Below are 144,179 nucleotides of genomic sequence, written 5' to 3'. Positions count from 1 at the left end.
CCTTACCTGTATATTTTATATATCCCAGAAATCAGAAACACTTAAAAGTGCCCTTATCTAGCAGTCGACCCTCCACCAAAATCCCTACAATATTTGGAATATAATATAGTACGTCTTCCCCGTCTTGATTGATTATATTAGTGCAACATTAGCTTTCTTTTCCCCCTAAATTTAGAGTTAGGTCTCCCTTGCTCAAAAAGCAACTCAAAACCATGCCCCAGTCCTTCTAGTTAGTTACTCAGGTCAAAAACTTTGGAGTCATCCTTGGCTCCTCTCATTCTCTCCTCTGCACCTCCAATCTGTCAAGCACGTCTGTTGGTTGTGCCCTCAAAATAAACCAGAATCAGACCACTTCTCACCTGCATCACTTTCATCTGCTCTGGCCTCGAGTATACTTCGGTGGCCTACTAAATGGTCTAGCTGCCCACCATTAACGCAGTCTATTGTCAAAACAACAATCAGAATATCCTCCTACAAGAAAAGTCAGCTCCTGTCTCATCCGGTCAAAATCTTCCATTGCCTCCCCATTTCCTAAATTGTAAAAGCTAAGGTCCTTAGAGTCTGTCATACGGAATGAAGGAAGTCAGAAAGAGAAAAACAAATACCTTATGCTAACACATATATATGGAATCTAAAAAAAAAAAAAAAAAAGTGGTTCTGAAGAACCTAGGGGCAGGACAGGAATAAAGACGCAGACGTAGAGAATGGACTTGAGGACACGGGGAGGGGGAAGGATAAGCTGGGATGAAGTGAGAGAGTGGCATGGACATATATACACTACCAGTTGTAAAATAGATAGCCAGTGGGAAGCAGCCGCATAGCACAGGGAGATCAGCTCCGTGCTTTGTGACCACCTAGAGGGGTGGGATAGGGATGGTGGGAGGGAGACACAAGAGGGAGGAGATATGGGGATGTATGTATACGTATAGCTGATTCACTTTGTTATACAGCAGAAACTAACACACCATTGGAAAGCAATTATACTCCAATAAAGATGTTAAAAAAAAAAAAAAAAGGTCTTTACAATTTCTACAAAGCCCTTGGATTTGCCTTTTGCTTTACTCCCTGACTCCAGTTGCTTGTATACTCCAGACAGGGACTTTGTCAGAGTTTTTTCTCTGCCGGTAACATTCTTCCCTGGTGTCCACCTTCACCTCTTTTAACTCCTTGATCAAATCTTCCCTTAACAATGATGCTCAGCCTGACCACGCTATTTAAAATTGTAACCACCCCAAACCCAACTCTCAGTCCTTCCTAACTTGCTTTTTCTTTTCTTCCCATGACACTTAAAACCTTGCAAAAATCTTTATAATCTGTTGTATATTTATTTTTTAATGTCTGTCTTCCCCAATAGAAGATGGGATTTTGTGTTTTGTTCAACTGATGTATCCCAACTGCCTAGACTAAATGAAAAAAATTTTAAGTCTCCTAGGTAATAAAAAGTGCAAAGCAACAAAAAATGACCAATTTTTTATTTTAAACTTCCTCTTGGTTCCAATTTCTATCAGTTAACCATAAGATCCCTATCAACATCATAACATAAGCATTTTGATTTTCTGGTTACTCTGAGTATAGTGATAACTTGACATTCACTGCAGTTTTTCTAACCACTGCTATCATGGTATTCTATTTCACTGAAGAAGACAAACATGATAAATTAGAGAAAACTTTCTGGTGTAAAACTCAAAGGCATTTTAATGCTAAAAATGTCCATATCCTGTGATAAACCATAATGGAAGAATATAAAAAAAAGAATGTCTCTATGTCTATAACTGAGTCACTTTGCTGCACAGCCAAGATTGGCACAGCATTGTAAATCAACTCCAATAAAAAGAAAAAAATTTTTTTAAGTCCTATGACAAAAAAACCCCAGAAAATTTCTGAACTTGATAAATACATTTGTAATCCTTCCTTTGAATTACAAATGTAGTCATCTTGTGTGAATGCCTTAAGTAATAACATTTCCTATCATTTATTCATAAAAGTATTCATTACGTAAACATTTATTTCCAGATTTTTCATATTTTGTTTGTAACACATCACGTGATTGAATACCTTAATAAAATCTAATTTCAGTTGCTATAGCTATTCCTACATACCTCTTGCCAGTAGAAAAAAGAAAGTCAATTAAGAAGACAATTCCATTCAATCAAAGGATACGTTTTGTATGAAAGTCTGTGTGCATATAATTATTTGTTCAGTATAATACTTATAGCACAGTCTCTTTACATACTTAATTTATCCTTTCTGATTTAAAACTATTTAAGGTTACAGGTGATCCCTTACAATCTGGATTATTTTTATATAAAATTCAATAGACTGCTTTTATTTAATTTTATATAAAATTATTTTTATATAAAATTCAATAGACTGCTTTTATTTCTTAAAACTATTAACTATATATTTCATTAATGTAAAAATATGGTTTGTGGGACTTCCCTGGTGGTGCAGTGGTTAAGAATCCACCTGCCAATGCAGTGGACATGGGTTCGAGCCCTGGTCCAGGAAGATCCCACATGCCGCGGAGCAACTAAGCCCGTGCGCCACAACTACTGAGCCTGCACTCTAGAGCCTGCGAGCCACAACTACTGAGCCCGTATCCCACAACTACTGAAGCCCGTGCGCCTAGAGCCTGTGCTCCGCAGCAACACAAGCCACCGCGTTGAGAAAAGCCCATGCACCACAACAAAGAGTAGCCCCCGCTCGCCACAACTAGAGAAAGCCCGCACGCAGCAACAAAGACCCAACACAGCCAAAAATAAATAAATTTAACAACTAAAAAAAAGGAATAAAAAATATGGTTTGTAATTAATAATTACAATAATTGTAATAATACCACATAATAATTTTTCTGGAGTCAATATTATGATGTGTCCGTACTGTCCTTAAAATTGTTACCAAGTAAAAACTTATCTCAAAAGGACAGAGTAGAAAATAGTCACTGTTCATAATTCAACCACATACTGCTAAAGTTAAATGCAACTGTTACAGTACAAAATAAAATGTCTTGCACCTTACTAGCCCATAAACAAGAGAACGATCTCAACAAAACTAACATGGTATATTTGTAACTTAACAAATGGAAACATTAACTAACACCAAGGACAACAGCAAACAATGTGTTGGTCTAACCAACTGCTATCACTACTCATGAGCCCACACAGCTATCACACTTGCCTGATTATGCAATCTCTTACTTAGTTAAGTTTTCCTTTAAAATGTTTACAGCAAATGGATTTTTCCTAAAAGTATACTATTATTTTTTTAACTACTTTCCAAAATTCAGTACCAGCTACTTATCACATATAGGGGAGATGGTGTATAGGGTCAGAGTCTGGAGTTCAAACTCTGATGCAGAATTAGCTGGGTGACACTGACCAAGGTTCTTAATCTTTCTAAATCTGTCTTTTCTTCTCATTTAATAGGACCATAGCAGTACTTATCTCCAAGAGTTGTTGGAAGAAATCAATGAGAGAACTCAAGCAGAGTTCTTAGCCCTGGGCCTGGCACATGCTCAGTGCTGGTAAATGCTAGCTATTATCATTACACAAGCATATAATTAAGCTCATTGCCCTATATTTGTAATACTGAGAAAATGGCTCATAATAGGCCCCAAATGGGATTGTTTGAATTCTACATCAAGATAGTATTACATGCAATTAAATGAACATTTTAAAAACAGCACTAACATTTCTTCTACCACCACTATGTGCCAGGCACAGTTCTAGGCAACAAAGGAAGCTAAGAGAAATAAGGCCCAGACCTAGAATGCCTTTACAGTTAAATGAAAAGTGACATACAGTTAGCAAATAACTGCTCTCAAAGTAGAATGACCGTACTTCCTTGTTTGTCAGGGACACTTCTTGTCCTGGCTTAATAGTTATTTGTGCCCACTTTCGTTCTCAGTATGTCCAGGTTTGGATGATAAGTATGTGTAAATTGCTTGGGGTTCAGAGAAGGAACACTAAGCTTCGTGTAAAGCTAAAGAGACTTAAATTGCTCCTTGAAAGGAACATCTAAATTGGCCTAGTGGACCAAAAGAGGGAGGAAAGGCAGAGGGAAGATTTCATTTTTACTGTTCTGAGTCAAAACTACAAAGCTTTTCCATACTTGTTAACAAACTTAGTAAATCCCCTTGACCAATGTTATATGAATTAGTTTGAGGACTTTGTATTTTTTCCTGAAGATATATCAGGGATACTCCAAGACACAAACAATACAACATGAATTCATTTATTTATACAACAAATATCTATTGAGCATCTACTATGTATATGTGGTCTGTCTTCGGTGTGATAGAGAATACAAAAAAAATTCACAAGACAGAATTAAGCAACGCAAGGTCTAGTAGCAAACAACAAATGTCTTAGCTAATTAGTCAACAAGGTAATCAGACACAGCACACAAAGTGTGATTTGGGGAGACTGAGAAAAATCAGGAAACACAGGGAACTTATTGAGAAAGGAGAAAATGCCTCAGAGGAGAACCACAGTCCATGGCCCTTCTGTGACTGAAGCAGCCCAAGGTAGGAGAGGAACCTAAGTCAAACTCTGCTTTACACTCTTACCCAGAGCTGACCCTTGCTGCTCATCAAACCACAAATATTCATTGAATGCCTGCTGTTTGCCAGGTAGCATACCAAATGCTGTGGGAAAACTTAGTATAAAGCATGGTCTTTGTCCTTAATGAAATGTCACACAGCAACATTCAAATAATTAGACACAGTAGCCTTATGAGTGCAGTTGAGGGGATCACTGAGGTCTGTATTGGTTTCTTAGAGGGAGAGGAATTTGAGGTGGGTCTCTGCGAAGAAGAAAGTGGGGTCTGTGTTTTCTGAACTGTGGATTGCACATCTCTGGTGGTATGGGGGATGACTTTAGGTAGCACACTGAAGAGGGGTGGGGATGGGAAGGAAGAGGCAAAGTAGTTTGGGGTACATGCAGCTTGCAGAGCTTCAACACGTGGCCTGTAATATAATTGCATTGTAGCCCCTTAGCTCAAAACACAATACAACAAAAACAAACAGAAAAAGAGTTAGGAATTGTAATAAAAATGCCCCTGGGGACAATCAGAGAGGAAGAAAGGAGCCTTTTGAGAATCACTCTGCTATGTCAGGTTAGAGACCACAAGTGACTAAGAATTTTTCTTTCCTTTTTTTTTTTTTCTTTTACAGTTAACACCTATATATGGCAGGTAATTCAGATTTTCCACATATAATAGTGATAGAAGTTTCCTTTATACATTTGTTAAGGTTAAAAATATGATTCAGCTAAAAGAAATCTCTCAAGTAAACAACAGAGGCAATAAAGAGAAAGGGGATGTGGCACTTTAGGGAACACAAAGCTTGGTGAGCAAAGGTTCGGTAACTGGCACATTAAAGGTGTGCTCCCAGGGAGAGCAAGAGCCACCATGGATTTTGAGCTGAGTATTGGGAGACTGGCATGCAAGTGTGCGGAAAGAAAGGGTTCAAAAGGCAGGTAACCTAGAGGGAGTGAAATCTGCTACAGGCAGGGGAGGGCGCTGCTCTTGCACACTGAGGAAGCTTCTTGGCCCAGAGGAACCAGCAGAACTGGCCCCAGTGGCCTGTTAGGAAGCCATTCAGGGGGTCCACCATCTCTACGGTTTATCAGGGCTCCAGCAATACAGGACATGGAGGCTCCAACATACCTCAAAGTGCCTGGACATCGCTTCCCTTAAAACAGGTGGGGCAGATATGTTACACCTCCTCCTAGCACAGAGATCTACATGTGGCTTTCAGAAAGAAAGTATATGATGATTAAAATTGGGGGGTAAAGTTGAAGGGAAGGTGGCAAGTCAGGAACCTTCACATCCATCCTCCACTTCTCCTCCAGTAAGTGTTACTGACTAATCATGATTCACCTCTTGCTTTTGTCCCTATGACTAGCTAAGCTAAGCAGCTGGGAATACTCTGATAGCTTGCTTTCTGCCACTGTCTCTGTGGTGGTGTACATGCCCTGTATAATCCCCAGGACTGTAGCAGGCAGAGAGCTGAAAATGCACCACCCACTCCCCCCAATATCCCATTCCCTAAACCCTGGAACCTGTAAACAGAATGAGATATCATTCCCACAATTATGTTATGTCATAGTTGACCTTAAAATAAGATTATCTGGGTGCCCCTGATCCCATTACCTGAGCCCTTAAAAGCAGAGAGTTTTCTATAAATGGGGGCAGAAAGAGAAGCCAGAGAGATTCAAAGCACGAAACAGATTCAATTTGCCATTGCTGGCATGAAGATGGGAAATGGGGCACGTGACAAGTAATACATCCAGCTTCTAGAAGCAGAGAGTAGCCCCTGGCTGACAGTCAGCAAGGAAGCAGAAACCTAAGTCCTATACCCATAAGGAACTGAATTCTGCCAACAACAAAAATGTGCTTTGAAACAGATTTTTCCCCCCAAAGTTATCAAGATGAGAACTCAAACTTGCAGGCATCTTGATTTCAGCCATGTGATACTGTGAGCAGAGAATTCAGCAAAGCCATACTGGACTTCTGACCTACAGATAATATGAGCTAATAAATGGGTATTGTTGTTGTTGTTGTTGTTGTTTTAACATCTTTATTGAAGTATAATTGCTTTACAATGGTGTGTTAGTTTCTGCTGTATAACAAAGTGAATCAGCTATATGTACACATATATCCCCATATCCCCTCCCTCTTGCGTCTCCCTCCCACCCTCCCTATCCCACCCCTCTAGGTGGTCACAAAGCACCGAACTGATCTCCCTGTGCTATGCGGCTGCTTCCCACTAGCTATCTATTTTACATTTGGTAGTGTATATATGTCCATGCCACTCTCTCACTTCGTCCCAGCTTACCCTTCCCCCTCCCCGTGTCCTCAAGTCCATTCTCTACGTCTGCATCTTTATTCCTGTCCTGCCCCTAGGTTCTTCAGAACCTTTTTTTTTTTTTTTTAGATTCCATATATATGTGTTAGCATACGGTATTTGTTAACGGGTGTTGTTTTAAGCCACCAATGGTAATTTGTTACAAGGCAATAGAAAACTAACACAACCCTGCCACTGAATTAACCCTTCTCTAGATAGGCCTCTAGTCTCAAAAGTGTATGAGCTGCCACTCTATTGTCAATCCACAGACAAATGGATCAATTCTCAGGCATTAGTAAATAAGCCTGGGTCATTTATGATTATATGAGGAGGGGAATCATGGGAAAAGATTGGAATTCCTGATAATTTGGCTTGTGAGGGACTTAACGTTATTTTCATTTGGGTAAAAAAGGAAATATGACCCTATTTTGAAGTAACAGGCTGGTGAGACTTCACGATCGTGGGTGTTATTAGAATTTCAGGGACTTCCCTGGTGGCACAGTGGTTAAGACTCCGCGCTCCAAATGCAGGGGGCCCGGGTTCAATCCCTGGTCTGGGAACTAGATCCCACACACATGCCGCAACTAAGAGTTCGCATGCCACAACTAAGGAGCCTGCCTGCCGCAACTAAGACCCAACACAATCAAATAAATAAATAAATATAAAAATAAAAAAATTTCAGGTAGCATAAGGCAAAGGAAAGACAGAGGAAAGAAAGTGTTCTTCAGCAAAAAGAGAATGATCTCTAGTGACAAGTGGATATGAGTATGTTTTGCAGATTGCTAGCTGTCTGATCATGGACTTGTAGGACATTTTCTTAACCTTTATGAACCCCAGACTACTTATCTTAAAATAGGGAAAATAACTATCTAATAAGATTTTGGGAGAATTAAATGAAATAGTTCATGTAAAATCTCAGCGCCTGCAGCACAGTAGACTATCGATAGTTCATCCCCATTACTAGAGTGGAATTTTTTTCACAACACCTTTGCAATGTTTCTATGGTAAAAGTAACTAAATTACAGCATATACCAAAGCAATGCTATCCTACAGAAATATAATGCATGCCACACTTGTACTTTAAAATTTTCTAGTAGTCACATGAAAAAAAGTAAAAATATGAAACTAATAGCACATTTCAATTCAGTATACCATGTTTCAAGTGCTCAACAGCAACATGTAGCTAGTGACTACAGTGTTAGACAGCTCAGTACTAGACCTCTATCTAAATAAATATTTCAATCAATTCTCCTTTACTCTTCGTTAATTCTAAAATAAACATAAATAGGTGATCAGTATATAATTATAGATGTATGAGAACACACATGCACACACATTACCCTCTGGCACATACCAAACCCAGATGATCTGGAGTTTTGTTGTTGTTGTTATTTTACCATCAGCTCTTAGTTACAATGAGTCACACTTGAATCAGAGGAGCAGGGTGTAAGTGGTACATGGGTTTCTAATTTTAAATTCGAAAACATACCACACATCAGAGCTACATAGTCAAACTAAAGTAATACCGGACAATCATGATAGCTAGGTTAAAACAAAAACCTATCTCGCACAAAAGAATACTCGTTGATTTTTAAAGTAACTTTAGTAAAAGATTATATATTTATTTCCTTAGCTTGTTCTTTGAAGACACTGGAGTAGACTTCTGGATTCTACAAAAGCTTGTTTTTTTTCTTTCTAAGTCATTATCTCCATTATGTGAGAATGAGGACTAAAGCAAATCAGAACTATAGAAAATAGGAGCAATGCACAGCAGCCACTAAGGACTCACATAAAATGTGTGACACTTCCACTACGATCTTCAAAGATGATTCAGACAGTGATCTTGCCCCTAGGGTGGATACACAGAAAAATATAGGAGACATCCAAACTTGTATAACACAAGGCAGAACACTGAAAGAGAATGAGAGATACCAAAAAGCATACCACAAGTATTTGTAAGAACAGAATTCTTTTCGGTGGGGATTAGGGAGGGTTTCCTAGAAAAGTATCCTTTGTGAGAGGTTTTAAAGAATGTTCTTTAAATGATGGTTAATAGGGCTCAATTCAACAGATATCTGTTTCCTACCTACTGTGCAGCAGGCCCCATTGTAGGCGGTGGGGATTCAGTAATGGAAGTCTGCGCTTAAGCTGTGGATGGGGGTGAAGAATGGTGAAAGACAAGTAAAACCAGCAATACAGCTCTTTCTGGATTCCAACCACTTTTTCCACCTTACCTTACCTCTGACATCCCTCTGCCTCTGAAGTCTTCTGAGGGTCTGCCTCTTGTACCCACAAACGACTTCTTATCTCTTCTCTGTTTCCGACCTTTCATCTGGAATATGACTCTTGGTCTTACCTCGTTCTCAGATCAGCCTGGTTGTAGGATCAGGGTTTCATTCTTTGACCCCCTACCCTGCAGCCACATGCACACTCTGCCCACCCCCTGTTCCAGCTCTAGCTCTAGTCAGGAAGCTACAGAATCAAGAAGCTGCCACCACAGCTTCAGGCTCCAGCATTACTCTGGTATAAAGAGGAAGTTGGGCACAGTTTACTAAGTATTATCATAGAGATAGTTCTAGTGGAGAACATTTGACTCAGCCTGTGAAGATCCAGAAAGGATTCCAAAAAGAGCAGATGCTTGAGAGGAATTATCCAAGAATGAAAGGAAGGATGAGATTTTTTGGCATAGAAGAACAACATGTACGAAATCAGGGAGAGGTGAGAGTGTGATGCTCTTAGGGAACTAGAGAATGAGTGCCGGTCAGAGAAGGGTCCTGTGGGCAGGGAGAGGAAATGATTCTGGACCTGCAGAAAGAGACTACATCATGTTAAGGAGTTTGGATTTATTTAGAAGATGATAAAAAGTAGAGCAGAAAGACAAAATGCATTAATGATGATGCTTTAAAAGAATAAAGTTTATATATGTGGACATATAATCAATGTATCATACATAACTTTTGAACTTCAAGATATTCTTGTTTTGATAACTTCCTTGATAAGCTCCACGTAGCATTCACTCATAAAGGGTAGTATGTGAAAACCTGAAATGGAATTACAGTACCTACATGATTATTTCAAGCTTATCTGTTTGCTTTTAATAATAAATCATCAGTATTGTGGAGGTTGATAACTTTCTGGTTAATTTTCCATTAATCTGAACAGTTTTTACTATTAACTATGTTTATCTCCTTATGAATAATAATTGCACACACATGAAATTCAGTGGTCAATGTCAATTCCATGAGTCACCCTGCTATTCGTGTATTATCTCCTAGACGTTTTTTTCTTTTATCTCTTCTATCACAATATAGAATTGCATATTCTATTCTACTAAAAAGTAGGTTAAATACAAATAGAAAAAGTATGAGAATCTCTTAAAAGAGAATGGTACCTTGAAAGAGAAAGGAAATTAACCTATTTGGGTGGGGGGAAAAGTTAACTTCTTAGTTTGTCAAGTCATGGGAATTTCCTAAATGGGGGAAACATGAAAGGTTTTTTTTTTTAATTTTTTAAAAGTTTTTCTAATTTTTTTTTTTTTATTTGGTTGCACTGGGTCTTAGTTGTGGCTCCAGGGCTCCTTAGTTGTGGCTCCAGGGCTCCTTAGTTGCAGCACATGGGCTCTTTAGTTGTGACATGCAAACTCTCAGTTGTGGCATGCATGTGGGATCTGGTTCCTTGACCAGGGATTGGACCTGGGTCCCCTGCATTGGGAGCATGGAGTCTTATCCACTGCGCCACCAGGGAAGTCCCGTAAGTTTTTTTTTTTTTAAATAGTTACCTTTAATAAAAAGAGTGATCTCCGCTGTGATTTCTTGGTTTAGAAAAGTGAAAGAAACTCAGAGGGGTTAATTACAGCTTCCTGCTCCAGGCAAGACCTGCCCAACATACTCTTTTGCTCACCAAAATTATTCAGTTCTATTTTTATATTCCATTAACTGATAAATTTTAAATCAATAAGAAAGATATACACGGCTTCCCTAGTGGAGCAGTGGTTAAGAATCTGCCTGCCAATGCAAGAGGGGACACAGGTTCGAGCCCTGGCCCGGGAAGATCCCATATGCCGCGGAGAAACTAAGCCCATGCGCCACAGCTACTGAGCCTGAGCTCTAGAGCCTGCAAGCCACAACTACTGAGCCCATGTGCCACAACTACTGAAGCCTACGTGCCTAGAGCCCGTGCTCCACAACAAGAGAAGCCACGACAATGAGAAGCCCGCGCACCACAATGAAGAGTAGCCCCCTCTCACTGCAACTAGAGAAAGCCTGCACACAGCAACAAAGGCCCAACACAGTCAAAAATAAATAAATAAATAAATTTATAAAAAAAAGAAAGATATACAAAATATTAAAATAAGTCATCTATTTGTTAAGAATTCTGATAAGCAGCTGTAATATTATTTTTTCACTTTGTTTTTACATAGTTTTAGGCATCTCTATATATTCTTTAAAAGTGCATTTCTAAAATTAACAGACTTTTTTTTAGTAGTTTTAGGTTTATAGAAAAGTTGACTGGAAAGTACAGGGTTCCCATGTAGCCCTCATTCCCCACCCCACAGTTTCCCCGTTATTAACAACTTGCATTAGTGTGGCATAATTGTTATGAATGATATTTTTTCCACAAAGTTTTAAACTTTCCTCCAAAGAGTTCTTGGATGTCTTATGTTAGATTTACTCCTAGACACTTGATATTCTCTAATATTACTATAAATAGTTTCTTCTCTTTAATTATATTTCCAGTTGTTTGCTGCTAGTAGCATTGATATATAGGAATGCAACTCACTTTTGTCTTACATAGGACATTTTGTTAATTTTAGGTTATTTTGGGTTGTCTATGTAAACAATCATATCAACTGCAAATATTGACCGTTTTGTTTCCTCCTCGCCAATCCATATGCCTCCATGCTACTGAGGACCACCAGTGTAAGGTTTTATAGAAAAAATGATAGAGGAATCTTTGTCTTATTCTTGTTTTTAAAGGGAATGCTTCTAATATTTTCCCACTTAGAAAGATGTTTGCTTTAGGTTATCTATAGTATTCTAATCAAGTTAAGGAAGATGAGAAAGTAGATCCAACATATATATAATTGGTATCCTCAAAGATACAAACCCTTCCCCCACAAAATGACCATCCTAACTATTTAAAAACATAAATCAAGAAAACTTTTTCTCCAGATAAAAGGTAATTTGACTATTATGAATCAAATATTATGAGACATATCCTAGCAAAAAAGTTATTGAGAATCAAAGAAAAAGAAAGAAAACTTTGGTTTGCCAGATAAAAGTTTAAGGCACAATAACTGTGTCTCAGATTTCCCCACAGCCCTGATTACAAGTCAGTAAAATAATGTCCTCAAGAACTCGAAGTCCTCAAGGAAAGAAAGTGTGAGTCAAGAATTTTATGCCCAGTAAATTGCTTTTCAGGTATAAAAGCAATAGAAGTACAATTCTGAATATGGAAGAATTTAGAGAATATAATACCCATGTTCTTCTTGAACAAACTACTTGAGGATTTACTTTCAGTCACCTAAGAAATAAATGAAACCATGGCAAAAGGACAAAGTACGCAATACTGAATTCATTTGATGGTGAGAATAGAACAATATAAAAGCTTTGTGGTTAAAGAACAAAATGTAAGTGTCACAAATTCTGATGTTAAAGGAATACTACTTCTAACAAAAGTTGGGACAGGAAGGAAAAAAGGTAAAGACTCAAGCAATATATTTAAGAAAATTCATCTGGCATTGGGGTTTTTTTAAAATGTATCCAGGTGATTCTAACAGGCAGTTAAATTTAGGAACCACTATGTACTATGGGAATAATGATAGTTACTCTCCTTTTCAAGCCTCAATTGTCCACAGTAAGTACACCAAACACTCTTGATTTCTACCAGTCTCAGGGCTGCTGAACAAGGAGACAGCAGTGTGTAACAATCCGTGTATTAAATCTTGTATGAGAAAACAATTTTGTTTTCCTTCTTGGTGTGAGATATTATTTTAGTATACAATCTTGGCAAGAACTGGCTGTTCTTGACTATGAATCTGGCCAATTGTTATAGAAGTCACCAACAAGAGTTACAATGAATAAATCCAATCAGTATGCCCTGTACCTGGAACATCCATATCAATCATGGAGACTGACAAAAGAATAGTAAGCACAGTAAGGACCAAAAAATAAATTAGAAAACAAACAAACAACAACCCAGAGATAACCACCTGTAAGCTCTGGTATCCAGCAAATTTAAGAATGCCTTCGGGGTCTCCTTTTGCAAGAAGAGGAGTTGGGGACTAACTAATCCTTGTCCTTTCTTTCCTGTTCCCATAATTTTCTTACTCTGTTCTGGGTTTTCCCATCAGCCTATTTGCTTGTCTGTGGTTTTGCTCCACAGAAGTAGCAAAATCCATTCCAGGTATTTGTATCAGCCTATCAGGCTGGCTGCAATTTGGAGCCATCGGTAGTCAATTTCTTTTATATTTTCTTTGTGTACTATAGGAACAACTCCGGCTGTCCCTTATCATGTCGCAGTCCACTCCCTGGTGAACTGGACCTGGACTTTTTATCGTTATGCAGTGTTTCCCTATCTCTAGTAGTACTTTTTGTTTTAAAGCCTGATATTAAAGCTACATCAGCTTTCATTTGGTTAGTGTTTGTATGATCTAACTTTCCCCATTCTTTTGCTTTCAACTTCAAGATCTCTGCTCAAAACAATGGGAGTTTACTGACTTCTAATTTAATAGCTATTTGGGTCAGTACATTGAATCCATCATTCCATTGTTTTCTGACTTCTGTTGTTGTTGGGATCCAACTGTGGCTCCTGTAAAGGTTCTACACTTCAGGTGTGAACTTTGGAAGCAGACAATTCAGAACAACTGTTCCTAGATCAAAATCCACTTTCTCATGGGCTGAAATTATAAGCCTGCTGAGCTAAACCAGAAAAACAAATATGGTAGAAATGACTAAGTTCTGAGATCAGAATCGGCACATAATTTGTGCAGCTCTGTGCAAAATGAAAATGCAGGACTTTTTGTTTAAAAATTATTTTATTTAAAAAATTTATTTCATTTATTTATTTATTTGGGACATGCTGCACGGCTTGTGGGATCTTAATTCCTCAATGAGGTATCGAACCTCTTCAGTGGAAGCACAGAGTCCTAACCACTGGACAGCCAGGGAATTCCCCCAAAATTATTAAGAATATCAAAACATTGGTAGCAGGACACTAAACCAAGTTTAGGGTCCTTCTGAACACGGGGCCTGTGTGACTGCACAGGTTGCATACCCATGAAACTGGTACTGTGGGAGATAGACTCTGCTTGTTGAGCTGATCTATTACTTTTCTGCACAAATGGAGCCATTTGTGCCATTTGGACTTGAGTGAAATTCAAAGCAGAAAGCTGATCGAAAGAAATGAGTCATAAAACTTTAGAGAGCAATCGATAACCTTCTTGCAGACATACATAGACTTCTCTAGAAAGAATACACAAGTGAATTCTTACAATTCTCAGCCATTGCTTTCAGAAGACAACTTACTCTAATTATAATAAACAAGCAGAAATGTCAAAGAAGTGAAGAGACTCATTTTTGCTCATTTACTACAACTATTACCACTTAGTAGAAGGTAGTACTGAGGCAGAAGGAAAAAATATTCCGGAATTCAATTCTGTTTTCTAAACATTTTCCCATAGCTACCACCCATCCTTTAGATTTCACTGTGGAAATAATAACTTAGATGAAAACAAGTATATACCAGTGAGTTAATAATAGTTGTGTGATATACACATGGAAGGGTATCAAGCTACATTGCAATTTGGATATCTAATAAGATATCATGCTTTCATTAGGTTGGAAAAATGAACAGTAATAGTATATTCATTCATTCAACAATTGTTTAATGAGTGCCTACTATATGTCAAGTAGGGAATAGTAAAAAAAAAACCACTGTATATATATATACATATATACATGTAGGTATGTAAATGTATGTATCAGATATTAGTATAATAAGAAAAAAAGCAGTTAAAAGGAATAGGAAGCAAAGGGGGGTTGAAATTTTAAAGGGGTGATGGTCAAGGCAGATTTTACTGGGAAGATGACATTTGAGGAAATGTTTGAAGTAGATGCAGGTATTATGAGAATTTTGAGTGTGTTTGTGGATATGAAGAGACTGAAGATAAAGGAGAAGAGATAAATGATGGAAGATGGTCTGTGAGGTGATAAGGGGGTGGGATCAAGGGACATAGGTTAAGGGACTGGCCCTGAAAAGGGAAAGACAATTCATTTTCTGAGATCAGAGAAAGTGACCTAAAAATGAATTCAGAGTGAAAGGGAATTGTAAATTATTGACTTTTGTACAGAGTCAAGGTGATATTAGCAACCTTAATCCTATGAGACATAAGACAAAGGTCAAGGAAATAGTGGTGATATTAGCAGAGAAAAGAAAGTGCATAAGGTAGAAATGAAAGAATATAATTTGAGAGCTGAAGTATAGAATAAGGAAAAATGAGCTTATTTAGATAATAAAGGCAAAGACAGTGTTTAACGAATTATTAACATCACAGCTTATAAAGGAAGCATCATGCAAAATAAGACCATAATTTTATAATCTTAAGAAAAACAGAGAGTTCCCTGGTGGCCTAGTAGTTAGGATTTGGCGCTTTTACTGCTGTGTTTATGAAAGAATGAAATGAATGAATGAAAGAATAAAATAAAAAAGTAGTTTAGATTCTGAGAGAAGACAGGACATAATAAAAATCCATAACATGAATTTTGAAATTCAGAAAAATGTTGTATAAAACATAGAGAAATGTTTAAAATCTGTAACTAAAGCAATGACCTGTGGAAGGATTTCCCCTCTGAGCAGAAACACTGTCAAATCAGAGAAGAGTCAAGGAAGTTTACTCTGAGCAGGACTCTGGGATAAAGATCCCACTCCCCACCTGAGAAAACAAAACAAAGCTAAGCCTCTCTCTCGGATATGGAATCTGAATTTATTCTACCCTTATAGTTAGGGAACTCCCTGCTGAGACATTAATATTAACACTGGAGCTGGACCCCAGTGAAAAACACCTAGGGTGCCTGGCAGTAGCAAGCCCCAAACCACTCTAAGGGATGCTTCTGCAACAATGGTCACATGAATTTTGCACTCAATGTTCACAATAAAAAATGACAAAAAACATGCAGTTAGATTACAGTTCACAAAAACATAATAAACAGGAGGATAAGCAACCTCAAGAACTTAGTTATAGAAAAATATTTCTGCAAAATCATCTTTCAAAGTATTTTTAAATTAAATAAAATTAATTTTTAAAGAATTAATAATAATAGTAAAGAATTTTTAAGGAATAAAGATTAAAGAAAAAATGGGAACCAAAATTACAGGATAATACATATGAAAAAGAACGGATAATTTTGATATAAAAAAATACAATTTCTAGAAATGAAAAAGTCATTTGAATTCAATCAACTTACTATAACTGCTGTTATTAAATTACAGATTACACACAGCTGAAACAAAATAGCAAAATGGATGATGGAGAAAATTATTCAAAATATATTATGAAGTGATAAAAGAATGGAAAATAAGAATGGGAGACTAAGACACATGAAGGATAGACTGAAAGGCCCAATATAGTCTGAAAAGTGTTTTAGATAGAATAGAAGGAATACAGGAGAGGCTATACATGAAAACATAGTGGATGAGATTTTCCAGAAATGATGAAATAAATAAATCTCCAAATCAGAGGATACTGGTGAAGAATAATAAAAGTAAATCCATATCTAGACACATGACAGTGATATTATAAAACATAAACTTTAAAAGGAAACTCTTATGGCAACCTTGAGAAGAGATGGTTACTACAAAATATCTCAGATAAAAAGAAAATCTGAAAGGCAATGGAAGAACAGTATCATTGACAAAAGATATATCAGGAGCAACTACAAAAACCAGAAAGCAAAGAATAATACTTTCAAAGTCTTGAAGATAAATAACTGTCAGAAGAGAATTCCACATCAAGTGAAACTACTATTCACAAATGAAAGAGAAATAAAGACATTTTAGACAAGCCAGTTAAGGGAATGTGCCTCTCACAGACCCTCAGAGAAAGAACTTTCTTAACAAAAAGAAAATTGAACTAAGGAAGAGTGACATGCAAGAAATAACAGTTATCACAGGACTGGAAAATGCTGACCTAAGAAAACAACAAAAATGACTAATTTGGGTGTTTAAAATAAGGTGATTCCCCCTCCCTCCCAAAAACAAAAACTGGTGTTATTTTTTTGAGAACTAGATAAACCTATTTGAAAGTGTATATGGAAAAATAAGCCAAAATAGTTGGTAAAATTATGAAATAGAAAAGTAGTGAGTGGGAACTCGCTCTACAAGACATTCAAACGTTGTTATAGAGTTAATAGAATAATGTGATACTGACAAGTCAGTGGAGCAGAACAGAAAGCACAGAAACTATTGTATCATATGTTGGATTTTAGTACATGACAAAGGTAGCACTTCAAGTCTTGTGGAAAAGCTAGATTAAGGAATTAGTGTGTTAGAATAACTGGTAGCTATTGGGGAAAAAAATAAATTTAGTATCTATCTACCTAAAACGCCACAGAAAAATAAAATTTAATTGAATCAAAGATTTAAATGTAAAAAAAATAAACTATAAAAATACTATACGAAAATATGGAAGAATACTTATTAAAAATCTTGAAGTAGAGAAGACTTTTCTAAGTGACAAAAAACCCAGAAACTGTAAAAGAAAATACTGATTTAAAAAAATACCTAAACAAAGTTAAAAGACAAATGATGATCTGGGAAAAAATACTTGCAATTCTTATCATAAACAAAAGAAAACCCAACAATTCTATAGAAAAAATGGGCAGAGGATGTGAACTGACAGTTCACACAGAAGGAAATACCAATGGATCTTAATATATGGAAAGATACAAAAAGACTTTTGACTTGAGTCATAATAAAAGAAATGCAACTTGAAACTCCAATAAGATGGATTGTTTACCTTTTGGTTGGTAAACAACAAAAGAGTTTCTAACACATTGTTACCAAGAGCATAGAGAAATGTTTTTTTAAATTTTATTCATTCATTCATTCCATTATTTATTTCTGGTTAAAATGTACTTGATGAACCTGAAGGTGATTTGATGAGGAAATGTTGATTGCTGCTTCAAATAGACCCCATAATTTCATTTACTTAACACACAGAAGTGTAATTTTTGTACATGAAATAGTCCAGTGCAGAATTTCCTAGTGATGAGAGCAAGGGAGGAGAAAGGGAGGTGTAGGGATGGAGGTCTAATCCATGAAGTCACTCAGGGACCTAGGTTGATAGTAATTCTGTTTCTCCAGCAAGTGGCTTTCCAAATTGCCCTGAGTACTGACATCCAGCCAAAAAAAGCAGAAAGAACATGGAGAAGAGTGCATGGGAAATGTCTTAGCCAACTTGTGCTACTCTAACAAAATACTATAGACTGGGTGACTTTGGCGGCAAAAATTTTTTTCTCATAGGTCTAGAAGCTGGGAAGTCTGAGATCAAGATGATGCCAACATGGTTGAGCTCTGATGAGAGCCCTCTTCTGGATTCCAAATGGCTTACTTCTGGTATGGCAGAAAAAGGAGGAGCTAGCTCTCTGGCCTCTTGTTGTAAGGGCGTTAATCTCATTCATGAGGGCTCCACCCTCATGATCTAGTCACCTCCCAAAGGCCCCACCTCCAAATACCACTGCATTGAGACTAGGGTTTCAACATATGAATCCTAGGTGTTTACAAACATTCAGTTCATAATAGGACGTTTTAATGGGGCGTCATAGGAAGACAATGAAACGCATTTGGAGACGAATTTATTGAAATTAAAACACACATGCCTCCTGTTGCATGCCCTTTGAGGAATTTATACTACAGATATACACATGTGCAAAATGAGGTCTATACAAATATGCTCACTACAATATTGTTTTTAGTAGCAAAAACATTAAACAACCTAAATATCCAAAGTAGGTGATTTGTTAAATACATTATGATACGTGTATCTAATGGCTATTATAAGAATTACAAAGCCATTATACTATTGTATACTTATATATGTAGTATAAAATATATATTTATATTATAATTATATAAATTATTACAAGGAGTGAGGGAGCTCTATATGTACTGATATGAAGTAATTTCAAAGAAATACTTTTAGATAAAAAAAACAACATGTAGAACAGTGTGGGTCATTTGCTACCATTTATATGAGAAAGAAAAAATATGTACATACCTTATATGCTTGTATATGCATACACTGCTTCTGGACAGATATACAATAAACTGATACTAATGGTTGCCTCTGGGGAGGGGGCCTTGAAGACAAGGGACAGAGATGGGACTAAAACTTACACTGTACAGCTTTTTGTAGCTTTCAAAAAAATTTTTTTTCACTATGTACAACCTAGTCAAAGCATAAAATACTTAAAAATATACCAAAATATCAGAGAATAATAATATGAAAGATGATGGGAGTTAGGCAGAAAGGTAGTTATGAGAATGAATCAGGAAGAGGGTAGAAACCTTTTTAAACCTGAGATAATATAAAGACATGTATGCAGGATAAAATTCTAAGGTAACTGCTAAGAATGGATATAAAATGTACAATTCCAAAATAGAATAAGGGTAAAGAAAAAATTAATTTAGCAGAAGGCAAAAAGGAAGAAACAAATAAAAGGCACAAAATAGGACTGGCAGTAATAAATTCAAATATATCAGAAATCACAATGAGTGTGAGCTGATGAAACTCACAAGCAAAAGACAAGGTAACTTCAGATAGGCTCCTTTAGATCGAGCAGCCTGCCAATCACCAAAGATGTGAGAAAGGTCATGTTAAGATCATTCAATCCCAGCCAAATTAGCCCAGACCAGAATAGACCATCCAGCTAACCCACAGAATCAAAACAATAATATATGTTAAGCCACTATGTTTTGCAGCAAAAGTTAATTGGTAGAGTTGGGACTTCAAAACTTATAATAAAATACTTGCAACAGTTTTATGCTATTAAATTTTGAAAACCTATAAAAAAGACAACTTTTTTGAAAAAGATTAACTCCAGAAACAGATTCAAAAAGAGAGTGAAACTATGAACAAACATAAACCATTAATCTAAAATATACCCTCATTTAAAGCACTAGGTTTAGAGTTTACATTAGATTTTTAAAAAACCAAACTTCAGTAACAGTTAATTTCCAGAGAATTAAAAAGTAGGGAAAAGATACAACCTGGTATAACTGGTGTAACTTTGCTATAAAATTATACAAGAAGAGTATGGAGAAAGAAAAATTAAAGGTCAATGCTGCTGATAAACATGGATGAAAAAGTCCTACACAAAATATTAGCGAAGAAAATCTAGCATATATATACAGAAAACATATATACACATATAAATCTATCATGACAAAGTAGATATTACAGCAAGAATGCAAAGCAGATTCAACAATGAGAAAATCTTGAACCTAATTAATTCATTTCTGTCCTCATTAAAAGATTCAAAAAAGAAAAGCCATTTTATCGTCTTATTAGGTACAGAAAAAGAAAACTCTTAGAAGACTATATAAATGGACAGAAACTTTCCTAATCTGAATAAGGACATTGTGCAGCTTTTTGACTTTTAGCTGTCAGCTTCATTCCTGCACTTGCGTTTTCTCTTCTCTATCACAGGGGGTTGGAAGCCTGACAACTGTATTTCCCGTGCTCCCTTGCTGTGGTTTGGTTAGATTCTGCCAATGGGAGACAATGGTGAGGATTTAAAAGGTGGCAAAGGGAGAGAAGCCATTTGTTTCCTTCTTCTGTTTCTGGCTCTAGTAGCAGGAGCAGCTGTAGCAGCTGTGCCCCAGCTGCCCAGAAGCACAGCATTCTTGGGCTCTGAGTTAACAGCACTTTCACCTTTTTGCTCCTTAACCTTTCCAACAATTTTGTAATTAGTTCCCTGTGTTAGCTTCCCTCTGACATACCTAATTGGTTTGTGTTTTTCAAACTGGTTAGTAACTGATATAGGTATCCACCAGACTCTGCAACAGATACCATTATCAGTGATGATTAGGGAAGAAGGAGAGAGGGAGATGGAAGAGGGGGAGCATGAGCGCTCTCTGGTGTCTCTTCCTATAAGGGAAACTGATCTTACAGGATCAGGGACCCGCCCCTATAACTTCATTCAACCTCAATAACTTCCTTAGAGGGTCCTCTCTAAATACAGCCACACCAGGGGTTAGGGCCTCAATATGAATTTGAGGGGGGGGACACAAACATTCTGTCCATAACAACGATATATACCCTGAAAAAGGGCAAGGAGCTAGGCTGTTTGTGTTTGCACTCTAAATCTGAGGTATTCTTAATTACCTTTAGAGCCAAGTGTCCTTTATTGCGGGAATAGAGCCTTTGATTGACTCAGATAAAGGATGTAAGTCTCACAGAAACCAAAGACCAAAGCCAAAATTCCAATGGACTTCATGGGAACTAGAAAGCCACCAGGGACCAAGGCCATTCTATGTTTACAGTCTTTGGGGCAGATTCTTTATATGGTGCTGTAGGTCAGGCAGACAATAAAAGATATGTCTAATATGGTTATTAACCATGAGGTTGGTTATGTACCTCTAACAAATATTCCACTCATCCATACGTTTACTATATTAGTAAAATAGTGGTTGCTATTGTTAATTCTAAAATTTCCTTTTCCAAACTTCTTTGTACCACCTTTAATTCTAGGATTCTAGAAATTGGCGAACTATACCATATTTGAAAGACACGAGATTTTAATAACCCAAATAAACAGAATTTTTCACTTTTATACTTCGTAAGAAAAGTTGCCAATGGAGACAAATACGAAAGTACAAAATAAAACCAAATTCTATAAATTAATGTTCAATTTTAGTTTTTACAAAGCAAATGTATTCAACCTGACAACGAGTCATGAGCTACCAAATGAAGTTAGATATCATAACTATAAAGGCTTACTTCTTTTTAAGACCGCATCTTGTAAAGGGATCTTCTTTAAAAATACCATGAATATTACTGATGGCAATGGTGTCCCTTACGATTGGCCAGCTCATGAACTGACTGATTTTCTACTTGCATCCAGAATAGTGTTAGTATCCCAGGTCAGCTTTAAAGTGGTTTGAGTAACTGTATCAGTCAGGGTTTGATTAGACAAGCAAACCAGTAAGAATATCTATTTGGTAAGTAGAGGTGAGTTTGTGGTGACTTCCATTTGGCCTTTCCTACTACAATAGTTTTTTTTCCAAGAGTAAAAACAACCCATGTGGGGACTATTCCAACTGTGCATGCCAGAACTGGAGAAATAACCATCGGGTGAATTCAAGAGCCTACTGAGCTTGCAGTGAAGTGGACTGGAGCCAAAATTCCAATAAACACCTGACCTTTGTAAGCCCCTACTCTGACTGATGGACCATAATGGTGCTTTGGTTCTCTAGGAATTAGTGCCAGTTCAGAGCCAATGTCCCATAATTTCCACAGAGTTTGGTTATTCCGCCTTCCTCAATGCATATCACCCTAGTAAATGACTGCAGGCCCCTTTGCGTAAGTTTAGGAGCAAGATTTACAGTATATATTTTGGGCTGTGCATTACGGTTGTTCCTCAGGGGAACCTGGTCTCCCCTTTATTTAAGAGGCTCTGGGTCTGTGAATTGGCTCATGTCTGGTAATTGGTTCAGGAGCCAAGAGTTTTGTATTGTGTGATTCAAGTCAGACTTCAGCTCATCAGACCTAGCGTTTCCTGCTTATGCAAATCACACTAAATATAAATGATACTAACTAACTACTATGCTAAAGTAAGATTTCAGTACATTGCTTATCTAATTCTGACCTAGGGACGCCACAAGCAATTAGCCAACACCAAAGATCTCTATGGGTCAACTCGTTCTGATTACCACTTTGGCTTTGCTGTACGTTACATTAACCAAACCCACCTTGTCTTTGGCAATTAAGCATTGCCATTTTGTCCTTTTCACCACAGAAGCCTATGATCCTTTGGTTCCAGGGTTTAGTGAACAACCAAGCCAACTCCAAGAGTGGAAAGCCACTCTTAGTTTCTTGGCCTAACATATCAGATCCAGAATTTCTGCTTTGTACACCCAAATCAATACATTTGGCCTGATCCTACTTTACATTCTTTCCACCCTGATCCAACACTCTTAGGATCCCAAACATATTTTATCAGTCAAAATTAGCAAAATCTCACTATTCTTTTGGTGCATTTGCTTCCTTCTTGTAGGTCATTTTGTAACTGACCTCCCGAGGCCTGCCAGGATTTAAGTCTATTTCAAGTTTGAGAAACAATGAGGGATGGTGGGGATAGGTCCTGAAGAGGCTTTGTCTCCTGCAAAGCCACTCTCTCAGGTTCTTCAGGCAAGGGGAGACTGACCTTCTCATGCAGAAAGAAGGGCTACTTCTACTGGAATAGAAGGCATAGCAAAATTTAAAGGCCATGGGCCAAGCTTCATTCATATCTGCCCATAAAGTCCCCATATCAATTTTCAAAGTCCCTCTTCTTCCCAATCAATGCCCTAACTTGAACAAAAAAGACCCTATGGAGTGGTAAATTCAATTTGCCTTGTAATTCAATCACCCACAGGATTAGCCTTCTGTTTGTTTTTCAGAAAAATTTCAGAAACTTTGCTACTGCATGAGATAGAGTTTCTTTTAGGGCAGTCATAAACAAGTTTGTAATTCTGAACGTCCCTAGAATTCCCTGGCTTGTGGAAACAAATAAAGTCACCTTAATATTGAAGACTGAATTCCACTAGTTTGAAAGCTCTCACGTACATAACAGTAAAACCTTGGGCCTCTTTTGAGGTTTCTCTCTTACAGACATATCTCTGGTGTTTTTGGAGGTTGTCACATAGTGTCACAAAGCATGCATGGCCACTGTGCGTGGCACTGCTTTCACTTGGCTCTGGGCCACCACTCCATACTCCCAGCAGACTGTTGCTGGAGCTGGCACCACAGCCCTACTCTGAATTGCCGCTCTGTGCTCCACCTAAGCCACTGTTGACACAGGGGCTGCTACTTTACACTCTGTGCCTGCCATGCCTGTCATAGCTGCTTCTCCTGGACCCCCATTCCCTCTCCCTCAGGCCTGCTGTTTATGCTGGCGCTGCTGCCCAAGGTAACTCTCTTGGCCTTTCCACGTGGGCTGCTGCTGGCCCAGCTGCTGTCACTCTACCTGGATGCTACTTCTGGGTGCCTTGCTGCTCTGTCCTATTCCATTGCCAGACCTTCTGCTTTGCCTCCTGCTTCTGCTGTGGTCACCCTATCCTTTGCAGCCAGTCAACATCCTTCACTGTCATCACCCATCTGCCTTAGGCTGCTAGCATTCATCTTTTATAAAATGGGTAGAGAAACAGTTTCCTCTTCTCTGTGTTCTGTCCTCTTATACAATTCCACCTCAGAGCTGCTTGGGGCCTGAGGTGTTACATAGTTTAAGGAGTCTTCCATATTATCCACACATGCTCCTGTCCTCATAGGTTCATGTTGGCGATTAGGACAGCAGTAGAGCTTGTGGGGAGGTTGAGTCAGAGGCACTGCACTACACCCAGAAATCCTCTTGAAATCTCAGGTCTTATTACTGAGTTTAGTTTATTGTGCTAGGCTTCTTTCCTTGAGATTGTGCCAGGTTTCTTACAGGAGCTGCATAATCTACTTCTCTTTTACCCAGTTTTCTACTCAGTTTGAATTCCTATCATGAACACAGTTCAAATGCTTGTCCTAGAAGATGCCAGTGAACACAAACAGATCCAGTGGTGTGTGAAGGCCTCACTCCACATTAGAATATAAAGGATAGTCCCTCCATTGTAGGATTTAAAAACTCTCATTTGGCTTTATCAGAGGGAAAAAACTTCATTTCATACATGTATATGTGTGTATGTTTGTGTGTACATGTATCAACAATTATTTGTCAGATACATATATTGTGACAGATGCTCCAAGTATATCTATGAGCAAAACAAAGACCTTTGTCTTCAAAGCGCTTACATTTAGTGGGAAGACAGAAAAAAAATAACAAATACAATAAACAAATATAATATGTATTAGTAGCTGATGACTGCAGAAAAAATATAACAGTAGACAGGGTAAGGATAATCTGAAGTGTCAGTGGTATGTGTGTGCACGTGTGTGAGCGTGTGCCTGCATGCATGGGCACAGTTGTAGTAGTAAACCAGATGGTTAGGGCAAGTCTCATTGAGAAGGTTCCCTCACTGAGGGAAGACAAGAAGGGAAGAAAGTTAGCTAAGGAGAAGAACATTTCAGGGAGAGGGCACAGCCAGGGCAAAGTCCTAACCCAAGAGTGTGCATGGTGTAATGGAGTAACAGCAAGGAAGCTGTTGAAGGGGACTGAAGCTGAGTGAAAGGGAGAGTAGAAAGAGACAAGGTCAGAGAGATAATGGGATGCCAGGTTAAGTTGGACCTTGAACCTGTTGTAAAGGTTTTCACTTTAACTCTGACTAAAATGGGAAGTTTTTGGAGGACTTTGAGCAGACAAATGATATGACCTGTCTTACATTTTTTAAAGCTCTGGCTTCTAACTATGAGGTTTAGGTTAGAGGAAGAGGGACAGTGAAGAGGTTATGAGGTTAGTCCAAATGAGAGAGGATGGTGGCTCAGACCAAGGTAGTAACTGAAGGGGTGGTGAGTACTCGGGTTCTGGTAATATTTGAAGGGAGAGTCACATAGGATTTCCCAAGAAATTGGATGTGAGAGATAGAGAGGAGTCAAAGCTAACTCTAAGATTTTTTACCTGAGCAGATGGAAGGAAGGAGCTGTTAACGAACTTTCAAGATGCCAAGATAGGGAACGCTGCAGGTGGGCCAAGTTTAAAGAGTAAGGTCTGGAGTTCTGCTGGAGACCTGTAAAGTATGAGATGCCTATTAGACATTCAAGGAGATGTTGAATAGGCAGTTGGATATTCAACTCAGGATTCAAGAGGGAGAACTGGGCTGAAGAGAGACATTTGGGAGTTGTCAGATAAGAGGTTTACATTTACAGCCCAGAGACCAGATGAGATCATCAAGGTAGTGAGTTTGGATAGACAAGAAAGGGCCCAAGGATGAGCCTGGGGCACTCCAACACCAAAAGGTTAGAGAGAAGACACCAAGTCAGTCAAAGACTGAGAAGAAATAGCCAGGGAGGCAGGAGGAAAACTAAAAGAGTGTGGTATCCTGGAAGTCAAAAGAAAGTACATCAAAGAGGAGGGAGTGATCAATGTCATAAAATGCTGCTGGTCAGGCAAGATGAGGACTGAAAATTGACCAATGGAATGATCAATATGAGGTCACTTGATGGCCTTGACAAGAACAATTTTGGTAGAGTAGTGTAGGCAAAAGCTTCACTGAATTTGGTTCAATAGAGGTGGAAAGGGAAAAATTAGAATCTACAAATGGCTATTAAGGAGTTTAACTGTAAAGAAATTGGACAGTAGAGGGAGGGAAAAGTAGGTCAAAAGGAGTTTTTTGTTCATTTTATTAAAGACAGTAAAAATAATAGCGCCCTTGTAGGCTGATGGAAATGATTTAGTGCAGAGTGAAAAGTTGATAACAGGGGCTAGGGAGCAGGAACTACTGGAGCAATGTCTTTTATTGGGTGAGAGGGAATAGGACCTCAGTGTCTAAGTTGAGGGACTGGCTTTAAACAGAGCATGAATAGTTCATCTATGGTAACAAGCCGCTGTGGGGGAGATTTTGCTTTATGTAGAAAATGGCATTTTTTAATCTGGCTTATAATATTGGTCATAAGAGAGCAGAGGCTTTGTCAGATCAATGGAAAGTCAGCTTTCCAAGTTGGCAGCTGTGCCCCTACACATCCTCCCCCAGTATTCATCCGGCACACACATGCCCAATCCCAAGGGGTGGTCCAGGCCCCAGGCATATTTAGGGAAGGCCAAAGAAAGGGGTCTTTATGGTGGTCACTGACATTCAATTCTGGTTTGAAGATGCTCTTGATCTGATTAAAACATCAGGTGGGAATAGAGGAAAGAAACACTTATGTTTTACCGTCAATTGAGTTCCATTTAGGACTAGAAAGGAAGAAAAAAGAAACAGTTTTCTCTTTTAAGTAAATGGATAGGGTGATGATGAGTCAATAAATTAGCTAAGAAACAGTGCTAGGAAGGAGAGAAAATAATCTGCTATTTTAAGAAAATGGATGGGGTGACAATGATTTCATTACATTAGCTAAGAAACCAGTCAGTGCTTATTGTACGTTTCAGGGGGAGAGGCCTGACGACTTGAATCTTGGATAAATCTAGAAGCTTGGCAGCAAGCAGAGTAAGAAGCCAAGACTGGATAAGCAGTAGGATGAAGGTAGGAAATGACATTGCAATCTGGGTTTGTCTTTCTGAGGGAACTGCTGAGAATGGTATGGAGAAGTTAAGGGTACCATGCCCCACACTCATGTCCTCCTCTGTGTCCATGCCAGTCACTTGTCACTCTGTTAAAGAAGTCTGCTGAAGTACAAGATCTGGACAAGAAGCAGATAGTGTATCATCTGAGACCAAAACAGGATTGCAGGGTACTCGTCTACAACAAATAGTAGAAATGCAAATACAAGTGCAGTGATGTGTGAGTCTTCACCTGCATTCGTTTTGTTTAAAATTTCATTTAGCAGTAGCTCTGGTTTTCTTTGATTCACTGTTGCCGTCAAATAATGCCAATAATAGCTAACATACTAAGAACTTACAATGTGCCAGGCACTGTTCTAAGTAGTTAAAATGTATTTATTTAGGGACTCCCCTGGTGGTCCAGTAGCTAAGACTCCTCGCTCCCAATGCAGGGGGCCTGGGTTCAATCCCTGGTCAGGGAACTAGATCCCACATGCCACAACTAGGAGTTTGCATGCCGCAACTAAAGATCCCGCATGCTGCAACTAAGACCTGGTGCAGCCAAATAAATAAATAAATATTTTTAAAAAACGTATTTAATTAATTTCAAGCAGGGACTATTATTCTCCCTTTACAGATGAGGAAGCTGACGCACAGAGAGGTTAGATAACCTGACTCTGCACACAAAGCTAGTGGCTAAGTTGGGAGACAATCCAGGCAGTCTAGTGACAAAAGCCAATGTTCCTACCTACTCTGGAATAGTCTCATCTCAGGACTTGGGGACTTCTGGATTGCTAAGAACTTCTTACTGACTTGGGGTGTTTGTGAAAAAATCTGTTTTATCTTTGCATTATGAGAATCTATTTCAATATTAAAATTTGATTGAGTGGAAATTTCTTGTCTTCACAGAGATTTTAAAGTAGAAAAACTTAGCTCCTCTTTCTTATGAATCCAAACAATTTCTGGGAGCATTCATCCATGTGAGCATTATGTAATGATGAGTCAGAGCTGTTTGAAAGGTTTGGGGAGTGATACATTATTTATACTGCTAATTATCACACTAAAATTATAAATTTGCACAATGTTTATTGTGAATATTCTTCAGGCGCAGTTTAGTTATTCAAATTATTTCTGACTTTATGTATACATATGAATCAATGTTAACTTGCCACGTTCTTTTCAGTACCCGTATTTACCAATTAATAAAATATTAAAATTTACACAATTCACCTATGGAAAACAGCTGATGGCAAGTGGGAAAAAAGAGGGCTAGTAGAGAAAAAAATGAGAAAGAATAGTTCATTTTTGCAAGTAAGTAAAAACATTTTCCTCTTTATTTTACAAATTGTAGAGGTGGAAAAATGAAACAAGTCAGAGGATATTCTGTTAGGCATGAAGCTCTTCCACCCTGTAACAGAAGTAGTTCATGAAAGCTTCATCCTCTGGAGAAAGAGTGGGTATTCTGGGATTGCTTCTTGTTGTTGTTTTTCCCACAGATAGTGTGCTCACACAAGGGAATATTACATTGTAAATTCTGAGGGTATGGTCACATTTCTCACTTCCTGTATATTTGCATAGTATCTGGTGCTTTGCATAGGAGAGGGTGTTATTAATAAATATTGATTTGGCTGGGTATGATGATTAATTTTATGTGTCAACCTGATTGGCTAAAGGATGCCCAGGGCTTCCCTGGTGGTGCAGTGGTTGAGAACCCGCCTGCCAATGCAGGGTTCGAGCCCTGGTCCGGGAAGATCCCACATGCCACGGAGCAGCAAAGCCTGTGTGCCACAACTACTGAGCCTACACTCTAGAGCCTGAGTGCCACAACTACTGAAGCCCGTGTGCCTAGAGTCCATGCTCCACAACAAGAGAAGCCACCGCAATGAGAAACCCGCGCACCGCAAAGAAAAGTAGCCCCCGCTCGCCACAACTAGAGAAAAGCCCGTGCGCAGCAACGAAGACCCAACGCAGCCAAAAATAAATAAATTAATAAATTATTTTTTTAAAAAAAGGATGCCCAGATAGTTGGTAAGACCTTATTTCTGGGTGTTTCTGTGAGGGTGTCTCCAGAAGAGATTAGCATTTGAATCAGTAGAGTGAGTAAAGAAGATCTTACTTACCAATGTGGTGGGCATGAACAGAACAGAAAGTGGAGGAATGACGAATTTGCTCTGTTTGAGCTGAGACATCCATCTTCTCCTGCCCTCAGACATGGGCGCTCCTGGTCCTCAGGCTGTCAGACTCAGATCAGGACTGACACCACATGGCTCTGCCACTCCCACTCCTATTCTTAGGACTTTGGACTGGGACTGACTCCATATCACCAGCTTTCCTGGTTCTCCAGCTTGGAGATGGCAGATCGTGGGACTTGGCCTCCATAACTGGCATGAGCCAATTCCTATAATAAGTATAAAGATCTATAGATATTGGTCTGTTTCTCCAGAAAACCCTAACTAATTTACACAGAATAGATAAGCAAAACATTTAGTCTCAGGTGAGGTACTCCTGGAAACATTTCAACCTTGGAGACACACAAACAAGTGTGTGTAACTTGGAGATTAAAGTCAAGTACACATAAGCACTGATAACGTAGAACTGTGCTCTAGCAATCAGGCATAGCACATGTTTCACAAAATACCACTTCAAGAATGGCTTGTCCTAAGCAAAATATCAATAACAGTTCTGTCCTGATTTACTGTGTGATCTTAAATAATTTATTATTTTCTGTCATTCTACCTCATTTTCTACATCTATAATAAGATGTCCTATCAAGGTGCCATGAAGTCACATTAGCTAAATGTGCTACTGCAGATGAAGTGTTACATGCTGCTTGCTTGGAAATATTTTCTGAAAGTCAGAAGTATTTTTTAAACAGATTATTCCTAAAACAAATGGCATAATTAAGTGCAAGTGTGTGATCAGAGCATTATGTGCTGACAGATAACATTTATAGAAATTCAATACTTTAAAGTAATTCCTGTACCAACCATTACTCAGCCATATTGATATAAAATGCAGAGAAATTAGAGTGATCATAAACAGAATTAATCAAGACCTTATTCCAATAAACACCTACATCACATTTGCTGTAGCCACACACAACTTTTCTTTTCCTGCATTGTGTGTGTATCAAAGCCACAACACGATGTGTTTGCAAATGACATTTACAGCAGCTCAAGTTCTGTATACAATAGTTAATGACCCATCTCAAAGAATTCTATTTTTCAGCCTTATTGGTTCACTATTGTGGAGGGAAGTAATAAAGCTCTACAGTTCCTGGAAAAAATGGTCAGACTTTATTTTTAGTGTAAAGGGTCAGAATTTCATTCTTCAGAAAGGGATACTGAGGTACATTCAGAATTAGCAACAAATATAAGCTGCTATCAATCAGGGAGCTTCCTGGTACCAGACTGAATTAAATGGTAATTGGATTATTTTAAAATCTTGAAATATAACAAGATTATGAACTTACTGGTAAAATGTATACCATTATTAATATCAACAATTTCTTTTATTTTTCAAATATGTTGTGTTCAAGTCACTATGCCAAGATCACAGGGGCTAACAATGTAACATATATTGTATTTTTTTTTAAATAAAAACTTTCATTGGCCAAGATGGTGGAGTAGGAAGACCCTGAGCTCACCTCCTCTCATGGGCACACCAAAATTACAACTATTCACAGAGCAACTATTGATGAGAAAGACTGGAATCTAGCAGAAAAGATCTTCTACATCTAAAGTTATAAAGAAGGAACCACAACAAGATGGGGGGGGCGGGGCAGAGATGCAGTATAGTCAAGACCCATTCCCTGAGTGGGCAACCAACAAATGGGAGGATAATTACAATTGCAGAGGTTTCCCTCAAGGATTGAGTGGTCCAAGAAACACATAGGGCTCCCCAGCCCAGAGGTCCTGCACCAGGAAGACAGATCCCCAGAACATTTGGCTTTGAAGGTCAATGGGGCTTACATTCAGGACACCCAAGGGGCTGCAGGGATTAGAGACTGCACTCTTAAAGGATGCACACAAAATCTCACAAGCTCTGGGAGCCAGGGCAGAAGCAGTAATTTGAAAGGAGACTGGGTCAGATTGACCTGCTGATCTTGGAGAGTCTCCCGGAGAGACAAGGAGGCAACTGGAGCTCACCCTGAGGTCACAGACACTGGTGGCAGCCACTTTGGGGAGCTTGTTCTACCACGTGGACACTGGTGCTGGTGAGTGCCATTTTAGAATCTTCCCTCTAGCTTATTAGCTTCAGGACCTGGCCCTGCCCACCAGCCTCTGGACACCATATGGGAACACCTCGGGCCAAGCAACTAGACACAGGCCCACCCACCATGAGGCAGGTTGCTTTAAGACTCCCTGAGCCCACAAGAAGCCTGGGACACAGCCCTGTCCACCAGAGGGCCCACGACCTGGCCTTACACACCAGTGGACAGGCACAAGCCCCAGGAACCCCAGGGCCCTGCAGCCACAGACCCTGGGGCCCAGCTCTGCCTACCAGGGCATTAGCCCTGGGACCCCGGGCCTCGGTTCCATCCACCAGTGGGCCCTGAAGTCAGACAGCCATGGACCCAGCTCCACCCACTACTGGCAGGCACCAGCCCCAGGATTTCCTGGACTCAGGCCCCATCCACCAGCAGGCAGACACTAGCCCCAGGAACGCCACAGCCCCACAGCCTCCTGTGGCAGGACCCAGCCCACCCTCAAGAGGCCAACATCAGCTCTGAGACACCTTGGGCCCCTCACCCAGCTGCCCCAAGATCTGGTATCACTCACCAGCTGGTGACACAAACTTCAGGACACCCTGGACCCTGCAGCCAACTGTGTCAGGAACTTGCCCAGCCCACCAGTGGGCCAAAACCAGCTCTAGGACCCCCAGGACCCTGAAGCCAGAGATCCAGGGGCCTGGGTCCACCCGCCACTGAGCCAGCACTAGCCCCAGAACTCCATGGGCCTTTTAGTGTCTCATGCATTTCTACTTGTTTGTTTTGTGTAGTTCTAAAAGGGAAGTTTATAGTGACACAAGCCCACCTCAGGAAACAAGAAAAATCTCAAATAAACAACCTAACCTTACACCTAAAGGAACTAGAAGAACAAACAAAACCCAAAGTTAGAGAAGGAAAAAGATAATAAAGATCAGAGCAGAAATAAATGAAAGAGACTAAAAAAAGAAACATAGAAAAGATCAATGAAACTAAAAGTTGGTTCTTTGAAAAGATAAACAAAATTGATAAACTTTTAGTCAGCCTCATCAAGAAAAAAAGAGGGCCCAAATCAATAGAATAAGAAATGTAAAAGGAAAAGTTACATTGACACCACAGAAATACAAAGGATCGTGAGAGGTTAGTAAATAAATAAAATGGACAACCTAGGACAAATTCCTAGAAATGTACAACCTTGTAAGACTGAACCAGGAAGATATAGAAAATATGAACAGACCAATTACCAGTAATGAAACTGAATCAGTAATTGAAAACTCCCAATCAACAAAAGTGCAGAACCAGAGGGCTTCACAGGTGAATTCTACCAAACATTTAGTATTAACACCTATTCTTCTCAAACTATTCCAAAAAATTGCAGAGGAAGGAACAGTTCCAAATTCATTCTACAAGGCCAGCATCAGCATCAGCACCCTGATACCAAAACTAGACAAAGATATCACAAAAAGAAAATTACAAGCCATTGACTTCAGACTATACTACAAAGCTACAATAATCAAAACAGTGTGGTACTGACACAAAAACAGACACATAGATCAATGGTCAGAATAGAGAGCTCAGAAATAAACCCATGCACTTATGGTCAATTAATCTACAGCAAAGGAGATAAGAATATACAATGAAGAAAATACAGTCACTTTAATAAGAAGTGCTGGCAAAACTGGACAGCTACATGTAGTATAATGAAATTAGGACATTTTCTCACACCATATACAAAAATAAACTCAAAATGGATTAAACACTTATATGTAAGACCAAAACCCATAAAACTCCTAGAAGAAAACATAGGTGGAACACTGACATAAATTGTAGCAATATGTTTTTGGATCTGTCTCCTAAGGAAAAAGAAATAAAAGCAAAAATAAACCAATGGGACCTAATTAAATTTAAAAGTTTTTGCACAGCAAAGGAAACCATCGACAAAACGAAAAGACAACCTACTGAATGGGAGAAAATATTTGCAAATGATATGACCTATAAGGAATTAATATCCAAAATATAGAAACAGCTCATATAACTCAACATCAAAAAAACAAACAACTGGAATAAAAAATGGGCAGAAGATCTGAATAGATTTTTTTCAAAGAAGACATACAAATGGCCAATAGGCACATGAAAAGGTGCTTGACATAATTAATCATCAGAGAAATGCAAATCAAAACCACATTGAGGTATCACTTCACACCTGTCAGAATGGCTATCATCAAGGGACTTCCCTGGTGGTCCAGTGGCTAACACTCCACACTCCCAATGCAGGGGGCCAGGGTTTGATCCCTGGTCAGGGAACAAGATCCCACGCGCCACAACTAAAGATCCTGCATGCTGCAACTAAAAAGATCCCGCATGCCACAACTAAAAGATCCCGCATGCCACAACTAAAGATCCCACATGCTGCAACGAAGATCCTGCAGGCAGCAATGGAGATCCTGTGTACCAAAACTAAGACCTGGTGCAGTCAAATAAATAAAATAAATAAATATTTTTTTTAAAAAAGAAAAAAAATGGCTATCATCAAAAAGATGACAAATAACATGTTGGCATGGATGTGGAGAAAAGGGAACCCTTATACACTGTTGGGAGGATGTAAATTGGTGCAGCATCTATGAAAAATAGTATGGAGATTCCTCAAAAAACTAAAATCCAGGGATGATAAATGATTTGCTCAAAGGCCCAATTTTCACTGACAGAGCTATGACTAGAACCCAGGACCCTGTTCCCTCTTTGGTGGCCTTATCTCCAGGTGACATTAGACATTTATTGAATGAATAATGACCTCACACATTAACTCACTTTGAATCTCAACTCATAATTAGCTCTTTTCTAATGGACTTGCTATCTTCTTTTGGTCTGAATAGGTAACAAATTGTCCCTGGGGTACTTACTTCCCAGAAGAGAAACACCCAGCTTTACAATTCTGCCTCTCTTGCTCAAGCAGTTTGAGCTAATTACAGAAGAGCCTTATTTGGTGTAGTGGGTTCTGTGCAACTACCCAGACGTCCCCTTCAGGAGGCATTCATTTCCCTAGCTCCTGGGGCTGTGCACAGCTACTGTTCTTTCTAGGAGTTGTCGCACTGAAGGAAGCTGCCTCACTAAGGTTTTGTCTCTTCCCTGGGGTTGCCCCACCTTCAATGACTGTTGATATCAACGAACAAAAGTCCAGTCCCCTTCCCACAGTTCAGAATAATTCTGAAAGCCATTTCAGCTCCAGGCCTCCTCTGCAGCTGCATCACAGTTCAACAACTCCCTCTGCCCAATCTCGCTTCTCACTCCCTCACAGAGGTTATTCCTGACTGCACTCCTGCAACCATATCTCTGTCTCAAAGTCCGTTTCTCTGGAAATCTTACCTAAAACAGTAGCCCTTTCACTCTGTTGCCAGAGTAAAAGATAACAGGAGAGAAAAATGCTACAAAAGAAGTTTGTGGCAGAAAGCTTAAGATTTCCCCAAACTTCTCCTGCCTCACAGAATCCCATTTTTTTTATTCCAATTTATATATTTTAAATGATGTTAGGTATGAGTTATTTTATATGTTTACTTCTTTCAAGAGATTAAAAGCACATTATCTTATATATTTATTATATTTTACCAACCACTTTCTAATAAATTACTTTATATTCTTTTTTTTTTAATTATTAGCACCTTTACTTATTTATTTATTTATTTTGGCTGTGTTGGGTCTTCACCCCTGTGCGAGGCCTTCCTCTAGTTGCGGCAAGCGGGGGCCACTCTTCATCGCGGTGCGCGGGCCTCTCACTATCGCGGCCGCTCTTGTTGCGGAGCACAGGCTCCAGACGCGCAGGCTCAGTATTTGTGGCTCACGGGCCTAGCCGCTCCGCGGCATGCGGGATCCTCCCAGACCAGGGCTCGAACCCGTGTCCCCTGCATTAGCAGGCAGATTCTCAACCACTGCGCCACCAGGGAAGCCCTACTTTATGTTCTTAAAACTCTAATTCCTGTGTAGCACTAATTACATTATAATTGCCTACTTTCTGAGAGTCTTTCCTGCTAGACTGTTTTTGTCTTTGATTCTCTAGCACCTATATCACAATCCACAACTCCATATGGGATCCTCAGTGAATTAACAATTGCTCTTCAAGATATACTTACAATAAAAAACTACAGAACACATGAGGAAAGACTACATCATGAACAAATAGAATATTCTGAAAGAGTATAAAATTATCTTTAAATGATGAAAGATATAAAAGATATAAAGAACACATAACTGTGAAAAAGGAACAGAGAGAGAAAGAGAGAGACAGAGAGACAGAGAGAGAGAATATGGGTCTACCCCTCTACCCCTGAGCTCTCTCTTCTGGTCAGTTGCTAACCATTCTTCAGTTCTTTCACCAATACTACACTTTAAAAAAAATCATTATGGCTTTGTAGTATTTTTTAAACAGCTTTATTGAGTTATGACTGAAATATAGTAAACTATACACATTACAAATGTACATACACCCATGAAACCATCACCACAATCAAGATAATGAAAATATCCATCACCCTTTAAAATTTCCTCATGCACCTTTTCAGTCCCTCCCTCCACCCATCTCCCTGCTCTCATCCCCTGGCAACCACTGATCTGCTTTCAGTCACTATGAATTAATTTGTATTTTCTAGAATTTTATAGAAAAGGAATCATAAAATATGTACTTGTTTTTGTCTGGTTTCTTTCACTCAGGATAAGTATCTTGAGATGCATCTATGTTGTTGTTTGCAGCAACAGTTCATTTCTTTTTATTCATGAGAAGTATTCCATTGTACAGACATATCAATGTGGTTATTCCTTCATCTGCTGATGGATATTTGGGTTGTTTCCAGTTTGTGGCCATTACAAATAAAGCTGCTATAACTAAGTCTTTTTTTAAAAATTGAGATGTAATTGACATTCAACATTATACCAGTATCACGCACACAACATGATTTGATGTTTGTATATATTGCCAAATGATCACCACATTAAGTCTACACACAGCTGCAAATCTTTTTTTCTTGTGATGAGAACTTTTAAGATATATTCTCTTAGCAACTTTCAAATATATAATACAATATTATTAACTATAGTCACCATGCTGTACATTACAAACCCATGGTTTATTTATTTTACAACTGGACGTTTGTACCTTTTGATTCCCTTCACCCATTTCTCCCACCCCTCAAACCCTGCCTTCAGCAAACACCCATTACTATGAGTTTGGGTTTTTTGTTTGTTTTGTTTTCTTCTTAGATTCCACGTCTAAGTGAGAGCATCCGTTATTTGTCTTTCTCCGTTTGACTTAGCAGACAAGGTCCACCTATGTTGTCATAAACAGCAAGATTTCCTTTTTTTATGGCTGAATGATATTGCATTGTATTATATGCATACACACACAAATACATATATACAGACACATACAACATTTTCCTTATCCAGTCATTCATTAAAAGACACTTTGGTTGCTTCCGTGTCTTGGCTATGGTAAATAATGCTGCAATGAACATAGGGGTGCATATATTTTTTCCAGTTAGCATTTTCGTTTCCTTCAGATAAACACCCAGAAGGAGAATTGCTGGATGACATGCTAGGCCGATTTTTTAAAAATTATATACATTTCAACATTATACAGCATTATACTTCAATGCTGTATCTGTATACACTACAAAGTGAACACTACCACAAATTTAGTTACCATCCATCACCATACAGTTGGCCCGTTCACCATTTCACCCACTGGCAACCCCTCCCCCTCTGGCAACCACTAATCTAATCTCTGTGTCTATGAGTTTGTTTTTGTTTTATTTTGTTTGCTTTTTTAAGGTTCCACATATCAGTGAAATCATAAGCGTTTTGTCTTTCTCCATCTGACTTATTTCAATTAGCATAATACTTTCAAGGTCCATCCATGTTGTTCAAATGGCAGGATTTCATTCTTTTCTATGGCTAAGTAGTATTCCATTGTGTATATATGTCACATCTTTATCCATTCACCCACTGATGGACACTTAGGTTGTTTCCGTATCTTGGCTATTATAAATAATGGTGCAGTGAACATAGGGGTGCATATACCTTTTCAAATTAGTGTTCCCATGTTCTTCAGATAAATACCCAGAAGTGGAGTAGTTGGGTCATACAGTTGTACTATTTTTAAATTTTTGAGGATCCTCCATACTGTTTTCCATAGTGGCTCCACCAATTTACATTCCCACTAACAGTGAACAAGAGCTCCCTTTTCTCCACATGCTAGCCAACACTTGCTATTTCTTGTCTTTTTGCTAACAGCCATTCTAACAGGTGTGAGATGATAGCTCACTGTGGTTTTGATTTGCATTACCCTGATGATTAGTGATGCTGAACGTCTTTTCGGTCATTCCCTGGCGGTCCAATGGTTAGGACAACGCGCATTCACAGCTGAGGGCGCAGGTTTGATCCCTGGTTGAGGAACTATGATCCCACAAGCTGTGTGGCGTGGCCAAAAAAAAAAAAAAACATCTTTTCATGTACCTGTTGGCCATCTGAATGTCTTCCTTGGAAAAATGTCTATTCAGATCCTCTGCCCCTTTTAAAATTAGATTTTTTTTGCTATTCAGTTATATGAGTTCTTTATATACTTTGGATATTAACTCCTTATCAGATATATTATTTGCAAATATTTTCTCTCTTTCTGGAAGTTGCCTTTTCATTTTGTTGATGATTTCCTTTGCTGTGTAACAGAAACATGTAAGTCTTTGTGCTTTCACTTCCCTTAGGTAAATACCTAGGAGTGGGAAGTCTGGATTATAAAGGAAGTATATGTTTAACTTTGTAAGAAATGGCTGCATAGTCTTCCAAAGTTGTTCTGTCATTTTACATTTCTCTCAGTAATGAATGAGGCTTTCAGTTCCTTTACATCCTTGCCAAGACTTGGTATGTTCAGTCATTCTAATCTTAGCTATTAAAATAGGTATGTAGTAGTATCTCATTATGATTTTAATTTGTAATGACTAATGATGTTGAGATCTCTCTATGTGCTTATTTTCCATCTGTACATATATAGTTTTTCCATTTATATATTTTTTGAAAAAGTATCTACTCAAATATTAAAAAACTGTTTTTTGTTTTCTTACGATTAAAAGTTCTTTGTATTTTCTGGATAACAAGTTTTTTTTTTTTTTATCAGTTTATGATTTTTAATATATTCTCCCGGTCTGTGGCTTATCTTCTCATTCTCTTAACAATTATCTTTTACAGAGCAAAGGTTTTTAATTTTGACAAAGTCCAGTTTATTAATTTTTTCTTGTGTGTATTGTGCTTTTGGTGTCATATCTTAGAAATCTTTGTCTAACCCAAAGTCACCAAGATTTTCTCCTGTTACTTCAAGAAGTTTTACAGTTTGAGGCTTTGTATTTAGATCTATGATTGATTTTGAGATAATTTTTGTATATGGTGTCAAGCATGGACCAAAGTTCCATTTTTTTGCATATGGATATCTAATTTTATTCTTTTGTCATAGCTGATTTAGCTATTTAAGGACCTTTATTATTCCTCATAAATTTTTGAGTAAGTTTTATCAGTTCCTTATAAAAATCCTACTGCAATTTTAACTGTGATTACAACAAATTTAAAGATCAATCTGGAAATAATCAACAAGAGTATGTTTCTCCAATTATTTCACTGAAACTGTCTTGCCAAAGTCACCAAAGTCAGCTCCACGTTGCCCTTCCTAGTGGAATTTTAATTATGATCGCAATGCAGTCACTCCCTCTCAACGAAACACTTTTTTTACTTGGCTTCTAAGACTCTACACACCAGGGGTCAACAAGCTTTTTCTGCAAGGGGGCCAGATAGCAATTTTGGGCTTTGTGGATCATACAGTTTCTGCTGAAATTACTCAACTATGCCACTGTAGTATGAAAGCAGCCATAGAGAATATGTAAATGAATAAGTGTGGTAGTGTTCCAATAATAGTTTATTTACAAAAAAAGACAGTGGGTCAGATTTGGCCCCTGTGAGCCATAGTTTGCCAACTTCTGTTCTACATTCTCCTTGTTTTCATTCTATCTTATTGGAAACTTCTTTGTCTCTTGTGCTTATTGTTTCTTATCTCTTTAACTTTTAACATTGGAGTGCCACAAAAGACTCAATCATGGACTTTTCTTCTTCTCTATGTCAATTTCTTAGTGATTTCATCCAATGTCATGACTGTAAGTATTTTATCTACATTAATGGCTCCCAAATTTATATCTCCAGCCCAGACCACTTCCTGAACTTCAGATCTTAGTCCAGTGTCTTATTAACATCTCCACTTGGATACCTTCTAGATATTTCAATTAATACATGCCCAAAACGAAATGCCTGATCTTTTTTCACAAATCTAGTCTGTTTTCACCATTACAATTGATGGCAACAATATCCTTCCACATGCACAGGCCAAAACCCTTGGGAATCATCCCTGACTCTTTTCTTTTCCTCTCACCTCAGATTCAATCCATCAGGAAACCCAGGAGCTGTATCAAAATATACCCATAATTTTGCCACTTCTCACCACCATCACTGCTGCCACTCTGGTATAAGCCACTATCATCTCTTACCTAGAATAACGCAAGAAACTTCTAGTTAGTATCCCTGCATTCATCCTTGCCACCATGGTCTATTCTCAACACAACAGCCAGAATGATGTCTTTAAAACTTAAAATCAGATCATATCACTCCTCTTCCCAAAACCATCTAATGGCTCTGCATTTTATTAAGAGTAAAAACCACAGTCCTTATAATAGCCTACATAACCTGGCATCTACTCTCTGCCTCCTTCTACCATATCATTTCCATGACTTTTAAAAAAAAAAAATGTATTTATTTGGTTGCACCAAGTCTTAGTTGCAGCAGGCGGGCTCCTTAGTTGTGGCATGTGAACTCTTAGTTGTGGCATGCATGTGGGATCTAGTTCCCTGAGCAGGGATCAAATCCAGTCCCCCTACTTTGGGAGCGTGGAGCCTTATCCACTAAGCCACCAGGGAAATCCCTCATTTCTATGACTCTGTCTCCTACTACTCTCCCCCTAAAATCACTTTGCTCCTGTCACTTGGTTCTCCTTAAACATAGCAGACAAGAACCTGTCTCAGGAACACTGCATTAGCAGTTTTCTCTGCTTGGAAAGCTCTTCCCTTAGGTATCTGTGTGGCTAGATCCCTCAGATCCTTCGTCTTTGCTCAACTATCACTTCCTTAGTGAGACCTTCCCTGATCCTGATCGCAGGACTTAAAATTGCAACACCCTGTTCTTCCTAACTTTCCTATTTCCCTTTTCTACTTTATCTTTCTCCACATTACTTATCACCTTCTTATTTACTTTTTAATTTTGTTTATTATCTGTCTCTCACCTACAGAAAGTTAAGTTCCCCCAGGGCAGTGAATTAGTGAGAATCCTAAAAGGAAATAGATGATGTACTTAAAATACATGTTTGAGGAAGATTTATTTATAAAGAGTCTCTTTACAAAACTGTGCATGTAAAGGAACTCACATGGATAGTAGCAGATGAGATGTTGCTGCCCCAGATCTGAAGATGGGAGGGAAGCTCTTATCCAAACTGGAAGGAAAGAACTGTACAGAGGTCACCGTGAGAGATACTTTGAGGGACAATGCCAGCATGAGGCAATCTCTCAGGGATAGAGCCAGGAAAAAAAAATACCTGCCTTCACTCTCTTCCCTCCTTCTGATCTCCGGCCAGGGTCCCCCACTGGCCGAACCAACCAAAAGTCAGAGGGTACAAGAGCCACTTGAGCTGATTCATATAGGTTAGTCTTCCCACAGAAGGCTGAGAGCAGCATCAAGAAGGGCTGAGAGTGTATCTAAAATCACAAGCAGAAGATGAGGCAGGCATTTTTGTTACTTTGGTTCATGACTGTATCCTACTTGTAGTAGGTCTATAATAAACATGTGTCTAGGTCTTTGTTCAAAAAAGAGGGAATGACCAATCATGCAATTGCTACTGATAGGGTGAATAAAGTAAGAAATGAGAATTGACCTTTGGACTTACCAAGTAAAGGTCAATAGTAACTGGGACAAGAAGGGTTTTAGTGGAGTGGTTGGGATTAAATTCTGATTGGGGTCTGTATAAGAGAGAATGGGGACAGAAGTGGAGTCAGTAAATATAGAAACCTCTTAGAACAAAGAAGAGCAGAAAAATGGTGCTGAAGCTCGAGGGGGGGAGCTGGGGTTCAAGAAAGTTTTATTTTTGATGGGAAATATTTCAGAATGTTGAATGCTGTTGAGAACAATCTAGTGGAGAGAGGGAAAAAGATATTTCGCAGAGGAGGGGGACAACTGTAGGAGCAAAGTCTTTGAATAGCTACGAGGGTTAGACTGCTTCCAATATATAGTAACTTGGGATATGATCAAAGTAGCTTTACATGTTATCAGGAAAAGGACAGGCCATTCAATAAATGATGGTGAAGCAAACTGTTAACTCATTAAAAAAAATAAAATTAGATCCCTCTCTCATGTCGTAAATAAAAATAAATTCTAGATGATGTAAAGGCCCAAACATGAAAAGCAAAACTTCAACATTCAGACGAAAATGTACTAGAGTATCTTTACGATTTGGAGTAGAAAGAATTTCTTAAAAAGCTATAAAGGCAAAATTAATAAAGGAAAAGTTTTTTTTAATGAATATGATATAAATAAAGTCCCAAACTACAGGTTTATCATAAACAGAATTGAAAGACAAGTCACATATTGGAAAAAGGCAATTGTACCACAGATAACCAACACAGAATTAATATCAAGAGTATATAAAGGATCAGTAAGAAAAAACCAGACGACCCAATAGAGAAAAGTGAACAAAGGATATCAATACACATTCATAATGGAGAACTGTAATGAACATAAGCATGACAAGATGATCTTCCTCACCAGTAATCCAGAAATGCAAATTAAAACAATGTGATACCTTTTCATATCCATGAGTTTGACAAAAATGAGAAAAGTTATACATAACAATAACAGTGAGGATATGGTGAAAAGGGACCTCTCACACAGGGTTGATTGGGGTATAAATTGGTACAGTTACTTTAAAGAACAAGTAAAAAATTCCTGGAAAACTGGAACATGTACATACCCTATGCCTCAACAGTTCTGCTTCTTGGTATATACCTAGATAAACTTTTACATGGGTGCAAGAATCCATGTGCTAGTGTTTTCAGTAAATTCGTGTGCAATATCAAAAAAATGAAACAATACTATTGTTTATCAAGAGACATGGATAAATAAACTAGCTTATTCTTACAATGGAATAAGACATAAAAGTGAAAGACCTAGATATTTATCCAACAGTATAGATAAACCTCAGAACCTAATGTGTGATGAAAAGTAAGTTGCAGAATATATGGAGCATAACACCATTCACTTGCATTTTAAAGCCACAGAACAATACAATATATTGTTTGGAACACATACACATTTGATAAAAGTATAAAAACAAGTACAGGAGTGATATCCACTGACTATAAAATAGTGATTATCCCTGAAATGAGACAAGAAAATAAAAAGGGACGTACGACTTCAGCTTTACAGGATTTTATGACTTAAAAGGAAGGAGATTTTTGTTAAACAAATATGGCAAAATGTAACATCTGTCAAATGTGGGAATTAGGTTTACGAGTGTCTGATGTACCAGTTGCTGATATTTGAAACATTTTATAATTTAAAATTTTACATAAAAATCACTAGTAGCTTAGGTATTATTGTCCTTTAAAAATTATAAAACATTTAAACATGCAGGAGTTATCAGAATAAAAGTCCTCAAGTTACTAGTCCCCTTCCCCAAATCTCATTTTTCTCCCACACTAATTATTAACATTTAGCATGCATTACTTCTATGTATTTATATACACATATGCATATATGTGTACAAAAATAGTTGTTTCGTATCTAAGTGGATTCAAAGAGAATATATATTCTGTGACGTGCTCCTTTCACTTGACATGTATATATATATATACATATATATATATATACTACATCATACTTTTCAACTTCTGCATAATATCCCAGAGTATGAATGAGCCATATCTTCTTTCATTGTTCCCCTAAATTTGGAAATTTAGGCTGTTTAAACAATGCTGTAGAAATTTCTGTACGTATACCTGAGGTGTACATTTATTAGTATTCTTGTGAGCCACTGGGATACAGACTGAATAGTATGTTTATTTTAAATTTTGATGTCAATTTCCCTTTCAAAAAGGCCCTATAACTTACATTCCTTCCTGAAATATATGAGAGTGCCCATTTTCTCACATGCATATCACCTTTACATATACTGGATATGACCAGTTTCTTTAACTTTGCAACTTTGATGAAGAAAAATGTTTCCTTTGTTTTAATCTACATTTCTTTGATCACTCAATGGGTTAGTATTTCTTCTTTTATGAATTTCTTATTGATATCATTTGCCCATTTTTCCATTGAGTTATCTTTTGCTGAGTCATAGGAACATCTTATATCTTAACTATTTTAATTATTACATCAGTGGCAAATTTTTCTAAACTTTATTTATAGTAGCTTTCACAGAATACAGAAGTTTTATATTTTTATGTACACATATCTGTGAATCTGTTGGGATCTTGATAGATTACATTTTAAAGAACTGTCATCTCTACAATTTTCAACTGTCCCATCCAGGAACACAGTATGTCTTTCATTTTTAAGTTTTACAGTTTTTTTAAAAAGTTGCTTCTTATTTTACAGTTTTGTTTGCTATTATACACAGGATCTTTTTTCCATTTCATTTCTGATAGGTTACTCCTGATATATAGTAAAGTTACATTAATTTTGTATTCATCTACTTTCACTTTAGAAAATTCTGCTTAAGAACTGGAATTTTCACTTCTTTGTTGACCTATGGCTTTGTGTTTACAGTGAAATGATTGGTTTTGTCAATGAGTGTAGAAATTCTACCTATTCTTATTATTGTGTGTTTTTTGGACATTGTACTGATGTTAAAATATGCAACTGAAAGCGGGCTTCCCTGGTGGTGCAGTGGTTGAGAATCTGCCTGCTAATGCAGGGGACACGGGTTCGAGCCCTGGTCTGGGAAGATCCCACATGCCGTGGAGCAACTAGGCCCGTGAGCCACAACTACTGAGCCTGCGCATCTGGAGCCTGTGCTCCACAACAAGAGAGGCCACAATAGTGAGAGGCCCGCTCACCGCGATGAAGAGTGGCCCCCACTTGCCACAACTAGAGAAAGCCCTCGCACAGAAACAAAGACCCAACACAACCAAAAAAATAAAATAAAATAAATTAATTAAAAATATGCAACTGAAGGCAAAATGAGGACCAACTTAAATACAATTATACTCAAATCTTAATTTCAATGTTCTGAATTAGATGTTATGCAAACTATCTCTCATATTTCCTTTAGCTTCAAATCTTTAGTGAAGGATTCTTCCCCACATATGCTTGCCAAATCTAAGTCTCCTGGCATACACCCTTTCTGACTTCTGCCAAAAGACTGTTTTACAAAGTCCTGCTGGGCCTCTGAGCCTAGATATCTGCAATTAGAACTTGCACCCACCCACTTTCACTGGGTTTCAATAGTCAAAGTGAAATGTTATATGTGGGTAATTCCCTCTGGGAACATGGGAAGGTTTTTTTTAACTAACTAAAAAAGATTTAATTAAATTTGACATTGTACCACAGAGAAGTCAGGCACTTAGATAATCATCATTCTCAAAATTTACTTTCTAGAATATTGACAATCTTTGTTTCACAACAGGCCAAGAACTCATAAATTGTTTTAACTGATCTAATAAAACTATTAAATAATGTTAAAATTAATTTGAAATATAAATATATGCTCTTTAAGGATAGGGTGTCAAATCTTTCAAAATTTTATGACAGTGAAACCTATTGTTGATATCCTGGTATATTACATAGGAACTGTATTGCATAGTCTTAAGGCACAAAATCACTATATATATATATTTATATATATATACACATATATAATACGTATACATATATAGTATATATCTTAAAATGTCTAACGTACTAGCTTCAATAAAATAAACATCTGAATGATTATTTTTTATTTTATGTAACATGTTAGTTATTAATCTCTATTGCTCCTAATGATAACTAGATTGTAAAACAAAAAGAACTATTTTTTGATGAGATATTTAAATTAACATGAGTGAAGAATGGAACAAGGGAATTCAGGTTAAAGAAAAAAACTAGAAACTTCTAAAAATGTTAAATAATATTAAAACAATTAAAATATATATTAAATTTAAACTATTTTAGCCAACTTTCCTCAAAAGATATAATATAGACACTTACTGAAATAATAGTAAGTCAGAGTATTTACCAGTGATTGTGTCATGACGACCTTTAGCATTTTCTTACAAGGGCAAATTTCAAATCTGAAACAACATTTATGTAGGTATAATTTTCATACACACAATAAGAAACAGGCATGAGAGATAAAAAAAAAATTATGTAGCAAATCTTTTGACCTATGTAATCCATTTCACAGACTACTAATCTCCAAAGTATTAGGAGGCATTAAAGGTAGTCTCTGGTTTACTGTTAAGTATACTATGTCTAAGCAATTTTGATAATTTTTTTACTTACTAAAATTAAGTTATTTTAAAACATGACATTTTATATTGAGCATGGCAATTCCAGTATGTTTGCCAACAAACAAAGCTTGCATTGCGAATCTTGTAAAAATTAAAAACCCTGTGTCATCATCAAATGGGAGAACTGACCAGTGAATGGAAGAGAACACACTGCTCACGGAGAAAATAGAATGGTAAAGATGCACAGATAAAAGAGAAACAAGAAGAATATTAAACACAGTTTTATAGTTCCTACCATTAGATGGTAGAATGCCAAGCTGTTCTGTGATACTGTCAATCTTGTCAGGGATGAAAAATGTTGGAGAAAAAAAAAAAAAGCCATTTAGATCTTACTGATTAAAATGAAGAGGATGCAGCCATATATTACATTTTCACAATAAGGTCTAGCTGTGGTCTAAGTACAGCTAATTCTACTAAGCCTATATTATATAGTTTGATCAAGGGCCACTATTTCCTTAAAAAATTAGAATTTCTTTATTCCACAGTTATCTTACGTGATTTTGACATTTTATTCATCTATCTTCAGAAAACTGATTAAAAATTTTCTTTTAGGAACAGAGACATACTCTATCTCTAAAAGGAAACTGTATAATTATTTGTTAGCTACAGGAGTAATTTCAGTGCTTTAGGAACAAAGGCTGCCTTCTGTGGAAAGCTGGCACACACTGTGATTTTTAGACCAATTTAATCTTTTCGGGACTAAACGTTAACTTAATCTAATAATTTTAATCTAATAGCTTCATTTCACATGGGAAGAAAACCCACCAACCTGTCAAAACACTTCATTCTCAAATAGCTATGATAAAACCAAAATACTCATTAAGGTCAAACAGAAGTGAATATGATATACCTCCCTAAGCATTTATTTCACTTTATACAGTTTGATTTTCAGTGAAAATGAAATGTCTTCTTACCTAATGTTCCTTAGAAATACTTAACTATGTTCTGCAGTTTTCAGCAATGTTCTTCCAACGTGAAACTTAATTATGAAACTATACTTTAATGCACTCAATTTCAATATGCCATTTCCAAGAAAAATACTCGCATTTCCAGGAGTTTAGCCAGAGTTATATATTTTAAAATTAAAAATGATACAGACTTAATTTTATTCTAGAAAAATTCATTGCTTCTGAGTTGGTGCATCACAATATGGCACATTTTCTATAAGAAGGTCTTTCCTAGGGACCAATTCTGAAAGAAAAACAAGAAGAATATTTAACATCATTAAAATTAAAATTAAATGCAAATCCACTCATTTCCCCCTAAAACTTGTAACAGTAAATTATCTAGCTTTAAAATAAATCTTCCCAGTGATATTTTATTTCGGTTAACTTCTAAGGTGGCTTTCCTGATTTTAAATGGAGATAGTTAATAGGACTTTCATTTCAGATTATACAAAAACATACATGACCAACTTAACCATTTACCATTGATTTATTAAATATAACTAAATAACTGACTAGAATTCAGCTAAAGCACACTGTCAGTAGCAGATTACAGATTAATGATAATTAAAACCATCAACTGGGGACTTCCCTGGTGGCGCAGCGGTTAAGAATCTGCCTGCCAATGCAGGGGACACGGTTTTGAGCCCTGGTCCAGGAAGATCTCACATGCCATGGAGCAATTAAGTCCGTGCACCGCAACTACTGAGCCTGCGCTCGCTCTAGAGCCCACAAGCCACAACTACTGAGCCCACCCACCTAGAGCCCGTGCTCTGCAACAAGAAAAGCCACCGCAGTGAGAAGCCTGTGCACTGCAATGAAGAGCAGCCCCCCTTCTCCGCAACTAGAGAAAGCCTGAGCGCAGCAACAAAGACCCAACACAGCCAAAAATAAATAAATAAATAAATAAATTAATTAATTAAAACCATCAACTGGAAAATTAGTTCATGCTACCAACTATATAAAAAGCAAGACCACTTTCCTAATTTAAAGATTTCAGTGACTTCCCCAGTAGTCCAGTGGTTAGGACTCCACGCTTCCACTGCAGGGCGCCTGGGTTTGATCCCTGGTTGGGCAACTAAGATCCTGCATGTGATTTCAAATTTTACAGAACAGTGGTTCTCAACTGGAGGTATTCTGGGTGGTCACACCAACTTAAGAATGCTACTGGAATTTAGAGAGGAGGAACCAGGGATGTGTGGGATAGTCTGTGTAGTGCAGACTATCTGTTCAAAATGACAATAGGGCCCCACTGAGAAACACTGTTCAACAATAAGAACAACAACAACAAATGCTGAGTCCTAGGAAAGACATCCTGCTGGAGCCAACTGAGGTAAAGCTCTTAAGACAGAAAGTTTTTAGAAGAGCTGAATCCAGGTGAACTGTCATGATCAAAAAATGCTCACACCAAATTCTATGAAATAACTTGCCTATATTCTTCAAAAAGAACAAGGTCATGAAAGACAAAGAAAGATTAAGGAACTGCTCCAGATTAAGGAAGACTAAAAACATATACATACTACTACATGTAACGGTAGATGGCTCATAGGGACCTGCTGTGTAGCTCGGGGAGCTCTTCTCAATACTCTATAATGACATGTATGGGAGGGCAATGTAAAGAAGAGCGGATATATATGTATGTGTGGCCAATTCACTTTGCTGTACAGTAGAAACTAACACAACATTGTAGATAAACTATACTTCAATAAAAAGGAAAAAAAGAAGCCTGACTAATACAATGGCATATATAATCATCAATTCTAGAACTTGGAATTTCAGATCATTCTGATCTTAACCCAGTGTCTTTCCAAACTGAATATTGGCTAAGACTGGGCCATACTAATGAATAACACTTTCTCCTTATCTAGATGTGAGTTGTAAGAACCACTGCAATTGTGCTGTTCCATCCACATGCTTGCTTATCCCACAGTTCCCGCACAATATTTTTTTTCAAGAGACATGGAAAATGTTGTTGTATAATAGAAGAAATAAATAGAACATTCTCAAGTGACTGGTTTATTCATTTTAGGAGAGAGTATGTATAATGAAATGCATTTTTGCTCAGAAATGAAAAGGGTCCTTTCTGCTATTGTCAAACTTGTTTTTATAAACTCCTATTTTATATTTTATTTGGGTATATCAATCTTGAGTACTTTATTGTCAGGTCATCATTGGTAAACCCCTTCCCTATGACAGTACAGTGTGTACTCAATTTTGGAGTGTGGAAAATACATGTACTTGTTTTGTACCTGTAGTTTGGATATATAATTGACATCTTTGTGCTTTGGTGTTTCAAAACTTTTAAGGCTGTAATGAGGAGTCACATTTACAATCATCAATATATTCTCTACAATGAATATGCTCCCTTAATTAAATCACGATGCTGGAAACACAAACACACACACACACACACACACACACAAAAACATGATGATTAAATGCGATCTGTGTGACCCTCAACTGGACCCTAGACCAGAGATCCAATCCATTTTTTTTTTCTTCTGCTATAAAGGGCACTCTTAGGACAAACAGAAAAATTTGAATAACAGAATTGAATCAATGTTAATATACTGATTTTGATAATTATACTGTTGTTATATAAGAGAAGGTCTTTGCAAATTTAGGAAATACACAATATAGTATTTTTAAGAAATACACACTGAAGTATTTCTCCAGATCTAAACCCAAGTGGGCTGTTATGATCTGAAAAATGCTCATTTGGGGGAAAAAGTACATTATGCCTGCATTTACCTTCAGAAAGTTTAAGAAAAAAATGAGGGAGAGATGATAAAGCAAATGTGGTAAAATGTTAGCATTTGTAGAATCTGGATAAAGGAAATTCGCATATTCTTCAACTTTTCTTGCACCTTTTCTGTAAATTTGAATCATTAAAAAATGTTTTAGAGATATTACTAAAATGAATTCAAAAGGAAAACTGAACTTGTAACAAAAAAATAAGTGATCTGACTAAAGATAATGCTCTTATGAGCCACATGGTAAATCTGGCTTACTGAAATGAAAACCAGTTAAATAAGTATTATCTAACCATTTTTTATATCTCACTTGCTGTTACCAAATCTTTGGAGGTTTCACCAGAGAGCAAATTATAGTTTAGGTTTTAACTTATTAACAATGGCAGTAAATTGTTTCACTTATCAAACATACATGTGCTTATTTTTTGCTCGACATTACATCAAGAAATGAAGTTACAGAGATAAATATATAATAGTCTCTTAAGTACAGCACGGTGACTTTAGTTAATAATACTGTACTGCATACTTGAAAGTTGCTAATAGAATCTTAAAAGTCCTCATCACAAGAAAAAAAATTTTTTTAACTATGTATGGGGACAGATTAACTAGACTTACTGTGGTGATCATTTCAAAATATATATAAATAGAGAGGACAGACAGCAGAAGCAAGAGTAACTACAATCCTGCAGCCGGTGGAACAAAAACCACATTCACAGAAAGATACACAAGATGAAAGGGCAGAGGGCTATGTACCAGATGAAGGAACAAGATAAAACCCCAGAAAAACAACTAAATGAAGTGGAGATAGGAAACCTTCCAGAAAAGGAATTCAGAATAATGATAGTAAAGATGATCCAGGACCTTGGAAAAAGAATGGAGGCAAAGATCGAGAAGATGCAAGAAATGTTTAACAAAGATGTAGAAGAATTAAAGAACAAACATGTAGAAGAATTAAAGAACAAACAAACAGAGATGAACAATACAATAACTGAAATGAAAAATACACTGGAAGAAATCAACAGCAGGATAACTGAGGCAGAACAGATAAGTGACCTGGAAGACAGAATGGTGGAATTCACTGCTGCAGAACAGAATAAAGAAAAAAGAATGAAAAGAAATGAAGACAGCCTAAGAGACCTCTGGGACAACGTTAAACGCAACAACATTCGCATTATAGGGGTCCCAGAAGGGGAAGAGAGAGAGAAAGGACCCGAGAAAATATTTGAATAGATTGTAGTCGAAAACTTCCCTAACATGGGAAAGGAAATAGCCACCCAAGTCCAGGAAGCACAGACAGTCCCAGGCAGGATAAACCCAAGGAGAAACATGCCAAGACACATAGTAATCAAACTGACAAAAATTAAAGACAAAGTATTGAAAGCAACAAGGGAAAAATGACAAATAACATACAAGGGAACTCCCACAAGGTTAACAGCTGATTTCTCAGCAGAAACTCTACAAGCCAGAAGGGAATGGCATGATATATTTAAAGTGATGAAAGGGAAGAAACTACAACCAAGATTACTCTACCCGGCAAGGATCTCATTCAGATTCGATGGAGAAATCAAAAGCTTTACAGACAAGCAAAAGCTACGAGAATTCAGCACCACCAAACCAGCTCTACAACAAATGCTAAAGGAACTTCTCTAAGTGGGAAACACAAGAGAAGAAAAGGACCTACAAAAACAAACCCATAACAATTAAGAAAATGGTAATAGGAACATACATATCGATAGTTAACTTAAAGGTGAGTGGATTAAATGCTCCAACCAAAAGACACAGTCTTGCTGAATGGATACAAAAACAAGACCCATATATATGCTGTCTACAAGAGACCCACTTCACACCAAGGGACACATACACACTGAAAGTGAGTGGATGGAAAAAGATATTCCATGCAAATGGAAATCAAAAGAAAGCTGGAGTAGCAATACTCATACCAGATAAAATAGACTTTAAAATAAAGAATGTTACAAGAGACAAAGAAGGACACTACGTAGTGATCAAGGGATCAAGCCAAGAAGATATAACAATTATAAATATATATGCACCCAACACAGGAGCACCTCAATACATAAGGCAACTGCTAACACCTATAAAAGTGGAAATCAACAGTAACACAGTAATAGTGGGGGACTTTAACAGCTCACTTACACCAATGGACAGATCCTCCAAACAGAAAATTAGTAAGGAAACACAAGCTTTAAATGACACAACAGACCAGATAGATTTAATTGATATTTATAGGACATTCCATCCAAAAACAGCAGATTACACTTTCTTCTCAAGTGCACATGGAACATTCTCCAGGATAGATCACATCTTGGGTCACAAATTAAGGCTCAGTAAATTTAAGAAAATTGAAATCATATCAAGCATCTTTTCTGACCACAACCTTATGAGATTAGAAATGAATTACAGGGAAAAAAACGTAAAAAACACAAACACATGGAGGCTAAACAATACGTTACTAAATAACCAAGTGTCACTGAAGAAATCAAAGAGGAAATCAAAAAATACCCAGAGACAAATGACAATGAAAACATGACGATTCAAAACCTATGGGATGCAGCAAAAGCAGTTCTAAGAGGGAAGTTTATAGCAGTATAAAGTCTACCTCAAGAAACAAGAAAAATCTCAAGTAAACCATCTAACCTTACACCTAAAGGAACTAGAGAAAGAAAACAAACAAAACCCAGTTAGTAGAAGGAAAGAAATCATAAAGATCAGAGCAGAAATAAATGAAATAGAAACAAAGAAAACAATAGCAAAGATCAATAAAACTAAAAACTGGTTCTGAGAAGATAAGCAAAATTGATAAACCATTAGCCAGACTCATCAAGAAAAAGAGGGAGAGGACTCAAATCAATAAAATTAGAAATGAAAAAGAAGAAGTTACAACAGACATGGCAGAAATACAAAGCATCCTAAGAGACTACTACAAGCAACTCTATGCCAATAAAATGGACAACCTGGAAGAAAGGGACAAATTCTTAGAAAGGTATAACCTTCCAAGACTGAACCAGGAAGAAATAGAAAATATGAACAGACCAATCACAAGTAATGAAATGGAAACTGTGATTAAAAATCTTCCAGCAAACAAAAGTCCAGGACCAGATGGCTTCACAGGTGAATTGTATCAAACATTTAGAGAAGAGCTAACACCTATCCTTCTCAAACTCTTCCAAAAAATTGCAGAGGAAGGAACACTCCCAAACTCATCCTATGAGGCCATCATCACCCTGACACCAAAACCAGACAAAAATACTACAAAAAAAAGAAAATTACTGACCAATACCACTGATGAATATAGACGCAAAAATCATCAACAAAATACTAGCAAACAGAATCCAACAACAAATTAAAAGGATCAAAATGTATATATATATATATATAAATAAATATAGAATCATTATGTTGTATACTTGAAACTAGTATAGTGTTATATGTCAACTATACCTCAATTTAAAAAAAAGTCTCCTCAGCTTCAAACAGTTCACAAGCTAGTGGAAAAGACAGATTAACCAAAAGTCCAACAAATAGTGGTTTAAGTAAGAGATTTAATTTTCTCACATATCAAGAAATACAGATTAAGGCAACCCTAGGCTACTGCAGGTCCTTAGTACCACCAAGGACCCAGGCTCTTCTTTTTTTCCTGTTCTGCTACTCTTCATGTATTGTTTCTGTCTTCACTACTGCTGTCACATCACATCTGCATTCCAGGCAGGAAGAGGGGAAAAGGGCGAAAAGGAGAGTGCTAGCTCGGCCTATGCTTTTTACTGGAAAACAATAGCTTTACTGGAAGCAACATTCAGTAGACAGCTGCTTACACTGACCAGAAAGGTGTCACATGGTCTGAGATATCACTTTTTTGTCTCTCCTGTCACACTGTACTCTGAACACAATTTTTCAGTTAGTGAGAAAGAAAGGATATTGGAGAGGTAACAACCCATCCACCCTTTTAGCTACACAACATGAATATGCACCCTTCTTCCAATATATAGAATACTACATCCGTTTACTACTTGACCCCTAAGATCTCATCCATGTTCAAATCAAGGATCTCTAGCTGATGTGCTAGCCTTTCCATTAGGTCCAGCTGTGGCTCACATGGTAGATACCTACTGGAGCATAGTAAAGAATAAACAGGATACAGCAATAAAAACCTGGAATGGAAAACACATGGCAGTTACTGCTCCGCAGCAAATCCTAAATTCTAAATCCTTCTGGACAGAGGAGCAAAAGCTCCTTGCTTTTGGCAGAGCAATAAACTCTAGTCAGCCAAACTGGCAATACCTAATCCTGTTTTCTGGGAGACCCAAAGACCCTCTATTGTCCACTGTCGTTCAAGGCTTCTGGTCTGTCCTCTGGGGGATCCAGATGTGGGGATATTACAAAAAATGCCCTTCTTTGAGGCTCTGAAGCTTTCATAATCCAATTCCTCTTGATATGAGTTAAGGGACCCAGGGATGGCCTTAAGAGTGGAAGAGAGCTAGCCAAACTTGGGGTTTCTTGGCAATACAATTTATTCAAAAATTTTATAACTTCAAATCTATTTTTTTCCAGTCATTTCCATGTGCAAGTAGCCACAGGCAAACATCTTGACACAGTTACTAAGCATGAAGATTTTCATTCTCTGGTTATGGTCTCTATGCTGTCCCATCTCCTTAACTCTTAGCTTAATGGACACTTCTTAACACAATAAAAAACTATAGGCTCCAGTGAGTAAATGCATCATATATCTGATCTTTGTCTGGCAAATGGGAAAGCTTGGGGCACTGATCTTATATTAGAGCTAAGAGACCCCCTGCTTGTATTGGCTTTAGTTTTAGTGGATAGGAGCAGCTGGCATTTTTAGGCCTGCAAGGCTCTAAATTATAGGACCCTCAATCAGATTCCAGGTTGTAGCAAGAAGTGTCCCTTCACAAAGTAGTACTTCTTTCCATCTTTGCTTTGAAGACTGACTAGCTTAACCTGCATTAATCCTCTTTTTCAATATTTTGCTGAAAGCAGGAAGAAATAACGAGCACACACTGACATTCGAATTAGATCCCTTATTGCTGTAGCTGTACTCCCAAAAAACAGTAAGTGGCACTAACCTTACGTTCACTACTACATAACAAGAGCCACCAGCTTAAGGCCTGTAATGGTCAGGTCCATGTTAACAACACTCCCCTCTACCCCGTCTTCCATTCAACTAATTTCACATTTTAGGTTGTGTAATTTTCAGTATCTCACTTCTGACAACAACTTCTGTTGTTCTTAGTTATAAGTAACAGAAGCTGACTCTGGCTAATGAGGCAGAAAAGGTATTCATTAACAGTTTATTGGTCTAACTCAAGGAATTATTGTGAAGGCTTAAGAATCAGGCAGGCTTGAGGCTAAGCTTCCAGGAACAATGTCCAAAGACATACCACAGAACTGGCCTGATGACGAAAACTGCTGCTGCCTATGGAGCACTAGAAATAACTATCACTATTTCTACCCTCATGGAGCACAACATGCTATACTTTGGATGTTGCCAGAAACTCAACTTTACTACATCTGTTCCTGCTACCACACCAATGACACTTCTGGATCAGTAACTTGACTCCGCAACCACTGATGCTAACTCTTGCCAGCAAAATGAGTTCTGTGCCAAGCCTCTTTTCTCAAGCTTACTTCTGAATACAGTACAGGTAGTGTGCTGCACCTATGTTAAATACATGTGCCTGAGCTGCAAAGGAAACTGAGGAAATGAATATTCTAGATCCTATCCTGGGAATTTAGAACTCATAGAGATGGAAATTCCTGAAGTAAGACAAGGACATTCAGAAAGTGGTAAATAACCAGAAAAACTGTCAGATATTCATTACTCTATCCCTTCACACAATTTATCTTATTATGCAATCTATGAAATCAGAAGGCATCCTACAATTGAATTTTTCTACATTCATTAATTGCTAATACTTTAATTACGCCAAACATATTACAGGTATATTTACATGCAGTATACTATTTTCACTGTGATTATTTTATTGATTATAAAATTCCTAACCTTGCTCTCTGTATTAGATATCAAAGTACCAAAACAACATTAGTTTAGGAAGTTGTCAGATCTCAACAAGGAACCACACTAAGATCGTGATTTATTTCCTGTATTTTAGGCCCCTGAAAAAGCTTATCTCTTATGGTCATATTAAATGTATCATTTAAAAATTAATTTCTTAAAATAAACATGTTTTAACTCAATTATGGCCCCAAATCAAAATTTAGGTCAAGATTTAAAAAAATAAATAAAAGAACAGAAGAGGAAGGTACATGTCCAAACACATTTTATGAGTCTAGCATTAGCCTAATACTAAAACCAAACAAGCACACTATAAGAAAATTACAGACCAATGTCCCAGTTGAACATAGATGCAAAAACCCTCAACAAAATGGTAGGAAACTGAATTCAACAATACATTAAAAGGATCATATACCATGATCAAGTGGCATTTATTCCAGAGATACAAGGATTTTTCAATATCAGCAAGTAAATGTGATACACCACATCAATAAAATGAAGGATAAAAATCATATGATCATGTAATAAATGCCAAAAAAGCATTTGACAAAATTCAACATCTGTTTATGACAAAAACCTCTCAACAAAGTGAGTACAGAGGGAGTATACCTCAACATAATGAAGGCCATATATGAGAAGCCTACAGCTAACATCATACCCAATGGTGAAAACCTGAAAGCTTTCCCTCTAAGATCAGGAACAAGACAAGGATGCCTACCCACTACTTTCATTCAGTATAATTTTGCAAGTCCTATCCAGAGCAACGAGGCAAGAAAAAGCAATACAGGCATCCAAATTGGAAAGAAGTAAAACTGTCACTGTTTGAACATGACATGACATTATATAAAGAAAATCCTAAAGATTCCACCAAGAAACTGTTAGAACTAATAAAAAAATTCGGTAAAGTTGCAGGATACAAAAGCAATACAAAAAAATCTGTTGCGTTTCTATACACTAATAATGAATGGAATAAACATCAGAAAGAGAAATTAAGAAAAAAATCCTATTAACAATTGCATACAAATGAATAAAATATCTAGGAATATATTTAACCAAGGAGGGAGAGACTGGTACCCTGAAAACTATAAGACACTGACGAAAGAAACTGAAAACACAAACAAATGGAAAGATATTGTGTCCTCATGGATTGGAAGAATTAATATTATCATTAAAATGTCCATACTACCAAAAGCAATCTACACATTCAACGCAATTCTTATCAACATTTCAATGGCATTTTTCACAGAAACAGAACAAACAATCCTAAAATTTGTAACATGAAAGACCCTGAATAGCCAAAACAATCTTGAAAAAGAAGAACAAGGCTGGCAACATCACACTTCCTCATTTCAAACTATACTACAAATCTATAACAATCAAAACAGTATGGTATTGGCATAAAAGAAAAACAACACACAACAACCACCAAAAATGGAACACACAGACACAGAGAAAAGATTTGTGGTTGTCAGAGGTAGGATGGGGGTGTGTGTGTGAAATGGGTGAGGCTGGTCAAAAGGTACAAACTTCCAGTTATAAGACAGATAAGCTCTGGTGTTGCAATGTACAGCATGGTAACTATAGTTAAAAATACTGTATTGTACACTACAAAGCTACAGTAATCAAAACAGTGTGGTATTGGCACAAAAACAAACATGGATCCATGGAACAGAATAGAGAGCCCAGAAATAAACCCATATATCTATGGTCAAATCTTTGACAAAAGAAGCAAGAATAAACAATGGAAAACAGTCTCTTCAGCAAGTGGTGCTGGGAAAGTTGGACAGGTGCATGTAAATCAATGAAGTTAGAACACACCCTCACACCACACACAAAAAATAAACTTCAAATGTCTTAAAGACTTAGACATAAGACATGACACCATAAAACTCCTAAAAGAGAACAGAGGCAAAACATTCTCTGACATAGATCATATCAATGTTTTCTTAGGTCAGCCTCCTAAGGCAATAGAAATAAAAGCAAAAATAAACAAATGGGACCTAATCAAAGTTACAAGCTTTTGTACAGCAAAGGAAACCATAAACAAATTGAAAAGACAACCTACAGACTGGGAGAAAATATCTGCAAATGATATGACTGACAAGGGCTTAATTTCCAAAATATACCAACAGTTCATAAAACTCAACAATAAAAAAACAACCCAATTGAAAAATGGGCAGAAGACCTAAATAGACATTTCTCCAAAGAAGACATACAGATGACCAATAGGCACATGAAAAGATGCTCAACATCACTAATTATTAGAGAAATGCAAATCAAAACTACAGTGAGGTACCACCTCACACCAGTCAGAAGGGCCATCATGAAAAAATTTACAAATAACAAATGCTGGAGAGGGTGTGGAAAAAAGGGAACCTTCCTACTTGTTGGTAGGAATGTAAATTGGTGCAGCCACTATGGAAAACAGTATGAAGGTGCCTCAAAAAACTAAAAATAGACTGGGTCGCTCACCTGCGAGTCGCGGAGGCACCTGCTGCAGTCGCTGCATCTCTGAGCATGGCTGACAGCAGGCCCAAGGCCCCCAAGCCCGCCAACAAGACGCCCCCCCAAGTCCCCAGGGGACCCCACGAAGGACAAGGCAGCAAAGAGGCTATCACTAGAGTCGGAGGGCGCCAGCGAAGGGGCAGCCACCGCGGGCCCAGAGCCCAGCGCCCTGGAGGAGGCCTTCCAGAGGTTTACGGTGCACTGGTACACCAGGGCCACCTGTAAGGAGATGCATGGCAAGAACTGGTCCAAGCTGTGCAGGGACTGCCAGGTGATCAATGGCAAGAACATGACCGTCACCAACACAGACATCGTCTTCAGCAAGATCAAGGGCAAGTCCTGCAGGACCATCACATTTGACCAGTTCAAGGAAGCTCTGGAGGAGCTGGCCAAGAAGAGATTCAAAGACAAGAGCGGTGAGGAGGCCGCCCAAGAGGTGCACAGGCTCACTGAGGGCAAGGCCCCCATCATCTCGGGGGTGACGAAAGCCATCTCCTTGCTCACCGTGTCGCGGCTCACGGACAAGACCAAGTTCACGGGCTCCCACAAGGAGCGCTTGGACCCGTCCGGAAGGGGCAAGGGCAGGGCGGGCCGCGTGGACCTGGTGGACGAGTCGGGCTACGTGCCGGGCTACAAGCACTTGGGCACCTATGACCAGAAGGTGCAGGGGGGCAAGTAGCCGGCGGGGCCTTCTCCTGTCGCCCGGTCCCCCCCGCCGCCTCACACTTCGTTACATTCCTGTGCTTGCAGGCAGAACTCGGACCCAGGGCTGGGCGGCCGCGGAGGCACCAAGCCTCCCTCCCCCGCGGGCCCGCACTCCCCTCGACCCCAGCTTTGGCCCCGACTCACCTTTCCTAACACAACTGCCTCGTCCCTGCAGGAAGTGGGCAGATGACCCTTTCCAAAGTGTCTCCCAGGGCCAGACCACACCGGCCACTGGTTTGCAGCAAAAGGAGTGTTTTAAAGGAGCTGGTGGGCAGACGCTGTCTGGGGAGTGCTGACCCGCAAGCGCCAAGGCACCAACCAGCAGCACCGATAAAGCAGACGGAGTCCCGGACACGGCGCCGCAGTGCCCCGAGAGCACCACGCAGGTATGGGAGGCAGGGCACACAGTGCACGCTTGCACACCCACGCACACATGCACGCACGCACATGCACCCACGCCCGCACCTACGCACACACGCACCCACACGCACTAAGCACCCACGACGCACGTACACACCCAGCTACGCACGCACCCACGCACGCACACGCACGCACCCACACGCGCTCAGGCACACAAACCGAGGACCAGGTCTGCGCTGGTGGCGGGCGCCAAGCTGAGGGTTGCTGTTCAAGGGAAGAAGCCTCTGTCGACCAAAGTGACTCGAAGTGTGACGTCACAAGATTTCAAAATGGAAACTAAGGGCAATTCATTTCGCTTCTCTGAGAAGAAATAGGAAACAGTGATGCATGTTTATTCTCAGAACGGCTCAGGGAAGGCTCAGAATATTCCATCTCTGTGACTCCCTCCCAGCGGCCCCTGTCTCCCGGCCCCGAGCGGGGAAGACCCCCGGGGGCCCTGGACTAGAGGCTGCGGGTGGCCCGCCGGCTCTCTCCTTGCTCCCCCAGCCACTGTGGTTCCTCTGGCCTCTCTGGAGCCTCCGTGAGCGGCCTTCCCTGTCCTCCCCGCCCTGGAGTGCAGAAACCGCAGGGCAGGGCCAGGCCAGGGGAGGGCCAGAGGTCAGCAGCATCTGCGGGGTTTGGTTTCTCTGAGAGACCAGAGGTGGGGCCTCCTGCTGTCACAGTGGGCCCTTGGCAATGTGTCCCTTTGCATGGACATGGCCACAGCCTGGCGGGTAACCTTCTGGGCTCTGTGGTCCTGGTTTCGGTCCTGGGGGAAGCCCATGGCAGCCCCTGGGGAATGCTTCCCAGGAATCCAACCGCCCTGCCGCTATCTGTCCTGTGTCCAGGGCAGCAGGCCAGTTAGGGGCACCCCTCCACGGACACACGGCCTGGCCCACGGCACAGGTGGCTGTGAGAAAGGCCAGCACTGCCATGGCAGGCACGTTGGTCACGGCTGGACTTGGGAGACCCCGCCCACCCACACGAAGGGGCTCAGGCCAGTGCTCCCAGCCGACACGGCCACTCGCACGGGGCTCCCCCTGGGGTGGTGGTGGTGGCCTCTGCGGGCAGCTTCGTCCTGAGGCCCTGGCACCTCACCGCACTATCACCCAGGAAGTGATGGAGCACAGGTGTCCGGGGTCACTGCAAGGATGTGAATCGCTGCCGTCTAGAAAGTTTCTAAAACTTGGGGATCCGAAGCTGCCCGGTCAGGCCTGCAATCCACCACCAGGAAACTGAGGCCCGAGGGCTGGGGGAAAGCAGGCAGGACACCGACCCCCGCCCTGGGCTCCTCTCCTCCCTCCAGAGGCAAGAGTCACCTGGGGAATCGCGTCTGCAAAGAACTCTGAACGTGCAGAGTGTTTCTGAGCACTAAGTTGATCACAGATGGGAAAGCCCATGTTCCAGGGCCGGCCGGTTCCTCTCCGTGGACTCGGGACAGGACTCCTCCCCAGACCCATCCTCTACCCAGACGCTGCGGGTCTCTGCCTGCCCGACAGCCCGACACTGCCCCGCCCCCCCCCCCCGCCAGCCGTCCCGCAGCAGGACCCTGGAGTCCAGCCCTCCCAGCCGGTCAGGGGCTGGCCTGCCCGGGAGCACATGGGAGGTGGTCTGAGCAGAAGAAACCACGCCAGTGCCGTCCTGGTACGCTTCCTCACGCTGCCCCCCACTGCGGGGCCGGCCTGCGGGGCCGACACCACCCGCTGCAGGAAACCATCTTCCCGATGGTTACAGCAGCACCTCCTCCTTGGGTTAAGGAAAGTCAAGTGCACACAGCTGCCCCCGTGGCCATCCCTGCCTCAGCCCCACACTTGCGGGCTCCCGAGCTGCCGAGGCCGAGGTGTCTGGGTGGGTCTCAGGTGTCCCCAGCCCGCCTGAGGCTTCTTTCCCGAAGTGTAGCTCTGGGGGCACATCTCCCGCTCAGGGCAGGAGGAAGCGGTGGCCCCCTCCCCGTCGGCTCTATCACGGCATCTGTGTGTAGCCCAAACACAGCACGTCGCTCGGGCTCCAAGCTCTGCACGGACACATGTGCCTCCCTCAGGCTCCGGACGCTGTGGACACACAGGCAGGTGTGCATCTTCACTGCGTGTTCTATGCAATACCCATTCGCTTCTACCAACTGCGGTTAACTAGAAACTACATGTCTCTCTGTGAACGAAGGAAACTGCACAGCAAGCCCGCCAGGAAGCAGGGACCCGTGGTCAGGGCGCACCATGCTGACTGCGCCGAGCGCCAGGACAGCAGAGCGAGCGTTTGAGAACACTGATCGCGCCACAGTACTTATTTATTTCTATTTAATGCTCTAGGATAAGCAACTAGGCGGCGGTCAGTTCACCAAAACTGACGTTCAAATTACGTAAGTTTAAAATATTATAGGAAGAGATCTATATTTATACTGGAGTATTTTTACACCTCGAATATCCTCAGTCTTAAGGTTTGAGGCCGATGAAAATTACAGTCAGGAAGAGGCACGCGGAGCTCCAGCGGCATCGCCTCCTGTCTAAGCTGCTCTACATCCACGCCCCAGTGGCCGAGAGCTCAGCACAGGCCGCGGCGTCCCTCTGAAGCACCAAGTGGACAGAGGCTCACACACCCAAAGCCTGGACCTGCTCAGCCACCGGCTGTCGTGAATCGAGTTTTAACGGCACACAGCCCCACCATGCACCGCGCAACGCCTGTGGCTGCTTCTGTGGCTACGCCGGTGGCAGGGAGAAGATAAGTCACAGATGCCATGGCCCACGAAAACTACAGCAGCCACCGCCTGGACCTTTAAGGGAGGCTGCTGGTGCTGCCTCCACCCCTGAGGACCCAGCAGGCTCCTTCCTCCGGGAGTGTTCCCACACAAGCTGGCACACCCCGTCCCACAGTGCATGCAGGTGGGGACACCGTTGCCACCTGTCCATACGCTCAGGTTGATCATTCAGCTGTACTGTGAAGTCACCGCAAGGCTGGAATGTCCTTAGAACTCTGACCCTGAGTAGCTTCCCTCCGCTGACTGACTACTGAGTGCTCTGTGAAGTCCTGTGGCTCGGGTGTGGCCTTTGCCCATGGGCGTGTGGACAGCGTGGCTGGTGGTGGCCCCAGGCAGTCCCGGGAGGTGGTCACCCTGCACTTTGAGATGCTTTGGTTAACCCTCTCTCTTCCCCAAACCAAGCCAAACAACAAAGGAAACGCACATAACTCAAAGTTGAAAGGGAGCATATGCTACTAGTTTGTACTAAGTTTTTTTCAGGAAAGGGAAATAAATGTATATATAGATGGGGGGGGGAGCTAAAAATAGAGTTGCCATATGGTCCAGCAATCCTACTCCTGGGCATATATTCGGAACTATAATATGAAAAGATACATGCACCCCTATGTTCACAGCAGCACTATTCACAATAACCAAGACATAGAAGCAACCTAAATGTTCATCAACAGATGAATGCATAAAGAAGATGTGGTATAAATACACAGTGGAATACTACTCAAACACAAAAAAGAATAAAATAATGCCATTTGCAGCAACATAGATGGATCTAGAGATTATCATACTAAGTGAAGTAAGTCAGAAAGAGAAAGACAAATACCATATGATATCACTTACATGTGGAATCTAAAATATGACATAAATAAACTTATCTAGAAACAGAAACAGACTCACGGACATAGAGAACAGACTTGTGGTTGCCAAAGGGGAGGGCCAGTATGGGAGGGATGGATTGGGAGTTTGGGATTAGCAGATGCAAACTATTATAAATAGAATAGATAAACAACAAAGTCCTACTGTATAGCACAGGGAACTATATTCAATACCCTGTAATAAACCATAATGGAAAAGAATATGAAAAAGAATGTATATATGTATAACTGAATTACTTTGCTGTACAGCAGAAATTAACATAACATTGTAAATCAACTACTTCAATAAAATAAATTTTAAAAATACTGTATTGTATATTTGAAAGATGCTAACAGTAAATCTTAAAAGTTCTCATCACAAGAAAAAAATCTGTCACTGTGTATGGTCATGGATATTAACTAAAAACTTATTGTGGTAATCATTTCACTATATACACATATATGTTGTATACATAGTGAAATGATTATATATAACCATTATGTTGTACACCTAAAACTAATACAATGTTGTATGTTAACTATTTGTCAATTAAAAAAATCTTTCAATGGCATGGTTTGTAAGCGTGTGGAAATCATAGAGGCATTTAGGATATAAATAATTTATAGGACATTAAAATATTTAACTCTGCAGTTATAAAAAGTCTCTAAATATATAAAACACACAAATACAAATGAGTTTAAATAGAGAACTTGCATACAAAATTTTCTTTTTTTTATAATTAACTTTTTATTGGAGTATAGTTGCTTTACAATGTTGTTAGTTTCTACTGTACAGCAAAGTGAATCAGCTATACGTGTATATATATATATCCCCCCTTTCGGATTTCCTTCCCATTTAGGTCACCGCAGAGCACTGAGTAGAGTTCCCTGAGCTATAAGGCAGGTTCTCATTAGTTATCTATTTTATACATAGTATCAATAGTGTATATATGTCAATCCCAATCTCCCAATTCATCCCACCCTCCTCCATCCCCCCTTGGTGTCCATACATTTGTTCTCTATGTCTGTGTCTCTACTTCTGTTTTGCAAATAAGATGATCTATACCATTTTTTCTAGATTCCACATATATGCGTTAATATGCGATACTTGTTTTTCTCTTTCTGACTTACTTCAACTTCACTCTGTATGACAGTCTCTAGGTCCATCCATGTCTGTACAAATGACCCAATTTTGTTCCTTTTTATGGCTGAGTAATATTCCATTGTATATAGGTATCACATTCTTCTTTATCCATTCCTCTGTTGATGGACATTTAGGTTGCTCAAAATTGTTTTCTTTAAGAACCTCTTCCTGACCCACCAAGTCTGGGATTTGGAGCTCTGCCTATGTGCCTGAACAGCCCCTCTACCTCTCCTGATATGGAAGCCAAAGGACTGTGACTGAACACTTTGTTTATCTTCTAATACGGTGCTCTAAGTTCCATAAGGACTGACCACTGTTCTATTCTTAGTGCCTAGCACAACAGGTATTGAATAAATGGTGGTTGAATCACATTTACCTGCCTTAGAATACAAACTATAAAGATAGTTTAGGGCAAAGACGAATATAAAAAACCAAAGGACAGAAGTTTAAAAACACATCTGAAATAAAGAATAGCTTCCTAGAGCTTTTTTTTTTCTCTTTCAGTACTGTTCTTTATTATTTTCCAATTAAAACAAAAACAAAAAACACCTTATTTTACAATCACTTAGGTAACACAATGCAGACAAAGAATATATTTAACCTTTTTTTCTTCAGCAATATCCACTCTGTGAAATAGGGAGAAGACTCACGATATAGGCCTCTGATCTCAAAGAGCTCAAATTCTGGGGAGCTTGTTAAATATGCAGATATCCTCTGCTTTTCTGCACAAGCACACTAGCCAGAAAGTATGTCTTCTTAAAGCCTCTGACCTTGAAGCACATATCTCAAAAAACTTCTTCCATCCATAGGCAGAAATGTTTATCCATCATCCTCCGTCTTTACTAGTTCATCATCCATCTCACCCATGTTTGTTTTAATTCTCAGCAATATAATATTGCTCTCTGGTGACTTTGAGATCCTTTGTAGGTGGCATGAATGCTAAAATGGTTGCATTGTGGTACATCAAATCCATGGTATGAGATTATTCATCAATTTAAAACAAACAAAACGAAAAACAGCATGCTACGTGTTCTCTAAACCCTATCTAAATGGTGTGCTGCATAAAATCTTGTAAAAGGATAAGAGAAAAGGAAGAAAAGCAATTGTCCAAAGGTCCAAAGTATATTGAACCACTAGGGAGAAAAATGATGATGGAACAATAAAGGTAAACTCTGGATCAGAAAGGGTATTTTTTCCTACAATTAACAAATATTCATGAATAACTATAGATAAAATAATGAGTGAGACAGTTCCTGCCCTCAGGGAGTCTAATATCTAGCACCAGAGAGAGAAATAAAGCACATACACACATCACAAAGTTTATACCCAATGGCAAGCTGGGTAAATACTCTGAAGGGAGATTACAAGGTACCATGAGGGCATATGAAAGGGTATATGCTTTTTTAAAAAAAATGTATCACACGTGTTCAGAAGCATGTTCCTATTTTGTTTGTCTTACATATATGCCAGAGAGGAAGTTAAAAAAACATAGATAATGCTACTCAGAAACTAAGTAAATATATAGCCCTAAAGTCTTGAGTTTTCTTAGTACCATCTATAATCATACATTTGGTTACTGTCTATAGAATATATGTTTGATAAAGGCCAACACTGAAACCAGTTGACCAATATCCATGTTAGAAAGAGGGCTTTGAAAATGTCAATAGTCAATGACAAAGCAAGTATAGAAAAATACTGAAATTAACTCATTGTTCTAAGTCATAGTTAGTTTTTACTTTTCTACAGAAAACCTAGGAAGGCTAGAATGGACCAATGATGAAACTGATATGAATTAAAAATTATGATTAATCCAAATTCATGTACCTGTGATCATACCAAAAATAAAAATACAAAAAAGTAGGGAATACTTGGAAAGAAAATAGTTTTCCCAATATTTTTAAGATTTTAAAAATAAGGAATTTCTCTCAAATGATGAAATTATTATATCTATAATAAAGAATAGTGAAATTATCTTCAATGATAAGGAAAGCACTCTTTTTTAAAAGATTTTTTAAAAATTAAAGACAAAGAAAAATTATTGAAAGCAGCAAGGGAAAAACGACAAATAACATACAAGGGAACTCCCATAAGGTTAACAGCTGATTTCTCAGCAGAAACTCTACAAGCCAGAAGGGAGTGGCATGATATACTTAAAGTGATGAAAGGGAAGAACCTACAACCAAGATTACTCTACCCGGCAAGGATCTCATTTAGATTTGATGGAGAAATCAAAAGCTTTACAGACAAGCAAAAGCTACGAGAATTCAGCACCACCAAACCAACTCTACAACAAATGCTAAAGGAACTTCTCTAAGTGGGAAACACAAGAGAAGAAAAGGACCTACAAAAACAAACCCAAAACAATTAAGAAAATGGTCATAGGAACATACATATCGATAATTACCTTAAACGTGAATGGATTAAATGCCCCAACCAAAAGACGTAGACTGGCTGAATGGATACAAAAACAAGACCCATATATATGCTGTCTACAAGAGACCCACTTTAGACCTAGGGACACATACAGACTGAAAGTGAGGGGATGGAAAAAGATATTCCATGCAAATGGAAATCAAAAGAAAGCTGGAGTAGCTATACTCATATCAGATAAAATAGACTTTAAAATAAAGAATGTTACAAGAGACAAGGAAGGACACTACATAATGATCAAGGGATCAATCCAAGAAGAAGATATAACAATTATAAATATATATGCACCCAACATAGGAGCACCTCAATACATAAGGCAACTGCTAACAGCTATAAAAGAGGAAATCGACAGTAACACAATAATAGTGGGGGACTTTAACACCTCACTTACACCAATGGACAGATCATCCAAAATGAAAATAAATAAGGAAACAGAAGCTTTAAATGACACAATAGACCAGTTAGATTTAATTGATATATATAGGACATTCCATCCAAAACCAGCAGATTACACGTTCTTCTCAAGTGCACACGGAACATTCTCCAGGATAGATCACATCTTGGGTCACAAATCAAGCCTCAGTAAATTTAAGAAAATTGAAATCATATCAAGCATCTTTTCTGACCACAACGCTATGAGATTAGAAATGAATTACAGGGAAAAAAACGTAAAAAAGACAAACACATGGAGGCTAAACAATACGTTACTAAATAACCAAGAGATCACTGAAGAAATCAAAGAGGAAATCAAAAAATACCTAGAGACAAATGACAATGAAAACACGACGACCCAAAACCTATGGGATGCAGCAAAAGCAGTTCTAAGAGGGAAGTTTATAGCTACACAAGCCTATCTCAAGAAACAAGAAAAATCTCAAGTAAACAATCTAACCTTACACCTAAAGAAACTAGAGAAAGAAGAACAAACAAAACCCAAAGTTAGCAGAAGGAAAGAAATCATAAAGATCAGAGCAGAAATAAATGAAATAGAAACAAAGAAAACAATAGCAAAGATCAATAAAGCTAAAAGCTGGTTCTTTGAGAAGATAAACAAAATTGATAAGCCATTAGCCACACTCATCAAGAAAAAGAGGGAGAGGACTCAAATCAATAAAATTAGAAATGAAAAAGAAGAAGTTACAACAGACACCGCAGAAATACAAAGCATCCTAAGAGACTACTACAAGCAACTTTATGCCAATAAAATGGACAACCTGGAAGAAAAGGACAAATTTTTAGAAAGGTATAACCGTCCAAGACTGAACCAGGAAGAAATAGAAAATATGAACAGACCAATCACAAGTAATGAAATTGAAACTGTGATTTAAAATCTTCCAACAAACAAAAGTCCAGGACCAGATGGCTTCACAGGTGAATTGTATCAAACATTTAGAGAAGAGCTAACACCTATCCTTCTCAAACTCTTCCAAAAAATTGCAGAGGAGGGAACACTCCCAAACTCATTCTGTGAGGCCACCACCACCCTGATACCAAAACCAGACAAAGACACTACAAAAAAAGAAAATTACAGACCAATATCACTGATGAATATAGATGCAAAAATCCTCAACAAAATACTAGCAAACAGAATCCAACAACACATTAAAAGGATCATACACCACGATCAAGTGGGATTTATCCCAGGGATGCAAGGATTCTTCAATATACGCAAATCAATCAATGTGATACACCATATTAACAAATTGAAGAATAAAAACCATATGATCATCTCAATAGATGCAGAAAAAGCTTTTGACAAAATTCAACACCCATTTATGATAAAAACTCTCCAGAAAGTGGGCATAGAGGGAACCTACCTCAACATAATAAAGGCCATATATGACAAACCCACAGCAAACATCATTCTCAATGGTGAAAAACTGAAAGCATTTCCGCTAAGATCAGGAACAAGACAAGGATGTCCACTCTCACCACTATTATTCAACATAGTTCTGGAAGTCCTAGCCACGGCAATCAGAGAAGAAAAAGAAATAAAAGGAAAACAAATTGGAAAAGAAGAAGTAAAACTGTCACTGTTTGCGGATGATGTGATACTATACATAGAGAATCCTAAAACTGCCACCAGAAAACTGCTAGAGCTAATTAATGAATATGGTAAAGTTGCAGGATACAAAATTAATGCACAGAAATCTCTTGCATTCCTATACACTAATGATGAAAAATCTGAAAGAGAAATTATGGAAACACTCCCATTTACCATTGCAACAAAAAGAATAAAATACCTAGGAATAAACCTACCTAGGGAGACAAAAGACCTGTATGCAGAAAACTATAAGACACTGATGAAAGAAATTTAAGATGATACCAACAGATGGAGAGATATACCATGTTCTTGGATTGGAAGAATCAACATTGTGAAAATGAGTATACTACCCAAAGCAATATACAGATTCAATGCAATCCCTATCAAATTACCAATGGCATTTTTTACGGAGCTAGAACAAATCATCTTAAAATTTGTATGGAGTCACAAAAGACCCCGAATAGCCAAAGCAGTCTTGAGGGAAAAAAATGGAGCTGGAGGAATCAGACTCCCTGAATTCAGACTATACTACAAAGCTACAGTAATCAAGACAATATGGTACTGGCACAAAAACAGAAACATAGATCAATGGAACAAGATAGAAAGCCCAGAGATTAACCCACGCACCTATGGTCAACTAATCTATGACAAAGGAGGCAAAGATATACAATGGAGAAAAGACAGTCTCTTCAATAAGTGGTGCTGGGAAAACTGGACAGCTACATGTAAAAGAATGATATTAGAATACTCCCTAACACCATACACAAAAATAAACTCAAAATGGATCAGAGACCTAAATATAAGACTGGACACTATAAAACTCTTAGAGGAAAACATAGGAAGAACACTCTTTGACATAAATCACAGCAAGATCTTTTTTGATCCACCTCCTAGAGTAATGGAAATAAAAACAAAAATAAACAAATGGGACCTAATGAAACTTCAAAGCTTTTGCACAGCAAAGGAAACCATAAACAAGACGAAAAGACAACCCTCAGAATGGGAGAAAATATTTGCAAACGAATCAACGGACAAAGGATTAATCTCCAAAATATATAAACAGCTCATTCAGCTCAATATTAAAGAAACAAACACCCCAATCCAAAAATGGGCAGAAGACCTAAATAGACATTTCTCCAAAGAAGACATACAGACGGCCACGAAGCACATGAAAAGATGCTCAACATCACTAATTATTAGAGAAATGCAAATCAAAACTACAATGAGGTATCACCTCACTCCTGTTAGAATGGGCATCATCAGAAAATCTACAAACAACAAATGCTGGAGAGGGTGTGGAGAAAAGGGAACCCTCTTGCACTGTTGGTGGGAATGTAAATTGATACAGCCACTATGGAGAACAATATGGAGGTTCCTTAAAAAACTAAAAATAGAATTACCATATGACCCAGCAATCCCACTACTGGGCATATACCCAGAGAAAACCGTAATTCAAAAAGACACATGCACCCGAATGTTCATTGCAGCACTATTTACAATAGCCAGGTCATGGAAGCAACCTAAATGCCCATGAACAGACTAATGGATAAAGAAGTTGTGGTACATATATAGAATGGAATATTACTCAGCCATAAAAAGGAACGAAATTGAGTCATTTGTTGAGAAGTGGATGGATCTAGAGACTGTCATACAGAGTGAAGTAAGTCAGAAAGAGAAAAACAAATATCGTATATTAATGCATGTATGTGGAACCTAGAAAAATGGTACAGATGAGCCGGTTTGCAGGGCAGAAGTTGAGACACAGATGTAGAGAATGGACATATGGACACCAAGGGGAGAAAACTGCGGTGGGGTGGGGATGGTGGTGCGCTGAATTGGGCGATTGGGATTGACATGTATACACTGATGTGTATAAAATTGATGCCTAATAAGAACCTGCAGTATAAAAAAACAACAAAACAACCAATACTAAACTTTCATTGGGTTATTTGTATGGAAATATGTTAATATAAATGTTTCAGACATTACATGAAATTTCTAAAAATCTTATATGTTCTGGTATAATGTTATAAGTAATAATCCTAGTTATTACTTTAAAATGTATATCTCAGAAATAACTAATTTTCTTGTCAACTGCATTATTATGAACTTTCATCAAATCTTTAACTGTGGTCATTTTTAAGTCTTTTGTCATTTACAGACAGTTCTGGGTGTACTCTGATGCTTTTGCAAATATGTTCCTATAAAAGGCTTTCATCTTCAAGAAATTCATGGAAAAGACTCTGACCAGTACAGGTTTCTGGTAACTGACTGTACTGCTGAACTGAATGAATAAGCATTTTCAGAACTCTAATGAAAAACTGATGAACTCAAAAAAGTGCTAACAAAAGATCAAGATGAAAAAAAAAATTTAATTACATGGGACTGAGTGAACTGATGAGGATGAGTATAATTTTTGTGACTTTGTCTGAATTAAAAAAAAAAAATCCCACAAGGACTCAGAGGCAAAGAATATACAAATCAATTTTCACTGCAAAGTAAAGGAGCTGTTACAGTGGAGGATTACTGGACTGAATGTCAATATTATGACATAGTATGAGTGTGTTTCATGTTTGGTAATTGCAATCATTGTTGCTTTTGTTGTGGTCATCCATGTACAATGCTTGGTGTCAGTCTATTTATCTCTTGTAAAAATAAAATACAGTGTGTGTGTGTGTGAAAAAAAAAAAAAGGAACAAATGAGAAATTATTTAGGATAAAGAGTTCTTTCTGCTAGTCAGTATTTAATTTCCACTGTAGATATTTAGAAGGGAGAAAAAAAGAGATGGATTTAGAATTTAGGCATACAGGTAATTACTTTTGTAGATGAAGTTTCATTTCATTACTTTCAGTTTCTATTATTTTTCATGTTGGGGCTTTATCTGATCTTTTTTAGAGATACACAGTCACAACTCTATTTTCTAGCCAAGAAGAATTTTAATTCCTCTCACTTCTGTATGCCAGTACAGACATTGCTAAAATATGTGGAGGAATTTTACTTAAAGTAACTTCTTAAAACAGAGATTAAAGACTCAAATTTGTTCTATCTTAAACCCACAGGAATAAAGTAGGAAAAAAGAGACCCATATATAACTTAACAGAAAGAATGAGGCCTTTATCAAGGCAATATAGCATTAGATACTAATAATCATGTAAGAGTCAAAATTTTCAATCTTGTGGGAAAATTAAACTATACAGAAAACCAAAAGAAAAAAAGAAATTTAAACCAATATTATCGTATTTAAAATCAGGCTTCTGAAGTGTAGCTATCAAATTTAGTTATCTGAAATAACCTAAATTTTTATTCATATACTAAAGATAATATTTTGCTGTGATTACCCATATAAAATTTTGGCTATAGTACACAGAAGCTCTAAAGATTATTATTAAGATTAAAGACAATGACTACAAATTTTCAATTTAGGATTAACCATGTTTATTGCCCTTAGAAATATAACTGGATCTGATAATTTCTGATAAATACTCATGAACTAAAAATAACTTTAAAAGCCCTATAGGACATATACTACTAGATATTCAGATTTACTGTAAGGCTGTAGTAATCAAGACATTATGGTTTGTGATGCAAGGACAGAAAAACAAACTAATTGAAGAGATTATAAAGTCCAGAAACAGATGCACACATATACAGTTATTTGATTTTATGATAAAGGTGACCCTACAGTGCAGCGGGGAAAGAGTGGTCTTTTCAATAAATGATGCTGGAATCAATATTTCAGTTCCAATGATGCTGGAACTGAATATTCAGATGTAAAAAAATAAATCTTGACTCCTATCTCATACCATATACAAAAATCAACTCTAGTTGATATAAACAACCAAATGAAAAAGACCAAACAATAAAGCTTTTGGAAGAAGCATAGGATAATCTCTTCATGACCTTGCTTGAGACAGGAAAAGATTTCTTAAACAAGACTCAGAAAAATATTAACCATAAAGGAAAAAAGGGATTAACTGGACTACATTAAAATTAAGACCTTCTCATCAAAAGATAAAAACACCAAAACGAAAAAGCAAGACAAAAAGTAGAAGATTCTTATAATACATATATTCAACAAAGGATTTATATTCAGAACATACAAAGAATTTCTTCAAATCAATAATAAAAAGGCAGATAACCTCTTAGAAAAATGGGCAAAAGACTTGAACAGCCACTTCATAAAAGAGACTATCCAAATGGCCATTAAACAACTGAAAAGGTGCTAATCCTTCATTAATTACCAGAGAAATGCAAATTAAAATCACAATGTGATACCATTACATAACCACCAGAAACTCTAAAATTAAGAGATGCACAGTATCAAAGAGCTGGTGAGGATATAAAGCAACTGGAGTTCTCAGATACCACTGCTGCAAGTGTAACTTAGCCTAACTACTTTGGAAAGCTGGTTAGCAGTACCTATTAAAGCTGAGTAAACACATACCATATGACACAGAAGTTTCACTCATACAATATTCACAGAAATGTTGCTACACACAATGATAAAGATGAATCTCACAAATATTGAGAGAAAGAAGCCAGACAAAACAGAAATCCTATATGATTCCATTTACATAAGGTTCAAACACTTTATTATATTAGGTTAAAACTGGTAGTGTTAAAAGGACAGTGGTTATACTTATGGGGAGGGGTTGACGGGAAGGGACATCAGGGCATGAGGGGGGGCTTTTGGGAAAGTGGTAACATTATATAACTTGATGTGGATGTTGGTTACATGATATTTCACTTGGTGAAAATTCACTGGGCTATACTATTATAAATTGTGTACTTTTCTGTTTGTATGTTGTTTGTATCTTTGCTGTTGTTTCTGTCCCCCAAAATACTTCAGGGAATGAAAACCAAATATTATGTGAAATGAGAGTCTGCTGAAGCCCCACCAGGAGTTTGGAGGTATAATGGAGGATTCTCAACTATATAACCATTTTGTATAATCCCAATTCTTCTGAATTAAAATAGTAGAATCATAGGAGAAAAGATAAAGAAATAGACATAGTCTAGGCAGGTGACAAATTATACTAGGAAAATTAAGAATGCCAGATAAATTTTATAAAAACAGTCACACAGGAGGCAAACTTCTGAGATATTGCAGGTTCGGTTCCAGACCACTACAATAAAGTGAGTATCTCAATACAGCAAATCACACCAATTTTTGGTTTCCTAGAGCATATAAGAGTTATGTTTATACTATACTATAGTCTATTAAATGTCTAACAGCATTATGTCTAAAAAAACAATGTACATACATTAATTTAAAAATACTTCATTGCTATAATATGCTAACCATTATCTGAGCCTTCAGCAAGTTGTAGCAGTGATATCAAAGATCACTGACCACAGATCACTATAACAAATATAGTAATAATGAAAAAGTTTGAAATACTTCAAGAATTACCAAAATGTTACACCGAGACACCAAGTGAGCAAATGCTGTAAGAAAAATGGCACCGATAGACTTGCTTGACACAGGGTTGCCACAAACCTTCAGTTTGTGAAAAATGCATTATCTGGGAAGTGCAATAAATTGCGGTATGCATATACTGCCTTTGTAACTGTAGTTTTGCAGTATAACCAGTGGTTAAGATTAAGAAGAAAAAATAAATAAAAGAAAAAAAGTCCGGTAAACAAACTTTCATAATTCAGCATTTTTAAGTACAGCCTTATAAATGTGTACAATATATACCACATTGTCTGGCAAAATCAAGTTGTTTTAGTAATCAGCATTAAAAGCACTGTAATTGCTCAATAGTTTAAAATACATTGCAAGCAACATTTTTCTTTAATATTACTTACTCAGCGTATTGTGGTCTGTGTGAATACCTTGTATAACAGATGTTCTGAGTATCAATTCAACATCAGAACCTATTTTTATTAGCTGTTAAGAAAACCAAAAAATAAATAAATAAATAGACTAAATCCTCTGTTTTTTCAATGGTTCACATGAATGTACTGTTTTTGAAAACTAAAGGTTTACTACAATTCTTTTTAGGTGATACTTGCCTTTAACTTTTTTTTTTTAAAGAATATATTTATTTATTTATTGGCTGCATTGGGTCTTCGTTGCTGCGCACGGGCTTTCTCTAGTTGCGGCAAGCGCACAGGCTTCTCACTGCGGTGGCTTCTCTTGTTGCGGAGCACGGGCTCTAGGAGTGTGGGCTTCAGTAGTTGTGGCTGGCAGGCTCTAGAGCGCAGGCTCAGTAGTTGTGGTGCATGGGCTTAGTTGCTCCGTGGCACGTGGAACCTTCCTGGACCAGGGCTCGAACCCGTGTCCCCTGCATTGGCAGGCGGATTCTTAACCACCGTGCCACCAGGGAAGCCCCTTGCCTTTAACTTTTATTTTTGTTTTTGGCCACGCTGCGGGATCTTAGTTCCCGACCAGGGAACAAACCCGTGCTCTCAGCAGTGGAAGCGTAGATTCCTAACCACTGGACCACCAGGGAATTCCCTTGCCTTTAACTTTTTGTAACCATTCCAAGCATACAGAAAGCTCAGACATGCGTATACTTTTACCTATCCACTCCATATTTTGTTCCAAAGCAGATCTGGAGTATGTTTTGTTGTAATATATATTTTACAATGTGTTTAAAATGTGCATTTTGTTTTTTTGAGAGTGGCTGAATCTTTCTTTCACTGTAGAGTTGGATGTTCTGAACACTAGAAAGAGTACTGGATCAGGAGGCAGAATACTTGGACTTCCAACTCTGGCTCTGTCATCAACTGTATGGCCTTGGGTTAATACCTACTCACTAAGTTTCAGAACTCATCATTGCAAAATGAAGAACTGAACTAAAACAGTGAGTCTCAAAGCTGTGGACCTTGAGACCCTTTCAGGGGACCCATAAAGTCAAAATTATTTTCATAATACTAGAGCTGTCTGCATTGTTTGAGTTGTGAGCACAAGTAGAGTTTTCTCTTTGGAATACCATTTTTACTTTTATAGACAAACTCTGTTTATTAAGATTTGGGTAACTGGCAGATAGGTGAAGTGAGTATGTCACTTTAAGAAAACAACTGACAGTATTTAATGGCAATGATAAAATTCAAGCTTTCAAGCAAAAATCAGAATTCTGGAGAAGCTGTATCTGTCACTGTAAGCTTGACAGCTTCCCAATACTTAAAGATTGTTCTGATGAGATGTATATTAAGATGTAATTTTAAAATATTACATATTGAACTATGTCAACATGTGGAAGATCTGCATTACTTGGTGAATCTACTTTTTCCAAATCATCAGTGCATGATGTTACAAAACATGCATGACTAAAAGATCCATTCAAAGGGAAAGATAGATTAAAATCTGTTGGTCTACTAAATGACCAACAGATTTATATGTTATACCTATCAATATTTACCATATTAGAGAAGGGCATATTGGAGAAGAATATCCTAGGAAGAAGCAACAGCATAAATGGCCTGAGATAGGAAAGTTCTTGGTAAACTGAAGCACCCTCAAAGAAGGCACTGAGGTTGGAAGAGTGAGAAGTATGTGGTGAATTGAGGCAGGAAGTTAACAGGGGTCAGATGATACAGTGTTATAGGTCATGGTGGGTAGAGACTTTAGATTTTAATTGGAATGGGATGAGGAGCCATGGAGATTGTGAGTAGAGGAGTGATGGGATATGCCTTTTTTTAAAAGGCTCACTGCCTTTATAAGTATTGAGAATAGGCTGCAGGGAGTTAGGGCAGAAGCAACAAGACCCACTAGGAGGCTGTTGTAACAACCCAGTGAGAAATAATGATGGCTTGAACCAGGAAATAATAATGGGGCGAATAAGAAGTGGTTGAATTCTGGGTATATTTTGAAGGTTAAGTCAATAGGATTTGCTTCCAGATTGGCTGTAAATGTGAGAGAAGGAAAGCAGTCGAAAAAGAGAGCACCGAGGGTTTTGGTCTGAGCATCAAAAGGAGGAAGCTGCCATTAATTGACATGGAGAAGGCTGTAGGAGAGCAAAGCCTCACCTCCCAACAGAGCTGAGAAGGGGCTTAGAAGGGGAGAGAAAGAAAAACAATGCGCCTCCTCACCCACTGGAGGTGCATAAACTGAGCTGAGTCTTAGGTTTAAGGCTGGAAACAAGGCTAGATGAGAAACAAGGGATTATGGGAGATCAAAGGGGATGAGCAGGATGTGGTATGTATGAGTCCTAGGAACCACCCCCGCAAAGGATAAATACACACACCCACACACATCCATTGGTCTAACAGATAACAGAGTTCCGCATTGCATCTAACCTTTTAAGAAATTTACCACTTGTTGAGGTATGATATCAAAGAATATTCAAAATTATTTGAAAAGGCTAATATATACACCTACCCTCTTCCAACTACCTATCTGTATAAGGCTGAATTTTCTTCATATAATTCAATCTAAAAAAACATACATTGCCAGATTGAATGAGGAAGCAGGTATGATAATTTAGCTGACTCCTATTAAGCCAGACATTAAAGAGATTTGCAAAAATATAAAATAATGCCTTTCTTCTTACTAAATTTTTCTGAAAATATAGTTATTTTTCATAAATATTGTATTTAATAGGTAATGAGCTTATTATTTTTAAATTATTTAATCAACATATATTTTTAAAATTTCTCAGTTTTAAATCCTAATATGGTAAATATTGATAGGTATAACATATAAATAGCACTTTTTGGGGTCTTCAGTTTTTCAGAAGGTAAAGTGGTCTTGAAACCAAAAAGTTTGAGAACTGCTGGTCAAGAGGATGCCTATGATTCCTTTTGGTGCCAAGACTTCATGACAATACATGACAATGTAATTATCTAAAAACTACTAAGTATTTAATAAATGCAGAGTTACAGAAAGTACAAAATATACACTTGTATATAACAAATATCTAATTTCAAGAGTGCTTAATGTGGGCTTCCCTGGTGGTGCAGTAGTTAAGACTCTGCCTGCCAATGCACGGGACATGGGTTTGAGCTCTGGTCCAGGAAGATCCCACCTGCCACGGAGCAACTAAGCCCGTGTGCCACAACTACTGAGCCTGTGCTCTAGTGCCCACGAGCCACAACTACTGAAGCCTGCATGCCTACAGCTCATGCTCCGCAACAAGAGAAGCCACCACAATGAGAAGCCCGCACACCACAATGAAGAGTAGCCCCCGCTCGCCACAACTAGAGAAAGCCCGCGAGCAACCAAAAATAAATAAATAAAATAAATAAATTTATATATATATAAAAAAAGAGTGCTTAATGTGAGTGCTCTACAAGTGAAATTAATTTGGGAGATGCTAGTTCATTTTTCCAGTTTAGCTAATATAAACAGACCTCAATTAAAAAATTTTTAAATCATGACTTCAAAATTTAAAAACACTTACAGGCATACCTCAGAGATATTGTGGGTTCAGTTCTAGACCACCACAATAAAACAAATATCATAATAAAGTGAGTCATACGAATTTTTTGGTTTCCAACTGCATAAAAGTTATGTTTACAATATACAGTAGTCTATTAAGTGTGCAATAGCATTATGTCTAAAAAAACAATGTTCGTACCTTAATTAAAAACACCTTATTACTAAAAAATGCTAACCAGCATCTGACAATGCAGGGTTGCCCCAAACCTTCAATTTGTAAACAACACAGATTCTGTGAAGTGCAATAAACCGAAGCACAATAAAACGAGGTATACCTGTACCATATTGTTATTAATCAGTCTACCAAATAGCAAAATAGTACAAACTTCAGTATATACATTTTAACTTCTCCTCAAGTCATGACCTGATTAGAATGTAATTTTAACTTCTTTCGTGAATAAAAATTACATAGTCCCTGTTTGCCCTATCATACGCTTAAGTGAAATTTCCCCCTTTTTTCTTTATGTTATAGGGAAAGAAATCCTTAGGCTATCTCATTTTGTCTCATTAGTTTATCGCAGATATTTACTATTTCAAAAATAGCATTTTCTCTACTAAGTAGAAAAGTATTTGTATAAAACAATTTTTTTCACCATGTGGAAATTCTATTAAACATGGAAGAATTTCTCTAATTTGTACCTTCCTCTTTATCAAACCAATTCTTGGAATCTTAATTATCCCAGCAAATAATTTTTCATTTTTCATTTTCTTCCTAATGGTCCTTTCCCTACATTTATACAAAGTTAGATACAGGAACACCTAGGAAGCAGTGTTCCTTCCTAAGACAGAGACAATGTATATATATGCACATGATTTTATACAGGAAAAGAATCATTTTGCACTTTTTCAATGAACATATACTGGGTATACTAGGGAGCTCACCGACTAGTGTTAGTAGATTGCCTTCAACTACGGCAAGTGACTAAAATGCAAATACAGAAGGCAATGCAACAATAGTTCATAAAGTCTGGCTGGTTAACTTCCACAGCCAGGATATGAATTAAAAAAAAGTTCTGTCTAGTTGAGCTAAATGAGTAGACGTTCCCTCTGTGTAACTGAGTGAGTTACCACAACACTCACTCTCCTTAGTTTCAGTCACTTGCCTTAGATGAAGATAGCATTTCTGTGAATTTCTGGGTTGGTTCAGCTGCTCTTGCTTTGATCATGGCTACACTCATGTTCTTTTCACCAGGCAACTTGCTATCTTAAGGGTGTAGGCAGATGACCCTGAGAAGGTGAGTCAAACCAAACAAGTGAAGGTTATCTATAGTTGTGATGGCTTTAACTATCAAGTAATGATTTTTATTTCATATAATCCCTCTATTTTTATCATTTCCTCTAGTTGCTAAAATTTGAGTTTTATTGTAATTGAAAAACTTAATTACTGTACCTCTTCTATTTTCTTAGGAGAAGTTTCACTTTTATTACATTTGAATTCTTCGTTTATCTTTATTCTGGCTGCTAGAAAAAGAAAAAATATGTATATAGTTATTTGCTTTTCTTTTTTTTTTTGTTTTTTAATATTTATTTATTTATTTTGGCTGCACCAGGTCTTAGTTGTAGCATGCAGGATCTTCACTGCGGCATGCGGGATCCTTTGTTGTGGCATGTGGGATCTTTAGTTGCGGCATGTGGAATTCTTAGTTGCGGCATACGGACTCTTATTAGTTGTGGCATGCATGTGGGATCTAGTTCCCCCGACCAGGGATCAAACTGGGGGCCCCTGCATTGGGAGCATGGAGTCTTACCCACTGGACAACCAGTGAAGTCCCTGCTTTTCTAATTTATAATTCCTGTCCCAATAATTTACATATTATTCATTATACTATGATACTACATACTATATACATATATCTACTACTTCTCTAGTAGAAAAAATAATTTTGCCCCATGTAAAACAAAGTATAAAAATAAGAAATTTATTTAGAAAGTCCTTGGAGAGCTTTTGACAGGCTGGCAAATTTGTAATTAAACCTAATACATATTTTTAGCACTCTAATACTTTTGTTTCCTGCTTTTTATTTCTAATTTCATTTTGAACCCCTAGCTATGAGATCCTAATAAATTCAAGTTAATACTTTGTTTCTGTAAATCTAAGGATTTGAATTAACATGCTTTTTTTAAAATGGCAAAACTCAATACATACAAGCATGTTATCCCTACCCCCCCGCCAACCACACACTTAAAATGAAGATATAGCAGCAAAGAGGATATACAAATAATTTTGGGTGCCTTGACTGACAAGTAAAGTGACTGATAAATAAAACTTTTGTTCATATACCACTGAGACTTTGGCATCACTACAGCAGCATAATTCAATATAACTGATAAACTGCCTTAGAGTGTGCTGTGAGCATTTAATGGAACAATTCATGTACAGTGCTTAGTAAATATGCAGTATTAGCTATTCTTATAATTATTTCACTTAAAAACATTTAAAAATATGTTATGCTGGTGGAGATTAGCCATAAAACCTTCCTTCTATGCTCGATACATTTCAATATGTAAGGTGGGTAAGAGTTTAGGCTTTGGAGCCAGAATGTTTAGGCTAAATCCCAGCTCCACCTCTTACTAAGTATCATGTGGGGTAAATCCTTTCACACTTTGTCAGTTTTCTTATCTGAAAAAATAGAAATTATGATAGTTAACTACCTCACAGGGCTGTGATAAGAATTAAATGAGGAATTTGTGTAAAGTACATATAATATGAGGCATATACTTTAATATTCAAGAAATTTTTTTTGGTAAATTACAAAAACTTGAATTCCTAGGGACAGTGGGGACACTTTATGTAGGTGGCCTCTTTTTTTTAAATAGAGGTTGAATTTTTTTTTTTAATTTTTATTGGGGTATAGTTGATTTATAATGTTGTGTTAGTTTCTGTTACACAGCAAAGTGAATCAGTTATACCTATACATATATCCACTCTTTTTTAGATTCTTTTCCCATATAGGTCATTACAGAGTATTAAGAAGAGTTCCCTGTGCTATACAGTAGGTCCTTATTAGTTATCTATTTTATATATAGCAGTGTGTATATGTCAATCCCAATATCCCAATTTATCCCTCCACCCCTCCCCCAAGGTGCCCTCTTAAAAGAGGTTTAGAAACTGAGTATGACCAACACAGAACCTAAGCTTTAGAGCTCTGAGTTCTGGATAAGACAGAAACCACTTTAAACAGTGAAATACTGAATTTGGAATCATTTGTGATAGATTCTCTTTCATAGCTGCTGTCACTTCTAGAAAGACACAAGGCATTAACAATATGGTAGTATCTGGTCTTAGAGGATGTGAAAATTTGATTATATAATAGATAAATGAGTTTCATGGCTTGAACATAAGGCAAATAATGGAGCACATTGAAATTCTGATCCTTTTTTTCCCTGATTTTTTATGAAAACTCGATCTTTAAAATTTTTTCTTTGTAGATACTTCTCAAAGAAGTGTAAGGTAAACTCATCTTTATTTAAAAAAACATTAGGGGAGAGATCGTGAAGGTCATTCCCCAAGATAGGTCTTGACCACCATACAGGGTCTCTTGTATTATTAGCAGCCACCTGAAGAATGGACTTGCTCCAAAGGGGCAAAATATAAACTTACCTTCTAGTGCCCTAGCATCATTTTTAAAAACTTGTTGTCTGGTCCTGTGCAGTGTTTTAAAGAGCTGTAAAACCTATAAAGAAAATTAGAATTCAGACCTCAAAAGAAAAAATTTCACATTTTACATAATTACATGGATTAAACAGTATTTATTTTCTGTTTGTTTTTTAGACTATTTTTCGAAATAGCTGGTGAAAACAAGAGTTGGCCAAAACAACTTTCCCTTGATTATTTATCTTTAAATTAAAAAAAAATTAGCCTTATGTATTTACAAAAACAATACAAAATTCTTTGAAACAAAACAATACGAGAATGGTTAAAAAGTTAATGATTCCCCCTGCCAAAACTAGTTTGCTAAGGTAACCAAATTTACCAGTCTGGTATTTGTTCTTATTTTGCTTAACCTGGGAACTTCATCTGTTCTTAAAGTCATACACACATGCACACAAACTCGTGAATATACTACATCTTAGAAGAGCCCAGAGGAAGATGTTTCAGATATTAGGCAGGTTTAATTGTGCTTTCTCAAAAAAGAAGTGGAATGCTGAGACTTCTGAATATTCTAAGACTGTGCTAAAAAAAAACCAAACAAAAAGGTATTCAATATTGTCCCCCCAATATTGCTCTTTCTTCTGTCTTCTCAATTTCAGTTATGGAAAACAATGGATTTCTCAAGCCAGAAATCTCTAGGTCATTCTTTATATCTACCTTACTCCTCATGTAGAAACTGTAGGGATGTTTCTCTAATCTTTTGTATATTCTCCATCACCCAAAACAATTTAAGTTCAGACCTCTCCCTATCTCTTGCTTAGACTACTGACAAAGATTTGTCAGTCTGCCACCATTCCCTCCTTTCCCCCAGTCCATTCACCAGATAACAATACCTAAACTTTACTAAGTGTATCCTGTGCGCTAGGCACTATTTTAAGTATTTTACATATACTAGAAAACCTAAAACATCAAAGGCAGATACCAAAACAGAAACAGAAAACAGGGAGCAGAAAACATAAAAATAAAACAAAACAAAGACTGACCAACCACAAAGAACCTTCTCAGAAACATAAATTATTACAAACATGGAATAACAACAAAAAGAAGTTACAGTAAATTTAAAAAGGAACATTCAGAAAATGCCCCCAAACTCTTGGATATCAAAAGAGTGATAGCAAAGATTAAGTTGAGAAAAACTACCCCGAAAGTTGAATAAGAATTCAGAGATACAAAATAAGGAGAGAAAGGATAAGAAAATTAAAGGAGTAGTCTAGATGGCCCAACAGTTATATTCACAGATCTCCAACAAGACAGAACAAAGAAAACAGCCTCCATCAAGTGCTCAACACAAAACCCATGAATAATCTTGGAGGGAAAAAAACAGTTCACGTATAAAAAACAGAAAATCAGAATGGTACCTGATTTCTAAATAGCATCACTGTGAGAAGACAATGGTATAAAATCTTCAAGTTTTGTACAAAATGTCCAGCTTAGAACACCATACATATCCAAACTATCACCTAACTGCAATGGCAAATAAACATTTTCAGAAATGCAAAGTCTCTTATTTGCCATACGCCCTTTCTTGGAAAGCTATAGAAGATTGTGCTCCACCAAAATAAGGGGATGAATCACAAAAGAAAAAAAATGGGAATGAGGGACACAGGTGATCCAACATAGGAGAGGCAGAGATGATGGGGAAGGACAAATATAGGTCAGCATTTGTGCAGCCAGCATAGAAAGCAACTAGTCTGGACTATAGCAAAAGGGTATATTGCTCTACAAAAGATGCTGCTAGGAAAAAACGATACTAGTAGACATCAGTTTTGCTCAGAGTTTGGAAATAGCTATGTAGGAAAATGATAATAAAAACAAGACAGTTATTAACTTCAAGAAAAACTGGGACTTCCCTGGTGGTCCAATGGTTAAGACTCCATGCTCCCAATGCAGGGGGCCTGGGTTCAATCCCTGGCCGGGTGGGGAACTAGATCCCGCATGCCGCAACTAAGAGCCTGCATGATGAAACTAAGACTTGGTGCAGCTAAATAAATACATATTTAAAAAAAAAAGAAAGAAAGAAAGAAAAACTAAGACTTAGAAAAGAAAGGCAACATAATCATATATTTATATTAGAGGGCTCAGCTGTGGACAAGTTCTGTATAGTCATATTAATATCAAAGATGAAAAACTGCTTCACCAAAATCTGTATATTGAGAGGAATAGGGTATAAGGGGGAACTTAGTCCTCAACTTTCATAGACAAAGGTCAATAAATATCCCCAAAGAGGAAAAAAAAAATCAATAGTAGTTTAAACATGTTATTTAGAAACATGGAGGTAAATATCAGAAAAAATAAGTAAAATGATTAAAAGTGCTTATATCTGGGGAGCAGGAATTGGGAGTATGTAGAAGGAAGTAGACACCTACTGGTTTCTGTGTAACACTGTTTGACTTCTTAAATTTTACACATTTATCCCCTTTATAAAAACTAGAAAAATTGTTTTAAAAGATAAAGGGAAAGGACACTATCAAGAAAGAGAAAAGACAACCCACAGAAGGAAAGAAAATATTTATAAATCGTATACCTGATAATGGGCTAGTATCTAGAATGTATAAAGAACTTCTACAATTCAAATAAAAAACTAATTTAAAAATAGGCAAAGGATTTGAATAGACATTTCTCAAAAGAAGACAAACAAATGGCTATTAAGGCCATGAAAAGATGCTCAACATAATTTGCCATCTGGGAAATACAAATTTAAATTTCAGTGAGGTACCACTTCATCCCAATAGTATGGCTACAGTCAAAAAAAAAAAAGACAGTCAATAACATGTGTAAGATGTGGAAAAATGGAAACTCTTATACATTGTTGGTGGGAATGTAAAATCCTGCAGCTGCTTTGGAAAAGTTTAGCAGTTGTTCCAAAAATTAAACATAGAGTTATCTATCATATGACCCAGCAATTCCATGCCTACGTATACAACCAAGATGAAAACATATGTTCATATAAAAACTTGTACATGACTGTGCATACTAGCATTATACAAAACAGTCAAAAAGTAGAAATAACCCAAATGTCTACCAACTCATGAATGGATAAATAAAACGTGGTGTATCTATATTGTTATAGCTTGAATTGTGTGTCCCCTCAAAAGACATGTTTAAGTCTTAATCCTCAGTACATGTAAATGTGACCTTAGTTTGGAAGTAGGGTCTTCACAGCTATAACTGAGTTAAAGTGAATCATTAGAGTAGGCCCTAATCCAATATGACTAGTACCCTTCAAAGAAGAGGATAATGCCAGGTGAAGAAAGAAACACAAAGGTGTAAGACCACCATGCGAAGATGAAGGCAGAGATTGGAGTGATGCAACAGCAAGCCAAGGAACACTAAGGATTGATGGCCACCATCAGACTTTAGGAAGAAGTAAAGATTCTGCCCAGAGTTTCAGAGGGAGCATGGCTCTGCTGTCACCTTGATTTCAGACTTCTAGCCTCCAGAACTGTGAGACAATAAATTTCTGTTGTTTTAAGCCACCCAATTTGTGGTAATTTGTTAGAGCAGCCATAGGAAACTAATACAGATTTTACTACTGGGAAGTGGGATGCTGCTGTAACAAACATCTAAAAATGTGAAATTGGCTTTGGAATTGAGTAATGTGTAGAGACTGGAAAAATTTTGAGATGTTTGATAGTAAAAGCCGAGATTGTCTTGAAAAGATTGCTGGAGAAATAGGGACATTAAAGGTGGTAGAACATCATAGAAACCCAGGGAGTTTAATATTACAAGAGCGGTGGAAGAGATTGCATGGGATTAAGAAAAAAGTGAGAAGTAAGTAAGCCTAATCGTTTTACATGCTATTCAGGGAAAAAACAAAGTGATTCCATTAGTACAACAACCAGTATCCCTACTTTAAGAATTAGTATTAAGAAAAAGAAAATGTCATCATTACTGCCTTAGAGCTAATATCACCTTGGAGTTAATAAACTTTCATTAAAATGTAGACAGCTAGGTCACAGACTGTCTTCTCTTACTAATTTACTTATATTGATTGGACAAATTCTGGCAGTATATATGGAAAGTCAAATTACTTAGCCTTTTTGCCTCAATTTTCTTGAATAATGGGCTAATTTTAAGGGTGGATGATATAATTTCTGTACTAGGTTTCACTTTAGCTGGTTAGTACTTATTTGTCTCTTCTAAGTCTGGGTTATATGCCCCTCTTGAGTACATCCACAGCAGTGGGCACTTACTACAATTACTTGCTGTGTCCTCTACTTCCTGAAAGGCTTCTCGGTCATCTTTGTATCTTCCACACGGCACAGGTGTCTTCTACACATGGCAGTTCTCACCAAAAGTGTTTTTGGAATGAATTCTATTTAATTTCATTTGTATTCAAGTTTTCCAAGCAACTTCCCACTTCGAGGATGGTCCATATGATATTTCTTCTTCATAGAATACTCTTTTCTCTATTCTCCTAGCTAGGTTCTAACAAAACTTCAGGTCTCAACTTATACTTTTATGAGGGATTTTTTTGTTTTGTTTTTTTTGGCATCCCTCCGCACAGGTTAAATCCGAGTTATGTGCTCATAAAACACACTGTATTTTCAACAGAAATATATATCAGGGAACTTCCCTAGTGGTGCAGTGGTTAAGAATCCACCTGCCAATGTAGGGGACATGGGTTCGAGCCCTGGTCCAGGAAGATCCCACATGCCACGGAGCAACTATACCCGCACGCCAAAACTACTGAAGCCGGCGCGCTCTAGAGCCCGTGCTCCGCAACAAGAGAAGCCACTGCAATGAGAAGCCCGCGCACCGCAACGAAGAGTAGCCCCCGCTCGCCACAACTAGAGAAACCCCGCGTGCAGCAACGAAGACCCAACGCAGCCAAAAATAAAGAAAATAAAAGATAAATAAATTAAAAAAAAAAAAGAAATATGGATCAATGGAACAGGATAGAAAGCCCAGAGATAAACCCACATACTTATGGTCAACTAATCTATGACAAAGGAGGCAAGGATATACAATGGAGAAAACACAGTCTCTTCAACAAGTGGTGCTGGGAAAACTGGACAGCTACATGTAAAAGAATGAAATTAGAACACTACCTAACACCATACACAAAAATAAACTCAAAATGGATTAAAGACCTAAATGTAAGACCAGACAGTATAAAACTCTTAGAGGAAAACATAGGCAGAACACTCTTTGACATAAATCACAGCAAGGTCTTTTTTGATCCACCTCCTAGAGTAATGCAAATAAAAACAAAAATGAACAAATGGGACCTAATGAAACTTTAAAGCTTTTGCACAGCAAAGGAAACCATAAACAAGACAAAAAGACAACCCTCAGAATGGGAGAAAATATTTGCAGATGAAGCAACTGACAAAGGATTAATCTCCAAAATTTACAAGCAGCTCATGCAGCTCAATATCAAAAAAACAAACAACACAATCCAAAAATGGGCAGAAGACCTAAATAGACATTTCTCCAAAGAAGACATACAGATGGCCAAGAAGCACATGAAAAGCTGCTCAACATCACTAATTATTAGAGAAATGCAAATCAAAACTACAGTGAGGTATCACCTCACACCAGTTAGAATGGGCATCATCAGAAAATCTACAAACAACAAATGCTGGAGAGGGTGTGGAGAAAAGGGAACCCTCTTGCACTGTTGGTGGGAATGTAAATTGATACAGCCACTATGGAGAACAGTATGGAGGTTCCTTAAAATACTAAAAATAGAATTACCATATGACCCAGCAATCCCACTACTGGGCATATACCCAGAGAAAACCATAATTCAAAAAGACACATGCACCCCAGTGTTCATTCCAGCACTATTTACAATAGCCAGGTCATGGAAGCAACCTAAGTGTCCACTGACAGATGAATGGATAAAGAAGATGTGGTACATATATACAATGGAATATTACTCAACCATAAAAAGGAACGAAATTGGGTCATTTGTAGAGACACAGATGGACCTAGAGACTGTCTTACAGAGTGAAGTAAGTCAGAAAGAGAAAAACAAATATCGTATATTAACGCATATATGTGGAATCTAGAAAAATGGTACAGATGAACTGGTTTGCAGGGCAGAAATAGAGACACAGATGTAGAGAACAAACGTATGGACACCAAGGGGGGAAAGTGGGGGGGGTTCGGGGGGAGATGAACTGGGAGATTGGGATTGACATGTATACACTAATATGTATAAAATATATAACCCAAAGAACCTGCTGTATAAAAAAAAAAACAAACTCTATTTTCAATTCAAAGCACTTACTACACTTGTAATTAAGTAATTGTTTAAACTCTCCATACCTGCCAGATTTCTGTATGAAGTTATTGTTGCTTCCACTATGCCTAGACAGTATAGGCTAAATGCTGGCTGTTAGGTGCTACTAATAACTATTATGGACACTCAGTAAGTGTTTTGAATGAATAACCGTTTACAATTCTGTTTCTCTTGGTCCTATGACATATATTGAAATGTACTAAGCACAGAGTTCAGTAGTACACGAGGCACTCTTGGTGGCTCCCTGTTATTGACCAACCATTATAAGCACTGCTTTTCCTCACTAGACTATAGCAGGCCGTTTCCCCTTTTTCATATCTCAACCAGTGACAGGGACTGGTCTCAGCCGGCCATGCTGATAATACTTAAAGTTAGGGATGGCTGGTCCCAGAGAATTGTACACTGGCCAGGAATGCGCATCAGTTTGACAAGAAATGAATCCGAGACAAGGTCCTCGGGGATGTGACCCACGACCCCGGCGGGGCCATCACTTCCCAAGCTCGTTCACAACACTCAGGAATCACAGGTTTCTGCTCTGTCTCGCTAAGTGCTACTTTTGGCAAACGGTTTTGTCTGGAATCGGTTTCCTTGGTTCCTAGACGTCTGTGCACCGTCTGGTTAACTGACGAAACCTTTCACCTCATCGGATGGTTTCAGCGCAGGACTGACTTTGGGGTCTCGTACAATTCCCAAGGATGTGAAATGGGGCCCTCACACAAACACTCGGTGTGGAGATGGCAAGGCGGCAGAACTCAAGTCGCCGGCATGCATCACGGACAAACATTCCGTACCCAGTAGACGAAGAAGCAGGACCACCTGTGTCGCCCTCTCTCCTCCGCACCTGCACAAACCTTCCACTGCCCTGCAGGGTCGGTCTCCGGCTCCTCAGCTGTAAAGGCCACATACTCCGTGGAGGGTCCTGAACCCCAGCTACAGAGATTCCAGTCTACGTTCGCAAGGCCGCGCTCTTACCCTCCCCGCCGGCATCGTACCCAACCCCTCCCCGGACCCAGTCACCTTGGCCGCCAGACCCATGGCTCTCCTCACAGCTCCGGCTACTTCTCCAGCGGTCAAGCCGCCCCGCCTCTCGGCAACCAGTCACCGCCTGGTGTGGACGGTCCAACACCCCGTAGCCACGTTCTTAACGAGCCGCAACCAATCACCACGCAGTAGCTCCTTCGTAGCCCCGCCCCCCGTGAAGGGACAGGCGAGAGGTGTTTGCTAAGCCGGTACCCTCTGGGAAAACCGCGAGGAGCAGCCGAGCTCAATTACAGCCGAGAGGGGAACGGAAATCACCTGGACGCCATGTTAGTTAGGGGCAGAGGCACTTCCGGCCATTTCTGAGGCAACCGCCGGTGGCTGAGTGTGGATTGACACTTAATTGATGGCTTCGGCACCTTTATGTCCTTTCCTCCTGTTTGGGGGTTGGGGTTATCTGTTAAGGAACCATTATTTTAACGTTTCCGGGTTGCAAATGTGTCCTTGCAAAAGTGCATAAATAAGAGCCAAGCCCTAACAACTATAGTAGGCGTTGACTGGAACGCTGACTCCCAAAAGCGCTATTGGTACATTATCCCACTTCATTCTTCTAGAAGGTGAGGTTGAGTTACTTGCTCAAGACCACACGATTAGCAAATGGAGGTCTGGGATACAAATGCCTATGATTAACCTGAAAGCTCAGTCTTACCCTCTACTCATCCTGCCTACTCAACTTGCCCTACTCCTTGGTTTTGCTGGTCAAGAAGTTGGAAACAGATAGTTTATTAGCAGCATCATGATCATAAACAGTCATAAAGCATTTAAGTACATTTAACTTATGACCTTGCAAGCATCAAGAAAAAAATCTCAACCTGGCTCCCATCGCATAATCATGGTTTGTCTTCCCTACCCACCCCTCAGGTTAACTTTTAGGTAAAATGGACTTTTTATTAGGAATGAAAGATTTAGACCAATGGATATCCAAGACCCTTTTCCTTCTCTGTGATTTATGTCATTTTAAAGAATACTGCAAGTCAACATGAGAATAGCAAGATAATAGTCGACTTTTTAAAAATTAAAATGCATTGGATTTGCAAAAGAACGTTTAACATAAGCAATTAAACCAAATATACTGGATACTGTCTTTTATCCAGGAAACAATAAATTAGATGATCTTGTGACATTGTATAGTAGTGCCTTCTGATTGCTAATGAATGATTCAAAGATGCCTATTTTCATTTTCAGTTTAGAATCACAGCCCAATCTCCTGAACATTCATAATTTATTTTTATAATTTCTGGCTAACTAGGGTACTGTATTCAGTTAACCAAAGCCACTTATCTGCCAACCTTTCAAAGTATAGTTTCCATAGTGCCCCAAAATCAATTCAGTCCTGAAGCTTCTCTTCTCTTGGGTAAATATGTATGGTTCCTTGAGCTGTTCCATAAAAGAGGTGACTATTCTGGTTGTTCTGGGAATATGTCTTGGTCTGTTGGCATCTCAAAGTGTGGGACCCAGAACTGAACAGGAAATTCCTACATGTTCATCACATAAGGTCATGGAGTATGTGGTAGGCTGACTAATGGCTTACAAAACATGTCCCTATTTAAATCCTAGGAACTTTTGAATATATTATTACCATTTATGACAAAAGGGGCTTTGTAGATGTGATTAAGGATTTTAAGATGGGAAGATTATCCTGGGTTGTCTGATGGGCCCAATGTAAACACAGGATCTTTCTCTTTTTAAGATTTATTTATTATTTATTTATTTATATTTATTTTTGGCTGCGTCGGGTCTTAGTTGTGGCACCCGGGATCTTCGTTGAGGCATGCGGGATCTTTCGTTACAGCACGCGGGCTTCTCTCTAGTTGTGGCGTGTGGTTTTCCTCTTCTCTAGTTGTGGCACTCAGGCTCCAGGGCGGGTGGGCTCTGTAGTTGTGGCGCACAGGATCCAGAACAAGTGGGCTCTGTAGTTTGCGGCATGCGGGCTCTCTAGTTGAGGTGCTTGAGCTCAGTAGTTGTGGCACGCCGGCCTAGCTGCCTCGCAGCATGTGGGATCCTAGTTCCCCGATCAGGGATCGAACCCGCATCCCCTGCATTGGAAGGCGGACTCTTTACCACTGGACCACCAGGGAAGTCCCAACACAAGGATCTTTATAAGTGGAAGAAGGAAGCAGAGTCAGGGAGAGGTTTGCAGATGCTCTTCTGTGGTCTTTGAAGATGGAGGAAGGGCCAGAAGCCCAGGGACGCAGGTGGCCTCTAGAAGACAGAAAAGGCAAGGGAACCGTTCTCCCCTAGAGCCTTTAGAAGGAATGCAGCCCTGCTGACACCATGATTTTAGCCCAGTGGAACCCAATTTGGACTTCTGACTTCCAGAATGTCATCTGCTTGTGGCCCCTTCCATCTTCTAAGTCAACAGTGGAGCATCTTCCGTCTTTGACTCTCACCCCTGCTTCCATCATCATATCTCCTTGTCTGAGTCTCACTCTCCCGTATTCCTCTTTCATTTAAAGGGGTCCATGTGATTACACTGGGCCCACCTGGATAATTGCGGAATCTCCCCACCTGAAGACCCTTAACTTAACCATATCTGCTCATCCCCTTTACCATGTAAAGTAACATATTCACAGGCTCCAGGGATTAGGAGATGGAAATCTTCTGCCTATCATACCCACTTTGGGTGAAGCTGGTCAATAAGGATGAAATGGAAGGAAATGAAGTAGGAGAAGCAGCCGTGGGCCTGATCACTTAAGAGCTTATAAGCCAAGTTTAGGATTTTATATTTAATTCTATGATGAAATGCCTTACCATCAGGAGAGTGACATCGTGATTTACATTTTATAAAAATCATCTTCGCTACTGTATAGCAAATGGACTATAGTAGAAGCAGATAGGCAAACTAGGAGGCTCTTGAAGTACTCCAGGCAAGATATGATAGAGACTTGGATTAGGGTGGTGGAGTAGAGGAGGTGAGAAGTGATTAGATTCATATGTGTTGAAAATCCACAAAGAAGAGTTGATGATTGCAAGCCTTCTGGCTTGTGCAATTTGGTGAATGACATTATAGTAGATGTAAAATGCTGCAGGAAGAGGTTTTTAGATTGTTTGTTGCGAGGGAGTAAAAATAAATTTGAAGTGCCTGTTAGACATCCTACTGAAGGTGGTGAGTAGGCAGAACTATGTATCATACACCAATCTGGAATTAAGGGGTCGGGAGATAAATACTGGAGTCATTACTCTGTAGATAGCAAAGTCTCTTAGTGAAAGATGACCATATTATTTACTACCCAACCCAGTATATATTCATTTTTTAATTTTGACAACTTCAGTCTTACAGAAAAGTTGCAAGAATGATAGATAGAATTTGCAAATACCTTTCACTCAGTTTCCCCTACTGTTAACATTTTACTACAGTTGCTTTATCCTTTTCTTTTTTGGGGATCTCTTTACTGTTTGAAAGTGAGTTGCAGACACAATACTGCTGTACTCCTAAACACTTCAGTAGGTTTTTTTCCTACAAAAAACACATTCTCTTACATCAGTGGTTCTCAAAGTGTAGTTCCCAGGCTAGCAGCAACTGCATCACCTGGAAACTGTTAGAAACCTAAATTATAGGGCCCCACCCCAGATCAACTGATTTTGATAATTTTGCTGTATGTATGTGGGGAAATTAACAAGACTTTCAAAACTATTTCCTAATTTGTATGCATTATTTAGATTTCACCAATTGTCTCAGGAATGTCTTTATACCAAAAGTACTAAATGGGACACTTTTGTGATTAAAGGGGACCACTATCAATAATTTTGCCAAGGCAAAGTGGTAAAGGTATAATTTTTCATAATAAGGACACTTGGAGATTAAGTGTTAGCTAGAGAAGAGGGCGAAGAATGGAATGCATTGAGAGGCCTGGAACAGAAGGCTCACTATGAAGGAGAAATAGCATCCAGAGAGGTAGGAGAGTGAAGGCTTTTGCTGAAAAGAGGGCATGGTCAACAGTGGCAAATGTTGCCAAGGGGTCAAGTATAATGAGAACTGGAATTGCCTATAGGATTTTGTAAGTGGAGGTCCTTAGTGACCTTGACAAGAGGCAAATGGTTTCAAGAAAGATAAAGTGGACACAATATATAGAAAACTCTTTTAAAAAGGAGCAAAGACATGGAGGGGTATGTGGGGTTAGGAAAGGTGGTGTTCTTTTAAGGTGGGGCATCTTGCATTATGCTGATTAATGCTGGGAATAATTCTTTGCAGAACAGTCTAGGGAGGTTTACAAACTACTGATGCCTGGGTCTCTCACCCCCAGAGAGTGATTTAACTGACCTGGGGTGTGGCCAAGTTCCCGGGGACTTTTTCCATGCTCCCCAAGTGATTTTTAACGTGCAGTCAAGGTTGCGAACCACTGCTAGAGAAAAAAAAACGGATGCAGGTGGGCTTACTTGCTGGAGCTAAGACCTATGTAGCTGACAAATTAAGTTATCATGGTGTCTCTGCCAGCAAAAACGGCCAGTACTGCTTAGGTTATCAAATCTTTTCAGTTACAGTATCCGATTTTTCCTACAAGCGTCCATAAGTTAAGTAAAGGGCTTACTGCAGTAACAACACTCCCCGAGAGACAAGAAAGAAAGAAAAACGACCTTGGTGCGGAACCCTCGGGCCTCCAATCAGGAACCGCCCTCCAGCTTAGTCGCGCCCAGCGATTCCCCTACAGCTGCCGCGCGCCCGCAGCAGCCCAGCGCACGTCGCCAGTGCGCACGCGCACGAGCTGCCGTGGCAAGAGAGCAGCGGTCCCCCAGCAGGCTTGGCCGCCAGCTCCCGCCCTCTGCCAGCTCCCACGGCTCCTCCCTCCTCCGGACCTTCTCCCCGGACGGCCGCGCGGGAGGGACGCCGAGATGGCAGATGAGATCGCTAAGGCTCAGGCCGCCCGGCCTGGTGGCGACACGATCTTCGGGAAGATCATTCGCAAGGAAATCCCAGCCAAAATCATTTATGAGGATGACCAGGTAGGCACCGGGCGCCGCCTCGCTCGTGGGCTGAGGCGGGGCAGCCGCCTGTGGACACGCGGGTTTCCCGTGGTGGGAAGGGAAGGGAAGGGAAGAGTCGGGGTGAGGGTGCGCCGCGGAGAAGGGGAGGCAGCGGGCCGCCTCGCGCGGCCTCTGCCTCGGGCCCGCAGCCAGCGGGCTGGGCCGCGGCCTCTCCGAGGCGGCCGGCCGGCGCGTGTCTGCGCTCCGGTTACGCGTTATCAGCCCGGAGCGCTGGCCAGGCCGCCGGGCGCCCGCAGGCCCGCGCTGCGGGGTCTGGGCGCTTGTTGTGGGCGCGCCGGGTCCTCGGCCTGAGCGCCCCCCTGCTCCCCGACTGCCTCGGACCTCTCCTGTGTCAGGAATCTGACAATCTCGCCCGCGCTCTGCCTGACAGGCAGAAACCCGATCGCACCCTGAACTCGGGCCCAATCTCCGCGATCTCCCGCGCACAGCCGGCCTGCCCGGGAGCTCCCGGGCGCCTGTCCCCGCCGCCTTAAGCTAGAGGGCCGGGGGCGAACGGCCTGGGGGCGGCACAGACGCGCTGGGCCTGGGCGAGGGCCGCTCGCCAACGCCACCCGGACCCACCCCCGCCGCCCATTCGCGGGCCTAGGACTCCTGAGATGAGAGTGGGCCTGCATCTAGGATTTGCTTTCCTTTGGCCCCTCCCGGGAAGAATGGTTCCTTTTATATTTTACAGGAAGCAATTTTATGCCAAGGGATTAAGAATGTCGTTTTTGTTGACTTCACTCTAGGTGAAACTGTTTTAGAAAGGCCGAGTTCATTTGACTTCGAGACATCTTGTATAAAATATTTAGTGGGCGGTTATGTTTATGGATCTCACATAAAGCTGGACAGGTTGGCTGATTTAGGTACAAGGTTTGTGAACTTTAATAAATTAGCTTTATGAAATATGGAATATAAGGAAACATTTTATGCTACTAGTAGCATTCTTAGATTCAGAACACCTAAGATTTAATTCCTCGAGGTGAATTTATTTAAATATCTTTATTTGACCGTTAGGGGAGTTCTTTTGTTGTAGGTAATGTGTATTTCTTTAAAAATATTTTAAGTTTCTTTTAATAAATGATCGTTGAAATACTGACTTGTGAGCCATCAAAGTTCCAAGGTGTAACAGCATGAAGCAATCTAAATGATACAGCATTTTTGTACAGAGTACCAAGTAGAATAACTCCTGAGACAGTTAAGCTGGGATAGGTTCTATTAAACAGCTTCCACCTTCAGTAGAGAACAAGAGATTCAAAACCATTCAAGTGGTATGTAATTTGTCTAAATGTTACTTATGCTATTCATTTCTACAAAAGAGAATAGATATATTAAGTAATTGAGTAAAGTTGGAAGAAATCGGTGTTGGTCAAATATCAGCAAATTTCTCATTACAAATGTGATCACCGCCATAAAGGGAAAAAAACCAAATTGCACAACCAGGGCTCCTGACCTAGGGAAGGTGGGGACGTGAATCAAAAGATTTCCTTTTAGTGGCGTTGGGAAATTTGGATAGCTGCATATAAATCAATTAAGTTAGAACACACCCTCACACCATGCACAAAAATAAACTCAAAATGGCTTAAATGGCTTATGTTTAAAGACTTAAACATAAGACATGACACCATAAAACTCCTAGAAGAGAACACAGGCAAAACATTCTCTGACATAAATTGTACCAATGCTTTCTTAGGTCATTCTCCCAAGGCAATAGAAATAAAAGCAAAAATAAACAAATGGGACCTAATCAAACTTACAGGCTTCAGGCTTTTGCACAGCAAAGGAAACCATAAAAAAACAAAACAAAACGAAAACCGAAAAGACAACCTACGGAATGGGAGAAAATATTTGCAAATGATATGACCCACAAGGGCTTAATTTCCAAAATATACAAACAGCTCATAAAACTCAACAACAAAAAAACAAACAACCCAATGGAAAAATGGGCAGAAGAGACATTTCTCCAAAGAAGACACACAGATGGCCACAGGCACATGAAAAGATGCTCAACATCACTAATTATTAGAGAAATGCAAATCGAAACTACAATGAGGTACCACCTCACACCGGTCAGAATGGCCATCGTTAAAAAGTCTACAGGGCTTCCCTGGTGGCACAGTGGTTGAGAATCTGCCTGCCAATGCAGGGAACACGGGTTCGAGCCCTGGTCTGGGAAGATCCCACATGCCGCGGAGCAACTAGGCCCATGAGCCACAATTACTGAGCCTGCACGTCTGGAGCCTGTGCTCCGCAACAAGAGAGGCCGCGATAATGAGAGGCCCGCACACCGCGATGAAGAGTGGCCCCCATTTGCCGCAACTAGAGAAAGCCCTCGCACAGAAACGAAGACCCAACACAGCCATAAATAAATAGATAAATAAATAAATAAATAAACCCAAAGTTTAAAAAAAAAAAAAAGGCTACAAATAAATGCTGGAGAGGGTGTGGAGAAAAGGGAACCTCCAACACTGTTGGTGGGAATGTAAATTGGTGCAGCCACTATGGAGAACAGTATGGACGTTCCTCAGAAAACTAAAAATAGAGTTACCATATGATCCAGCAATCTCACTCCTGGGCATATACCTGGACAAAACTATAATTCAAAAAGATACCATTAGACTGTAAGTTCCATGAAAAGGACCAGAGGACCACATGTATTGTGTCCAATTCTGATTTCCTAGCATTTATTACAGTGTTTCCCATGGGGTTAGTGTGAAAGAATGATAAGTTTAGGCTGTAAGATTATATATGAAAACCTTGATTTTTCCCCCCTCTTATTCCAGTGTCTTGCTTTCCATGACGTTTCCCCTCAAGCACCAACACATTTTCTGGTGATACCCAAGAAACATATATCCCAGATTTCTGCAGCAGAAGATGACGATGAAGGTGTAAGTACATTTACTAACATTAATTTTCTTGTTTTTTAAATTGGGAGACTAAATTTTGACTTTAAAGTGATGTCACATTTTCATTTTCCTGAGGGCATTACTGAGGAAAATCAGAAAATCATCAGGTGTTCAAGGCAATGTATAAGTAGTTTGATTTTTTAATGAGATATAACTGACATATAACATATTAGATTTAAGTATATAACATAATGATTTGACATATGTATATACTACAAAATGATCACAGTGGGACTTCCCTGGTGGTCCAGTGGGTAAGACTCTGCGCTCCCAATGCAGGGGGCCTGGGTTCAATCCCCAGTCAGGGAACTAGATCCCACATGCCTCAGCAAAGATCCCGAGTGCTGCAACCAAGACCTGGCGTAGCCAAATAAATAAATAAATTTTTTTTTTTCCAAAAAGAAAATGATCACAGTAAGTCTTGTTTACATCCATCACCACAAATTCTTTTTTTTTTGGATTTTAATTCCTTTATTCAAATGATCTCTGGGCTTAAATTTACAAAACAAATTTCATCTTTAGACTTTCATTTCTCCCTGAGAATTTGATAAAGAGAAAAGATGTATATTCAAATTAGATGTAGTTCCATGCTTTTAGTGTTTTTTTAATTAGAGAACCTTACTATTTTCATTGTCTTATGCAGAACCTCTGATATGCTATGTTGAGCAATGTAATTGGACATAGTTTGGCATGGAAAACAGGAAATTAATTTTCAGCCTTTGAAATGGAGTATCTTTAGTGTTGACTGATTAGTGTATTTTCTTACCCATTTCCTAGCCTTCTGGGGTCAAAACTACACTCCCACCAACAATCCCAGAATGATGCCCAAAAGAAGTCATCACCACAAATTCTTAAACAAAAAAGGGTTGTAAGCAAGGATTAGTTGGTGAGACTCATTTTTCCTTAAGTAAGAAATAGTGTTATCGTACAGGAGAGGGTTCATTGGCTCTTCTGTTAATGCCGTTAAAGAAAAATAATTACTTGATTTTGCTAGGAGGTACTGGCCTCAATTAAAATTTTTCCTGGTGCTCTTTGTAGTAGATTATATACTTGTTCATAAATACTATTTTATTTAGGGGTACATTATATTTCTGACCTCACTGATGTTGGGCCTGGTCGTATGACTTAACTTGGCCAATGAGTACAAACAGAAGTGATACATGTCTTTTGAATAGAAACTTTAAGAGCTAGCACCCAGTTTGCCATGTTCTCTCTTGCCTCTGCCACTGTGATCATACAGAGACTGTTCCATCAGCCTGGGTTTCAAAGTGAAAAAGATGTAGAATATAGAGCCTGGTCAACTTGTGATGAAGATGTAGTAAACACAAGAAATGTATGTTTGTTGTAAACCAGATCTGGGGGTGGTTTGTTAACCACAGCATAACCAATTCTATCCCAACTGATACACTCCCCCATAACAAGCAAGCAAGGTATCTTGCCTTATTAAGAAAATTTAAATACCACTTGGAATATGATTTAAAAATTGTTTTAATTGAGCAGATTTTTGTCTCTAATTCGTTTATTGAAATTAGTAATTAATAAATACCTAATCTTACTGGGTTTTTAATTGTAGATTATATATTAGGATTAAAAGTGTTTCCAAATATTTGCCCGAAGTCTGTTTCAGTTTGGCAGTTTTTTAATTTAATATTTCAACTTGGTAGTTTGTTACATGATGACAAGAAGTTGTAAATTACCATTGCTTAAGAAACTTTTATTTTTTTTTCCAGCTTCTTGGACATTTAATGATTGTTGGCAAGAAATGTGCTGCTGATCTGGGCCTGAAGAAGGGTTATCGAATGGTGGTGAATGAAGGTTCAGATGGGGGACAGTCTGTCTATCATGTTCATCTCCATGTTCTTGGAGGTCGGCAGATGAATTGGCCTCCTGGTTAAGTGTGTTGTAGGGATCATTTTCCCTTCTCTATGCAGTGATCAGATCTGCAAGTTCCAATATGCAAAACAATACTTTTTTTTGCCTGTGTATGGAGAGATTGCAGAAATAATTTAAAAAACCCATACGTAATAAAAGACATTGTTGCATGGTCTGAATTCTGTATTTGACTTATTTTAAAAAACATATTTGTTGGAATGTTTGAAGGTGGAGTTCATAATTTGGGAGGTTTTTGTTTTTTCTCCCCACGGAGGACTCAGCCTATGTACATGGCTATAATGGTGTGAGTGATCTTTGAAGACAAATTTAAAAATTTCATAAAATTAACTTTAGCTTTGAAATATCCTTTTAGGGTAAAATATTAGTCCAGGAGAAGATTTTCTAATCCAATTCTCTTATTTTCTAAGAACAAAGGAGTATGTGATGTGATTGATCCAGAAAATGACAGTTGTGGGTCTAGCAAAGATGCTTTTTGTCCAGGTCACGTGTTTCTCCTGGACTACTGGGGTAGTGTGGAAGGGATGAAAGTAGATTTGTCACAGAATCTTTGATGACCATGTGAAGCCATACAATGATGTTTCCTTGTTACCTAACGCTATTTATTATAAAGACTTGAAAATATATTATTTAGAATTAACTCTTCAAATTGAAAACTCATTGTTGTGAATGTGTATGTGCACACTAGCAAAAATTTTTAAGTTATGCATGACTCTGGCTATGTAGAGTTGGGGGGAAATCTCAGGGTTTGAGTTCTTATGTAGGCTGACAACAAAACTTTTTTTTTTTTTGGTCTTTGCCATGCACCCTAGCCTTTCTAAGTTTGTGCAGGGCAAACAGGTTTGCTTCTTTGCTTTCCTTCATGTAGGCACTTTCCAGCTTCTAAAATTTATTTAATACTTCTTGCCTGCTTTGTCTCTTCTCTCATTCTCTTTGTGTTTATGGGTTCCTTCCATTTTTAATCCCTAAGACCATTTTAGTAGACTTTGACACATTTTATTGCAAATTGTTTTTCTTCTGAATTTTTAATTTTATTAGTGACTTAAAAAATTTAGGGGGAGTGGATTAGGGAAATTGGCTGTATATGTCCTACAAGTGAGTTTTTTCCAACTGTCATTTTTTTACTTTGTTTATGGTGTTTGTTTAAAATATTTATATGGTTAATGTATCAATTTTTAATTTAGTTCATATTTTTAAGAGCCTTTCCCACCCTAGGAGGATTTATAAAAGAAATTATTCCCCTAATACTTTATGGCTTTACGTATTTTTATGCCTTTTTTATGAGGGAAGTTTTGGGGTGGGGGATGAGTTTTGGAGGGATTTGTGCCACTGTATAAAATGTAATAATGAGAGAAGCATTTGTATTATATATAAGAGGGTTGAGTCTAGTTCCTTAGGCATATTAACTTTCCCATTGATTTCATCAAACTAGTGCTAATAAATCAGGTAGATAACCGCTAAGTTGTCTTGCTGATTGTGTCCGACCTTTCTGCCTAAAATCGTTCTGAGACTCAATTTTCAGTGTGTGCAGGGGGGTGGGGGGTGGTGGGGGGGGTGAGTATCCCACACAGCACCAGGTAATTCTCCAGATACCAGCTGGGCGTCCTACAGTTCAATTCAATTCTAACACTACCCAGAGATAACATCAGATTCCACAGGTTAAGGGTTCAGCCCTACACGACTGCCATCCCCCTATCCCTCCAACTTCAGATGCCATTCACAAGCTCGGGTTGTTACCTGTACTTCTGACCAGCTGGCTATAAATCACAGGTTCTCAAGACTCTTCCTCGACTTCAATCAATTTGCTAGAGTGGCTCACAGAGCTCAAACATTTTACTAACTAGATCAGTGATTTATTATAAAAGGATATAATTCAGAAGCAGCCAGATAAGAGGTACATAGCACAAAGTATGGGGAAGGGCCGGGAGCTTCCATGCTTTCTTTCAGTGCACCACTCTTCCCAAATCTCCATGTATTCACCAACCTGGAATCTCTGAAAAATGCTCTTTTGGGTTTTATGGAGGCTTCACTGCCTAGGCACGATTGATTAAATCATTGGCCATTGGTAATGAATTCAACTTCCAGCCCTTTTCCCCCTCCCTGAGGTTGTTAGGTAGGGCTGAAAGTTCCAATCAAGGGGTTGATTCCCTTAGGTTACCTAAGGGTGGTCCAAAAGTCACCTCATTAACATAACAAAAGATACCTTTATCCCTCTTATCACTTAGGATAATTACAAGGGTTTTAGGAGCTCTGTGCCAGAAAGGGAGATGAAGACCAAATATGTATTTCTTACCATAAATCACAGTATCAAACTGCCTGAAACAGACTTGTGTCAGATATTCACCAAACCTCATGTGGTAGCCAGTTTCCAAGATAGCCCACAGACATCCTCTCCTAGCATCCACACCCTCGTGTAGTGGGTCACAAAGGGCTTGTGGCTTATATACCTTGTTCTCTTGGATTGCTCACTTTGGGGGAAGCCAGCTGCTATGGCCAAGGACACGCAAGCAGCCCAGTGGGAAAGCCTATGTTGGGAGGAACTGAGGCCTCCTGCCAGCAGCCAGCGTTAACATGTCAGCTATGAATAAACCACCCTGGAAGTAGATCCTCCAGCTCCAGTCAAGCCTTCAGATGACCGCAACCTCATGAGAGACTCCAAGGCAGAACCACCCGACTAATCTCCCAAATTCCTACCCCACAGAAATTAAGAGATAACAAAGGATTGTTTTAAGCCACTAAGTTTGGGGATAATTTGTTACATAGCAATAGATAACAAACATCCTCTTTTCCTTAGCATATAGCTAAACTACATTTCCCTGCACCCCTTCAGCTATGTGGGGGCATGTGCCTGTAGTCTGGTCAGTGAGATGTGTGAGGAACTGATGTATGCCATTTCAAGCCCCAGAAAAATCTCCCATGCTATCTATCCCCCATGCTTTCTTTTTTCCTTTGTCTTGGCAAAATGCAGAAAGGATCCAGCAGAGGACAATGAGCTGTTTGATGGAAGGAGCTTGAATCCCTGAATGAATGGGGCAGAGTTCTCATTATTCCTGACCCACATCAGAATTTGTTAAGCTGAAACAGGAGGGAAGGGGGCAGGGCACAACTTTTAAAAGAATGACATAGCCCGAGGACATGACATAAACTGATTAGAACCAATAGGTCCAAGAAGGCGGACAAGTCCACTAGACCTTAAGCCTCAGGATATGCTCATTGTAACACATCAGCAAGCTAAATGACACACTCACAGGTGCCATGACAGTTCCAAGGCTGACCATAAAGGTCAAAAAGTAGGTGCTGGCCTAATTTTTGGAAATCCCCACCCCTTCTCCAAAATAGCTGGAATACTCCTCCCACTCATTAGCCTATGAAATTACCCACCCCTATAAAAACTGACAACCCCATACCCTGAGGCCACTTTTGCCTTCTGAGATGGCCCACGCTCTGTCTGTGGAGTGTGTTTCTCTCTAAATAAATCCACTTCTTACCTATCACTTTGTCTCTCACTGAATTCTTTCTGTGACGAGACAACAAGAACCCAAGCTTCGGGCTTCCCTGGTGGCACAGTGGATAAGAATCTGCCTGCCAATGCAGGGGAAACAGGTTCGATTCCTGGTCCAGGAAGATCCCACATGCCGCGGAGCAACTAAGCCCATGCGCCACAATTACTGAGCCTGCACTCTAGAGCCTACGAGCCACAACTACTGAAGCCCACATGCCTAGAGCCCATGCTCCTCAACAAGAGAAGCCACCACAATGAGAAGCCCGCGCACCACAACGAAGAGTAGCCCCTGCTCGCCACAACTAGAGAAAGCCCGTGCGCAGCAACGAAGATCCAATGCAGCCCAAAATAAATAAATTAAAAAAAAAAAAAAAAGAACCCGAGCTTCATTAAGTCCTGAGACCAGGTGTGTGATCTCAGTTAAAAGACCCTGGGTTTGAGTCCCAATCCGGTTTTTGGCTGGGTTCTAGTCCTGGCCCATGGGCTCAAGTCCCAATCTGGGTTTTTGCTGGGTTCAAGTCCTGGCCTGTGGGTTCAAGCCCCAATCTGGATTTTGGCTGCGTTCAAGTCCCAATCTGAGTTACACGGTTTCAAAGCCACTGAGATTTCAGGGATTAGGAAACAGCAGCTAGGAATATTTACCATAATTAATACAAGGTCTATGATTCAGGAGTGGTGGAACTTACTTGTCTGCATAAGGTGGCTTGGGCTTTTAACTATCATAGCAGCCTATTTGATTGTTCTGCCCTTTGAATTACCTGGAGGGTGAGACTGCCAGGGTAAGCAGGGTTAGAACTTGGAGTTAACAGTTGGGTTCATAAGCAGAGTGTAAGCCAGTTTCTGTAGCACAGCTTGATAGAACTGAACTGAGAGGGAGGCTAAATGGGAAATGACTCCTACCATTAACATTAAATGTTGTAAGTTTAGACCAAAAGTGATAGATTCAGACCATTCAAGGGTCTTAATTTATCACTGAGATAATTTGCTTGAGTAAGCTACTAAGAAAATCAAAGTGGTCTTTATCCTTCATTTTAAAAAATGTTATTTTTCTCAATGTGATACACCGCATTAACAAATTAAGGAATGAAAACCATATGATCATTTCAATAGATGCAGAAAAAGCTTTTGAAAAAATTCAACACCCATTTATGATAAAAACTCTCCAGAAAATGGGCTTAGAGGGAACCTACATCAACATAATAAAGGCCATATATGACAAACCCACAGAAAGCATCATACCCAATAGTGAAAAACTGAAAGCATTTCCACTAAGATCAGGAACAAGACAAGGATGTTCACTCTCGCCACTCTTATTCAACATAGTTTTGGAAGTCCTAGCCACAGCAATCAGAGAAGAAAAAGAAATAAAAGGAATACAAATTGGAAAAGAAGAAGTAAAACTGTCACTATCTGCCAATGACATGATACTATACATAGAAAATCCTAAAGATGCCACCAGAAAACACTAGAACCAATCAATGAATTTGGTAAGGTTGCAGGATACAAAATTAATGCACAGAAATCTCTGGCATTCCTATACACCAAAAACAAAATATCAGAAAGAGAACTTAAGGGAACACTCCCATTTACTACTGCAACAAAAAGAATAAAATACGTAGGAATAAACCTGCCTAAGGAGAAGACTTGTACTCAGAAAACTATAAAACACTGATGAAAGAAATCAAAGATGACATAAACAGATGGAGAATTATACTATGTTCTTGGACTGGAAGAATCAATATTGTGAAAATGACTATACTACCCAAAGCAATCTACACATTCAATGCAATCCCTATCAAACTACCCATGGCATTCTTCACAGAATTAGAACAAAAAAATCTTACAATTCGTATGGAAACACAGAAGACCCCGAATAGCCAAAGCAATCTTGAGAAAGAAAAACAGAGCTGGAGGAATCAGGCTCCCAGACTTCAGACTATACTACAGAGCTACAGTAATCAATACAGTATGGTACTGGCACAAAAACAGAAATATAGATCAATGGAACAGGATAGAAAGCCCAGAGATAAACCCACACACATATGGTCACCTTATTTTTGATAAAGGAGGCAAGGATATACAATGGAGAAAAGACAGCCTCTTCAGTAAGTGCTGCTGGGAAAACTGGACAGCTACATGTAAAAGAATGAAATTAGAACACTCCCTAACACCATGCACAAAAATAAACTCCAAATGGATTAAGGACTTAAATGTAAGACCAGACACTATAAAACTTTTAAAGGAAAACATAGGAAAAACACTCTGACATAAATCACAGCAAGATCTTTTTTGACCCACCTCCTAGAGTAACAGAAATAAAAACAAAAATAAACAAATGGGACTTAAACTTAAAAGCTTTTGCACAGCAAAGGAAACCCTAAACAAGACAAAAAGACAACCCTCAGAATGGGAGAAAATATTTGCAAATGAAACAACAGACAAAGGATTAATCTCCTAAATATACAAACAGCTCATGGAGCTCAATATCAGAAAAACAAACAATCCAGTTAAAAAATGGGTGGAAGACCTAAATAGACATTTCACCAAGGAAGACATGCAGATGGCCAAGAGGCACATGAAGAGATGCTCAACATCACTAACTATTAGAGAAATGCAAATCAAAACTACAGTGAGGTATCACCTCACACCAGTCAGAATGGCCATCATCAAAAAATCTACAAACAATAAATGCTAGAGAGGGTGTGGAGAAAAGGGAACTCTCCTACACTGTTGGTGGGAATGTAAATTGATACAGCCACTATGGAGAACAGTATGGAGGTTCCTTAAAAAACCAAAAATAGAACTACCATATGACCCAGCAATCCCACTACTGGGCATATACCCTGAGAAAACCATAATTCAAAAAGAGTCATGTACCACAATGTTCACTGCAGCACTATTCACAACAGCCAGGACATGGAACTAACCTAAGTGTCTATCAATAGAGGAATGGATAAAGAAGATGTGGTACATATATATACAATGGAATATTACTTGGCCATAAAAAAAGAACAAAATAATTCCATTTGCAGCAACATGGATGGACCTAGAGATTGTCATACTGAGTGAAGTAAGTCAGACAGAGAAAGATAAATATCATATGACATCGCTTATATATGGAATATAAAAAAAGGCTACAAATGAACTTATCTACAAAACAATAATAGAGTTACAGATGTAAAATATAAACTTATGGTTACTGGGGGGTAAGGAGGGGGAGGGATAAATTGGAAGATTGGGATCGACACATACACACTATGATATACAGAATAGATAACTAATAAGGACCTACTGTATAGCACAGGGAACCCTACCCAATACTCTGTAATGGCCTATATGGGAAAAGAAACTAAAAAAGAGGGGATATATGTATATGTATAACTGATTCACTTTGCTCTACACCTGAAAGTAACACATTGTAAATCAATTATACTCCAATAAAAATTAAAAGAAAATAGTAGTGGGTGCCATTTTAATTCCAGGTAAAGCCCCTCTTTTTTTTTAAATTTTTAAATTTAATTTTATTTATTTTTTTATACAGCGGGTTCTTATTAGTCATCAGTTTTATCCCCATCAGTGTATACATGTCAAAGCTCCTTTCTTACTGCACTCATTTCTAGTGTCCTATTACACTGAGTACAACATATTTTTTCTACTCATATTATGACTTACAAAATAATAAGTAACTAAAATTTAAAAATTATGGCATGAGGGCTTCCCTGGTGGCGCAGTGGTTGAGAATCTGCCTGCCAATGCAGGGGACACGGGTTCGAGCCCTGGTCTGGGAAGATCCCACATGCCACGGAGCAACTAAGCCTGTGAGCCACAACTACTGAGCCTGCGCGTCTGGAGCCTGTGCTCCGCAGCGGGAGAGGCCGCGACAGTGAGAGGCCCATGCACCGCGATGAAGAGTGGCCCCTGCTCGCCGCAACTGGAGAAAGCCCTCGCACAGAAACGAAGACCCAACAACAGCCAAAAATAAATAAATAAAATTAAAAATTATGGCATGAATTTTAGTTAAAAAGAACAAAAAGCGGGGAGAGTGGCCCAGATGGCGGAGTAGGAAGACCCTGAGCTCACCTCCTCCCACAGGCACACCAAAATGACAGCTATTTACAGAGCAATTATTGATGAGAAAGACCTGGAGACTACCAGAAAAGATCTTCTGCAACTAAAGATATAAAGAAGGAACCACAGTGAAATGGGTAGGAGGGGCAGAAATGCAGTATAGTCAAAACTCATACATACAAAACTCATACTCTTATGACCCACAGATGGGAGCATAATTACAATTGCAGAGGTTCTCCCCAAAGAGCGAGAGGTCCACCCCACATTGGGCTCCCCAGCTTCGGGCCTGGGGGTCCTGCACCAGGAAGATAAGCCCCCAGAACGTTTGGCTTTGAAAGCCAGTGGTGCTTACTTTTGGAAGAGCCAAAGGGCTGTAGGAAATAGAGAGTCCACTCTTTAAGGGTACACACAAAATCTCACACGCTCCAAGACCCAGAGCAGAGGCAGTAATTTGAAAGGTGCCTGGGTCAGACCCACCTGCTGATCTTGGAGAGCCTCCCAGAGAGACAGGAAGCAACTGGAGCTCACTCTGGGGACACAGACACTGGTAGCAGCCATTGTGGGTAATGTGTTCTACCACGAGGACACTGGTGCTGACAAGTGCCATTTTGGAGTCCTCCTAGCTTATTAGTGCCGGGACCCAGCCCTGATCACCAGCATGTTGGCACAAGTACTGGGATGCCTGAGGCCAAGCAGTTAGCCAAGCAGGGGCACAGCCTCACCCACCAGCAGATTGGCTGCCTTAGGAACCCCTGAGCCCCCAGCTGCCCTGGTACCTGACCCTGCCCACCAGAGGGCCCAGGATCTGGTCTCACCCATCAGTGCGCCAGAACTAGCCTCGGAACCCCAAGGTCCAACAGCCAGTTGTTGAGACCTGGCTTTGCTCAGCAGTGGGCATAACACCAACTCTGGTACCCCCAGGGCCTTGCAGCCAGAGATCTTAGGACCCGACTCTACACACCAGTGGGCAGGCAATAGCTCCAGGACAGCCTGGGCCCAGACTCCACCTGCCAGAGGGTTGGCACCAGCCCTGGGACCCCCCAGGACCCTGCAGCCAGAGACCCCAGAACCTAGCCCTGCCCACTAACAGGCTATCAGCCCCAGGACCACTAAAGTACCACAATTTGCCATGTTAGAACCCAGCCTACCCAGCAGCAGGCCAGCACCAGCTTCATGACCCACAGGGCCCCACAGCCAGAGGCCTCAGGACCCAGCCCTTCTCACCAGTGGGTAGACACATGCCCCAGGACCACTGCAGTCCTGCACCTTGCTGTGTCAGGACACAGCCCACCTACAAGCACCCAGCACCAGCCCTGAGACCCTTGGGCCCTGGCCCTACCCACCAGCAGGACAAATCCAGCTCTGGGAAACCCTGGGGCCCTGAACCAGCTGCTCAAGATCTGGCCCCACATACCAGTGGCTGACACGAGCTTTGGTCCCCCAGGGCTCTGCAGCCAGAATCCCTGGGAACTGGCTCCACCCACCAGTGGGCCAGCACTAGCCCTGGGACCCCAAGGGCCCTGGCCCTGCCCTCCAGCAGGTTTACACCAGCTCTGAGACACCTTGGACCCCTCAGCCAGCCACCCTTGGGATTGAGCCCCACTCATCAGCGGGCCAACGCCAGCTTTGGGACACCCAGGACCCTGCAGCCAGCCATGTCAGGAACATGTCCTGCCAACCAGCAGGTGGACACTAGATCCAGGACCCTCAGCTGCACAACCACCCACTTTAAAGTGATGAAAGGAAAAACCTCCAATCAGGAATACTCTACCCAGCAAGGCTTTCATTCAGATTTGATGGAGAGATCAAAAGTTTTACAGACAAGCAAAAGCTAAAAGAGTTCAGCACCACCAAGCCAGCTTTACAAGAAATGTTAAAGGGCACTCACTAAGCAAAAAACAAAACAAAACAAAACAAAAAAACAGGCCACAACTAGAACATGAAAATTACAGAAGGAAAAATCTCATCGATAAAAGCAAATATACAATAAAGATAGTAAATCAACCATGTATAAAGCTAGTAGGAAGGTCAAAAGACAGAAGTAGTAAAATCATCTATATTCTGAATAAGTAGTCAAGTGGTACACAAAACAAAAAGATGCAAAATATGATGTCAAAAACAGTAAAGGTGGGGAGAGTAAAAATGCATGCTTGTTAAAATGTGTTCGGACTTAAGAGATCAGCAACTTAAAATAATCATACACTCACATATATTTCTATATATAAACCTTATGGTAAGTACAAACTAAAAATCTATATAGATACACAAAAAAGAAAGGATTCCAAACATAACACTAAAAATAGTCATCAAATCACAAGGGAAGAGAACAAAAGAAGAAGAAAGGAACAAAAAAGAAGTACAAAAATAACCCCCAAACAATTAACAGAGTGGCAATAAGTACAAAGCTAAATGTAAAGGAACTAAGTGCTCCAATCAAAAGATATAGAGTGGTTGAATGATACAAAAACAAGGCCCATATATATGCTCCTTACAAGAAACTCATTTCAGATCTAAAGACGTACACAGACTGGAAGTGAGAGATTGGGAAAAGGCTTTCCACGTAAATGGAAATGAAAAGAAAGCTGGGGTAGTGATATTTATATCAGACAAAATAGACTTAAAGTCTATTTTAAAGAGACTGTGACAAGAGACAAAGAAGGATACCACATAATGATCAAGTGTCAGTCCAAGAAGAAGATATAATAATTGTAGGCAGAACTGGAGCTCTGGGCAGCACCAGCAGTGGCATAGGAGGCAGCGAGGCTGGGATGGCAGAAGCCAACCAGTGATTGCAGCAAGAGTGGCAGGGACAGAGCAGACCACAAGGAAGGTGCACAGGCAGCCAGACTGGGCCAGGCCATGGGGAGAGTGGCCACTGGGAAGCAGGCAGCAGGCTGGGTGGGCAGCTGCCTAGCCATGAAGCGACATGGTGCTGCTCAAAGAGTATCAAGTCATCTTACCTGTGGCTGTGGAAGAGTATCAAGTGGGGTAGCTGTATTCTGTGGCTGAGGTCAATAAAAGTGAAACCGGTGGTGGTAAAGGCATAGAGGTCCTGGTGAATGAGCCCTATGAGAAGGACAGTGAGTAAGGCCAGTAAACACACAAGATCTACCACTTACAGAGCAAAGTGCCCACGTTTGTTCGAAAGCTGGCCCCAGAGGGAGCCATGAATATACATGAAAAAGCATGGAATGCCTACCCTCCTACCGTTATTGCTGAACTGTTATTACAAATGAGTACATGAAAGAAGACTTTCTGATTAAAATTGAAACCTGGCACAAACCATATCTTGGCACCCAGGAGAATGTGCATAAACTGGAACCTGAGGCATGGAAACATGTGGAAGCCATATATATAGACACTGAAGATCAAAACCAAGTACTTAGCAAGGATTTCAAGGTAGAGGAAGACCCAGCAAAATTTAAATCTATCAAAACAGGCTGAGAACCCTTGGGCCCCAACTGGAAGCAAGAACTTGTAAATCAGAAGGACTACCCATACATTCATACATACAAAATGGTTACTGTTAAGTTCAAGTGGTGGGGCCTGCAGAACAAAGTGGAAAACTTTATACATAAGTAAGAGAGGTGTCTGTTTACAAACTTCCACAGGCAGCTGTTCTGTTGGCTTGATAAGTGGGTTGACCTGACTATGGACAACATTCAAAGGATGGAAGAAGAGATGAAGAGATAGCTGGATTAGACAAGGCAAAAGGACCCAGTTAAAGGAATGATGGCAGATGACTAAAGCCACCCCTCCTCCTTCTGCACTTTTTGCAAGACAGTGGTCAAAAGGAAGGCCCAGCAGCTCCACCCTCCCAAGTGACAGGCCATCTTTGGACATAGTCTTTCTGTGCCCATTCTTCAGACAACTTTTTATCCCTTACTGTAGCTAATTCTAGATGCCCTTTAATATTGGGAACAAATAGACCATCTGGTATTATGAAGTCCATGTGTGCGGGAGCCTCTTCCTCTGAGATGTGTGGTGTGCAGGTTGCTGTATTTACAGCTCCTCCCTCTCCAACCACTGTGTTCTCAACCTATTTCTGTGTGCCCTCCCCCACTTTATTTCCAAGTGACAATTTTAGTCTTTCAAAAAAAAAATTGTAAATATATACGCACCCAACATCAGAACACTTAAATACATAATGCAACTATTAACAGACATAAAGGGAGAAATTGACAGTAACACAATAATAGTAGGGGACTTTAACACCCCACTTACATGAATGGACAGATCATCTAGACAGAAAATCAATAAGGAAATACTGTCCATAAATGACATATTAGATGAGATGAACTTGATATATATAGAACATTCTGTCCAAAAGCAGCAGTATATGCATTCTTTTAAAGCATACGTGGAACATTCTCCAGGATAAATCATACGCTAGGCCACAAAACAAGTCTCAGTAAACTTTAAGAAGGCTGAAATCATATCAAGCATCTTTTCCAGCCACAATGCAAATACAAGAAAAAAACTGTAGGGAATTCCCTGGCAGTCAAATGGTTAGGACTCTGCGCTCTCACTGCTGAGGGCCCGGGTTTGATCCCTGGTTGGGGAACTAAGATCCCACAAGCCGCGCAGCCAAAAAAAAAAAAAAAGAAAAGAAAAGAAAGAAAAAACACTAACATGTGGAGACTAAATGATATGCTACTAAACAACCAATAGATTACTGAAAAAAATCAAAGAAGAAGTAAACAAATACCTGGAGATAAATGAAAATGAAAACACAATGATCCAAATCTATGGGATGCAGCAAGAGCAGTTCTAAGAGAGAAGTTTATAGTGATACAAGTCTACCTCAGGAAACAAGAGAAATCTCAAATAAACAACCTAACCCTACACTTAAAGGAACTACAGTAAGTCCCCTACACACGAACGAGTTCCGTTCCGAGAGTGCGTTCATGAGTCTAATTTGTTTGTAAGTCCAACAAAATTAGCCTAGGTACCCAACTAACACAATAGGCTATATAGTACTGTACTGTAATAGGTTTATAATACTTTTCACACAAATAACACATAACAAACGAACTCAAAAAATTAAAAAAAACTTTAATCTTACAGTACAGTACCGTGAAAAGTACAGTACAGTACCAGCTACATCATCGCTGCTTTTACTCTTGCTTCCAGACATCCTGGGCTTGAAATAAAGATACTGTACTACTGTACTCTATAAAGTACTGTACACTAAAGTACACAAAAGCACAACCACTTGTAGAGGATGCATGCATGTAACAATGTACACCAGACATGTGAACTAACTTACGTGATTGGACATGTGAACGCACGTTCGCATCTTTGAAAGTCTGCAACTTGAAGGTTCGTATGTAGGGGACTTACTGTAGAAAAAAATCAAATAAAACCCAAAGTTAGTACAAGGAAAGAAATCATAAATAAAATCATAAATGAAATAGAGATGTAAAAAAACACAGAAACACCTAGAGGGGTGGGATAGGAAGGGTGGGAGGGAGACGCAAGAGGGAGGAGATATGGGGATATGTGTATATGTATAGCTGATTCACTTTGTTATAAAGCAGAAACTAACACACCATTGTAAAGCAATTATACTCCAATAAAGATATTAAACCATAGAGCTGGTCCTTTGAAAAGATAAACAAAATTGACAAACCTTCAGCCAGACTCATCAAAAAAAAAAAAAAAAAGAAAGAAAGAAAGAAAGAGGGCCTGAATCAATAAAATAAGAAATGAAAAAGGAAAAGTTACAACCAATATCACAGAAATACAAAGGATTATAAGAGAGTACTATGAACAATTATACAACAATAAAATGGACAACCTAGAAGAAATGGACAAATTCCTAGAAATGTATAATCTTTTAAGACTGAACCAGGAAGAAATAGAATACATGAACAGACCAATTAGCAATAATGAAATTGAATCAGTAATAAAAATACTCCCAATAAACAAAAGTGTAGAATTAGATGGCTTCACAGGTGAATTCTATCAAATATTTTGAGAAGAGTTAATGCTTATCCTTCTCAAAATATTCCAAAAAATTGCAGAGGAAGAAATGCTTCTGAACTCATTTTATGAGGCCAGCATCACCCTGATACCAATACCACAGAAAGACATCACCAAATTACAGGACAATATCACTAGTGAACATAAATGCAAAAATACTTAACAAAATAATTGCAAAACAAATTCAACAATACATTAAAAGGATAGATCATACACCATGATCAAGTGGGATTTTCCAAGGGATGCAAGGATAATTCAATACCCACAAATCAATCAATGTGATACACCACATTAACAAGTGGAAGAATAAAAATCATATAATCATCTCAATAGATACAGAAAAACTTTTTGACAGATTTCAAGATCTATTTATGATAAAGACTCTCAAAAAAGTGGTTATGGAGGGAATGTTTCTCGACATAACGCAGGCCATATATGACAAACCCACAGCTAACGTCATACTGAATAGTGAAAATCTGAAAGCTTTTCCTTTAAGATTAGGAACAGGACAAGGATATCCACTCTTGCCACTTTTACAACATACTATTGGAAGTCCTAGCCATAGCAATCATACAAGAAAAAAAAATAAAAGGAATCTAAATTTGAAAGGAAAAAGTTAAAGTGTCATTTTTTGCAGATAAGATGATACTATACACAGGAAATCCTAAAGATGCCACCAAAAAACTACTACAACTCATGAATGAATTTGGTAATGTCGCAGGATACAAAATTAATACACAGAAATCTGTTGGGTTTCTATATACTAACAATGAACTATCACAAGGAAAATTAAGAAAACAATCCCACTGTATCAAAAAGAATAAAATACCTAGGAGTAAATCTAACTAAAGAGGTAAAAGATCTCTACTTGGAAACTATAAGGCACTGATGAAAGAAACTGAAGACGACACAAACAAATGGAAAGATATACTGTGTTCACGAATTGGAAGAATATTAGTAAAATGACCATACTATTCAAGGCAATCTACAGATTCAATGCAATCTCTTTCAAAATACCAATGACATTTTTCACAGAACAAGAACAAATAATTCTAAAATGTTTTGGAAACAGAAAAGACCTTGAATAGTCAAAACAACCTTGAGAAAGAAGAACAAAGCTTCAGAGGTCTCATGCTCCCTACAAAGCTACAGTAATCAAAACAGTATGGTACCAGCACAAAAACAGACACATAGATCAATGGAACAGAATAGAGAGCCCAGAAATGAATTCACACTTTTATGGGCAACTAATCTATGACAAAGAAGGCAAGAATATACAATGGAGAAAAGACAGCTTCTTCAATAAATGGTGTTAGGAAAAATTGGACATCTCCATGCAAAAGAATCAAACTGGATTACTCTCTCACACCATGCCCAAAAATAAACTCAAAATGGATTAAAGACATAAAGGTAAAACCCAAAATCATAAAAATTCTAGAAGAAAACATAGGCACTAAGCTCTTTGACACTGGTCTTGGTAATATTTTTTGGGATCTGTCTCCTCAGGCAAGGGAAACAGAAGCAAAAATAAACAAATGTGACTACATCCAACTAAAAAGCTTTTGCACAGTAAAGGAAATTATTAACAAAATGAAAAGGCTGCCTACTGACTAGGGGAAGAGATTTGCAAGCCATATATTTGACAAGGGGTTAATATCCAAAATATACAAAGAACTCATACAACTCAACATCAAACAAACAAACAAACTATCTGATTAAAAAATGGGCAGAGGACCTGAGTAGACATCTTCCCAAAGAAGACATAGAGATGGTCAACAGGCACATGAAAAGATGCTCAACATCACTAATGATCAGGAAAAAGCAAACCAAAACTACAACGAAGTATCACCTCATACCTGTCAGAATGGCTATGATAAAAATTACAACAAATAATAAGTGTTGGTGAGCATGTACAGAAAAGAGATCCCTGGTCCTCTGATGGTGGAAATGTAAATTGGTGCAGCAACTGTGGATAACAGTATGGACAGTCCTCAAAAAATTTAAAGTAGGGGACTTCCCTGGAGGGTCCAGTGGTTAAGACTCTGTGCTTCCACTGCAGGGGGCATGGGTTCAATCCCACACTGGGGAACTAAGATCCCACATGCCATGCGGCATGACAAAAAAAAAAATCACAAGTAGAACTACCATAGGATCCAGCAATTCTACTTCTGGGTATTTATCTGAAGAAAACAAAAACACTAATTTGAAAAGATATAGGTACCCCTATGTTCACTGTAGCATTATTTACAATAGACAAGATATGGAAGCAACCTAAGTGCCCACTGATAAATGAATGGATAAAGAAGATGTGGTATATATACACACAATGGAATATTTCTCAGCCATAAAAAAGAATAATATCTTGCCAGTTGTGACAACATGGATGTACCTAGAGTATTATGCTAAGTGATTGAGTCAGACAGAGAAAGACAAATAATATCTGATTTCACTTATATGTGGACTCTAAAAAAACCACAAATGAACAAACAAAACAGAAACAGAATTAGAGATACATTCAGGTGGTTGCCAGAGGGGATGAGGGTGGTGGGAGGAATGAAATAGGTGAGGGAGATAAGAAGTACAGATTTCCAGTTGTAAAGTAAATGCGTCAGGGGTATGAAATGTACAGGGTGAGTAATATAGCAAATAACTATGTAGTATCTTTCTATGTTGACAGATCGTGACTAGACTTATTGTGATCATTTTGAAATGTACAGAAGTATTGAATCATTATGTTGTGTAACAGGAAGTAACAAAGTGTTATAGGTCAATTATACTTCAAAAACAAACAAACTCATGGAAAAAGCAATCAGATTTGTGGTTAGCAGAAGTGGGATGTGGGGGGAGGGAGAATTGGATGAAGGCAATCAAAGGTACGAACTTCCAGGTACAAGACAAATAAATACTAGGGATGTGATATACAACATGATAAATCAACACTGCTTTATGTTATATATGAAAGTTGTTGAGGGTAAATATTATGATCACAAGAAAAAATATTTTTTCTATTTCTCTAATTTTATATCTATATAATATGATGGATGTTCACTAAACTTATTGCAGTAATCATTTCATGATGCATGTAAGTCAAATCATTATGCTGTACACCTTAAACTTATATAGTGAGTACATCAATTATATTTCAATAAAATGGTAAGGAAAAAGAACAAAAAGTGGTTAAGCCTTTTTCAAATATGTACTGCAAGTATGCCAAGAGTTGATATCAGTTCTCTGTATATCAATCCTTTCATCCATCTATGAAGCAAACTATTTAAAAGCACCAGCTGACGATAATAATTGCTTCTTGCATTGCCTTCTATGATATACAGGATCATTTAATAAAGAGATTTTTGCCTATAATAGCTCATTAAGTTTTCTTCCTGAGCATATTTATTATAATGATATCCAGTTCTATAAGCTTCTCTGAAGTAGTGTGAGTTGTACATGCATTTGTTTATTCAGAGTAAATTCTGCTGTTTTTATAGCCTGATTTCTTCTCTTTGTTCCATACTGAAGAGTATTTGCATTTGCCCTAGAAAAATGCAGTTGGTTTAACATGGATTTATTGTACTCTGTTTGAAAATGACCTGAAAGCTTGGATAGCTTCACGTTACTTTTTTATAAGTCAAGATTATTGATTTATAATTTAAATACTGTAAAATCTACCTTTTTAAAAGTGTGCAGCTTGATGACTTTTGATAAATGTACATCATGTATCCATCACCACAATCAAGATATAGAATATTTTAGTCACTCCAAAAAGACTTGTCAGGAGATCATTTTATAATCCATGCAAGAGATGACTGTAGCTTGGTCCTGTATGATAGTGATGGAGCTGATGAGAAGTGATCAGATTCAGCATGCATTTTGAAGGTAAAGCTGGCAGCATTTGCCCATGGGTAAAATGCGTAAGAAAGCACAGTCAGGATTTATTATTTCTCAAGATTCTATGGACCAACTTGGCAGTCTGCTGCTTTTTGCCTAGTCATGTCGCTGTGCTTTAAGGTTGGAAGGTACAAGATGATCCCACTCAGATGCCTCACAGTAGGTACTGGCAGTCAGCTGGGGTCCTTTGAGTCTCCTCTATATGGCCCTTTATTCTCCTGTAGGCGAGATCAGCTTACATGGTGGCCACATGGTAATAAACAAGCTCAAACTTAGCTTAAAACAAGTACAATTTATTATTCATCATGATTTTTTGTGTTGGTTGGGCTGTTCTGCTGATCTTACCTGGGCTCGCTCATGTAGGTTGGATGGAATGGATTCAGCTGGGAAAACTGGAATGGCTTGGCCTTTTTCCATGTTGTCTTTCACCCCAAGTTTCTTCATAGCATAATGTTCTCTCATAAGGCAGCATTTCAAGAGGGCGAACAGATGCTGCAAGGCCCCTTGAGGCTTAGGCTTCAGAACTCAAATAACATCACTTCCCCCACAACCCAGTGGTCAAAACAAGTTAAAAGGCCAGCCTAAATTCAAGGATTTGGAGAAACAGACCTCACTTATACAAGGGAGAAGCAGAAAAGTCACACTGCAAAGGTGGGTACATACTAGGATGGGAGGAAGATATATAACCATTAATCAGTTTACTCCACGGCCGTTAGGTTGACTCGCCTACTTTCTTTCTCTCCTCCTGCCATTAAGACCAATTGCTTCTGTATCTCTTTGTGACTTGAGTTCATACTTCCTAAGAGAAGACAAGGACTCCTAAGGCATAAACTTGGGGCCAGATCCCCTCATAAGCTGCAAAATAGCCTATAAATGGCTTATCAGCGTTCACTGTGGTGAGCCAATCTGGTATCCATAGTAGCCAGTGTGTAAAGAACTCAAAGAATCTTATAAAAAGGGCCAGTGGGTGTGGCAGGTCCTCTGAAGTTTTCCTGAAGGGGTCAATACAGGCACCTTGCTTGACTGGTCCAGAGCACCTGGGAAAAGATGTAGCGTGTACAAATATCAGCTTACAATGTGGTATGCAAAAATATACCTCCTTTTGATCTTCTATAACAACTTACTTTCTCTTTTGAGTCTCTGATCCATCATGATGAAAAATTCATATTTTTAGTCAGTTTAGAGTTTCTCTCTTCCATCCCTTGGTCACACCTAATTTCTGGAGGGTCTTATATAGTGTCACAGCATCAGGAGGGCCTATCTAGGCTTCTTTGTCATTGGTCTCTACAGTGTTCTCAAGACTTTAGCTATCTCATTTAATCCTTATTCATTCATCCCTGTAGCCTGATATTTTTTAATAATGATGACCATGATTATGATAGTAATTATGACAGTTTTATGATAGTATTAACAGCAATTTCTATTTATTGTCTGCTATGAGAGGCAGGCACTATGCTGCTGTATATATTAAATATACTATTGATAAAAACCAAACAACTCTGTGTACATCTATTACATCCTACGGCATTTACTGAGAAATTATATGTATAATGAACCCTAGTAATTACTGATGTCCACCATTTGAAACCCCCTTGAATTGAAGGGATTCCTTGTCTCCCAAAAGAGAAGTTGAAATGAAAAGACATCTAGTGTTCTAGCTCCTCTGCTAGCTGGGAGGTAAGCCCTTGGCTTAGGCTTTGCCAATCAGATGGACTCGTCTGGGATTTTTGAATTTGAAACTAATGACACAAAGAAAAAAGGACAGTGGAGATTGCTTTCTGGTGTCAGTGGCAGCAGCATCCAGTTGGCAGGCACAACAGTGTCTGTGTTGCCAACTGCTGGATCCAGTATTAAATACCAGGGATGACAACAGTGCAAGCTGCAGTTAGTTCCTTTGTTCAGTGGCAGCAGTAGTGGTGCCCCAATAGACTAGCTTTTTGGTTTTATTTTTGGCTGTGGTATTATCTGCATAGGTTCTCTTGATTCTTGCCTGTTTTACCAGTTAAATCTGTGAGGTAGCCATTAAATATTGTTACAAGAAATTAAATTTTGGAGAAATTTTTACCAGGGATGGTTGTAGGCAATAGATCCTCAGGGAAGGGTGGGGTGGTGTGGGGAGAACTAAGATTAGTAACTTGGTCTGGTTTAAGATGAAGACAAGGAGAATCCAGCTAACATTAAGAAACTGGATTCTCACAGCCCATGGTAAATAGTACCAAAATAGCTAAATCATTCCATGGATCACTTGTACTAAATATGCCAATTGAAGGCAAGGCTTTGTACTTTCAAGTGCTACTGCCATAGGATGATATGAAGGGTAGGCAGAATTCCAGGACTATGGAGGTGTTGTGATTGCTTCTAATATTGCTGAACATCTGAGAAAGAATGACATTCTATGAGGCCACCATCACCTTGATACCAAAACCGGACAAAGATACCACAAAAAAAAGAAAATTACAGGCTAATATCACTGATGAACATAGGCACAAAAATACTCAACAGAACACTAGCAAACTGAATCCAACAATACATTAAAGGATCATACACCAGGATCAAGTGGGATTTATCCCAGGGATGCAAGGATTCTTCAATATCCACAAATCAATTAGTGTGATACACCAAATTAACTGAAGAATAAAAACCATATGATCTCATTGCAGCACTATTTACAATAGCCAAGACATGGAAGCAACCTAAATGTCCATCCACAGAAGAATGGATAAAGAGGTTGTGGTACATATATACAATGGAATATTACTTGGCCATGAAAAAGAATGAAATAATGTCATTTGCAGCAACATGCTTGGACCTAGAGATTATCATGCTAAGTGAAGTAAGTCAGACAGAGAAAGACAAATATCATATGATATCACTTATATGTGGAATCTAATTTTTAAAAATGATACAAATGAACTTATTTACAAAACAGAAACAGACTTACAGATATCAAATACAAACTTATGGTTACCAAAGGGGAAATGTGGTGGGGAGGGATAAATCAGGAGCTTGGGATGAACATACATACACTACTACACGTAAGATAGATAAACAAGGACCTACTGTGTAGCACAGGGAACTCTACTCAATATTCTGTGATAACCTATATAAGAAAAGAATCTAAAAAACCATGAATACATGTATATGTATAACTGAATAACTTTGCTGTACGCCTGAAACTAACACAACATTGTAAATCAACAATGCTCCAATAAAATTGAATTTAAATAAAAGAGACATTCTCACTATTCTTTCTCTTATTTCCTCTTTATATGATGTATCTGTCCTGCTGTGAACACCATCAGCAGCTCCTAAAACTAAAACAGTCCAAAGGCTATCACCAGCTATGAGATTGATAAGAATCTTACTCTTGAGAGCAACAGTGTATCCTTTTAAAATTGTATTTTGTTACATCACATTATATTTGGCCACACACTACAGGTCAGATTCAGGAGAGCATTTGGTAGACTGCATTTTGTCATTTAATAAAACTTTTATGGAGCACACTTTTGTTATTAAAGAAAATAAATTACATTCCACTTCAAAATGTCTTTCTCGGAACTTTTGTTAATGCCGTGAATTTTTTTTTTTTTTTTTGATAACCTGTGAGATGTTGCGTTTGTTTTTTTAGGTGTGCCCTAACCTAAGTGCCACAAACTGGGTGGCCTAAAACAACAGAAATTTATTCTCTTGCAGTTCTGGAGGCCAGAAATCAAGGTGTCAGCAGAGTTGGTTCCTTCTGTAGGTTCTGAGGGAGAATCCACTCCACGCCTCTCTCCTGACTTCTGGTAGCTGTTGGCATTCCTTGGCGTTCCTTGGCTTGTAGCTGCATCACTCCAGTCTCTGCCTCCATCTTTACATGGTGCTCCCCTCTGTTTCCTTTTTTAAAAAAATATTTATTTATTTAATTTATTTATTTTCTTTATTTTTTTGGCTGCATTGGGTCTTAGTTGCAGCGTGTGGGATCTTTCATTGCGGCATAGGCTGTTCGTTGTGGCGCGCCAGGGTTCTATCTAGTGTGGTGTGCGGATTTTCCCTCTCTAGTTGTGGCACGGGGGCTCCAGGGCGTGTGGGCTCCAGAGTATGTGGGCTCTGTAGTTGCGGCATGCAGGCTCTCTAGTTGAGGCACACAAGCTCAGTAGTTGTGGCACATGGGCTTAGTTGCCCCGTGGCATGTGGGATCTTAGTTCCCTAACCAGGGATAGAACCTGTGTCCCCTGCATTGGAAGGAGGACTCTTTTTTTTAAAATCAATTATTTATTACTATTATTTTTTTTTAATTTAATTAATTTATTTTTGGCTTCACTGGGTCTTCATTGCTGCGCAGCCTTTCTCTAGTTGCGGTGAGCAGGGACTACTCTTTGTTGCAGTGCGCGGGCCTCCCATTGCAGTGGCTTCTCTTGTGGCAGAGCACAGGCTCTAGGTGTGCAGGCTTCAGTAGTTGTGGTGCATGGGCTCAGTAGTTGTGGCGCACGGGCTTAGTTGCTCTGCAGCATGGGGGATCTTCCCGGACCAGGGCTCGAATGTCCCCTGCATTGGCAGGCGGATTCTTAACCACTGCACCACCAGGGAAGCCCTGGAAGGCGGATTCTTTACCACTGGACCACCAGGGAAGTCCCCCCTCTGTGTTTCTTTCTCACATCTTCCTCTGTCTTTCTCTTCTAAGAATCCCTGTCATTGGATTTAGGGTTCACCCTAAACCCAGGATGGTCTCATCTCTAGATCCTTAATTACATCTGCAAACACCCTTTTTCCTAACAAGGTCACATTCACTTAGTTCCGAGGATTAAGACTTGTTTTGGGGGACTACTGTTTTTTTTTTTTTTTAACATCTTTATTGGAGTATAATTGCTGTACAATGGTGTGTAATGCCGTGAATTTTAAAAAAAATAGATCTGCTATATTAAAAAGGAATTGCATTGATTTTCTTTTCTAAAGTTCAGGAAATATCTCATTCAAATATTTGCTTGCTATTAACTATGGTTAGGCAGAAGACAAAGGAATGAATTTTCCTCCTGTTGGAAACAATTAAGCAAGCTCTGCATGTAGTATATAGTTTGCCATTTATGTTACTTTTATTCCACCAAATATGGTTATAAATGTTTTAGAGAAAGAAGATGGCTATCAGAGAAAGCTCATGTTTGCTAAATGGAGGATATAATCCTTCTTAACATCAAGACATTGTTTGTCAAGATTCAGCTATTAGGTGTATTTAGGATTCTATAATAGTTTTTGTTATTTATTCTTTTGAAATCCTAATGTAGCATTTCTCTTTGGAAGATATGAAACATCTTGCATTGGGGTTCCCAAGAGGACCCCAAATAAATAGCACCCCTCTTCCTTGCCTGAGTTTTGGACAAGTTGAGAAAATAAAACAAAGAGTAAATATAGAGGCCAACATTTTGATTAAATCTTCATTACTGTTAGAGATGAGGTTGGAGGATGTGGCTCTACGTCTGTAACCATGTGTCCTTGTTAATACTTAACCTACAATTAAGTAGATTTAACCTTGGATGGGTAAGGGGATTGGGTGGGTTAGCAGGGGAAGTGAGCCTCTTGAGGGCTTCTAAAAGGAAGAACAGCAGAGCTGAGAATTTGCATTAGTGGTTATTCTTCACAGATTTACCAATCAGAGAAGTCACTCCACCTACCTTGGGATGGAGTGCAAAAAATGAGAAGAGCATACTTAGGAAAAGGCCCTCCTCTTGGAAGCCGGGAGTAGAAGAAAGGAATTCTGTTCCTACATTCCTCGGCTTTTTGTTCTTCTAATCCACTGATTTAGTAATTAAGCCTATGGTTAACCATAGGCTGTTTTCAGTTTTGTCCCTGTTTCATAAGACTGCTCCTCCCGAACCAACCACTTCTTTTTGGCATCATTCTGGGATTGTTGGTGGGAGTGTAGTTTTGACCCCAGAAGGCTAGGAAATGGGTAAGAAAATACACTAATCAGTCAACACTAAAGACACTCCATTTCAAAGGCTGAAAATTAATTTCCTATTTTCCATGCCAAACTATGTCCAACTACATTGCTCAACATAGCATATCAGAGGTTCTGCATAAGACTGAATGAAAATAGTAAGGTTCTCTAGTAATAAAAACTCTAAAAATATGGAACTACATCTAATGTGAATATACATCTTTTCTCTTTATCAAATTCTCAGGGAGAAATGAAAGTCTAAAGATGAAATTTGTTTTGTAAATTTAAGCCCAGAGATCATTTGAATAAAGGAATTAAAATCCAAAATCAAAATCTCTTGTTCTTGTGACTTAAAAGTCCAAAGCCTAAAATTCTTCAAGTCCAAAATCCATTCCCTCAAATTTCTTTTCCTACTTGGTTTTAGTGAGGAACTAAATGCTTGAGTGGGACTGGGGTTCCTCCTATAACTATGGTTTCAGCTGGCTCTCATGGACGGAGTATGCTTTCTTCAGAATTCCAGAAATAATACCTGTTTAGAGGCAAGTTTCTCCTGACTCTCCCATTTTAAAAAGTTCAAAGTGTCCACAGGCCCCATCATAGCCAAAATTTAGAAGAAAAGATGTCTCTACCCCAAGAGCAGGAAATGGGAGAAAGCCAGACACCACTCTGCTTCAGCTCCAATGAACTCAGGACCTGGGAGTGGATGAGCCCTACGGTACAGAGCTCCAAGCAGGAGAAAACCCACTGTCGAGAAAACTCACTGTCAAGAAAACCCACAATCAGTCACCCCTTACCTCTCAAAACAATGCTGCCGGTCTGGTCTTTCTCCGTTGCCTCTGTATTAATCAGAGTTCTCCAGAGAAACAGAGCCAACAGAACATATGTAGATAGATAGATAGATAGATAGATAGATAGATAGATAGATAGATAGATGATAGATAAGAGGAGATTTATTAAAAGAATTGGCTCGGGGCTTCCCTGGTGGCGCAGTGGTTGAGAATCTGCCTGCCAATGCAGGGGACACGGGTTCGAACCCTGGTCTGGGACGATCCCACATGCCGCGGAGCAGCTGGGCCCTTGAGCCACAATTACTGAGCCTGCGCGTCTGGAGCCTGTGCTCCGCAACAAGAGAGGCCCGCGCACCGCGATGAAGAGTGGCCCCCGCTTGCCACAACTAGAGAAAGCCCTAGCACAGAAACGAAGACCCAACACAGCCATAAATAAATAAATAAAATATTTAAAAAAAAAAAAAAAAAAAAAAAAGAATTGGCTCACCGAGGCTATGGAGGCCAAGAAGTCCCATGATCTGTCATCTGCAAGCCAGAGAACAAGGGAAGTAGGCTGTATAATTCAGTCTGAATGCAAAGGCCTGAGAACCACGGGGCGACTGATATAAATCCCAATGTTCAAGGCTGGAGAACCAGGAGCTCTGATATCCTAATACCCAACGTCAGGAAAAGACAGAAATCCCAGCTCCAGTAGAGGGAGAGGAGAGAGGTAGAGGAAAAGGGAGAGAGGGAGAGAGAGGGAGAGAGGAAGAGAGAGAATTCTCCCTTCTTCCATCTTTTTGTTATATTTTCAGGCCCTGAAAAACGGATTAGCTGATAGCCGCCCTCATTCCAGAGCAAGGATCTTCTTTCCTAAGTCTACTGATTCAAATGCTAATCTCTCCTGGAAACACCCTCACAGTGCACCCAGAAATAATGTTTTTTCAGCTCTCTGGGCATCCCTTAGCTCAGTCAAGTTGACACATAGAATTAACTATCACAGCTTCCTTGGGAGAAACAGCAGAAGAGGGCATTCCTTATTTGTAATTCCCACTCTGAAGTTTCTAAGCAACTGCTTGAGGTCAGTTAGTCCCCACTTACTTGTCTCATACGCTCACAAGTGCAGGACTTCACTGTGAAACTAATTTTAATCTTGAGCACACCTGGACCACAGGCTGCTGGTAAAGGCTTAACAACCAGCTGGGGGTTGTTGGGGGGAAGCCCTGATTAGTAGGGTTTGTTGATTTTCATGGTATAAAATCAGGGCTGGTTTCAAGTTGCCAACTGAAAGTGGAGTTGAGAGATGTGCAGTAGCACAATATTATATAGAGTTTCCACCTTACAAGTACAATAGATACAAATAATCTCAAGAATACAGATAATTGCAAATTGTAGTATAATTAGGAAGTGATGACTTTTGAGTATTTATTGTTCAAAAAAACCTTTTTATTTTAAAATATAGACCCATAATAAGTTACAAAATAGCACAGGGAGGTTCTGTGTACCCATCACTCATTTCCCCCAGTAGTAATATCTTACCTAATTATCAAATATTATGAAAACCAGGAAATTGAGATTTTATTGCCTTTGCTTTTTTAAAAAAATTAATTTTTAAACTTTTAATTGTGGTAAAATACACACTACATAAAACTTACTATCTTAACCATTTTTAGGTGTATAGTTCAGTAATTGCTACGTTTATGCACATTGTTGTGCAACCAACCTCCAGAATTTTTCCCTTGCAAAACTGAAACTCTATACCCATTAAACAACTCCCCATTCCTCTTACCCCCTTACCCCTGGCAAACCACCATTCTACTTTGGTGGTTTTTTGACGACTCTATGTACATCATTTAAGTAGAATCATGCAGTGTCTGTCTTTTTGTGTCTGGATTATTTCACTTGGCATAGTGTCCTCAAGGTTCATTCATGTTGTAGGATGTGTCAGCATTTCCTTCCTTTTTAAGCCTGAATACTATTCCATTGTATATATATACCACATTTTCTTTATCCATAATCTGTTGATAGACACTTGGGTTGCTTCTATCTTTTGGCTATTGTAAATAATGCTGCTATAAACATGAGTGTTGCCTTTGTTTTTAATATAACTTACTTAATTGTAAGTTTATATAATTTAATTTTTAATAATGGCTCTATTTAAAAACTGGCTTGCAAAACTCCTGACAAGTTAACAATCAGCTATTGAGAGCTGCTACACCAGTTCCAGCACATCGGTGGATCTGAGTCACTTCAGGCATGGGAACGGGCAGTATTTGTTCCAAGACAGCAGCAGAGGAGAAATAGAAACAGAGTGCCAATATTTCCCTTTTTGGCAAAATATTTCCCTTTGGGGCTAAAGCCACCATACCCTGCACAAACCAGTTCAAAGCACTTCCCCTATCAAGGATTTCTCAACAGTTTTCCTTCTCTACATGCTTGGCGTTGATCTTGAGCGAGGGAACCAGTGTCCCTAACAGTTCAGCATCTTGTCCTTCTATGTTGTCTCTACATTTTTGCAATGATGTTTTCAATAGTGAACAACAGTTTGCCCGTCTCCTTTTACAGGAGGATGATTTGTAAATGCTGTGCTCCATGCTTACTGGAGCTCTTATCTTGGAGGAGAGGATGTGTCTGTGCCTTGAGAGCGCATTTTTCTTGTCATATCAATGGCATTCCAGGGGACAGACGTCTTTTCACTTGTCAACAGTGATTTTCCCCTTCTAGACAACTGCTAGTCTCTAGACGGTGGGAATCATCCCTGGAGGCTTTATGAATTGCTTTAGTTTCCCTGAATGCCTAATGAGGTTAGAGAATTTCTGCTTCCATTCCAAATTGGGAGGCTGGCGCTTAGCAAATAATAAAGATATAACTCAAGTAGAGCAAAGAAGGCTTCATTTTATTCATGTTTTGTAGCAGAGTGTTAATTTTCCAGAAGTGTATTTTTTTTTTTTCCAAGTGCAGCATACAGTTAGAAGCTCTAGTAGGCCACTTACATGGAACAATTATACTTTTGGTGAGTGCTTTTCATAAACCTTAGTCATGTACTTTGGGGACTCATTAAATTTCATTTAGGTGACACATTAAAAAATTCATAGATCTGATAGGGAGCTGTAATTAATCCCTATTTTTCTTCAGGGAAGAGGCTAGAAATGTAGCATTTTGTGGGGTACAAATGATAGACTAAATAGAGGGGAAAACCTCAGGAAGGCAGGTGTGCAGGACTAGCTGCTCACGTGGGTGACCCACAATGTCAGGGAGATAATGCAGCACTCCCAGGCTGGGGGGCTCACCTGAGGCTGCCCACCCAGCCAGTTGGTCTCCTTCACTTTCTTCTTCCTCTTCTTTAGGGGCTATGTGGCAGATTTGGAACAAGAGGACTTCTCTCCCCCTGTGTATTGCTTATCACTTTAGCCAATCATTTTAATAAGATTTACAAGTGTGTGTTTTCCTGTGCTTCTTTTGCTGATTACACAGCACACACCCCCCAATGACATTTGACCATTTGGGCAGTCTTTTCACTAGTGAGTTTTAAGAGTTCTTTATATATTCTGGGTACAAGTCCCTTAACAGATACATGGTTTACAAATATTTTTTTCCCATCCTGTGTGAGGTATTTTCACTCCAACATTACATTTTGTCAATCTTTTAATTACTGCCAATCTGATAGGCAGAAAAGGTGTCTCACTGACTGATTTGTTTTGCATTTTCCCCAGGTTGAACACATTTGTATATAATTACTTGGTATTATTAGTGCTTCTTTCTTTTTTTTTTTAATAAATTTTATTTATTTATGTATATATGTGTGTATGTATGTATGTATTGGCTGCGTCGGGTCTTCCTTGCTGCGCACGGGCTTTCTCTAGTTGCGGCGAGCGGGGGCTACTCTTTGTTGTGGTGCGCAGGCTTCTCATTGCAGTGGCTTCTTTTGTTGTGGCGCACACGCTCTAGGTGCGCAGGCTTCAGTAGTTGTGGTGCGCGGGCTCTAGAGCACAGGCTCAGTAGTTGTGGCACACGGGCTTAGTTGCTCCGCGGCATGTGGGATCTTCCAGGACAGGGCTCGAACCCGTGTCTCCTGCATTGGCAGGTGGATTCTTAACCACTGTGCCATCAGGGAAGCCCTTCTTTTTTTTTTTTTTTTTTGTTTTTTGGCTGCGTTGGGTCTTTGCTGCTGCGTGCGGGCTTCCTCTAGTTGCGGTGAGGGGGGGCTACTCTTCCTTGCATTGCGCGGGCTTCTCATTGCAGTGGCTTCTCTTGTTGTGGAGCATGGGCTCTAGGCGCACGGACTTCAGTAGTTGCAGCAAATGGGCTCAGTAGTTGCGGCGTGTGGGCTCTAGAGCACGCAGGCTTCAGTAGTTGTGGTGCACGGGCTCAGCAGTTGTGGCTCACAGGCTCCAGAGCCCAGGCTCAGTAGTTTCGGCGTGTGCGCTTAGTTGCCCCGCGTCATGTGGGATCTTCCTGGACTGGGGATCGAACCCATGTCCCCTGCATTGGCAGGCAGATTCTTAACCACTGGACCACCAGGGAAGTCCTTATTACTAGTGCTTCTAATGTGTGTTGCCTGGTTCTGTATTTTGTCAAATTTTGTCGGTTTTCTCCTTTTGTTTTAAAAAATCTAGCCAATAAACATTTGAATAAAATATTATTTTTTGGCCTCCCTCCTGGCTGATACACCTTCATAAAGACCTGGAAGGCTAAGTTCAATTTCCTAGAACGTGACACTGCAGGGAGGGCTGGCCCCCAGCTCAGCTCCAGGTCCACGGGTTACCCATTTCTTTCCTTTTTTCCCTGAGGCAGTGCACAGGGTGCCTATACCCTGGCTCTTGTAACCATACTCCTTCCATCTCCCTACAAAGGACCCCTCCACCCCCACCCCCAGTGAACTGGGAGCCCAGGTACTAGTAGAAGGTGACAGAGTCTGGGTGGCCTCATCCTTGTGGTCCTGTGGGCAACTTGCTCCATGCCCCGCGCAGAGAGGTGAGCCAAATGAAGGTTCAGAGCTCACATGGAGGCCCTCCTTGCAGAGGTCTTGCAGGGATCCAGTGATTAATCATTCTGTGACAAAAAATGCTATGCTAGGTCTTCCCTGGTGGCACAGTGGTTAAGAATCCGCCTGCCAGTGCAGGGGACACGGGTTCGAGCCCTGGTCTGGGAAGATCCCACATGTCGCAGAGCAACTAAGCCCATGCGCCACAACTACCGAGCCTGCGCTCTAGAGCCCGCGAGCCACAACTACTGAAGCCCACGTGCCTAGAGCCCATGCTCCGCAACAAGAGAAGCCACCGCGATGAGAAGCCCACGCACCGCAAAGAGCAGCCCCCTTTTGCCGCAACTAGAGAAAGCCTGCGAGCAGCAACGAAGACCCAACACAGCAAAAAATACATAAATAAAATAAATTTTTAAAAAATGCTATGCTAAAAATAAATGCTTTTAGTATTAACTTTTAGATTGGAAAACCCATCACAATTTCCATCTGGTTAACTTGCAGATAAACCTTTGTAACCCAGTTACAAGTTTGGAACCCTGTTCTGTCAAGTCCATGTTAATTTGATCCAGCCCTTGCATTTGTTAATTTGCAGCTGTTGTTGTAAACTGTCATATGAGCACAGTCAGTCTGAAAATACATAAAATATCTTGATCTTGAGAAGCTTGCTGGTGAAATCAAGCTAAATTTAGAATGCAGTTTTCAAATATAATTTACCACAAGACTGCAGGTTTACAAATCTAAATGATGGTCATTGTTCACCCCAAAGCAACAAAACCCCAAACTGAAACAAAACAAAAACATAAACAAAACCCAAAAAAGAGGCTGGAAGTGGATAGCTGGTTAGGACCAAACCATATTAGCCCCTGGGGAAGTCTCATGTCTAGATTTTAGGAACAGAATTTAGGTAAGTAGGTCAGATCAATGGGGGAATAAACTTTGGGAAAGTTCAAGTTCATTTTTGCCTTCATATGGGACTTAATGCTAATTAACTTACCTGAAACCAAGCCTGTTTAGTAAATAATAGAATAATTAAGCCTTACTGTTTTCATAATTTAGTCAGCATCATTTTTCTGACAATGTTAAAAATTAAAAATAGTACAGAGAAAACATGTAATTGTCAGATGCAGTCATAATACTTTTTGTTTATTCAGTTTTGATAGGTGTTTCTTAATCAGGATTAGTCTGGTAAATGGTTTTTCTTTAGGGCTGTAAACCACACATCTTTGTGTAAATGAAATAAAAGCTGCCCTGGGAGCTAGGATACTTGGACTCGGATTCTGAATCTCACAATAGGTTTGGGTCCTACCTACTCACCTCAGGGTCTTCAAGGTGTCTTGTGTACCATGAAGTTCCCGGTCTCCCTCGGAAGCACTGTGTAAGGAGCAACAGAAAACACTTACATGAAGCACTTTGAAAAGTACAAAGAGCTAGTACTCATCTCAGGGGTTTGTTGTGAAAATTAAACAAATTAATATTTACGTGGTGCCTGATATATAGTAATTGCTCAGTTAATGTTAATTATTATTATTGTCCCTACTTTTTGTGGGGTTTTTTTGTTTGTTTTTTATTATTTATTTATTATTTATTTTTGGCTGTGTTGGGTCTTCGTTTCTGTGCAAGGGCTTTCTCTAGTTGCGGCAAGCGGGGGCCATTCTTCATCGCGGTGCGCGGGCCTCTCACTATCGCGGCCTCTCCTGTTGTGGAGCACAGGCTCCAGACGCGCAGGCTCAGTAGTTGTGGCTCATGGGCCCAGTTGCTCCACGGCATGTGGGATCTTCCCAGACCAGGGCTCGAACCCGTGTCCCCTGCATTGGCAGGCAGATTCTCAACCACTGCACCACCAGGGAAGCCCCCTACTTTTTATATTTAAACCCGTACCATGTTTTGTATACCATCAAACAACATTTCACCTTGGGAAAATTAGAAGATAAGTTGAATATTAAATTCAACTTCACAAGTGGATGAGTTAAAAACCATCTGACATTTGCAAATCACTTTTCCTCTAAGTCATTTATATTTCATGTTTTTGCATCCAGTAACACTATACTCAGAAAATATGAATATTTAGTGTGGATTTCTGATTAAAAGAGAAGCCTCTGTTTTTTCCTTTGTGCTCTGCTTATTTCTCTGACTAAAGGCATTTATTTTCGCTGATTCCAACTCCTGAGCACTGTCCCCTCATGCACTTCTCAGCATTCCCACAGCAGGGCAGAGCAGGACCATAAAATGAACACTAGTCAGCCTGAGCCGTTAGAATGCATGTCTGCTGGCCTTCGCCTTATTTGATTCTGCAGTCTAATATGAGACCCTGTGAATGCTTTGTCTGAAGTTGTGCTTATTAAATTCATAGGTCCTTCTGAAGAATTTTCATACCCTCTGAGCATTTTGTGTGTGTATATGTTCAATATACATCAGAAGGACAACAACTTAATGTTTACTCTGTAAAACTGCTTTTCATTTTGTCTGATGCATTCCTCAATGGAAGGGAACAGAAACCTAGCCTTGTGCTTGGGAGAGCCACTGTCTTTGCTGTTGTGACTGAGAGGATCCCTTTGAGAACCATCAGCTTGCTACTTCTAGAGTAATCTGTAGGTGGGACTCTGTGGAGGCACTGGTAAATTAAAAAATAAAAAATAAATATAGTAAATGAGCATATACAGGCAAAATTTTCCAATGACAAGTTGTAAACCCAATCATTTACTATTAACATTTTTTTTTCAATCTTGGCAATCCTTTCAGAAAAGTTCACATGAAAAATAGCATTTGCTTTGCTACCTTGCTCTCCATAAAGTCTAGGACCTTCACTGACACCAACAATATTTTACTATAGTTTAATTAATACCCACCCCCAAAGACTTTCTAATCCCTATTTTGAGCAAGTTATAGTGCGTGTATTGCATATGTGTGTGTATGCATGTGTGTGTGTCTGTGTTTATATGTTTAGAGCTTGTCTGGCAGACTTGCATACAAGTCAACAAGTGTTTGTTAAATACCATGTATTGAATACACTGCTAATACAGGGGCTTTCAAACAAGCAAAGAATATAGACTTTACAAACATCCAGTTTGGGTTTGAGAGGTAAGACACAGGAGATAAGACTTGTTAAACAATTACTAGAATTCTAAATTTTTACCATTGAAAGTGGATAAGCACTAAGATTTTTCCAGTTCTAAAATTTTGATTCTATGATTTAGAGGACAAATAAAAAGAATATATAAGCAGGTCCAAAGTTTTATGGCATAGAACTAGTACTGCCTTAGAAGATTAACAGTAACAATAAAGATTCAAGGTTGATTTTTTTGGTCCCCAAGACTCTTACTAATGATGAATTAAGGTATAAAAGGAAGAATTCTCATATTTTTAATTCCTTTTGGAAAAAAAAATAGCCAGAGTATTTCTAATTTTTGTGGGCTTTTTACTAAATTCTCAACAAAAAGTACTTAGGATAAAAACTGAGCACTGTAAACCCTTCCCAATGCCTTTTAAACCCACGCACCTATGGTCAACTAATCTATGACAAAGGAGGCAAGGACATACAATGGAGAAAACACAGTCTCTTCAATAAGTGGTGCTGGGAAAACTGGACAGCTACATGTAAAAGAATGAAATTAGAACACTCCCTAACACCATACACAAAAATAAACTCAAAACGGATTCGAGACCTAAATGTAAGACCGGACGCTGTAAAACTTAGAGGAAAACATAGGAAGAACACTCTTTGACATAAATTACAGCAAGATCTTTTTTGATCCACCTCCTAGAGTAATGGAAATAAAAACAAAAATAAACAAATGGGACCTCATGAAACTTCAAAGCTTTTGCACAGCAAAGGAAACCCTAAACAAGACAAAAAGACAACCCTCAGAATGGGAGAAAATATTTGCAAACGAATCAACAGACAAAGGACTAATCTCCAAAATATATAAACAGCTCATGGAGCTCAATATCAAAAAAACAAACAACCCAATCCAAAAATGGGCAGAAGACCTAAGTAGACATTTCTCCAAAGAAGACATACAGATGGCCAAGAAGCACGTGAAAAGGTGCTCAACATCACTAATTATTAGAGAAATGCAAATCAAAACTACAATGAGGTATCACCTCACACCAGTTAGAATGGGCATCATCAGAAAATCTACAAACAACAAATGCTGGAGAGGGTGTGGAGAAAAGGGAACCCTCCTTGCACTGTTGGTGGGAAAGTAAATTGATACAGCCACTAGGAGAACAGTATGGAGGTTCCTTAAAAAACTAAAAATAAAATTACCATATGATCCAGCAATCCCACTACTGGGCATATACCCAGAGAAAACCATAATTCAAAAAGACACATGCACCCCAATGTTCCTTGCAGCACTACTTACAATAGCCAGGTCATGGAAGCAACCTAAATGCCCATCGACAGACAAATGGATAAAGAAGAAGTGGTACATATATACAATGGAATATTACTCATCCATAAAAAGGAACGAATTTGGGTCATTTGTTGAGGCGTGGATGGATCTAGAGACTGTCATACAGGGTGAAGTAAGTCAGAAAGAGAAAAACAAATATCGTATATTAACGCATGTATGTGGAACCTAGAAAAATGGTACAGATGAACAAGTTTGCAGGGCAGAAATTGAGACACAGATGTAGAGAACAAACGTATGGACGCCAAGGGGGGAAAGCAGCAGGGAGGTGGTGGTGGTGGTGTGATGAATTGGGAGATTGGGATTGACATGTATACACTGATGTGTATAAAATTGATGACTAATAAGAACCTGCTGTATAAAAAAAAAAATAAAATTAAATTTTAAAAAAAGGTATATTAACTATCTTAAAAGCTAGCTTTTATTTTAACGTAATCAACAAGTTTTCTGGGGGCCACATACTGTGTGCAAGGCACAGGGAATGCAAAGACAAATAAGAATAGGCCTTACTGTTCTATATTATATGTACTGACTTTATTATATTTATTGTGATTTGTAATGCAAAGTACTAATTGTGGAGTATACTCTGCCTACTCCTCTCTCGGGATAACAAAAACATAGGGAATAATTTTCTTGGGTGTCCACATAAGAGAGCCACAATATCTGTGGCTTCTCAGAAGTCAGTGGCTATTCTCAGACCATAATTTCAATACTGGCAGAATCCTCTACTCAAATGACTTCCAAATCCACATCCCTAGCTTTGAACACGTCTGGATTCCAGTCATAAAATCCAACCACTTAGTGGAAATGCACTGGGATATCCTGCTTACCTCAGTTGAACTTAACTATAAGTATCATCATCATCTACCCTCAACCCCACCCCTCCCAACAGACTTCTCTAATGGTGAATACCACCATAGTTGTGTTCACCTAGGGTTGAAACTTCGGAGTTATCTTAGCCTCCTTCTTCTTCCTTATATCTCATGACCCGTCATTAAAGACGGTCAATTCTTACTTCACAACTCCTCTCATATTAGACCCCTTTTCACTTCTGAAGTTACCACTCTAGGTTTAAGCCCTTACCACCTGTCTTATCTCATTTCCAGGCTCTGCCCTCTAATTTAGCCAGCCACCCATTTCCGTATCAGTCTTCTGAGAGCACTACTTAGACTTCTAAAGGCATTTCTAGTTCAAAGATATTATAATTCCTTTATTCAAGAACACTTAGAATTTCCCTGTTATTTAGAAGATTAAGCCCAAATTGGCATTCAAGGATTTCCAGTCTGGTTGAAACACACATTTGAAATGACATCCTCTGTTATACCCACATCAGAACCCTCTGCAGCAGGTCTGACAGTGTATTCATGCCTTAGCACTCTTCTGCACCTTGTTTATCTGTTGTTTTTTCTCTGCATTCACATGTTAATCATCTGTCCAAGTGGATCCCTGGTATCTTTTTTTTTTTTTTTAATTGAATCTTCCTTTATTGCTCTATTTGCAGTCATCTCTCCCCATTGGCGGAATCAATAGCAATGTCTGTACTTATATATGGCCTTGTTGTGTGTATGACATTTATAATTCTCCCATTAAATGGAGGCTGTCCATCACTCACTATATCCTCTATTTCAGATAAAGCAGCTCTCAGAATGTATTTGTTGATCAGCCAACTGAATGAATGATTTAGTAAATGGAGAATGAATGAAGACCTAGGCCAAATTAACTTGAAGTCAAAGTCTTGCATATGATTTTGACCACTTAAAACATCAAGAGTGGCATTATGTTCTTCCCAAATGCTTTGACTGGACTGTAGTCAAGTCAGGAAGAAGATATCATCTGTTCTTCTGAAGGAAATTATAGGTTTGGGTAGTCAGTCAGGAAATTTCCGCTGGAGTGCCCAAAGGGCACTTGTAGTCATACATCCCTCTGAGCCTCAAGTCTCTGAATGTTCAACAAAGAATACAGAACATTCAAAGAGAGATAAGAGTTCAAGACTTGCCTTTGCCCTGCCCAGAATAAATTGAAAACCAAAAGTTTAATATCCCTGATCTTCTTCCCAGGCTTCTGGGAAATGCCTCTACCATGAAGGCACCAAGCATCCCTCTGCATTGGGTCAAGAGGTTTTGACAAAAATCCACTGACCTGTGTTGGATATTCATTATTAGAGCTGTCAGCTTCAGTATGGAATGCCTTGTCCTTAGGGCATGGCAGGTCCAAGGGCATGGCATGATCAGAATTAACCTTGGATTCAAGGCTAAGAGTTATCTGCCCAGATTAGCACACCTATCAGTCCACAGAGTACATAAGGGTCTACTGAATAACTTCATAAGGGTAATGGGATCGAGAAGGAAATTGATTAACTAACTCTGTATCCTCTTTATTGACATTATTATATATCATTTAGGCTTACACATTTGTATGGCATAAGCATGATGAAATATTAAAAAGTTATTTTATTCTGTTTCATTTTTAGATTGTTTTATTGTGCTGTGGTTCCAAAAGTGAAATGAAAAATTTGACTGAAGACCTTCATTCTATTACTAATCAGTTATCTGTGTACATGGTTAAGATATTTCCCCTTGGCCCACTTTCCATGAGCATCACTGCTTTGATCTGTGAGGCTGTTGATCAAATAAATTGACTTGTAGAAGTTCTAATTATGCCACCTTTCTATGATTGGTTTTCTACACAGCAGGAGAAAGGGGACTTCCTCTCCCCTTCCACATTCTTGTTGTTTGGGAAGGAAAAGAGCCCTTTACTAACACTTTGATAATGCTCTAGTGTGATGCTGGGCTTTCACAATAGTCAAAGAATACATACATGATTTCCATATTCTCAACAGCAGGTATTCTGATCCTGCAAATTTTCCTTGATTTTTCCTTTTCCTTCTGATTCACTGAAGATCATTGTATCTGAGCCTCTGCTTTTGCTGCTTCTTTAGAGCCCAAGCAAGAGCATTGTGTTTGCTCAGTCTCTTCCTCCAAAAATCTCCCTGGGGCTTCCCTGGTGGCGCAGTGGTTGAGAATCTGCCTGCTAATGCAGGGGACACGGGTTCGAGCCCTGGTCTGGGAAGATCCCACATGCCGCGGAGCAACTAGGCCCGTGAGCCACAATTACTGAGCCCGCGTGTCTGGAGCCTGTGCTCCGCAACAAGAGAGGCCGCGATAGTGAGAGGCCCGCGCACCGCGATGAAGAGTGGCCTCTGCTTGCCACAACTAGAGAAAGCCCTCGCACAGAAACGAAGACCCAACACAGCCAAAAATAAATAAATAAATAAATAAAATAGAATACCATGGCCAAAAATTAGTAAAAATATTAAAAAAAAACAAATCTCCCTGAAGAACTGTACTACATTTCCTAGTCTTGAAGGATTTCTAGGGTGCTATGATTTCTAGTGACTCTTTGTCAGTTCGAAACAGATGACTGCTTAATATCAGCACCATCATGGTGACAGATGCACATGGAGAAATTAGTAATATTAATAAATGATTGACACATAGTATGGGGTTCTGAAGATGATTATTTTGACAAGGAACCATTCATTCATTCATTCAACAAATAATTCCTTACCACCTACTTTGTGCCAAGCACCAGTACAGTAACTGGGGATACAATGGTGAATAAAATAAGAAAATTCCTCATCTTCATGGATCTATGTTGTACTATGCAAGGCCGATTATAGGCAGGCAGACAAGTGAATAAATAACATAACTGCACACTGTATTATGTGTTATTAAGGAAATAACTCAGCATTGCAATTGGGTGGTCATGGAAGACTTCTCTGAGGAACTGACATTTATGCTGAGACTTGATGGCTGTAAAGAAGCTAGACACATGAAAAGTCAAGGAAAAGATTCCCAAAAAGATGGAACAGTAAGTGTAAGACTTTAAGGGAAAAAGTGAAACTGGATAAGTTGGAGAGTGGGTAGAATCCAAATTATGTTTACTGAACCCTGAAGGACAAGGTATGGAGATTATTCATTATGGAACTCAAGGTAAAAATGGGAAGACCTTAAGGGGTTTAATCGGGGTTATGGTAGGAAGTGAATTTTATTTTGAAAGATCATTCTGGTTACTGTGAAGAGGTGGGAAAGGGGGAAGGTTAGAAGCAGGCCAATTAGGACATATATGTTCTGAACATCTACTGTTTGTTCCTACAGATCTACCTTATAATCTGTCCTATGTGGCTAAACAGATTATGAATTACTTCAACAGAGTTCCCAAGCCCTCTGGCTTCAGCAGGGTTTGATCAACACTCACGTGGAGATCAGAGAATGAGATTGAGGCTAATTATTCACCTGGATTCTTTCCTGCAAGGGCTATGTTCCTCAACTAAGGTCCTTGCTCCTCTTGAGACGGCCTACTCTTTATGATTCTTTCTCCTTTTGGGTTCTGGTAACCTTTCCCTCTCCTCATCCTTTGATAACAGCTCTGATGCTGTTGGCCTGGGTTCCTGCAATCCTTTGTTTCCTTAACCCTGCATGTTTGTTTGAAGAACTAGATCACCAGGGTTGGACAAATTCTTTCAGGCTAAATCATTCCTTGGGATTCCTTCTTTCACTTTGTTTCTGCCTTTTGTAGATTCCTTACTTTCTTGCCATCTCAACAACTCATTTAACATGGTGACCATTAAGTATTCAATATTATTTAGCTTTTGTAGTCATTTCATTGGAAAAGTCCTTCCAATATCTAATCAACAAGCTTGCCTTCCATTTATCCCTGTAACAGATCCAGAGTATCCTGACCATGGGATGGACACATGACACAGGCTGAGATAATCTTAGTCTCCAATCTTTCTGAGCATGTGCCCAAAGTGGAGACAATCAGAGGCCTTCCCCAGGAGTCTTCTAACCCCAGTCAAGGGGAAGACCTCTCCTTGGATTTGAGCTGTGAGGATGTGATACCAGAGTTGCTGGCACTCATTTTCTCCTCCTGCCATGAGGCAAAAGCCTGTTTGCTATGGGAGAGGTTGAAGCCAAGCAAAGATCAGCAAAGATGAGAGATAGGCTGAGGAAGAGTGATAGACATAAAAAGAACACTTTGGAGGTATCAGGTTACCAGTTCCAATTGCTGAGATTCTTGGAGTTGCATGAGTTCCTGCAGCTCTCCCTTTCATTCTGTGACGAATCCCAATATCCTTCCAATAAGTTGCTTAAGCTATTACGGGTGAGAATCCTCTGGGACCTCAGGGCCCCAGCACTGTGGGATACTTAGGAGACAGCCCTAGAGCCACACTTTTACCAGTATGACTCTGTTGCAGACTGGCAGCTGGTGAAAATAACCATGGGTTATCCCCTCTAATCTCAAAGGAAGACTACCCAACAACATGGCTCTCAGGCTAAGGATTTAGGATCAGAGACACTAGGTATGAGCACTGCACAGGGCTCCCAATTTGGAAGCCAAATCAAAGGCAGCTGAGGTGACACAGTCTTTACCGTGTCTTCAAAGACAATATTAAAGCTGCAGGCCCACAAATGTGTCAGTTCAGAGCCTTCACCAGCATTGTATTTATTCAAACCAACATTTAGGAGAAATTAGCTTTCTTATATTTTCTGTTGCATTTCCAGCTGTTGCCAAAATTTTGGCAAAGTAAGATATCTTGACGCATAATTGAATAACATATTTTTGAAAGTGAATATAAAGAATTTCAAGATTAATTTCATTTTTTGCTTTTAGAAAAAAATAACTAACACCAGATTTTACAAAACCTTTTAAATTTTCTCAAAAAGAAATGAGAAGCACATCACATCCGTATTCATGTTCCTTTTACTTTTAAAGCTTGTCAGATTTCAGGTTTTAAACAGCTGGTAAACTGAGTCACAGTGCAATAATCAAGTTACTTACCCGACTCCCTCTTGATGTCAGGGGTTTCTCTCATGCAGTTAGCTTCACCTGAAATGGAGTCAATAGGTGGGGATGGAGGTGTGCAGCTCTTTGTTCTCCTTGACTAACAAGCTCAATTTCCTAACAGCTTCTGAGAGACTCAGTAAACTCTCAAGACCAGTCAAAATTCTAGTCCATTTACTTCACCATTAGTGGAGTTCCTAAACTCTAACCAGGCAAAGCACATCACGTGACCTACAAGCATATGAGAAAAGTGTCTCTACTCTCAACCACTCTTTCAAAGATCAATAGGATCAAGTGAATGACAAAGCCAGCACTCAGTCTGGGACATCATCAAAGGGGCTAGATATGCAAACAGTACCTCATGGTGTCTCTCTCCCTTTCTCTTCCTCCTTTCTTCATTCTCCCACCTACTATTCTTCTCCATCTGTATTAGTTTCCTATATAAACTACCACAAACTTAGTGGCTAAAAGCGACACGAATGTATTATCTTACAGGTCAGAAGTCAAAAAATGGGCCTTGCTGGACAAAAACCAACATGTTGGCAAGGCTGCATTCCTTCTGGAGGCTCTAGGGGCAAATATCTTTCCTTATCTTTTTCAGCTTCTACAGGTCACCTGCATTCCTTGGCTCCTGGCCTCTCCCGCCATCTTCAAATCAGCAACTGCAACATTCTGACCTCTGCTTCTGTCATTACATCTCCTTCTGTGACTTTGCCAGGGTCTTCTGATTCTCTTTTTCACTTTTAAGGACATTCATGATTACACTGGGACCATACAGATAATCTGGGGTAATCTCCCCATCTCAAGGTTAGCTGATTAGCAACCTTAATTCCACCTGCAATCTTTTTTAATTTTTATTTTTTATATTTTGGCTGCATTGGGTCTTTGTTGCTGTGCGCAGGCTTTCTCTAGTTGCAGCGAGCGGCGGCTACTCTTCCTTGCGGTGCACGGGTTTCTCATTGCGGTAGCCTGTCTTTATTGCTGAGCACGGGTTCTAGGCACACGGGTTTCAGCAGTTGTGGCTCGCGGGCTCTGGAGCGCAGGCTCAGTAGTTGTGGTGCATGGGCTTAGTTGCTCCGCGGCATGTGGGATCTTCCTGGACCAGGGCTCAAACCCATGTCCCCTGCATTGGCAGACAGATTCTTAACCACTGCGCCACCAGGGAAGTCCCTCCACCTGCAATCTTAATCTCCCTTTTCCATGTAACCTAACACCTTCACAGGCTCTGGGGACTAGGATATAGACACTTGGGGTGGGGTGCATTATTCTGTCTACAACACTATCTTCTTCTTAAGCCATTGCAAAGCAAAAGTACTTTTTTAAGGTAAAAAGGAAGTCTAGGATGATGAAAATGTTATGAAACTAAACAGCGGTGATGGTTGCACAACTTTGTGAATATGCTAGAAATCTACTGAATTGTACACTTTAAAATTGTGCATTTTACGCCATATAAATTATATCATGATAAAAAATATGTATACAAAAATGTGTAAGTTGACTATATGGATTCTATCCACTAAGCTGTTTTATCTGTTGCTTTACTTATATATAAACAGGAAATATCACTCACAGTCACTCCTTTACCAACTTAACTCAATTCAATTTTCTCCTGAGTGGGAACAGGGTTAATGAATCCAGACATATCAATTTCAAGAAAGATTACAGAAGAGACAGATATGCAATAAAACAGGGTGTACTGGCACTTCAAGAATGCGTTTTAGATAACTTAGCCTTTCAGCCCCAGACCAACCTCAGTCATACTCTAGCAGATCTTCTTATTGGGCTCTACATAATTTGGAATAATCCCCAAGTAATTGAAATATGCACATGAAAATGTCCTAGGAGGATTTATGCAGAAGTTTGAATGGTACATCCTAGTAAATATTCTGAAATGAATAGAGACAATTACGAATCAGCTGCAGATGCATCCCAAAGTAAGCAAGTAAAAGTCCCATGTAGCCAGGGAGAATCTCAGTTGGGTTTCAATGACACTAAATCACGAAGAATATAAAAGAAGAAGAGAGCTCTAGGGGTCCTCCATCTGAGACCACAGGCTTAAATCAAAGACAATCAACTAGGAAGCCTCATTCTATCTGACAACAGAGCCTCAGTAGAGATGAGAATGTTGATGCAAGGATCCCAGGCCACAGGGATAACCATTATGTGGACCAGAGGTTTGCAAAACTTCTCTATGCTACACACCTCAAAAACCTACGTATAGAATATATGTGGATGTTTGCAGCAAGCATTCCCAGCTTCACTTCTCAAGCATCAACTTGGTTAGAAGGGAGAAGGAGTTAGAAACAGGGAGTGTGGAGATGAAGAAGGTACAATGTCAGTTAATACTGAACACTGAACCCTTGAACTGCCATTCGTGTTGGAGTATATACTACAATAAAACAACCAACTAGTTATCCTGGCTGTCTCCTTTACCTCTCTATTCACCTTGGGGGAAATTCAAAACTTATGCTGATGAAAATGGGATTTGTATCTATTAAAAGTACTTTTTATTCACTCTGAAAAGTGTCTTTATTCTTCAGCAAGTCTCATAACATTTATTAATCCTTCCACACTGCTGTCATAAATGACAAATCTGAGATGAACTTCCTTTTTTTGCTTTGAGTTTGCATTTAAAAGAGTATGATCCTGAAAGAGAGGTTTTAAGAATTCACAATGAACTCCCTGAGTTATTTACTGCCTAACTTTTCCTTCATTCTCACCAAGGGAGCATATTTATTATATTTTCTCCCTCTGTGCATTTACATTTCTGAGAAGTTTCCAAAAATGGAAGGAAGTGGGGAATTGGTATACTTATTCTGCAGCCAGGGAGACTCTTCAGTTTTTAATAACTCATAATACCAATGGGATAGTTAAATAGAGTTTTTGGCTAGAGATTTTGTTGGTCTAGCTTGATTTTTTCAAACTGTGATCAATCCATTTCCACATTGCTCCTACAGCTGGATGTAGTTTATATTTCAAAGTCTCTGAAAACATAGGTTACAAAATTTCCAGTTTTAGATGGGGTGGGAAAACCCTTTGATGTTTTTGAGGTGAAAATTACCCATCAAAGAAGTGGAGTTAAGCACTGCGCCAGAAAAAAATTATATCCCATTTCCATACTTGGAATAAAAAGAAGAAAAACAAAACCCAAAGCCCCTGCAATTGAAAGAATACATTTTATTAATTTCAACCTTCCATAGTAATTTTATCCCAATCTCTCATGGGCCCTAGGAAATGTTAAGACAACCAAACCAAAATTATCAGGTTTATCATCCAAGCCATGATTTATCCACAACAAATTGTGAAACCTCAAACTGCTTCTGCATGCAGTATTTTTGCACTATTTTCCCCCACACACCACATAAACACACACACACACACACACACACACATCGATTGGTTAGTCTTATGGATTGCAACAAAGCTTAATGGAGTAAAATCCTCCTATGGGATACCTTGCTCTCCCACAGATTTGGACAGCATGAAATATATAATTCATTTCTTTCCCAAGCTTAAGTAGTTGGGTACCAATCTAGAGTAATTGAAATTTTGGGTTCTTGTTTAGGATCATTAACTCTACTCTTCCTTTCTCTATGAATGGGAAGAGTAGTCTCTTGTAAAGTAGTTTAAGTAAAATATGGACATTTATGCAAAATGAGTTCCTAGACTTATCAAAGCCTTATTCCTCACCCAACAGCAATTTCACGGGGCAAACACCTCCTATATTGATGGTCAAATTGTTCAGGGCTCTTTTCTTTTTTCCACCTTTTACATCCTGATGATCAAAGAAGCCTTTCTCCCTGTTGGTGCCCCTGAGAACCCTGGGCACCCCTTGCAAATCACTTCCTACTACTTCCTGGGCCGACCCTGTCCTGCTTGCCTTACCGTGTGGGGCTTCCAGTCACTCTCAATTCAGCATTATTCACATTTATTGGTAGATACTTTTTCAGTAAAAGGCCTCTTAGACATATACCATGTTTCAGTTTAGAGTTTTATTTTGGTTGCCTGGGGACTTGTAAAAAAATTCTGTGTCTTTTTCATCCCAGTCACATATATATATATACCCTGAGATTATAAAAAGAAATTTTTAGTCTCAAGTCTCCTGAACCTTTTTAAAAAAACTGTTTTTTTTAAAAATTTAATTTTATTTATTTTTTTATACAGCAGGTTCTTATTAGTCATCCATTTTATACACATCAGTGTATACATGTCAACTCCATCGCCCAATTCAGCACACCACCATCCCCACCCCACCGCTGCTTTCCCCCCTTGGTGTCCATACGTTTGTTCTCTACATCTGTGTCTCAATTTCTGTCCTGCAAACCTGTTCATCTGTACCATTTTTCTAGGTTCCACAAATATGTGTTAATATACGATATTTGTTTTTCTTTCTGACTTACTTCACTCTGTATGACAGTCTCTAGATCCATCCACATCTCTACAAATGACCCAATTTCGTTCCTTTTTATGGATGAGTAATATTCCATTGTATATATGTACCACTTCTTCTTTATCCATTCGTCTGTCGATGGGCATTTTAGGCTGCTTCCATGACCTGGCTATTGTAAGTAGTGCTGCAAGGAACATTGGGGTGCATGTGTCTTTTTGAATTATGGTTTTCTCTGGGTATATGCCCAGTAGTGAGATTGCTGGGTCATATGGTAATTCTATTTTTAGTTATTTAAGGAACCTCCATACTGTTCTCCATAGTGGCTGTATCAATTTACATTCCCACCAACAGTGCAAGAGGGTTCCCTTTTCTCCACACCCTCTCCAGCATTTGTTGCTTGTAGTTTTTCTGATGATGCCCATTCTAACTGGTGTGAGGTGATACCTCATTGTAGTTTTGATTTGCATTTCTCTAATAGTTAGTGATGTTGAGCAGCTTTTCATGTGCTTCTTGACCATCTGTATGTCTTCTTTGGAGAAATGTCTATTTACGTCTTCTGCCCATTTTTGGATTGGGTTGTTTGTTTCTTTAATATTGAGCTGCATGAGCTATTTATATATTTTGGCGATTAATCCTTTGTCTGTTGATTCGTTTGCAAATATTTTCTCCCATTCTGAGGGTTGTCTTTTTGTCTTGTTTAGGGTTTCCTTTGCTGTGCAAAAGCTTTGAAGTTTCATGAGGTCCCATTTGTTTATTTTTGTTTTTATTTCCATTACTCTAGGAGGTGGATCAAAAAAGATCTTGCTGTAATTTATGTCAAAGAGTGTTCTTCCTATGTTTTCCTCTAAGTTTTACAGTGTCCGGTCTTACATTTAGGTCTCGAATCCGTTTTGGGTTTATTTTTGTGTATGGTGTTAGGGAGTGTTCTAATTTCATTCTTTTACATGTAGCTGTCCAGTTTTCCCAGCACCACTTATTGAAGAGACTGTGTTTTCTCCATTGTATATCCTTGCCTCCTTTGTCATAGATTAGTTGACCATATGTGCGTGGGTTTATCTCTGGGCTTTCTATCTTGTTCCATTGATCTATGTTTCTGTTTTTGTGCCAGTACCATATTGTCTTGATTACTGTAGCTTTGTAGTAGAGTCTGAAGTCAGGGAGTCTGATTCCTCCAGCTCCGTTTTTTTCCCTCAAGACTGCTTTGGCTATTCAGGGTCTTTTGTGTTTCCATACAAATTTAAAACTTTTTTGTTCTAGTTCTGTAAAAAATGCCATTGGTAATTTGATAGGGATTGCATTGAATCTGTAGATTGCTTCGGGTAGTATAGTCATTTTCACAATATTGATTCTTCCAATCCAAGAACATGGTATATTTCTCCATCTGTTTAGGTCAACTTTGATTTCTTTCATCAGTGTTTTATAGTTTTCTGAGTACAACTCTTTCATCTCCTTAGGCAGGTTTTTTCCTAGGTATTTTATTCTTTTTGTTACAGTGGTAAATGGGAGTGTTTCTTTAATTTATCTTTCTGATTTTTCGTTGCTGGTGTATAGGAATGGCAGAGGTTTCTGTGCATTAATTTTGTATCCTGCAACCTTATCAAATTCATTGATTAGCTCTAGTAGTTTTCTGGTGGCATCTTTAGGATTCTCTATGTATAGTATCATGTCACCTGCAAAGAGTGACAGTTTTACTTCTTCTTTTCCAATTTGTATTCCTTTTATTT

At 39.1% G+C, this 144,179-nt stretch overlaps 2 protein-coding genes and 2 pseudogenes across 3 annotated transcripts; 3 read left to right on the top strand and 1 right to left on the bottom strand.

Moving 5' to 3' along the window:
* Nucleotides 1-47,100: 47,100 nt before the first annotated feature.
* LYRM7 (LYR motif containing 7) lies at nucleotides 47,101-89,192 on the bottom strand. 2 transcript variants are annotated; one of them, XM_068535808.1, is made up of 5 exons: nucleotides 88,926-89,192; nucleotides 81,608-81,680; nucleotides 79,397-79,464; nucleotides 74,430-74,511; nucleotides 47,101-47,235 (listed from the first exon to the last, which is right to left on the bottom strand). In XM_068535808.1, the coding sequence occupies exons 1-5, from the start codon at nucleotides 88,941-88,943 to the stop codon at nucleotides 47,165-47,167; spliced, it is 312 nt and encodes a 103-aa protein (XP_068391909.1). In that variant the 5' UTR covers nucleotides 88,944-89,192; the 3' UTR covers nucleotides 47,101-47,164. The 2 variants fall into 2 exon arrangements, with proteins under 2 accessions (XP_068391909.1, XP_068391908.1); XM_068535807.1 differs by having other exon boundaries at nucleotides 79,397-79,467; nucleotides 88,926-89,188.
* Nucleotides 58,308-58,974, top strand: LOC137757990 (tubulin polymerization-promoting protein pseudogene; annotated as a pseudogene).
* Nucleotides 89,193-93,670: 4,478 nt separating the features above from the next.
* On the top strand, nucleotides 93,671-98,865 carry HINT1 (histidine triad nucleotide binding protein 1). Its single transcript, XM_068535809.1, has 3 exons — nucleotides 93,671-93,887; nucleotides 96,692-96,796; nucleotides 98,545-98,865. Exons 1-3 carry the CDS (start codon nucleotides 93,777-93,779, stop codon nucleotides 98,707-98,709), a joined length of 381 nt encoding a protein of 126 aa, XP_068391910.1. The 5' UTR covers nucleotides 93,671-93,776; the 3' UTR covers nucleotides 98,710-98,865.
* Nucleotides 98,866-109,200: 10,335 nt separating this feature from the next.
* LOC137757975 (phosphatidylinositol transfer protein alpha isoform pseudogene) lies at nucleotides 109,201-110,021 on the top strand (annotated as a pseudogene).
* The last annotated feature ends 34,158 nt before the right edge of the window (nucleotides 110,022-144,179 follow it).

This window comes from Eschrichtius robustus, chromosome 2 (genome assembly GCF_028021215.1).
Source record: "Eschrichtius robustus isolate mEscRob2 chromosome 2, mEscRob2.pri, whole genome shotgun sequence".
NCBI lineage: Eukaryota > Metazoa > Chordata > Mammalia > Artiodactyla > Eschrichtiidae > Eschrichtius > Eschrichtius robustus.
This window is presented reverse-complemented; position numbering and strand designations above follow the sequence as displayed.

What these genes read in the sequence shown, in the direction of transcription:
- HINT1 (XM_068535809.1), top strand. Translation starts at nt 93,777, where the DNA reads ATGGCAGATGAGATCGCTAAGGCTCAGGCCGCCCGGCCTGGTGGCGAC. An exon ending in TCATTTATGAGGATGACCAG is followed by an intron (nt 93,888 to 96,691) that starts GTAGGCACCGGG and finishes CTCTTATTCCAG; the next exon opens with TGTCTTGCTTTCCATGACGT. An exon ending in CAGAAGATGACGATGAAGGT is followed by an intron (nt 96,797 to 98,544) that starts GTAAGTACATTT and finishes TTTTTTTTCCAG; the next exon opens with CTTCTTGGACATTTAATGAT.
- LYRM7 (XM_068535807.1), bottom strand. An exon ending in TGATGCTAGGGCACTAGAAG is followed by an intron (nt 79,468 to 81,607) that starts GTAAGTTTATAT and finishes TTCTTTTTCTAG; the next exon opens with CAGCCAGAATAAAGATAAAC. An exon ending in CTCCTAAGAAAATAGAAGAG is followed by an intron (nt 74,512 to 79,396) that starts GTACAGTAATTA and finishes TTTTCTTAACAG; the next exon opens with CTAATAAAAATAGGTTCTGA.